Below are 143,134 nucleotides of genomic sequence, written 5' to 3'. Positions count from 1 at the left end.
TCCTAAAATATTGACTTCTTCCACATGGGTGTGTGACCGTCGGCGTCGTTCGAAACATGTTCGCTGCCATGTGCCTTTCCAAATACTACTTTCACATCCTTGACCATATTGAGTACATCCTCACTAGTTCGGTTGCCTGGCTTGGTCTGGTGGTCTGCCTTACCTTTAAAATGCTTGCCTTTCTTTCTTAGGGGGTGATTCGCAGGAAGAAATCGACGATGGACAAGGTACACGACCTTTCGACATTTTTTCAAGAATATACCTTTAATGTCATCGAAACAGTGCGTGCACGCATTATATCCCTTGTTTGATTGTCCTGAAAGATTACTTAGAGCAGGCCAATCATTGATTGTTACAAACAACAATGCTCGTAGGTCAAAGTGCTCCTGTTTGTGCTCATCCCACACACGTACACCTGGTCTGTTCCACAAAAGTAGAAGTTCTTCAACTAGTGGCCTTAGGTACACATCGATGTCGTTGCTAGGTTGCCTTGGGCCTTGGATGAGCACTGGCATCATAATAAACTTACGCTTCATGCATAACCAGGGAGGAAGGTTGTAGATACATAGAGTAACAGGCCAAGTGCTATAACTACTGCTCTGCTCCCCAAAAGGATTCATACCATCCGTACTTAAAGCAAACCTTAAGTTTCTTGCGTCATTTGCAAACTCTGAGAATTCTCTATCGATTGCTCTCCACTGGGACCCATCAGCAGGGTGTCTCAACATATTGTCTACCTTATGGTCTTCTTTGTGCCATCGCAACAACTTTGCATGGTCTTTGTTTCTGAACATATGTTTCAAGCGTGGTATTATAGGAGCATACCACATAATCTTGGCAGGGATTTTCTTCGTGGGACGTTCGCCCTCAACATCACCAGGGTCATCTCACCTGATCTTATACCACGATGCATGACATACCAGGCATGCATCTAACTTCTCGTACTCCTCGCCACGATAGAGGATGTAGTCATTAGGACATGCATGTATCTTCTGGATTTCTAATCCCAAAGGGCAGACTATCTGTTTTGCTTTGTACGTAGTGGCGGGCAATTCGTTATCCTTCGGAAGCATCTTCTTTTGGATTTTCAGTAACTCCCCAAATCCCTTATCAGATACACCATTCTTTGCCTTCCATTGCAGCAATTCCAGTGTGGTACCCAACTTTTTTTGCCCCGCATCACAAGTTGGGTATAGCAATTTCTTGTGATCCTCTAGCATGCGCTCGAACTTGATCTTCTCCTTTTCACTTTTGCATTCTCTTTGTGCATCATGAATGGCCTGACCAAGATCATCAGCGGGCTCATCTTCTGCCCCTACCTCTTCTTCAGCTTCCTCCATTGCAGTATCATTGAAGGCCCCATATTCAGCAATAATGTCATCATCGTCCTATTGTTCTTCTTCACCTTCTTCCATTACAACTCCGGTTTCTCCGTGCTTCCTCCAATAAATATAGTTTGGCATGAAACCCGACTTCAACAAGTGTGAATGAAGACTCCTTGAGCTAGCATATTCCTTCAAATTCTTACATATGGCACATGGGCAGCACATGAAACCATCGCATTTGTTTGCCTCGACCACACGTAAGAAAGAATGCACGCCCTCAATGAACTCTTGGGAGCAGCGATCAGCATTGCACATCCAATACCGTCTCATCTGTATTATATGACATACATACCATATTAAAACCTAGAACATAATTAGTTAATTATACGACATGCATGCCACCACACAAGCTATTAATTTATGAAAGTCTTGCTACAATATAGACAATCCCAACTATCATTAAAAAAAACTAAAGCTAAAATGCACTTCAGCAACATAAGGATTTCACGACCAATCCTAACTAAAACAGACAGATCATGCGTTTGTTCAACATCTATGGGCTTCTTCCGTAGGATCACTGCCTCATCAGCCGCCGTAACCGCCTGTGCAAGAGAGTTTTGCACGTGTTCAACATACTCTTCCTCCCAGTACCAGCCTGAACATCCAGTGCCATCCCACTAAAATTAAAACAAAAAATTAGAACTTTAATCACAATCATCATGAAAATAAGTATAAATTAACCATAATCATCAAATGCGACAAAATAACTCACATTGCGATCCAGACACTTATAGAAGATACGACCTTTGTTGGGACACTCCTTCCTCACCCGGTACTCCATCACAATCTTCTCCTCACACTTGCCGCATACAATGAGAGGGAGGTCCGGCCTCAGTCGCTTTGTAACCCGATGAGAGGCTGAGGACCCGGAAGCAGTTACCATCTACTCTCTATACTCATTTTTAATATAATATAAATTTCTCATTTTATAAACAAATAACATTAAAAAACTCTAAAATTCTCTATATCTCTAAAGCATGAAGTGGGCTATGCATGCTAGAAATGAAAGCTCAACACTAGTTTTGAATAACTACTTTAACCTTCCTTCATACAAATATGCAAACTTTAAAATGATTTTGAGCTTAAATGGCTTACAAATAAAAAAAATCAACCATAAAAAACCACATATATCTAGTCCACAAAATGAAATAAGCTACTGATGAAATATGAGAGTATAAAGTTGGTAACCTTTAGAACCGAAGAATCGATGGAGGAATGGAAGAAATCTTGTGATCACCGGTGATGAGGAAGAAGAGAGGCCGGCGATGAAAAAAGAACACTGAGCTCGAAGTGGCTCAGGCTTGGGGAGGAACAAGGGGTATATAGGAGGGGACCTTTAGTCCTAGTTGTAGACAGAAACCGAGACTAAATGTCCCTTTCTAGTCCCGGACGGAGCCTCCAGCCGGGAGTAGACTTTTACTCCCGGTTGGAGGTACAAACCGGGAGTAAAAGTGAACCTTTAGTCCCGGTTGGTAGCTCCAACCAGGACTAAAGGTCCCCTCCAGCAAAAGCCTGGCGTAGTAGCCGTTGGACAGGGACGTTTAGTCCTGGTTGGAGCTACCAACCAGGACTAAAGGTTTCTCTAGTCCCGGGCGCGAAAAATACCGGGACTACAGCCAAATTTTGAAGTGGATCAAATGTCATTTCTCTACTAGTGGTGCCTCCAGGTCATCGCTCATGGGATCCTGTGGTGCTCCGCCGCAACCGGAGCCGACCCCTCTCTCCCCTGATGCCACCCCTTCTTTCCCCTCCACCGGTAGGTCCAAATCCATGCGATGGGGTGAGATCTCCCTCACTGACGATGAGGACGAGCGCTCCCCCTCCCCCTACCTCGAGGCTGCTCATGGGGTGTTGGCGCAGCCTACCTTGGTGGGTGCACCTCCCACTGTCAACGCCGCGCTAGGCCCCAGCGAGGTCGTCATGGCCAACCCAGGCATGGCGGCTGACGTGATAGCCCGATGTTGTTGTACCTAGAGTGGGCATCGTCCACCAAGGCGCGCGAGGCCGGTGGCCGGTCGTGGGACTCATCGCTCCATTCTGGCGACAGAGACCCAGGCTGTGGGGTGGATTTTGGTGCACCAGCGGCTGGGTTCTTGCCACAGGTCCATCGCACCTGACGCCGATGTGCCACCATGTCATGCCCAGCGCCCGGCCCACCCCGCAGTCTCCTCGTCGCACCCACCGCGCATGGCATCTCTGACAGATGCGGATGGGTTCCTACACAGGCGGCTTGGCCCACCGAAGGGCGTCCTCGCCGGATCGTGATGGGTGGCAAGAGGTGCTGCCCTGTCATGATGTCGCAGCCTCACAGCACCATCGTCAGGTTCAGCAGGTCGTTGGTTGATGCTTCCCTGATGAGCTCCGGGGCTAGTGTCATCGACGTAGCCGCCTCCTAGATGTGCTACGCGATAGGTGCCTCAACTGCCTGTCATACACCCATAGGGTTGCCACCTACTATCTGCCGCTGAGATGCCTGTGCTGCCATGAGTTCTAGCACCTAGCCAGGGAATGCAAGTGGGCTCGTTCAATGGTGAACGATGATAACAAGTGGCCATAGCGTGCCAGCTCAGGGAGCTCGAGTGATGTTGGCGCTGTGGGTCATCGGCTGCGCCTGCTTTGTGCCAGCAACTACGATGTTCGACCAGCGGCGGAGGCCTCCTAAAGCTACTGGTATAGGCGGCTGGCCATGCCCGCTTGCTCGGGACCTTACCCCGGCCACCCGGCCACCCGCCCATGGTGGTCCGGTGGAGGCGGGTACAGCCGCGCCTGCATCGTCTGCTCCAGCGTCTGTCGACCAAAGGCGGTGTCGGCGGCGACGAACGAGGTGGCGGCAGACAAGACGCCGGAGATAGCCGGTGCTACATAGCACTGACTTCCTCGGCCATGCTGCAGCCATCCATGATGAGGCAACCAACACCGATGCGGCACCAAAAACCACTGCCGCAGCCGACTGTGCTACCTCCAGCATCTACAATGCTCGGCCGGCGGACCACGGTGCTTCACGTGGCACTGGTGAGATCATGCCAGACAGCGTCGTTCCTGCCAGCGGTGGCCAGTGACACCAACGACGAAGGCATCTCGGGAGGTCGGCATGGGCCACTCCGACGACGCCAGCCAAAGCCTCTGCCGCTGCTACTGTCGATTTTCCTAAGCCAGACCTACTAGTCTTAGAGCCCTACATGGGTGCGGGGTCTCCCACGTGGGTTGACCCGATGCTTCAGGAGCTCACCGCCTCGCTCATCGCGACCCACCCAGCGGGACCAACAATGCCTTGGTGCCCTACTTCTCCGGCGGGCGCCTCCCTAACGACAGATTTGCCCACATTGTCGTCTGAGCTGGAGATGCCGCAAGTCATGCCACCATGGGTGGGACAACACGGTGTTGCAGATTAGGCGGCTGCTGCTACACCAATGCTGGTTGGCCATCCAAGCGCTGACAACACGGTGCCGCCCGTATCGATGGCCGAGCAATCCCTATTGGCACAATTGGAGGCGCGGGGGTATGCATCCTGCTCGAGACCCCATTGCTTAGCAAGCCAAGGCTGAGAAGGTCCGGGACACCTTCAATGGTGATGTCAGCGCGTCGGAGTGGGAGGCTAGCAGCTAAGACCAAGGCCTCCAACCCAACTGTCCAAGCACAAAATGTGCTCAAGCAAAAGCTAGGGATCATAGATATGTCGCACGATCTGGACCCTATGGCTTTGGACAGTATCAAGGCCCTCTTCATTGCGCTGTTGTCGCCCTCCAAACTAGAGGCCCTTTAGGCGCTCTTCGCTCTAGACTTCGATCCGATTGCCATGGAGCTGAACCTTACTGGCTTCGAGCACTAGCCGCTGAGCTCAGGGTCTCCTGGGTTTTGTCCCTATGCTTGATCCTTCTCTTGGTCGCTAAGTATTTCCTTTTGTAAATCACAACTGTGTGATCTCTGTCAGTGTTTGGCTCGGTAATAAAAAATTACCGTCCCAATTTAATTTATAAAATTCTTCTTCTGCTTAATGAATACCGTGCCAATGGCATGTTTGAGAGCACTGCCTTGATACGCTGATCCATCATCGGTGCATCATAGGACCTGATGTACGCCTCCATAGCCTACTCCCCAACTGGCTTCGCTGGGCCAACCACCTTGAAGGCCTTGATGAGGCGGTGGGTGGCCCTCTTGGAGACTAGCACCGAGTTGGTCAGCACCTGCTGCCTGGTGCTCCTCCTGGTCAGCTCCTTCCTTGCAGTCTTGCTCGGCCCAGCCTTTCCCTTGGCCTTGCTGGTCTCAGGCGCCTCTAGCAGCGGCTGCTCACATAGCACAAAGATGCTCTCTATAATGTTGTTCCTACGCTCCTCAAGTATCATGTCTGCCACCTGCTCAGTGATTGTTGTCTCCCTTAGCTGACCCCCAACCTCCTGAGATAACTGCACTCCAGGACCGAAGTGCACTACATTGTTATAGCCAAGCACTGTCGCCTCCTCATTCAGATCAGCCACCTTGCTCCAGAGGGCAGAAAATGGGGTGTAGTCAGGCGAGCCGGGGGCCTCCTCTGGTGGGAATGGTGATGGGGAGAAGGACAGGCGCCTACATGTGGTAGAACCATCGAATTTAATGTTCTCCTAAGAGTACTTGTCTTCCATTAGACACAAAGTATCTAAGAGAGTGCACTAAATCATGTTGTTCCATCGAGCACACCCCAAAGGATAACTCGAAAATCCATAATTCTCCGTCAGGATCATAAATGAGAGAATAAAGCTTACAATATTCTTAACTATTTCTTACATCACTTTATTACAACATTAGGGTACTTAAATAAGTTGATTGCAACAGCGAGATTAAAACAGTTTACATGTAAACAAGTTTATACATTTCAAGTTCATAAGTTTTATCTTGCAGCAAAAAATAAACATATGATCAGAGTTATAGCAGAAATAAAGATTAATTTAATGACATGGTGAAGTATTAATATAGTGGACATTTATATACAAGAGATGCTAGCAGATTTTACATATTTTCTTATAAAAACCTTTAGTGAGGGTTATAAATTAACACTATGATCGCAGCATGAAGGGAATCCTTTCTGAGCCCACCAGAAGGTTTTCACATACAAGAGTCAGCTCTAGCATCCACCTGTCACCTGCAACAGGGGGAATGAAACCCTGAGTACTCAATTGTAGTCAAGACTTACCCGATAGGAGGAAAATAAAAGACTCCAAGGATATACAAGGCTTATTTGGCTTGCTGGTTTATTGCATTTGCAGGAAGCATTACTAATAGTGCATCCTTATATTCAAGTTTTAGCAGTTATTTTTAGTTGATTAGCTACCCACTCTAGGTAAGCATTTATGCTACTTCTAATCATGTGATAAGCAATCAGAACCATTTTACCATCTTTCATATTCTAGTTCTTACTATGGTGCTAGACCATAGCCAAGTCGGTACCGTCTCAAAAGAAATGACGATTCATGAATCAATGTATCCCAGCTAGGTACCCCAAAACACATGCCCCGCTTGTACCCCAGGCACAAACAAGACCAACTCATTCCACTCCTATCAAGCGGTCTAGGTCCCCGTCCAAACTTGGACTCCAAGCCCCCACACTTGAGACCCGGTCTCACCATGGTGCTTAGACCTCCACCTTTCCCTGCCTCCAATCAGTCGGTCCAGAAAGAGCCAGAATCCATGACAAGAGAGTAACAAGTCTATCCGCTCTCATAAGCAAGTATGTGCTCAGAATAATAAGTCTGTGACCTGACTACCATCCACAGTAACGGACGGTCCTCAATCGACATAGACGGGACAAATGCAACATGAGCCTCGCTCGGTTGCCTAACCAAGTCCAAATCTAAATCCAAAGCACAGTCTAGCACGGTCTCCAATTATCATCCATATATATTCCATGTGATAGTTATATGATAATAGGAACAATAATATCTTTTCTATCTCTCGCGAGTAACAGATAATCACTCGATTTCTACCGGAATCCTTTAGCATAGCAATCTACATGATCTTAACATACAAGTAGTACACATAGGATAAGGATATTTATATATATGCAAGTGGTTTTCATTCAACTCTTTAAAACTTAATGCACAAGCATAAAATAAAGTATAGAATAATAGGGGTTATGCACCAGGGCTTGTCTGGGCAAGTTATAACCAATTATTATCATTCCATCGGGGCGACGCAATCACCAAGGCTCCATCTTTTCTACTTTTCTGGTTGACTCTATGATCCATCGTTGTCCCTATTATGATATACGTAGATGCAACGCAGAGAACGTAATTAACCAACGGCAACCGCAACTCTAATAATATGATTACGCCTCGCAGGCTAACGAGCTAGCTCTAATGACTAACGTACTAGTCTACATATCCACGTCATCAAGTAAGGCTTCGTTTTCGGAAAATATTTTAGTTCTACAATCCCAAGGTGTTTCGACATTTTATTGATTAAATATATATTTTAGAACTAGGGCTCATTTAGCTATTCTAGCAAACTAATTGTTATGGAGCTACAAAATTACAGTGAGCACCTAATAATGTTAGGAATTTACTATGAAATTTTTAAAGCCAACACTATCACCAATTTATTACAAAAATTCCTGCAAGTTTATATCTTAACAATATTAAGCATCTCAATTTAATTAGATAACTCCTAAAAATATTATGAAACTATGTGAACAAGATATACTAGCAAATAGATCATGATTTTAGAAACCTAACAAAATTAGTTTCATAATTTTTTGTCAACTACACAAATTTATATTGAATTTACAAGTTTGCCTTAAAAACTAAATTAGAAAAATGCTTTAGGAAAAGGAAAAGGCCGGCGGCAACTAATTCGGCCCAAAAGCCCAGCGCGGGTTGCGACTGCGCCTGCGTTGCTATGGCCCAGCATGGCCCAAGACAGGGAGACCGCGCGGGCGTGCTCATTTTGCAAAAGAGGACTCGTATTTTTAGACAATCAAGCGGCGCAGCGAAACACTATTACAACATATTCAAGTTTTGCACTTAGGACCCTAGAATGTGTCGTCTTCACAACGGAGCGGTCCCCGGCATCCCCACGTGCGATGGCATGGCTCTGGCAGGCATAGCATGGCCACACCGGCCTACCGAGGTCCAAATCGACACGTCCATTGGGCCTACTTAGACCCATAGGCCAACACGCGATGGTGAGAGGCAGCAAAAAGTCCAATGGTGTGCTACTCAACCCTAGCCTCGATGACGGTGGATCTGTATGGCGGCGCAAGCGTTTTGGTGAGCCTACGCCCTCACGGAAAGGTAGAGATGGCGGAGAAGCATTAGTAGCTCACCGTGGTGTACGCTATAGTGACGGTTGAAGCAAGGAAAAGATGAGGTGGTCGAGCCGGACACCGACGCATCACCACGTCGCCGATGAGTTCCCTAGCCAAAATAGTGTGAGCACCGGATAGAGGGAGTCAAGGCGAGTTTCGAGGATATGAGCAATTAAACCGCTAGCAACCCTTCGTGCCTTACCCCCAAATATACCGGCTCAGTGACGCGCCAGGCCGGCGGTGAGCAAAACACCGATTTGTCAGTTGGCAGTGCTCGGCCAGGCTTGAGGAGGATGGGGTGCCTAATTAACTTCCTATACTACTCACGGCATGAGGAATTGTACTGGGAAGCCCGAGCTGGCGATTTTGAAAGGATGGAATGGTGTGATGCCGCTACTATGTTGTGGATAGCGGCCTCAACTTTAGGTGGCACGGCCAAGACTTGACGAGGGCACAACCACGTGGGGACATGACCATGGAGGAGGTAATAGAGGCGCGTCGATTAGCAAGGGGATAAGGACGGGAACGAGACAGACAAGAGCACCAGACATAGTTCGCATCTTGGCAACAACGACGCGTGGGCGGTAGGGTAGTGGTGGTCAGATAGCAATGCTATGAGATAGCCGAGGCAGGCAGTGACTCGGCGGGTAGGTGGATTGAGCAGCGAGATGAGCGCCATGATGGCTAGACGGCGACTGTCGTGGCGTTGGCTTGGCCCCCATGCATGGCTTGGCTGGCAGCGTGCACGCGGCAGCACTACAGCTCAGCCTGGCTCGACGGAAGGTGACTGTGGCCGGCATAACCTGGCATGTGGCCGACAGTCGACGAGGCCGGCCAACGAGGCAATGGCCATGGCCAGGAATGACCAGGCAGCAGCAGCGTACTCGCGTGGTGACTACGAACCCAGGCCAAACAACTACAAATGGTGGCGTGCACGTGTTTTAAAAGCGAAGCAAAGGATGTTGATCATCTCAACTTAAGTTCAACCAATCCGACTAACCTAAAGTCAACACTACCGGCTAGCTAGCGGAGCAATCATCATGACCCAAGAGCAACCAGAGAGGGAGATAAAAGGATGCCAACTTGGGTTCGTCGCTGGAGTGCTGGTTCATGAACAGAGCGCCAACAACATGGTTCGCAGCACGTTCCAACGGAGTTTGGGAAAATTTAGGGAGGTCAACATGACACCCAACACAACTAAATGCTCTAGTTTGGTTTTGGTGAATTGATGAAACCCTAAGTGCTAACCTAGTTATCAAAGTGATTATGTGAAAGTGCATCTAGCCCTTTAGTGGGTTTTGGATGATTGAATGACAACGTGATTAAAGGTCTAACATGTTTGCTAAGTGTGGATAGGTAATAGGTTATCTCACATGTACTTAATGAAAGCCAAAAAATGATGTGTTGTTGTATAAATAATCTAGTTCAAGCATAAGACAACAATGCAAATGGAATTTATGTAAAGGCTTATTTATTGTGGGATTTCCATGTACTATGTGAAAGCAAGCCCAGTAAAAATTAGTTGATGAGACATGAGGGATTGCATATGAAATGGTCTCATAATTGAAGCTTGCTAAATTGAAATAAAAAAGATAACAATATAAATGAATGGATGATTCAACACAAGATGTGACTTGATGGCTTGAGATGGTGAAGATAGCAAGGAAAGGCTTTGAGGTACTAAGCAAGGGTGAAGGGCAAGCGACGGCTTGGCGGTCGAAGAACCTAGCTAGGGTGAAAAAGAAAGTACTTGCATTTAGTTGAGGTACTAATCAAGCTATGATGGTCATATTGATGTGGAGGATCAAATCTATATTGGACAAAGTGTTGGAAGTGGCTTGATGCATTTGGAGTTATTTATATTTGATGAATGGAATCAAGTCACGTGCTCAAGATGGCTATGCTCAAGTGAAAAAGATCAAAGTTGACATGTTGGCACCCTCACTTGATGAAGATTGGAATACACGGCTTCGGTTGAAAGAGATCAACTCAAAAGGTTTAAATTCATTATACTTTTAAATTTGAGTTAATAGGAATGTCGTACTATTAAGAGGGATGCATCATGTTGATAGATAATGTTTCATAAGTGCTCAAGCCAACCCATGTAAGTTTTGAGTGTTTGAGAGACAAAAGAGCTAACCTATTTTTTGCTGGTCTAGCAATACCGATACCGGACGTGTTCGATATTTGCCCAGCAATGGTAAAGTTGTTGTTCTTGGGTTGGTTCATCGGGAGTTCCGACGATCGGGAGTTCCAACAATGGTCAGGAGTTTCGACATCTCGCGCTTAACTGACTTGGAGAGTTCACTATGGTGGTCATACCGGACGTGTCCGGTATGGACGGCCAGAGGCCATCGGCTAGTTTTTAAATGCCTTGAGGGTCGGGAGTTCTGATGTAAGTCAGGAGTTCCGAAGGTCGGGAGTTCCGACACCTCACATACTTTAACTTAGTTACTGTAGATTTCAAATGTACTGAGGGTCGGAAGTTCCGACGTGAGTCGGGAGTTCCGACGGTCGGGAGTTTCGGCATTCATTGGGAGTTCCAACGCCTCACAAACACACTGTAACTCAGTTACCATTGCCGTCGTGTAAGTCATACCGGACGTGTCCGGTATGTATGGCAACGACTATAAAATGGCTAGTTTTTCCAAGGAGGCTATAAATACCCCCAAGCCTCCACCTTTGGAGGCTCCTGAGCTGCTGACACACATACACATTTTTGAGCCTTGCCAACTCTCTCAAACCCTCTCTTAGTGAGTGTGTGATCCAAATTGCCAAATCAATTAGTGGGTTGAGAGAAATTCAAAAGGAGAGTAATCAAAACACTTGAGCACTTGTGCATATTGTCATTCTCGTGATTTGCATTTATTACTCTTGGACTCTTCAGTCCTAGATGGTTAGGCATCGCCGGAGAGCATCCGAGAGATTGTGGTGTGCCTCAGAAAGTTTGTAACGGTCGATTCCACCACCTCGGAATCAACTAATGGAAGGAGGAAAAGGGGTTGGAAAAGACTCCAGCTAGAGTGATCTTCTTGGTACCCTTTAGGGCTGACCTTCACTGGGTCGCCCATAGCCCCCTCAATGGAAAGTAGGACTCGAACGAGTCCAAACTTCAGTAAAACAAATATCGGGTCTCAATTCGCATTTCATTCGATATTTGTGTTGCTCTAGCTCTTGTGCAGGTTCTCTATGTATATTGTCATCTCTAGTAGATATATGCAGTTTGGTTTGAAGATAGAAATCAAAAGGAGCAAGTTTGGGGCTGCTCAGCAGAAACCGTGCATACCGGACACGTCCGGTATACATACCGGACACGTCTGGTATTTCCTACCTATGCTGAATATATTTGTTCTCCGTTCTAACTTTGTGTTGCAGGGTTGTAGCTTCTATATATATTCTTTATACCTTGTATACTCTATGTCTAACTTGTGAGGGGTGGTATTACTCTTTATTTGGAGTTTCCATTTTGGAAACTCCTTCTAATCATTTCCACATTTAAAGATGTTAATTTTCAGAAACACCTATTCATCCCCCCTCTAGGTGGCATCCTAGGTCCTTTCATTATGAGATATGTAGCACTACTCCAAGTGGTGAAGCAAATGAAGATCATGACATGACGATGGTGTTGTCATGGTGATGATCAAGTGCTTGGACTTGGAAAAGAAGAATGAAAAACAAAATGCTCAAGGCAAAGGTATAAATGGTAGGAGCCATTTTGTTTCAGTGATCAAGACACTTAGTGAGTGTGATCACATTTAGGTTCGATAGTCGTACTATTAAGAGGGGTAAAACTCGTATTGAAATGTGGTTATCAAAGTGCCACTAGATGTTCTAACTCATTGCCTATGCATTTAGGATCTAGTGGAGTGCTAACACCCTTGAAAATGTTTGTGAAAATATGCTAACACATGTGCACAAGGTGATACACTTGGTGGTTGGCACATTTGAGCAAGGGTGAAGAAGATAGAGTTGAAGAGGAGTTATTCGCGCTAGTCACAGAGTGACCGGACATGTCCGGTATAGCGACCGGACGCATCCGGTATGTGGCTCGGTACTGAATTGCAGAGAAGCGACCGGACACGTCCGGTGTGAATCAGCGAAGTCGATGTTTAGTGTAACAGTTGATCGGACGCGTCTGGTCGGACCTAGGAGCTTACTGGACTCGATCGGACGCTGAGACTTAGCGTCCAGTCATTTTCTAACAGCGCGTCCGGTCGGCCCTAGGAACTATCTGGATTCGACCATACGTTGTGGCTCAGCGTTCAGTCATTTCTAACTCAGCGTCCAGTCATTTATAACAGAGTGTCCTGTCACATGGGACTCATGGCAGCAACGACTACATCAGTTTGAATTGGACACATGGCGGTCGGGTAGTGACCGGATGCGTCCGGTCACCATATTAGACATGTCTAGTATACACAATTAGCGTGTCCGGTGCACACGACCTGCGTGTCCGGTCGATGCGCAGTCAGCCCAATAATTGAGCCAACAACTCTATTGATTGAGGGTGTCTATAAATACCGTTTGGTCGACTCAAGCTTACTCTCTTGGCCATTTGCATTGACATAGTAACCTTATGAGCTTAGCCAAAGCCCTCCCACTCATCTCCATCATTGATTCATCATCTTTGTGAGATTGGAAGAGAATCCAAGTGCATTGCTTGAGTGATTGCATCTAGATGCACTTGGTATTTGTGTTTCGCTGTGGAATTCACTTGTTTCTCTTGATGGTTGTCACCACCTAGATGGCTTGGAGCAGCGAGGATCATCGAGCGGAGGTTGGTGATTGTCTCTGGCTCTGATCACGGTGATTGTAAGGGGTCTTGTGCCTTCCCCAGCGGAGCACCGAAAGGTAACTCTAGTGGATTGCTCGTGTCATTGAGTTACCTCACTTGTGGGTAGGTTCTTGCGGTGTCCAATTGTGTGGACGAGGTTCGTGCAATACCTCTTAGCCATCGAACCACCAAGTGTTGGTTGACACAACGGGGACTAGCGTGCCGGCAAGCACGTGAACCTCGGGAAAAAATTGGTTGTCTCTTGCCCTTTGGTATTCTCCCGGTGATTGATTTAGTATTCATCTTGTGATTGGTTCACTCCTCTACACGGCGGTATAATCACCCTACTCACTCATTTATATTCTTGCAAACTAGTTGTAGCAAGATCTTTAGTGTAGCTAGAATTGAGAGCTTGCTTTGTAGTTTAAGTTCATCTAGTGGAGTTGTTTAGTGTAGCAAGTGTGAGAGCTCTTAGTGAGTAGTGACATAGCAAATTGTGTGTTTAGTGATAATAGAAATTAGAATTGTTGGATAGGTGACTTGCAACCCTTATAGAGCTAGAGCAAGTTTGCATTTTGCTATTCGTTATACTAATCAAATTGCTTTAGTTGATTTGTAGATTTTTAAATAGGCTATTCACCCTCCTCTAGCCATATTAGGACATTTCAACAACTACGACCTACACCCTGCTCAAGTGCTTATTTAGAGGCAACCAACAGTACAAGAACATGAAGCTAGTGTTCAAATAATTTAGCTAGAATCTAAACGCCAAAATGGCATTGCCATCACCTTTTTCAAAATCTAGAGTTGAGGTTGTTTTGAATTTTAGATTCAATTTTTGATCTGGCAAAAACACTAGTTAACAACATTTGTTATCCCCAACCGAAGTTGCATTCCCATCTACACAACTTGCTCATTAGACTTTACTTAAGCACTATACACAAATTATATTTTATTTTTGTTTATAGAAATTGCTTTCCATTTCATGTAAAAGTTAAGTTTAAAACCCGAGAAACTCTTTTACGAACGTTTTGTAGGTCCTAATCCAGGTACTGAGTTCGTAACACCAGAGGTGCTGGTGTTACACTACACACCATCATGCGGCTTGCCGAGGCCTCACCGAGCATGGGATCCTAGCCCATGGTTGTCCCCTCTGCCATGACTCCACCAATGTCATTGCTGCATAGTCCCTTGTAAAACTCCCATCATTGGGTCCGGGTGATGGCGCACGAGCCGTGACATGCAGCGCGCCCGAGAGCAGAGCCGAGCCCAGGTCACCAATCACCGGGGCTGCCTCCCTCTCTCCGTCATTGCCAGTGCACCTCTCCTTTTTGGCTGCTCTGAGAGGTGACCATGAGCGATGTCGCTCCTAGTCCAAGTCCTCCCTACGTGGGGGGTCTCCGAGCTCTAGGCAAGCCCCGAACACCCCGCTCAGTGCTCCTACCACGATCCTCATCCATAGGCACCTCCTGATCACCAGCGTCCCTATGCCCATACGCGATGGGGAGCGAGTACGCTCCCTGTTGACACTAGCATCGGCGTTTCCTCTAGCCCAACGCAGAATATCGAAGGCCTACCGCTCGCGCTCTAGTATCCCCTAGGACGCCCCTGGAGCCGCAATCATCGTCATCATCCTAGTCAGGGCGGCACCGCTGGTGCTGCAGCGGTGGAGCATGGCATGGCTGTGCGCGGGCTCTCAGACAATGGTCGTCGACGACCCCTGACACCCTGTCCTCAAAATCAAAGATCTTGGGGTACTCCTCCAACTTAGACGACTAGGAGGACGGGTGCCCACTCTGGGCTGAGCTCAGCATGTGATCACGCAGGGGACTCCAGTCTTCAATCCGGTCCAGATGGATGATGAGGTTATGGGATTGCCCCATAGGAGGAGGGGCCACCTCCCTGTTCTGCTACAGTAGGGCACCTAGATTGGGGGACTACCCCGCCCTCGATGGAAAAATGGTCATCTGCTTGGTGCGGTGGAGGAAGTCTGGGTTCCACATCTAGGCCTAGCAGAAGAAGATGTTGGTGGCGTCCTGCATGAATGTGGCATACTTGATCTTGTCGAAGAGGCAGTCGTCTCCCAGCACGCACCGAGCGACCTCTCGATGGCGACCCACACACAGTACCACTAGGTGACGTCCCTCCCATGCTGTGGTCCATGACAGAATAATAGTCTGACAGTGCCACCAGTGCCCTATATAAAAAAGACAGAGTTTTACATAGTGCACCGGACACTGGTCATGCAGTGACCCGATACTGGGGTCTGCGTCCGGTTAGTGGCGTGCAGTGAAGGCTGCCCTTGGTCTCTTGACCAGAAGCAGGCGACCAGACTTTGGTTGAACACTGTTTAGCATCTGGTCGTGCTGATGTGGTAGCGCATAGAGGAGACAGTGAGTGATTGGACACTAGTACCTTACTAGAAGTGATCGGACGCTGGGCACTGTGCGTTTGGTCCTACACTATAGAGCGTCTGGTCACAACTTAAGTGCACTAATGACCGTTGAGATAAGTTGATTAGCATTTGAAGCAGGGGCCATGTGGCGTGCATCGCGCGATCGGACGCTTGTGGTATAATCTTGTGATTGGTTCACTCCTCTATGCGGTGGTATAATCACCTTACTTACTTATTTACATTTCCGCAAACTAGTTGTAACAAGCTCTTTAGTGTAGTTAGAATTAAGAGCTTGCTTTGTAACTTAAATTTATCTAGTGGAGCTCTTTAGAGTAGCAAGTGTGAGAGCTCTTAGTAAGTAGTGACTTAGTAAATTGTGTGTTTAGTGATCATAGTAACTAGAATTATTGGATAGGTGGCTTACGACCATTTAGAGCTAGAGCAAGTTTGTTTTTCGCTATTTGTCACACTAATTAAATTGCTCTAATCGGTTTGTAGATTTTTAAATAGGCTATTCACCCCCTCTAGCCATATTAGGACCTTTTAGCCATGCAGTCAGCCAACGTGGCAGCGCCTTTCCTTCCGCTGACATGTGGGCCCCACGTCATGCCTACCCACACCGGCTCCGCTAGCCGCGACGCCGCGCCCACGCCGGGCCACGTCGGCCGCGCCACCACGCCCGTGTTGGCCCTGCTCGCCTGTACTCAGACGCTCCATTGCGCTCACCCGCCCGCATCGACACCGCTCTCCCGAGCCATCCTCGCTCGCCCACGACGGAAGCGACGTCGCACCCACACTCGGCCATGTCGGCCTCGCTTGGCCATGCTGTCATGCCCACCTTCCCTAGCCCACCCACGTCGGCCACGCCACCATGCCCGCAACGGCCCTGCTCGCTCGCACTCGGACGCGCCATCGCATCCGCCCGCTTGCACCGACACTGGTCGTTCGAGCCAGCCCCGCTTGCCCACGGCAGCCGCACTGCCGCGCCCCGGCCCAACCCACATCGGCCACGCCCGCCACGCTTTGGTTCGGTTGGTAGAGAACATAGGAGAGAGCATCGGAGGGATAAGAGAGAGAGACAGTGAAAAAAGATTCACATTTATTGCATGAAGACCTCTGCACTATGGGGATAGTTTCTCCGGTGGCCAGAGGTTGAAGATGAACCTGACTGGTGGGGCCCATATGTCAGCGAGTGGAGGGAGAGAGAAGCAGCAGCGGAAGGAGAGGCGCTGCCACACTGACTGACTACGTGGCATGCCACATCAGCAAAAATAGCAAAAATTTAGGAAGGTTACTGTTTGCGATAGCAAATATGTAGGTGCCCTGTAAAAATGACAAACAAAGGAATACCATCCGTAGCAATGGCAAAAAGTTAAATGTCCCCGGGCAAGATGTCCGGAACACCGCAAGCTAAGCAACGGAGCGGGTCATGGCAGTTCGCTAACTTGTGGTCGCTACCAAGACACCTGAAGCATCTTCCAGCGAACGTGTTCTTATAGCCCACCGACGGCCCCGGCCTACCCTGGATAAGCATCATGCCATTGAAGGGCGAGGTCGAATATGGGAAGGAAGTCCCTGCTTGCCATTTTAGTTGCGCATAGGGTCGAGCAGACGCTGGGCGAGGAGGAGCACGGGCGGCATCGCAATAAGTCATCATGACCGCCGAGGCCTGAATGGGAGCGTTCGGCGCCTCGGGGCGATACAACTCAGAGGCCGACGAGCGAGAGTGAGACTGTCTCCAACAAGGAACCCATATAGGCACCCAAACCTAAAATGAGTAGCAAGAGACCCAAAATTAGTTTCCAACAGAGTACATATACGAGAGACCTATTTTGGGTTGCCTGAGAGGCACAACCCAAATATGGGCATCCTTTTTTCTGGAAATCCATTTACAGAATTAATTCTTTTTTGGGTCTTGTTGATGGAGAAGATGTCAAAAATATATTAAATCTTTTGTCTATAACACTATCTAGGACGAATGAGTCTATATTTTGGGGTTGTTGTTGCCCAGCGGAAATGGTTGCGCCCGCAGGACAGTCGCATCCCCTGGAAGCCTAGTGGCGCGCCCTCAGTGGCTGTCGTAGTAAATGTCGCTACGCTCGATCCGTCCCCATCAGCAGACGTGCCTGCTGGTGCGCCGGTAGCAGCAACCGTAGTAAAGGCCGCGGCGGCCGATGTGTCTCCATCATCGGCCGTGGACGAGACACCACCCTCCGGCCGCACCTCTAGACACATCGGATCTCCGTCATTGCTCTTTCCCACTTTAGCGCCTTTAGCGGTAGCGCCAGGGCATGCACCACCCACCTCAGCTGAAGCAGATCGCTTCATTTCGCTTGAATCCAGCGGAGTAAAGACGCTCCCCAAGCCTGGCGAGGAACCCGATGCCCCGCCATCGATGGCCTTCCCCTTCTGGTTGGCCTGCGGCCCTAGGAACACCGGCTCCGTGACTTCAATCGTAGTAGCAGCGGAATTGATTTGACCAAAGGCCCCATCCTCGTCGTCTATGGATCCCCAGTCGAGCTGCTCCGATGCAGCCTCCTTGCCCACGAGCTCATCCTCCGAGGCGGCGATCGCGGCCGCGGACCCAACCTCAGCATGCCTAGATCCAGCCAGCTCAAACCGGCAACCCTGGGCGGGCAAGGTGGCTCCCAACTGGGACACCGTTGGAGAGGTAGCAGGCGGGGTCGGGGGGGTTGGTTTTGGGCTTGGGCTGGTGGCTGGCAGCGCCGATGCGGGCGCCAGCGGTGAGGGGTGGGGGGGCTCTCGCTCACAAGGTCGCTCCATCTCTCCTTCGGGGACACCGCTGGAGAGGTAGCAGGCGGGGTCAGGCGGGGTCACAAGAAAAGGCCGTCCTCCTAGGCCGAGCCCTGGTGTGGAAGCCGGTCCCCGAGGGACCCCGGGTTTATGAACCCGACAAATACTTTTCCATAACCTACCTGACCAACTGTTTGTTATGCGTAAGGATGGCAACGGGGATGTACCCGTCAGGTATCGCCGGAACATTCTCTTCCCCTCTACGGAGAATTCATCCCGTCTCCGTCTCTGTTAACTGTCTCGGATATAGATTCTTGCTCATCCCTGTACCCGTCGGGCATCGGTCGGGTAACAGATACCCGACGGGTACTGCATACCCGATAAACAAGGACACTTGGGGTTGCAGCTTTGCAATCGGAGACGTTTTTTCTTCGCCCGGGTATAAGTGTCGGAGTCTCAGAGATGTCGAGGAGAAGGAGCGAGGTTGCGAGGAGGACGAGCAAAGGTGGCAGAGAGACTGAACTGAGGAAGCGAGGGGCACGAGCGCTCGTGAGGCAGGCGTGTTTGTGCTGCTGGCGGAGATGGTGAGGAAAAATTGAACTAGGGTTCCTAGAACACACAAACTATATATATGATTGTTCAGATTTGGGTCAAAATACCTATGTTGAGCGTCTTTGGGCCTAATACTCGCATGATAGCTCAAATAGTCAGGTTCCCCAACGGGTAACAGGGACGGGTAAACAGGGAACGTTTCCGTACCCGCTATACCCGTCGGTGATGGATTCTTGCCCATTTAGATGCCCCGCGGGTAAAGATATGATCCCATCCCCGTCCCCTAATGGATCAAATACCCGCCGGGTATCGGGTATCGGGGCCCGTTGCCGTCTTTAGTTATGCGTTGTGATTGATGATTCAAGCAGAAAGTTGATATGTGTCAAATGTGTATAACTCATTAGTATACTGCTATCCAGTGTGATAAATCAGGGTAATAGATACAGTCGTATGAAGAACACTGAACTTGCATTGAGAAAGTATGCTGATTTATGGCACAAGTTATGATCATATTGCATATTTCAGTATTTGTATATTTGTATAGTAGGCTGATTTTGTAGAAAAAACATTTACTTGTATGCATTCTATTCTATCATAACATGTTCCCCGTTCGGCTTGCTGAAACTTGGCTGAAACTGGCTGAAAAACATTGTTCTGGCTGAATTGTTGTGAGAGAAAAACACTGTTTCAGTTGAAAAAAGAAGCGAACAAGTTGGTTTTAAGGTAAGCCGAACGGGCCTAACTTGTCTGCTCTATTTTCTTCACTAAAAATCTGCATCATTTCATTGGTTTTATTTTATATGCTTTGATTGTGGATCCCAGTTTGTAGAAGCTAGTTATTTGGTTTATGCTTGTTGCCTTTTTTATCTTTTTTTTTATTGCTGCTTGTTGCCTTTTCGAGGCAATGATGTTGGTAGATACCCTTATACTCTCATACTATTTCAGGTCTCCAAGTACAAGAAGGGTTTGAGGAATGGACCCAAAGCTTTGAAGCCTGTGCCGGTGATTGTTCGTTGCAGGTACATCTAAAAACTATGTTTGCTAATACCTCTATTTAAGTTTGGTCTTGGGAATCTTGGTATGCCACATATTATCATTTTTTTTTCTATGCAAGAGTAGTTCTGATTTTTGGGCTGCTGAGATGAGAAAAAACTGTGCTACTATACTTTTTAGCAAGATCCTCACCCCTTAAATGGCCTGTAAGTATGTGACCAAGTGCTGCAGGGTGTCCTGTGACTAATAGCTGCAGATAAGGTTTAGTCAGACAGTAGTAGGTGATTAATGGAGACATTTGTCATGCCATATAACAACAGTTTGATTGTCCATTACTGAATATATGATATATCGCCGTATGTGATATGGAATGTGATTATCACATTTCAGTTTCCTGCCTTGACTATCTTCATATTTTGTTGATGTTTCATGTGGTTTTCTTTATGTCATTATAGAATAATTAGAGCAAAAACTCCTGAAGTTTGTGTTTGTCACAGAAAAATACTTCCATCTTCTGAATGTTCCTAACAAGTACAAATTCATGCTGTACGTGTTACGAATATTTAGAAAAATACTTTTGCAATGGTGTGAGTGCGGGTGATGTTTGTAAGGGTTGTAAACCTCTTTTTTCTTAATCAGTCTGTTCGCTAGTAGTTTTTGAGCTGATAAGCTCAGCTGGTGCTAGTTTATTGTGAGAGAAAAATACTGTACCCTAACTGATAAGCTATGGCTGAAACCAACAAGCGAACAGACTGAATATATAAAGATACACAGCTCTCCTGGTCGTTAAAAGAATGGTGCTCTTCAGCCTGTTCGGTTGGCTGGTTCGTATCAGATTCTTTTAAGACGAATGAATGCCGAAGAAAGGAAAGCCGTCGTGAGAGCTTACTCCGCTGTTCGTGGTTGAGTAAGGGCTTAGGAGTAGGGGTCAAGACAAGCTTCTCTTTCTATTCTATTAAAATCAAATAAGCCCACCTTTACCTACACTGGAGCTGTCTTAAGGCCAGCTTTCCTTGCTTTTTCGTGTTCAATCTCGCCTGAGAGCAGTGCATCGATATCATTCGTCTTGAAGAGCCTATATAAGACCTGACCGAAGAGAATCCTTTGATATCCCTCTTGCCTTCTCAGTCTTCCTTAGAATCTCATCCCATAGGTCTCAGGATTCGTGAAGAAGTACTGCTGGTTGGTTTATGTGAGAAAAAAATACTGTTCCAGCTGGAAATTTACGATCGTTTACGACAAGCCACAACCAAAAGAACAGGCTGCCCTGTTGCCCATCCCTATTATGACATATCCCTGTACACTCTTTTGGTGGCTTGCAGGTGCTGCGGCCGAGTGAAGCTACCTCACTTCTACTGCTGCAGCGGAGAAAGAGGAAACCCAAGCGAGTCAAGCTCATAAATGTTTTGTTTTCCTACTTTGCGCACTATGCTGCGTCTGAGGCCCCGTTCAGTTGCCAAAAATTTTTGCATAGTACCTGTCACATCAAATCTTACGGCATATGCATAGAGTACTAAATGTAGACGAAAAAAAAATTAATTACACAGTTGGTCGAGAAATCGCGAGACGAAACTTTTGAACCTAATTAGTCCATAATTAGACATTAATTACCAAATACAAACGAAATGCTACAGTGGGCCAAAATCCAAAATTTTTTGGATCTAAACGGGGCCTGAACTCTGGACATCGTAATACTACTGAAATAAATTCTCAGATCGCATTTGGTATTTGGTATTCACCTATTGTTCTCCTTACAAGCATTTAATCAGTGTACACTTAGGGTGTGTTTAGTTCGCGAAATGAATTTTTTTATATCACATCAAATTTTTTAGGATGTCGGAAGAGGTTTTCAGATACTAATAAAAAAACTAATTACATAGTTCGTCTGGAAACTGCGAGACAAATTTATTAAGCCTAATTAATCAATCATTAGCGCATGTTAGTTACTGTAGCACTTATGGCTAATCATGGACTGATTAGTCTTGAAACATTCGTCTCGCGATTTCCAACTAAACTGTGCAATTAGTTTTTTTTCGTCTATATTTAATACTCCATGCATGTGCCGCAAGATTCGATGTGATAGTTTGGGGTGAAAATTTTTGGGAACTAAACCAGGCCTTACTCTAGTTTGAATTCGAAGGGCGGGTCTGGTGCCAGCGGTAGTCTTATCGCCTGTGAGTCTGTGACCGGAAGGTCCCGGGTTCGAGTCACGGTCTCCTCGCATTGTACATGCGAGGGTAAGGCTTGCTTTTAACACCCTTTCCAGACCTCACACCCTAATTTTTTACAATTTGACCCTTTTTTAAAGAAAATTTACGTTTGGCCTCTTGGGAGACTTAAACTCACCCTCGGGGTTGGCGTCAGGACTCATAGCGCTGAGGTAACACGTCTCGGCGCCACAGATCTTGGCGCCGAGATATCTGGTCAAGATTCTAAGTGGCATTGACGCGGCCGGTACCTCGGCGCCAGAATACATGGCGCCGAGATCTGCATTAAGATCTGTGGCGTCAACCTTGACGCCGCGAACTCTGGCGCCGAATATGAACGTCTAGGGCGCACAGGCTGCTTGCCAGCCAGTGCCCTGCGCCGCCTCTCTTGGGCTTTGTCTCGGGAATCGCAGAAGAGAGAGAGAAGCAAGAGGACAAGAAGAGGCAGGCACCGTCGTTCCGTCCACTAGTGTTGCGGCTGCAACGTGTACTGCTAGGCGTGCGAAGGAGTGAGACATATGCCAGTCTGCAAACCTAGCATAGAGGTAAGGTCCGCGCAGCCAAGGCGCTTGTACCTCAGAACTAAAAAATAAAAGAGTACGGTGGCGCAGCTGGGTGTTTGTATTGTGTCAAGAGATTTGATATGACCCCGTTCGGTTTATCTCATATTTGGCTTGTTTGATTTGTTTTATCAGCCGAAATAGTGTTTTTCTCTCACAACAATTCAACCAGAACAGTGTTTTTCAGCCAGTTTCAGCCAAGATTCAGCAAGCCGAACGGAGCCAATAAGAGATACTCCCTCTACGAGATTATCTAGCGCTTTTAGTTTTCGTATCACAAATTTAATTTGATTTATAGAAAATACGTGTAACATTTATATTTCTAAATAAATTTATTAAAAAATAGATTTAAAGATCTTTCCAATAATATTAATTATGTGTCATAAATATTTAATATTTTAATATATATTTTGTCAAAGTTATTTCTTAAAAAAACAAAAACAATAGATATCTAAGGAGGAAGGAAGTATTGCTTTCCAAGGACAAGAGAAAAATTAAAAAAAAAAGCAATACGGTGTTGTCACATCTACTGAAGCAACAACAAGACGATGGAGTGAGACTGCTGAACCGTGTTGTCACATCTACTGAACCGTTGTATTGCTTTTTTTATTTTTCTCTTGTCCTGGGAAAGCAATACTCCCTTCCTCTCTAATATCTGTCGCTTTCATTTTAAGAAATAACTTTAACAAAATATATATTAAAAATATTAAATATTTATAATACATAATTGATATTATTAAAAAGATTTTTGAATCTAATTTTTTAATAAATTTATTTAAAAATACAAATATTGCACGTATTTTCTATAAATCGAGTTAATTTGTGATATAGAAACTAAAAGCGCTAGATAATCTCGCAAAGAGGGAGTATCTCTTATTATCGTATCAAATCTCTTGACTGCACCACCGTACTCTTTTATTTTTAGTTCTTAGGTACAAGCGCCTTGGCTGCGCGAACCTTACCTCTATGGCCATGTTCGCTGGTCTGGTTCCAGCGAACCAGCCGGCTGGTTCTCTGGAGATTCAAGCAGTTTCAGCCGCTACAGTGTTTTTCTCTCATAATAAACCAGTCGGAACAGTGTTTTCCAGCCAAGTTTTAGACCAGCGAATGGGCCGTATGCTATATAGGTTTGCAGACTGGCCCATGCCTCACTCCTTCACACGCCTAGCAGTACACGCTGTAGCCATAGCACTAGTGGACGGAACGAGGGTTAGTGCCTTTTCTGTGTCCTCTTCCTTGTCTCTCTCTCTTCCGCGATTCCTGAGACAAAGCCCTAGAGGGGCAGGGCGAGCACTGGCTGGCACGCAGCCTCTGCGCCGCAGACGTCCGCTTGGCACCATAGTTCGTGGCGTGGAGGTTGACGGCATAGATCTTGACGTCGACCTCGGTGCCGAGATACCGGCAACGTCAATGCCATTTAGGATCTTGACCAGGCGTCAAGAGTCCTGGCGCCGACCCCCATGGTTCAAAGATGAGTTTAAATCTCCTAGGGGGTTAAATGTAAATTTTCTTCAAAAAAAGAGCTAAATTGTAAAAAAAATAGACCTCACATAGAGCGGGAGCTCTCTGCACTGTGCACGCCCTTTACACTTACTCTAGTTTGAATTCAAAGTGTAAGCTTCAAAGTTCTCTCTGCTCGTGTCAAAGTGTAAGGAACAATTGACGTAGTACTAGTTTGAATTCGAAGTATCAGCTTCAAAGTTCTCTGTGCTTGTTGCAGGAGCGGACACGTTCTGATATAAGGAACTATTGACGTAGTAGTATTGATGTAGTAGCTGAAAGCATCTAGGCTCCTAGTTGGATTTCGGTGATTAATGACAATACGTGATTACTGTGACTAACGTGTGTTTTGCAGAAATAATTAAGTTAGGTCACGGTAATAGAGATCGATTGGGCAATCATGGTTGTCATGCCCCTACGATAGAAATCATTTTGGTTTTCAAAGGATGGACGACAAGGTTAAGGATAGACTAGTTCTAAGTGTTGATTGAAGTTGGACAGACAGAGTAGTTTAGGACTTTGTTTTTCCTTTGGCCGTACCATTAAGGGGGGTATGAATGGGTAGCTTGACCTAGGTGAGTCTAGTGAGTTAGGTATGGTGCACACTTATTAAAACTAGCACTAGGTAGCTCTACAACAGCCCTTTGATCCAATGGAGCAAACTTCATTCACATATGTTCGAGAGTTAGAAGTGAATGGAGGGTAAAATACTGACCGGACGCTGGCTCCGGTGTGACCGGGCGCTGGCTCAAGGTCCGGTCAGTTCATTTGACCAAGATAAAAGCGTCTGGAAGTGACCGGACGCTGCGAGGTCAAGTCACCGGACGCTGAGGACCAGCGTCCGGTCGACTCCAGTAAGGTCCCAGAGAGGGAGAATCCTGATCAGACGCATCCGGTCAATGCTGACCGGACACTGATCAGGTTCTGGCTACTGACCGGACGTTGCTCAGCAAGTGACCAGACGCTGGGGGTCTAGAGTCCAGTCGACATTAGTAAGGTTCCAGTGAAGGAAAAACATGACCGGACGCGTCCGGTCAGTGCTGACCGGACGCTGGCCAGCGTCTAGTCAACACTTAACCACTGGAGTTCAGGGTTACTGACCGGTGCGTCCGGTCAACATGACCGGAGCGTTCGGTCACCCCGCAGAGGCACATAACGGTTCATTTTTCAGTCGGTGTTATAAATACAACCACCACTCGTGTGTGGGGATACTTTTACTCATTCCAGCAGCTGAGAAACACCTTAGAGAGTGCCAAGAAAAGCAAGATCTTAGTGAGGTGATTGAGATTTGAGAATTCCAAAGAGAGCCCTCATTAGTGAAGATCAAGAGTAGCAAAGTGTGCATCCTGTTAACACTGGATTTTGGTCGATTCTGGAAGATGACAGGTAGACCCACATGCGGGAAGAAGGGTATTCGGCAAACAAAGCAAGCGGTCGGCTAAATGCACTGCGGTCGGTTACTCCAGAAGGCGGTGATTCCATTCGGGAAAAACAGAAGATGGCAGGCAAGGCCGATCAAAAAAGTGAAAGTTGTAATAGTAAAGGACTCTAAAAGTTTAGGGTAAGGAATCGTGAGTTTCCAAGTTTATTTAAAGGTTCCTTTGTAAATCGTAGTCCTCTAGGACTCGTGTTTTGTCTAGGGTATAAATATTGACCCTCGACCATTGTAATAAGGGTTCACAACCAAATCAATACAACCGGCCCCGTGCCAACTTTCGAGTCCTTTTGTCGTGTCGTCGAGTTCTTCGAGAGGAGTCATCGATCCGTCGACCTCCGTAAGTTCCGACAACCTTGTTATCATGTTTAGTATCATGCGGTGGATTTAGACATGATGCAAGTAGTCTTATTTGTTTTCAATGGTCGTGCGGCGGATCTTTGTTTGACAATCAAGAAGTCTTTGTTTATTCTTTGTTTATGAGTAGATACCGTGCGGCAGGCGTTTGCTCAATATGCTTAGTGAAAGCAAGATAGTTATCGGCTCTTTTAGATTTGGCAAATCTAAATAGATTCATTAAGTTATCCAGTGTTGCATGTTACGGAACATTTTATATATATTTGTAACATATTTCTGCCCAATCTAGATTGATATTGTTCGGCCTTTTTCTCTCTTGTGGTTTTATTCGTGCTTCAACGATCATTGCTTTCCATAATACCTTTGCAACTAGATAGTGTGCATATAATGGCTGAATTATTTTAATCTAGATTATCACATGTCGCGGGTTCATGCATGTTAATCATGTTTAAGCTTTAACAAAACCAGGTGTCGTGCGGCAGATGCAGGTTTTAGATTAGTTTAATCGTTTTTTATTTGCACGTTCCTTCTTCATGGATCCCAATTCGGCTGAACTGCCGAGCTTGGTTATGCATTAACTCATAATTAATTTCACTTGTTCAAACATGTCTTCCCATGCACGTGTATTCGGCAATTAGGTCTCCACGTGCATTCATCTTACTATTAGCTGAACGGTTTATGAAATAATTGGCAGACAGCTCTCTATAGCTGTATGTCGTTGTAAGTGGCTTCAGGGCCGTATATGTGGAACTGTCTGGTATCACCCGACATGTTCCGGTTTGACATTTAATTGTTTTATCCCTTGTTAGTTTTCAGGTCAAACTGACTGGCACGCTTCCGGATAATGAAGCACCCGGGAACCCGATTGAAGCTACGCTTTTCGGCTTGCTGTGTGTGAGGCACAGTGCGTCACATTTTGTGTCAACACACTTTTTGGCACGCCCGGTGGGACAATCTGCTAGTTCAAGATGGCATCTGAGATCAACAATGATCATGTTCTGGATGTAAGCATGGCAGAATTGCCAGATAATTACAAGGATTTAGTGCTACAAGCATGTGAGCAATACCAACGGAAATGCTTGATGTCTTTTTCCAAAAACAAGAGCAATAAAGTATTTCAAAAGCAATCAATGCCAAAGGTTCTTCTTCCGCATCAAACTGATTACACTGAAGAGGAGGATGCTCAGAAGATGGCAGCCCTGGTTTATAAAGCTATGGGAGAAACCATGACAAATCATCACACAGCTTTTCTGAATACCTTTCGGGCAATCATGATCAGTACTTTTGGTCTAATGGTTGATAAATATTTCGAAGAAAATGTTGGACCACTCAGTGGGCCGACGCTTTTCAATGTTCCAAAGCATCAAGAGAAGCCTGTTGGAAAAGAGGTAGCGTCGCCTTCAAATATAGGTGGATTGACTCACACTGAAAAGCAATCACATCCCACCTATGGCCAAGTAACATTTGGTACCACAGGAGAAGTGCCACCTTCAGCTTATAGAGTTTCTCCAGCATCAAACAGATTGCAGAAGAATATGTATGGAGATGGGTATCAAGAATTTACTGATTACAGTGCTATCAATGCTGTGCCAAATCCAGGGTATAGAAGTGTTTCAGGATTGCCTTCTGGAGTGCAAGTACAAGGAAATCAGGATCCAGGCATTGATGTTTTGATGCGCAGGATGGCTGATATGATGCAAAATCAGTTCGGCTTGAAGCCAAAGAATCAATCCTATTCATACAAGTCTCCTTATCCAGAATGGTACAACAGAGTGGCGTTGCCTCCAAGGGTGAAGCCTCCAACAGATTTGACCAAGTTTTCTGGTCAAGATGATACTAGTACCATAGAGCACGTCAATCGGTACTTAATGCAGCTTGGAGAAGCTGCTTCAGATGAAGCTTGGAGGATTCGATATTTTCCTTTGTCTCTTACAGGACCAGCTTTCACATGGTTCACGTCTCTACCAGCTCATTCCATTGGTACGTGGGCAGAACTAGAGCAGAAGTTTCATTCATATTTCTATATGGGTACTAATGAGAAGAAGTTGGTTGATCTCATGAGTCTGAGGATGAGAACAAATGAGACACCATTGGAGTATCTTCGCAGATTTAGGGAAACCAAGAATATGTGTTATTCTCTAAATTTACCAGATGATCAACTACCTGGAATAGCTATAGCAGGAATGTTGCCGAATATCAGGGAGAAGTTGTTCGGTTTAGAGTTTGATGATCTTGGCCAACTTGCACAGCGTTTAGCAGCTATGAGTAATCAAGCCCAAGGATTCAGGAGAGATAATCGCTTTCAGAAGAACAATGCCACTAATGAGGTGTATCAAGGCTTTCTGGATGAAGCGACTGAGTATATTGATGAAGATGAGATAGCTGCAGCTGAGTTAAATTGGGCAAAGGAACCCACCCAAGTTAGTCAACGCTGGTTGAAACAACAAAAGGGAACCTATAATTTTGATGTTACTAAAGCAGACAGACTTTTTGCATTGTTGATAAAGGAAGGACGCATCAAATTGCCAGAAGGACATCCTATGTTACGTCCTGAAGGAGTGAAAGACAAAAAGTATTGTGGCTTCCATAACACTAATTCTCATTCTATCAATGATTGCCGAGTGTTCAGAATACGAATCCAGAAAGCTATCCAAGAGGGACATTTGAGGTTTGATGGCAAGATGAAAATTGATGATCAGCCTTTTCCACAAAATATGATTTCTTTCTCTGTGAATATGGTATCTGCCAATGATCTCAAAGGTAAAGGCAAGGTGAAAGTGTTGACTTCTGATAGAGCAAAGGAGAGTGGTGCTGTTGACCCGGATCGGCAAATCACCAGTAGAGAGCTGCAGCAACGAGTTCGGTTTCAGAATAGCCGAACCGAGAAAGGTCAAACTTCCAAACCCAGAGTTACATCACGTATTTTGCTAAACAAGTGGCAGAGGGAACAAGAGAAGGAATACTGTAAGAAGCAATGGTTTATAGAAGAATGCCGGAGGTATGAGGAAGAAGTATACCGAAGGGAGCAAGAAGAATACATGACAGAACAGGAGCAGTCTCATTGGGGTTGTTCGTTCTTTAGGCATTGTTGGAATGAAGGCTTGAGGTTGCCTGCAAGAAATAATTGTCCGGAGTGTAGTGCTCAGTACTCCGAGTATAGGCAATCTCGAATCAACCGCCGTCCCGTCTATGAAAGACTTGGAACGAAGGTTCCTGAAGATGATCGGCGCTTAAAAATAGGTGATTTTGAGAATCAGCAAAGGAAAAGAGTTGCAGGTCAAGGTTGGATTCATGATAGAGTGCATGATGAAGAAGATGACTTCTATAGATACGTATGGCAAAAAGGACAGTGGTGTCCTCCAGGCCTGAGGAAAAGTCAGAAAAGAAGAGTGCAACGGTTGAGGAATAGGGAGTTGGAACAAGAAGTTACCGAAACAAAGCAAATATGGCGTCCTAAAAAGAAGCCTGATGGATGTGGTCCTTCGGCTAATGCTTGCATGGCTTTCTTCCTCCCATCAAAGTTTATAGCTCCCGAAAGCCAAGATGTCTAAGAAGAGGTGTACTCTGATTTTGATGAAAGTGAATGTCAGGATTTGATGGCTCAGCTTGTATTAACGCAGTAGGCTGTTTTTGATAAACCAATCAAGAATCGTCACCTAAGACCACTCTATTTAAAGGGATATGTCAATGGCAAGCCTTTAACTAAGATGTTTGTCGATGGAGGGGCTGCTATCAATATCATGCCTTATACTACCTTCAGGAAACTTGGGATGACTAATGAAGAATTGTTGAAAACTGACATGGTGCTTAGGGACTTTGCTGGCAATCCTTCCGATACCCGAGGTGCTATCCATGTCGAGCTGACTATTGGGTCAAAAACTCTGATTACTACCTTTTTTGTCATTGATGGCAAGGGGGCATATAGTCTACTCTTGGGCAGAGATTGGATCCATGCTAATTGTTGCATTCCTTCAACTATGCATCAAATTCTCATTCAATGGATTGGAGATGATGTTGAAGTTGTACATGCTGATAATTCGGTAAGTGTTGCTGCCACAGAATCTACCTATTGGGAATATGAGGGCGTCGATTGTTTCTCTGGAAAAGTGTGGAAAGAAGGTCCTGTAAATGTTTTCAGCGAAGGCCAACAGCCGATCCAAGCAGTCGGCTCTCATAGCAATTTTTAATGGGAAATCCCGTCGATGGCAACAAAGGAAAGTTGGGACGTGGTTTTATGTCGGCTGATAAGTTGGAAGAAATTAATGTTGATGATGGATCTAAGCCAAGGCCGATGTATATTAGTGCAAAGTTAGACCTAGAATATAAATCAAAGTTGATAGATTTGTTGAAAGAGTTTAAAGATTGTTTTGCTTGGGATTACACAGAAATGCCTGGATTGGATCGTTCCATTGTTGAGCATCGATTACCCATTAAACCTGGATTTCGTCCTTATAAACAACCTCCAAGGAAGATATACAAAGAGGAAGTATTGGCCGATGTAAAGAAGGAGGTTGAAAGATTAATAGAAGCAAACTTCATTCGGCCATGCAAGTATGCAGAGTGGATTTCAAATATAGTACCGGTATACAAGAAAAATGGAAAAATGAGAGTTTGCATAGATTTCAGAAATCTTAATAAGGCTACTCCCATGGATGGTTACCCAATGCCAGTTGCCGATTTGCTGGTAGATGCAGCAGCTGAAGTAGCAGGAGTTCTCATGAGTGCCTTTAGAGGTGCTGAATCCAAAGTTGCAGAAGTTTTCATGAATTCCTTTAAGTTTGGAGCATCAAACCCCAGAGCAGGCTTGGGACCAGCCGAATAGTACTGGATTGCTTTGGCTGGAGGAGTAAACTCAAGATCCTGTGCATGACCAGATATTAAAGTAAGAAGTGGATTCAAGAACAAGAAATGATGGGCATAATGAAATTACCTCACTGTCAGAAGCAAAATCGGGTTGCAAGTTTTTGCATAGAGAATGAACTGATATATTGAAGATATGAGCATGCCATTCTTGCCACCAAGAAACAAAGAAGGGATGAGCAACATCTATTAGCCCAAATGGAGATGGTTCGTATATTGGCAATTCCCATCCTAATTCAAAGACCATCTTGGCTTCCATTCCTTCTGTTATTACTTCCCTTGACTTTATGATTGTTGAGAAGAGGAATTTTGGAGGCAGTTGGCTGCATCCTAATTGTCTGGCCACCATGTTTGGATAGTAGAATTCATAGGTAGATTGTACTGGTCTCCCATGATGAAATTCGGCTGGCAGAGTGCAAGGTTTGATAAAGGAGTTGAAAATCTCCGTGGATTCTTGGCCTGAACAACCAATTTCATAGCTAAACTTGCAGGGCAAAGTCAGATTTTCATTTTCTCTGTAAGGAAACCAGAGCACATTGCCGAATCCTTTGAAAAATAGCTTGAAGAAATGACCGATGTCTATGTCAATGCTTATGGATGATGCTGCTTCCCCATAAGTCTGACAAGCCTTGACCTTTGCTGTGTTGCCTTCAGCATAGTTGACTGAAGGAAAACTTAGATTGAAGAGGCTCACAGAGGTTATCTGATGCATATATGGCTGAAGCCACATTTGAATTAGCCACCAGGGACCATTTACACAAGAGATTTCTCCACCTTGGCGCATCTGAAGAGTAATCTGATGCATCATATGATAAACAGACCCTAAGAGATATTTGCCTAGTGGGATCTAAGTGCCTGCAGCTAAGTCTTCAGCCATTACCATGTGATTCAGGGTTGGTTCATTGGATTTTCCACAGAAGATGAATCTGCATAGCCACATATTCATGAAGGCTTTCAACTCTTTGTCAGAGACGGTGCCAGCTGCATTCATGTAGTTCTGAATATGTTTGACCCATCCACATCCAGAGCTGACGGCTCTTTGATTACTTTTGCTCTTGTATTTATAGGGATATACTGGCAATGACACATTCAAGCCAGTCATCATGAATACGTCGGCTAGAGTGATGGTCATAATACCATGACCAAAGATAAAGGCATTGATAGTGTTAGACCAAAAATGAGAAGCTGCTATCAAAAGGGAATCATTCCTGGGTGTCTCTGCTAAAGATAATTCCAGACAATGACTGATGTCCTGACTTTCCCAGTGGCTGCTGCTTTTCTCCAGCATTCTCCTGTACCAGTTATGCCATCCGGTGATTGGGGGAAATGGCCAATTCTTGAACGTGTTTGGCCATCGGTTTGGCGAGGTAATCCCAGACTTGAAAGGAATTCTTTGGGTTTCCTTCTCAATAATTTCAGAAGGGTCAGGATTTCCCATTGGGCCGAGGAAATAGGAGTCGGGATTGGCAGCATAGGGGATCAAAATCTGGCTCTTGTATTCCTTTAGAAGATGATTGAAATCAAAGGGGAGTAAATCAAAAGAGGAGCGGGAGGATAAAATGAAAGTTGCCGAATATAAGTAAAGTTTACCTCTGGGATTTCATCCTGGGTCGCCATTGAAGATTTGAAAGAGGTCCGAGGTTTCGCTGAAAGCTTGAATTTTTGGGCAGCGGCTGCGGTTTTGAACGGTGATGACCTAGGAGAATGAAAGAGCTTGTGGTCAATTTCAGAATAAAACAACTTTTATCCCGAAATTGAGGGGGGCATGTGTTAACACTGGATTTTGGTCGATTCTGGAAGATGACAGGTAGACCCACATGCGGGAAGAAGGGTATTCGGCAAACAAAGCAAGCGGTCGGCTAAATGCATTGCGGTCGGTTACTCCAGAAGGCGGTGATTCCATTCGGGAAAAACAAAAGATGGCAGGCAAGGCCGATCGAAAAAGTGAAAGTTGTAATAGTAAAGGACTCTAAAAGTTTAGGGTAAGGAATCGTGAGTTTCCAAGTTTATTTAAAGGTTCCTTTGTAAATCGTAGTCCTCTAGGACTCGTGTTTTGTCTAGGGTATAAATATTGACCCTCGACCATTGTAATAAGGGTTCACAACCAAATCAATACAACCGGCCCCGTGCCAACTTTCGAGTCCTTTTGTCTTGTCGTCGAGTTCTTCGAGAGGAGTCATCGATCCGTCGACCTCCGTAAGTTCTGACAACCTTGTTATCATGTTTAGTATCATGCGGTGGATTTAGACGTGATGCAAGTAGTCTTGTTTGTTTTCAATGGTCGTGCGGCGGATCTTTGTTTGACAATCAAGAAGTCTTTGTTTATGCTTTGTTTATGAGTAGATACCGTGCGGCAGGCGTTTGCTCAATATGCTTAGTGAAAGCAAGATAGTTATCGGCTCTTTTAGATTTGGCAAATCTAAATAGATTCATTAAGTTATCTAGTGTTGCATGTTATGGAACATTTTATATATATTTGTAACATATTTCTGCCCAATCTAGATTGATATTGTTCGGCCTTTTTCTCTCTTGTGGTTTTATTCGTGCTTCAACGATCATTGCTTTCCATAATACCTTTGCAACTAGATAGTGTGCATATAATGGCTGAATTATTTTAATCTAGATTGTCACATGTCGCGGGTTCATGCATGTTAATCATGTTTAAGCTTTAACAAAACCAGGTGTCGTGCGGCAGATGCAGGTTTTAGATTAGTTTAATCGTTTTTTATTTGCACGTTCCTTCTTCATGGATCCCAATTCGGCTGAACTGCCGAGCTTGGTTATGCATTAACTCATAATTAATTTCACTTGTTCAAACATGTCTTCCCATGCACGTGTATTCGGCAATCAGGTCTCCACGTGCATTCATCTTACTATTAGCTGAACGGTTTATGAAATAATTGGCAGACAGCTCTCTATAGCTGTATGTCGTTGTAAGTGGCTTCAGGGCCGTATATGTGGAACTGTCTGGTATCACCCGACATGTTCCGGTTTGACATTTAATTGTTTTATCCCTTGTTAGTTTTCAGGTCAAACTGACTGGCACGCTTCCGGATAACGAAGCACCCGGGAACCCGATTGAAGCTACGCTTTTCGGCTTGCTGTGTGTGAGGCACAGTGCATCACATTTTGTGTCAACACATCCACCTTCTCATTAGGCTTGTCGTGGTCAAGTGAGAGTTCATGCTTGTTACTCTTAGTGATCACCATCACCTAGATGGATTGGTGGTGATTGGGAGCTTGGTGATCATCCGGAGAGCTTATGGATGACCCAACTCAAGTTGTGAGCGGTTGTGGGTGATTCACCACGACGGAGTGTCGAAGAATCAACCCGTAGAGAGCACTTGATCCTTGTGTGGATCAAGGGGGAGCTACACCCTTGCGTGGGTGCTCCAACAAGGACTAGTGGGGAGTGATGACTCTCTGATACCTCGGCAAAATATCACCGCGTTCCTCCTTCTCTATTTACTTTGAGCATTTACTTTGAGCAATTCGATTCTTGTCTTTACATTCATAGAATTGCCATGCTAGAGTTGGATTGAAACTTAGGTTGTAAGTCTTTTGTGCGGTAGAACAATTAGATACACTTTCTAGGGACAAGGGGTTAATTGGGCTAACCTTAGGATTTAATTATTGCAAAGAAATTTAGAATTAGCCCAATTCACCCCCCCCCCTCTTAGGCATCTTAATCCTTTCAATTGGTATCAGAGCCTCGTGCTCACATATTTAGGCTTAACCGCCTAGAGCAAGATGTCTCATGGGGATAGACCTGCTCCTATCTTTGAGGGAGATTATTTTCCTTATTGGAAAATTCGCATAGAGGCGTATCTAGAAGCTCTAGATGTTGGTATACTTAGAGCCGCCTCACAATGCTTCCCAAAACCTCGGGATGCTACTAACCTATAAGGCAATGAGGTGAATTATGAGAAGTGGAATGCAAAGGCTCGAAACACCTTCTTTAGAGGCCTTTGCAAAGATGTGTTCAATCAGGTGAGGAACCACAAAGACGCCCATGCACTATGGTTGGACGTTTGTGCGCTCCATGAGGGAACTAAGAGTGAGCGTGAGGAACGCTATCATCTTGTCATGAAAAAGCTCAACTCTTTTGAAATGCTTCCTAAAGAATGTGCTAATGAAATGTATTCACGTTTGAATATTCTTGTAGAGGAAGTCAATGGGCTTGGACTCACTCAAATGCAACCATCCGATGTTGTAAGAAAGATCTTGAGTATCCTCCCCATTGACAAATATGTGCATATTGTGATCGTGCTATATCAAGGTGATCTTTCCACCGCTACACCAACACAAATCTTAGGAAAAATCAATGCTCATGAGATGTATATGCACATCACGCCACAAGATGGCTCATCCTCTACCAAGAAGAAAGATAAGGACTTAGCATTCAAAGCTAGCCAAGAGAAGGGCAAAGCAAGACTTGAGTATGAGAGCTCAAGTGATGATGAAGTTGATGATGAAAGTCTTGCTCTCATGGTGAAGAAGACCACCAAGATGCTAAAGAAGCTCAACAAGAATGACATCAAGTTTGATGGCAAGAAGAAGAAGTTCTTCACTAGCTCTAGAAGAAAGCCAATCTCCAAGATGGATTGCTTCAATTGTGGAGAACTTGGTCATCTAGCACACTAATGCACTAAGCCCAAGAAAGACAAGTTCAAGAACAAATACAAGGGCAAGAAAGATGACTCAAGTAATGAAGAAGAAGAAGAGAAGAAGAAGAACAAGCCATACAAGAAGAGAGATGGCAAGAAGAGGGACTTCCACAAGAAGAAGAAGAGTGGAAAGGCATACATTGTCGGTGATTGGCTCACGGACATTGATTCATCTAGTGCCTCATCCGATGATGATAGTGACAACGAGAAGGTGGCCGCAATTGTTATCAACTCTTCATCATCTTCATCGCCACCACCGCCATCATCCTCTACACACCTATGCCTTATGGCCAAGGGTGACCGCAAGGTATCGAACAATGATGATAGTAGTGATGATGAGCATGCTAGTGATGATGATAGCGATAGTGATGATGATGAATATGAATCATCTACTTATGATGATCTTGCTAGATTACTTAAACAATACACTAAGATCATTATAAAAACTAGAGCTAAGAATGAAAAGCTAGAAGCTAAAAATGATGATCTTTTAGCAAAATGTGATATAGCCGAAAAGGCTAGTGTTGAGCTTAGAGAAGCAAATGATGCTATAACATCCAAACTCAAGGAGCTCAAATCTTCTAAGAAATAGCTTAAAGATAAATATGATAAACTTGAGAGGACACATAATGAGCTCATCACTAGCCACAACAAGCTAAGAGAATAATATACTACTCTTAAGGTTAATCATGATACTCTTGTTATTGCTCAAAAATTCTTATCCAATGAGCCACATAATGCTACTAACAATGTTGTTAAGATTGATATAGCTACATCATGTGATGACTTGATTATTGAGAGCATTGAGCAAAATTCTAGTGGCAAGGGCAAGCAAGTGGTTAAAGCCGATGATTATGATGAGTTTGTCAAGCTCAAGAATGATAATGAAAAGCTCAAGAAAGATCTTGAAGAACTCAAAACCACCAAGTCTATTATGTTAGAAACTATTGTTCATGATGATTGTTTGATCCTTGAGAATGAGAAGCTCAAAGATGAGAACAAGAAGCTCAAGAAAGAGAAGAACAATGATGCTCTCAAGGAAGAAAACAAGAAGCTCAAGTTGGAGAAAGAGCATCTTAAGATTGGATTGAGCAAGTTTACTAGAGGCAAGCATCTTCAAAGTGAGCTACTTATGAACACCGTCATGAAGATGGATAGAAGTGGTATTGGGTACTTGGCAAATCAAGAGAAGAAGGCTCAAGCTCAACAACAACATAAGACCAAGCTAAAGCCAAAGAGATGTTTTGAGTGTGGACAAGAAGGCCACTTTGCTCATGAGTGCCAAACTCCACCACCACAACCCTTGCCCAAGCATGCTAGACCTTTTGCCTTCAATGCTCACTACATGCTTAAAATGGATTCTAGTGGAAAGATAAAAGTGATGTTCTTAGGTCCTCCCAATAAGAATAGGCCTAAGAAAATTTGGGTTGCAAAGTCACTTGTTGAGAAGGTGAAGGGCCCTCAATAATTTTGGGTTCCTAAAGCTTGATCTCTTGTGTGTAGGTGAACTACAAGACCGGTGAAAGTCATTGGGTTATTGATAGTGGTTGCACACAACATATGATCGATGATCCTCGTATGTTCACCTCACTAGATGAAGAAGTAGATGGACAAGAAAGAATCACATTTGGAGATAACTCAAAGGGCAAGGTCAAAGGATTAGGTAAAGTGGCAATATCAAATGATCATTCCATCTCCAATGTGCTATATGTTGCTTCATTGAGTTTCAATTTGCTATCTGTTGGACAATTGTGTGATCTTGGCTTCCAATGCTTGTTTACCGAGAAGGAGGTTGTTGTATCCAAGAAGGATGATGATCATGTGATATTCAAAGGATTTAGATACAATAACCTATATCTAGTGGACTTCACCTCCGAAGATGCAAACTTGAAGACATGCCTATTCACCAAAACAACACTTAGGTGGCTATGGCATAGAAGACTTACTCATGTTGGGATGAGCTCACTCAAGAAGCTAATGAAGAATGATTTGGTGAGAGGGTTGAAGGATGTGAAGTTTGAGAAGGACAAGCTTTGTAGTGCATGTCAAGCCGGCAAGCAAGTTGCAAATACCCATCCAACAAAAGCTTTCATGTCAACCACAAGAGTGCTAGACCTCCTTCACATGGATTTATTTGGACCAACAACATACAAGAGTTTGGGAAGAAATCTTTATTGTCTTGTGATTGTTGATGATTATTCAAGGTATACATGGGTATTCTTCCTCCATGACAAATCCGAAGTTGCATCTTGCTTCAAGAAGTTTGCCAAGAGAGCACAAAATGAATTTGAAGTAAAGCTCAAGAAGATAAGAAGTGACAATGGGAAGGAGTTTGACAACACAAACATAGAAGCTTATTGTGATGAAGTTGGAATCAAACATGAAGTCTCCGCAACATATACTCCTCAACAAAATGGTGTAGTTGAGAGGAAGAACCGGACATTGATCACTCTTGTAAGAACAATGCTTGATGAGTACAACACCCCCGAAGCTCTATGGGCGAAAGCAATCAACACCGCATACTATGCATCCAACCGCCTATTCCTTCAAAAGTTCATTAGCAAGACACCTTATGAGTTGCTCAATGGGAAGAAGCCAGACGTCTCCTTCTTTATGGTGTTTGGTTGCAAATGCTATATCTACAAGAAGCGACAACACCTAGGGAAGTTTCAAAGACGTTGTGATATTGGTTTTTTTATTTGTTACTCATCAAAGTCCAAAGCATATAGAGTATTTAATTATGCCACCGGCTTGGTTGAAGAAACATATGATGTGGAATTTGATGAATTTAACGGCTCCCAAGGAGCACATGAGAATCTTGATGATGTAGGTGATGAACCATTGAGGGAGGCTATAAAGAACATTCCGGTTGGAGACATCAAGCCTAAAGATGATAAAGATGATGTACAAGTGATTGATCCACCTTCTTCATCAAGTATGCCACAAGATGGTGAAAAAGATGGGAGAGTAGAAAATAAAGATACTTATGTCTCCCATGAACAAATGGTGGTACAAGCACAAGATGTTGATGCTCCACAACCTCCCCCTCAAGTGGTCAATAGAAGAAATACACCTCTACTTCAAGATCATCCACAAGATCTCATCATAGGGAGTCCATCAAAGGGTGTAATGACTCGATCTCAAAAACTTACTTCATTTATTGCTCATCACTCTTTTGTCTCTTGCTTTGAGCCTACTAAGGTAGAAGAAGCTCTTCAACATTCGGATTGGATAAATGCCATGCATGAAGAGTTGAACAACTTTACCTGCAATGAAGTTTGGACTCTTGAAGAGCGACCAAAAGGTGTAAGAGTCATTGGAACAAAGTGGGTGTTCCGAAACAAGCAAGATGATCAAGGTGTTGTTGTGAGGAACAAGGCAAGACTAGTTGCAAAGGGGTTCTCTCAAGTTGAAGGTTTGGATTTTCGAGAGACCTTTGCTCCAGTTGTAAGATTAGAAGCCATCCATATCCTCCTTGCATATGCATCACATCATGAAATAAAACTTTATCAAATGGATGTGAAAAGTGCATTTTTAAATGGCTTTATTAATGAACTAGTCTATATTGATCAACCTCCCAGGTTTGAAGACCCTAGATATCCTAATCATGTTTATAGGTTGTCCAAGGCATTATATGGGCTTAAGCAAGCCCGAAGAGCTTGGTATGAGCGCCTTCGGGACTTCCTCATTGAGAAGAGCTTCATCATTGGGAAGGTCGACACCACACTATTCACCAAGAAGCTTGATGGGCATATCTTCATTTGTCAAGTGTATGTTGATGATATCATCTTTGGATCATCAAATGAAGATTCATGCAAAGAGTTTGGTGAACTGATGTCGAAGGAGTTCGAGATGTCAATGATTGGAGAGCTTACATTCTTTCTTGGTTTTCAAGTCAAGCAAATGAAAGAAGGAATTTTCATCTCTCAAGAGAAATATACTAATGATCTTCTCAAGAGATTCAAGATGGATGAATGTAAGCCAATCAAGACACCAATGCCAACTAATGGACATCTCGACCTAGATAAGGGAGGTAACCCGGTTGATCAAACTCTCTACCGCTCTATGATTGGTAGCTTGTTATATTTGACCGCATCTAGGCCCGACATCATGTTTAGTGTGTGTATGTGTGCTAGGTTTCAAGCTAATCCTAAGGAAACTCATTTAATTGCCGTAAAAAGAATCCTTAAGCACACACCAAGCATTGGCCTTTGGTATCCCAAAGGAGCTATATTTGAATTAGTTGGCTATTCCGATTCGGATTATGCCGGATGCAAAGTTGATAGAAAGAGCACATCCAGAGGGTGCCATTTGCTTGGTAGATCACTTGTGTCTTGGTCCTCTAAGAAACAAAATAGTGTGGCTTTCTCCATCGCTGAAGCAGAATACATTGCCGTGGGTGCTTGTTGTGCACAAATACTTTACATAAAAACAAACTTTGCTAGACTATGGAGTAGTTCTAGATAAAGTACCTCTTTTGTACGACAATAAAAGTACGGTAAAACTTGCAAATAATCCAGTTCAACACTCTTGCACCAAGCACATAGATATTCGCCATCACTTTCTTAGAGATCATGTTGCTAAAAAATAATATATCACTAGAAGGTGTAAGGACCGAGGATCAATTGGCGGATATCTTCACTAAACCGCTAGATGAGGCAACATTTTGTAGATTGCGGAATGAGCTCAATGTGCTTGATTTTAGTAACTTCACTAAAAATTGAGCCTGTGTTGTCCCTTGCATTGCATTGTAAAATACAACATGTTTAATCTTTGGTAATGCATATAGGGCTTGTCTAACATGGTTAAGATAACCGGCGAAAAGCGTGTGAAAAAGCTTAACCTTGGATCAAACTTGACAAGCAACTAGATTTACTTACAAGTATTGCATTGCATATGCATGAATGTTTTTGTCGTTTGTCTTCAAATTGCCCTCTTATTGCCTATTTTCTTAAAAAGAATTATAGCCTAAGGCAAAATATTTTGAAAAACTTGAGGTTTGAGAGAGGTCACTCATATTAGTCCCAATTGATGTTTATTTGGATCTTATTTGTGTTGGGACTTGATTGGGAACAGGCAACATGAAGGACTTTGAAGATTTGCTGAAGAAAGAGTGACCGGACGCTGCACCAGACTCTAGAGTCTAGCGTCCGGTCAGTTCATAGGAGGTGAACTTGCTACGAAGGAGTGACCGGACTCTGGCTTTCAGCGTTCGGTCAGAAGGCTTTCAGCGTCCGGACGTGTGGAAGAAGACGAAGGTTGTATTGACCGGACTCTGGCTATGTCCGGTCGTGAATCCAGAGGAATTGGACCTCTCTAGAATCGATCGGACGCTGGGTCGCAGCGTCCGGTCGCTGCCACCGGAGCATTCGGTCAATAGGATTCATGCAGTTTACAAACTCTTTCTCTGTTTCCTATTCTATCACGCGGGGACCCCTTTATAATCAACTCGCCGTCGTGTCTGGCACCGCATCCGTAGCCTAACCCAAGCCGCCTAAGCCCTAGCGCTGCCGCTCACCCCGAGCTCCCCACCGCCGCACGCTCCTGCCTCCACGCCGCCCGAGCTCCACGCTACCGCACGCTAGGCCCATACCGCCGTTGCGCCTCTCCGTGCGCCACCTCATCTCTGCTCGTAGCAGCTCCAACTCGCCGCGCCACCTGTGTCGCACCGGAGCAGCCCGAGCCACCATAGATCCCCATGCCACCGCTGTGCCTCTGCCTGCGCCGTCCACACCACGCCACCGCACCAGAGGAGCTCGAGCCCTCGTGCCTTCTCACCAGCAGAGTCATCCACGTCCAGCGCCGATAATGCCCTGCCCTAATCCGGTCTTGCCCTAGCACCCATTGCAACCTCGTCCGTGATCTGGCTCGGCATCATAGCACTGTCTTCAATTGCATCCAGGGCCATCGATTCACTGCTCACCATGAACCCTAACCCTGCCTCACGATTCAGTGGTCCCCCACGCGTCGTTCCTCTTCTCGCCATTTCATCGGATTCGCCAGGTAGCAGGCCCACATTTCAACTTCATACCTAATTGCTTGCTCTATTAGGGTTTCATATCTCTAGATGCATAATCTAAATTATTTGTATATCCTATCTACTCCATCGTGTAGCAAACCGATTCTATTAAGGTGTCAGTGGCAGTTGTCAGTTAACTCAGGGCCAAGCTCGCGAGTACGGAACGAGGCCAAGCCTCAAAAGTGACAGTTGATCTTTGTCAGCGGCAGTTGATTCATCTCAGATCCTTCAGATGGTAGTTATGAAGAATGTCGGAGGTGGTCCCGGTGACGAGGATCCGAGGCCTCCTCCTCGCCAGCCTACAGAACCAAAAGGCAAGGCGACCAAGAAGTTAGTAGTAAGGAAGCGCAAGTATCTAGATGCAGATACAGTGAGAGCTGCCATAGTTGCAGAGGCCGCAGAGCGTGTCGAGAGAGGAGGTGCTCATAGTGGAGTCTGAATTGCTGATCAGCTTTCACCAAAGGCGAGAGCTTCACTTGAGCGAGTTGAGCGCCTTCATGGTGGTCCAGCTAGGACTCTCATGATTGGCGGACGGCGTGTTGCCATTGATGAGGTTTAGCCTTAGGGGGAGCCATAGCAGCAGCCTCAGCCCACACAACAGACTCAGGAGCCTCAGCCAGCTCAGTAGACTTAGGAGCCACAGCTAGCACAGCAGTCTCAGGAGGGTGAGTAGGTCCAGCAGGCCGAGGAGACAGAGTCAGCACCACAGCCACAGTTACGCCACTCTGGTCGTACTTGTGTCCCAGTTACATCGAGGCCAGACACTCAGCGGAGGGCTTCTCGTCCACCGCCTCGACCACAGGGTCCGCCTCTAGTGGCCAAGCAGGTGCAGCAGCTAAGGTTCATGGACTTTGAGGTGTGGTTTCCACCCAGGAGGGATGAGAGAGCATCAGAGGGATTCTATACACCCCTGCAGGAGGACTTCTATAATGCCTATCTGAACAGCGGAGTAGTTTTCATATCACAGAGGATGTGCAACATCGAGTCTATTGTTGCAGCAGCTGGAGAGCACATTCGCCCCTACCTTGCATATCTATCGGGCTGATAGATTTGATTGGACGGACTGGATTATATGTTCCATCTTAGGTTTGATAGTTCTATGCCTCTCTCTAGATTGACCCACATCACAGGTTTATACACTTTGCATTCGGAGGCAGAGACTACCGGTTGACGAGCACTAGGGTCAGGGAGATACTGAGGCTTCAGGAGCAGCTAGTCAGGCTCCATGAGGTGTGCTATGGCCAGACTGCACCCCCAAACGCCCTCATGGTGGCATGGTACCCCCTATGGACTTGGTTCGTCACTGTTTCATAGAGCCCTTTGGCGAGGGATCGAGGAGGAACCACAGTGATCTCACGCCCACCGCTTGCGTGATTGAGGCTATCATGAGGAGGACTTTACTTCCGAGGATGGGATACAGAGAGAGATTGACTCGGATACAACTATGGCTTCTCAACTCTCTAATGTAGCAGACTGTCTTTGATATCTGGGATCTTCTTCTGTCAGAGATGGAGGACACTATAGCTGAGGGCTTCAGAGGTCACCGACAGCTACCCTATGCTCACTGGATCACATTCCTTATCCACAGAGCTGTTATAGTTAGGTCGCCTGAGATGATTGCTGAGTATAGTGGTGCCACTACAAAGTTTCCTGCTTATAACCTAACTCAGATGCTCCACCATAGTACACCATAGGCACCTAGTCAGCCACGTTGTCGTCCAGAGGTGCCAGAGACTATAGCCCAGCAGGATGATATTATCAGGGGTATTGCAGCCACAGAGGAGGAGCTTGCTTAGTAGGAGGGGTTGGTCACTAGCGAGCCCAGTGACAGTTCTGATGATGACTACCAGCCCATTCCTTAGATGCCTCCATGATGACATGATGCTAAGGCCGATAGCTCTAGCTCAGCGCCACCTGCCCCGTAGATAGACCCTGCTCTTCTTGCTATACTTGAGCAGATGAGGCAGGACCAGGCATGACAGGCTTAGGAGACAACTGCTACATTTGCTCAGTTTTAGACTCAGCAGGACGAGTTCCAGCGTCAGCAGTTTGTTATTCAGCAATAGACACAGGCACTACAGCAGCAGCAGCAGGCTATGCATCAGTAGCAGATCCTCATACAGCAGCAGCTTCTCGGATTCATGCAGCATGTAGTGACAGCGATTGGAGCCCCACCGCCATAAGCTTCGCCCCAGCTTAGTTAGCCTGCCACCACTTTGATGACTCCAACGTTACAGCCTAATGGGCTTCAGAGTCAGGGACAACCACCAGCACAGTATACTTCACCGACAGAGTAGGTGTCCTAGTGGTTCACTTCGCTAGTGGTAGCCCCACAGTTCACACCACTCCAGACTGACTTCACATCGGCACAGACGTCGTCGCTGCTTGAGCCAGACACTTCAGTCTCCAGGATTCTTGGAGCCTCCTTCAGTGAGTTGACCGAGCAGCCCACTCCTCCATACCTGCATGTTCTAGGTCCTTCTATGGCTGCACCTATCACAGCGACGATAGAGACACTCCCCTCCTCAGTGGCATCATCAAAGCCAGCTGCTTCAGTTATACCAGCTTAGCCTTCAGCAGCACCAGTTCCTGATCCGACCCAGACTGCTTTAGCATCACTACCAGCTACCGAGGGTCAGACAGCTCAGAGCTCAGGATCAGATGATGATGGCACCCAGTTCCACCTCGCTCCTCGTACCTCAGTGCCTGGCTCATCTGCTGCAGCCCCACCGACCGACCCTTAGGTTTTAGTGTTTGACGCCAAAGGGGGAGAGGGTTCGAGTATGTTAGGCTTAGGGGGTGCTACTTATCTAGGGGGAGCTTAGTTATTATATTAGCTTATCTATTACATTTAGAGTTTTTTTATGTGAGATACACTATTATGCATTTGTGTGTGTGTGATACATTATGCATTCATGTTTACTACTATATTTATGTGATAGTGATATCTACGTGATCGTGATATATGACATGTGTGCTCTATACTTTGAATTCTTTATATGTCATATCACTTGTGCTTTGCTCATTTGCCTTTGCTTCCACGTTTTACTCCGATGCAAATGAGCTTTATTGCTTATACTCATGCTTATTTTATATCTTTTGAGTACATCACGTTAGCTTGGGTCATATAAGCTTATCTAACACTTTTGTTCTTATTGCCAAAAGCTTGTATGAACCAAGCATGTTAAAAACCTCATCTCTTTCACATACTCGAGGTAGTATTGTCATCAATCACCAAAAAGAGGGAGATTGAAAGCATCTAGGCCCCTAGTTGGATTTCGGTGATTAATGACAATACGTGATTACTGTGACTAACGTGTGTTTTGCAGAAACAATTAAGTTAGGTCACGGTAATGGAGATCGATTAGGCAATCATGGTTGTCATGCCCCTACGATGGAAATCGTTTCAGTTTTCAAAGGATGGACGATAAGGTTAAGGATGGACTAGTTCTAAGTGTCGATTGGAGTTGGAGAGACACTTAGAGTAGTTTAGGACTTTGTTTTTCCTTTGGCCATACTATTAAGAGTGTATGAACAGGTAGCTTGACCTAGGTGAGTCTAGTGAGTTAAGTGTGGTGCACACTTATTAAAACTAGCACTAGGTAGCTCCACAACAGCCCTTTGATCCAATGGAGCAAACTTCATTCACATATGTTCGAGAGTTGGAAGTGAATGGAGGGTCAAATACTGACCGGACGCTGGCTCCGGTGTGACCGGACGCTAGCTCCGGTGTGACCGGACGCTGGCTCAGGGTCCGGTCAGTTCATTTGACCAAGGTGAAAGCGTCTAGAAGTGACCGAATGCTGTGAGGTCAAGTCACCGGACGCTGAGGGCCAGCATCTAGTCGACTCCAGTAAGGTCCTAGAGAGGGAGAATCCTGATCGGACGCGTCCGGTCAATGCTGACCGGACGCTGATCAGGTTCCGGCTACTGACCGGACGCTGCTCAGCAAGTGATCGGACGCTGGTGGTCTAGAGTCCGGTCGACATCAGTAAGGTTCTAGTGAAGGGAAAACGTGACCGGACGCGTCCGATCAACACTTAACCACTGGAGTTCAGGGTTACTGACCGGTGCGTCCGGTCAACATGACCGGAGCGTCCGGTCACCCCACAGAGGCACATAACGGTTCGTTTTTCAACCGGTGTTATAAATACAACCTCCACTCGTGTATGGGGGTACTTTTGCTTATTCCAATAGCTGAGAAACACCTTAGAAAGTGCCAAGAAGAGCAAGGTCCTAGTGAGGTGATTGAGATTTGAGAATCCCAAAGAGAGCCCTCATTAGTGAAGATCAAGAGTAGCAAAGTGTGCATCCACCTTCTCATTAGGCTTGTCGTGGTCAAGTGAGAGTTCATGCTTGTTACTCTTGGTGATCGCCATCACCTAGACGGCTTGGTGGTGATTGGGAGCTTGATAATCATCCGGAGAGCTTGTGGATGACCCAACTCAAGTTGTGAGCGGTTGTGGGTGATTCACCGCGACGGAGTGTCAAAGAATCAACCCGTAGAGAGCACTTGATCCTTGCGTGGATCAAGGGGGAGCTACACCCTTGCGTGGGTGCTCCAACGAGGACTAGTGAGGAGTGACGACTCTCCGATACCTCGACAAAACATCGCCGCGTTCCTCCTTCTCTATTTACTTTGAGCATTTACTTTGAGCAATTCGATTCTTGTCTTTACATTCATAGAATTGCCATGCTAGAGTAGGATTGGAACTTAGGTTGCAAGTCTTTTATGCGGTAGAACAATTAGATACACTTTCTAGGCACAAGGGGTTAATTGGGCTAACCATAAGATTTAATTATTGTAAAGAAATTTAGAATTAGCCCAATTCACCCTACTCTTGGGCATCTTGATCCTTTCAGTAGCAACCATTCTTATGTGTTACGATCGTCAGAAATTAAGCCCCCTTTGGATTGTAGAGGAAAAAAAGGAAAATTAAACGATTTATATTCTTATGGATTGAGTTACTGCAGCACCCTTTGGTTAGTAAGAAATAGCTGCAGGAAAAATGTAGGAACCTTTTATTTGTACTTGAGTTCACATGAAAACCATGGGAAAAGAACATCCACTTAAACCTCATGTTTCTTGTTTCCCTCCGTTTTGTGTATATATTTCTATCATATATTCCTGTTTTTTTAATCCTGCATTTCAAAGGGGCTTAAAAAGAATTCACCGTGGGACCTATAACTATAGCTAAATTTCCTTGTTTGTGTTGTGAAATGACACCTACACACGAACAGATGTCTACAGACGAACATGCGTCTCTTTAGAGTGATCTCATCCATCAAATACATGATTAGTGGATATGATTTTTGTCTCTTTACGAGTGATCTCATCCATCAAGTATATGATTAGTGGATAGGATTAGACAATTAGTTTTAGTCCTTCGACCCACCCCTTGACATGTATATATATCCACGAGATCAATGAAATTGACGGTTCTTCTAAGGCCCCGTTTACTGGTCTGAAACTTAGCTGAAACTGATCGGTTTTGTGAGAAAGAAATACTGTAGCGGCTGGTTGATGAACAGTGTTCGTTGAGGAGGATCAGCCGGCTGGTCTGGTTTTACCAGACCAGCGAACGGGCCCTAAATCTGGTTCATTTACCTTCACTTCTAACAGTTTGATTGAAGCATGGGAGGACATTGTATGAAAGCACAAATGTACAATCGTTGTTGCAAGTTTGCAACATGAGTAGTTTCGTTCCCAGAAACCGCCAAAAAAGATGGGAGGACATTGTATGAAAGTACAAATGTACAATCCCTGTCTCAACATGAGTAGTTTCGTTCCCAGAAACCCCCCAAAAAAGATAGGAGGACATTGTATGAAAGTACAAATGTACAATCGCTGTTGCAGCATAATTAGTTTCGTTCCCAGAAACCCTAAAAAAGATAGGAGGACATTTTATGAAAGTACAAATGTACAATCGCTGTTGCAGCATGATTAGGTCCAGTTTAGTTTGCAAAAAATTTTACAAAATTTTTCACATTTCCCGTCACATCGAATCTTTGGACGCATGCATGAAGCATTAAATATAAATAAAAAATAAAACTAATTACACAGTTTAGACGAAATCCACGAGACGAATCTTTTAAGCCTAATTAGACTATGATTGGACACTATTTACCAAATAACAACAAAATCGCTACAGTAGTCATTTTGCAAAAAAAATTTGCATCTAAACAAGACCTTAGTCGCGTGGCGGAGATCTCACCTCTGATGTTCGTCAGCAAAAAAATATTTCTCAGGTCACATACTACAGACATATATGGCATATCCGATTCCTGTGGCAAACCACAGCGGAAGAAATCGGGAAAACAACAGCCGATGCCCCCGCGAAGATCCCGATGCTGTTCCGGTCCATATTTCGGTGCGGAATCGTGGGCGGCACAGGCCAGGCGGCCCACACCCACACGCCGCGACGGGGGAAGGGGAGAGGGGACCGACCGAGCCGCCGCCCGCGGCCGCGGCTGCGGCCGGGCCGGGTAGGTAGACGACGAACCCGCGGTCGTTGGGCTCGGGCGCCGCGCTACCAACCAAACCAAACCCCCCAAAAAAGCGACGAATCGCGCAGTGCGGAAGGGGGAAATCGCTGCGATTTCTTGTGGCCCGGCGGCTCCCAATTGCGGCGGGGGCCCGGCTGCCGAGCGCCGAGCGGATAACGAACGACTGGCGGCGGCTCGCGGCGGCCTTCCTCCTCTCCTTCTCCTTCTCCTCTCCTCGCATCGCAGTCACAGCAGGCAGGCGTAGCGTAGCCGCCTCACCCCACAAAACCAAATCGCTTACGCCCCCCGAACGAAGCGTTTCGGTTCGCATAGCAGAGCTGCTCGTGCAACAAGCCAAACAACCCAAGAGCCGGGAGCGTCGGTGGCTGCGCTACTGCTAGGCGCTGAGACAGGGGATAGATTGAGAGAGGTGGGCAGATGGCGACGCCGTCGTCGTCGCTTTGCTCCAGCTTCGCCTCCCTGCGGACCGCCTCCATCGGCCACCGTCGTGGCCTCACTTCCTCCACGCCCAGGTTGGTCCCCCCTTCCCTGCTTTCTGTTTGGTCGTGTCGACGCCCGCGTGCGAGGTTCGGAGGTAGTAGCACCGAGCGGGCGGGCGGTTTGACCGCCTCTTCGATTCAGTCGCATCTCGCTCCTCGTCGGCAGTAGTTTCTAGCGATCCCTTGTCCCGTTGCCGCCCTCGATGGCTCCGTGCGCCGCTGCTGCGAATTGCCTGCTGTCGAGTCGCCGAAGCAGAACATGGATTGCAGCTCCCGTGTCTCTCGGTGGGTGGGTGCAGTGTGTGCCCCAAGTTGGTGGTGATGAGCTCTGTACGCTCTGGATCAAATGGCCTGACTGTCTATGTTACTTTGATGTCGCTTATGTAGGAGTTTGTCAGTTTGGAAATGTAATAGATCATGCTTGCTTATGCTTAAGTCAACACTTCTCATGTCTATATGATGCTCGATACTGTAAGTGATATTTGCTCCATGTTACCTGTTTGTTAACTAGAGAGCAAGGGAAATGGCCAAACAAATCTAGTAATTGTTTCTGAATGATGAGCTTATCTCTTTATTTTTGTTTTATGTTTTTTTTAACAAATCTGTTTTATGGTTTCTAGGAAGTCATTCCAAGTGAGGGCATCAGCTCGGGTCGACAAGTTTTCAAAGAGTGACATCATTGTGTCCCCTTCGATTCTATCTGCAAACTTTGCCAAGCTTGGTGATCAGGTCTGTTGAGATACTAGCATCCAGTCATCCACCTTCCACCAAACTCCATTTCCTTAGATGATTTGTTGCCCTGACAATTACCTGCGAATATGTACTTCACGCATGTTAGGCACTTAGGCTACTATTGAAGGAATAGCTTGGTAATGCCATACTCATTGCGTCACAAAATTTGGCCTCACACAATGTATTCCTGTTCCACCAGATCATTAGCAACTTTTTCCCAACTTCTTTCACAATAAATAAGGCAATAGAGTAAGCACTGGTGTGCATTTTCTTGATGTCAATTGGCGAATTTTTTGTGTTCATCTTGCCATGCTGTTTACATATTACTAGGTAAAAGCTGTGGAGGTGGCAGGATGCGACTGGATTCATGTCGATGTCATGGACGGGCGCTTTGTGCCAAATATCACAATTGGACCTTTGGTTGTTGATGCTCTGCGTCCAGTGACTGATCTTCCGTTGGATGTACATCTGGTACTGTTCTGGAAGCCCCAGTCAGGTTTTTATGTATTGTACTTTCATCCCTGGTTGACCCCTTCTGAATGTGGAGATTTCTTATTTTTATCACAGATGATTGTGGAACCTGAGCAGCGAGTCCCTGATTTTATCAAGGCAGGTGCTGATATTGTTAGTGTCCACTGTGAACAAACATCTACCATCCATTTGCACCGAACAGTCAATCAGGTAAACATCTGTACCACCTTATCTTTACAAGTTAATGCTCAGATAATAGAATTTAGTATGGAACTTCAATGTATTTGGATATATATATACATACCAATGAATGTGCCTTTTTCCTTCTTGCATGGTGCTGTACAACACAAATAGCTTCAATGAATATTTTGCTTAAACCCTTCACTGTGTTTTGTTCATTCAGGATTTAGCTAATCATGGACTATTACGTATGTGTGTGTCTTTGTTTTCTGAGGCTGAACTATTACTAATTACTGGGCTTCGACAATAGCTATAGGAGCACATTTGCTACTTCCTACTTGCTAGTGTTAGACCTACAACCAAACACATTCCTAGATGTACTTTAGTTACGATTTAGGATTATTTGGCCCACCAAGTTCCTTTGCAGATCTTTGAATGTCCCAACCATTGGGGTGTAACAGTCTTTTATCCTTGTGCATACTGTAAGTTGGAACTGAGTTATCTTTCCATTATCTATCAGATTAAAAGTCTAGGAGCAAAGGCAGGAGTTGTTTTGAATCCAGCGACTCCACTCGCTGCAATCGATTACGTTCTTGATGGTAAGATCATGATGCTCATTTTAGCGTATATGGTATCTTGACAAAGTTGACGTGTGTAAAGTTAGGAAAATCCGTCAATGCTACTATACCAGGTTTGGAATATCTATTATTGCCAGATTAGCTTCCAAAAGCCTTGTAATATATTCATGAGTGCAATGCATACTTTTATCGCTAGTAGTTGGTAACTGATAGTAAATGATGACTGTTGAGGGTTGATATTGGAGTAAGTACATACTCCATTCGGAGTAGGTATGTGAAGCATCAAGCAGGTTGCTCCCTCCTGTTATTCAGCGTGATGTTGATTTTTTATACCAGCATAACCATTGAGGCAGATTGTGCTGCTGCTTGTGATAATTTGTGACTGTTTTGACCAATGGCACTCTTGACTTTGTTTGCTACGCAGCATGTAGTCATAAAGTCTGCAATAAAATATTTGAAGTTGCTTTGGCAGACGTTTGACTACTTTTCTCATCAATTCATCAGTAACGTGATAAGCTCACATGTCCTGACATTCTAATTACAATATTTCACTTTTTTCCATGCAGTTGTTGACCTGGTGTTGATTATGTCTGTGAATCCTGGGTTTGGTGGCCAGAGCTTTATCGAGAGTCAAGTAAAGAAAATTGCAGAATTGAGAAGGTTATGTGCAGAGAAGGTATATCCCCTTGTTTCCTTTCAAGTATTCTCACTCACTGCCCTGAATCCCTTATGTTCAAAGCATTGAAGTGTTAATCTCTTTCTTTCTTTCTTTGTAGGGAGTGAACCCCTGGATTGAGGTTGATGGTGGTGTTGGTCCGACAAATGCCTACAAGGTGACATGTTTAGATTTTTTTCCATGCTGGCATTTAACTTTAACCTATCTTATGGTACTTGTGTTTAACAATCCTGAACTAATCTTCTAGTCCAGTTAGGTGCTAATATTTTTTCCTACTTTAAATGACAGGTTATTGAAGCTGGGGCGAATGCCATCGTTGCTGGTTCTGCAGTTTTTGGGGCTCCAGACTATGCTGAAGGCATGGTTTCTTCTCAGTGTCATTCATGCTCTAAATTTGAAATTCCATATAGGTTCCGAATCAAATATATGATGCCAACCGCTACTAAAGTTTTTATTGATGATCCTCTTGCAATTCTGCAGCTATCAAAGGAATCAAGACCAGCCAAAGACCTGTAGCTGTACCCGCATAAGGAACTGGACGTGTAATCATTCGCCCGGTTCGTTTAGGCTTGTTTGGCTGATAAGCTATGGCTGAAAGTACTGTTGGCTGATTTGGTGAGGGAGAAAAATACTGTTCGTTGGCTGAAAAAGTACGGCATATAAGTCAAACAAGTCCAAACGAACAGGGCGATTTACTCTGTGCAAGTTTACCGGTGTTGCCATTTGTATAGATGTGTGTCTTGTCGAAACTCCGCCTATGGTGGGGCGCCTTTGGTGTCCCAGCATAGCAGGTCCCAAGCCCTGGTAAAGGAGGAGGGTTGTGTTAGGCGTGGCGAGCCAATGTAAAAACTTAGCCACTTAAATGGAGATGAAACCCGAAAGAAAATCGTTGGGGTGTAACCCTCTTAGCGACGCGCCATATCGGAACCCGGATATGGTGTTAAATGGGCAAGGGCCGGGTCGTCACCCCCGTGACGCACCGTGTTGTGATCTGGGCATGGTGTCAAGTAACCAAGGATCGGGTCGTCGCTTCCTTAGTGGCGAGCTACATCGACGCCCGGGTGTAGTGAAAAATAAGCCAGGGTCTTCGCATCAGAGTCGACGGGTGTGAAGGGTAAGGAAGCTAGTCGAACCAACTAGGATCCGTTTAGGTAGTTGGAATGTAGGGCCACTTACAGGTAAGTTAAGAGAATTAGTTGATACCGCGACTAGGAGGCGTGTAAATATATTATGCGTTCAAGAGACTAAATGGAAGGGTCAGAAGGCGAAGGAGGTGGACAATACAGCTTTGGTACACAGGGACAGTCGCGAATAGAAATGAAGTAGGAGTTTTGATTGATAAGAGCCTCAAGAATGGTGTGGTGGGAGTGAGAAGGCAAGGAGATAGGATTATCTTAGTCAAGCTTGTCGTTGGTGATATGGTCTTGAACGTAATTAGTGCGTATGCCCCCCAAGTAGGCCTCGACGAGAGTGCTAAGAGACAGTTCTGGGAAGACTTAGATGGCCTGGTTAGAGCTATACCTAGTAGTGAGAAGCTTTTTATAGGAGGAGATCTTAATGGGCATGTAGGTACTACAAGCGCAGGTTTTGAGGCAGTTCATGGAGGTTTTGGGTATGGTAGTAGGAATTAGGAGGGGGAGGAAGTTCTGGACTTCGCGGTAGCTTTTGACCTGATGATAGCCAACACTTTCTTTAGAAAGAGAGAATCTCATCTAGTGACCTTCAGTAGCGGACAACACTGTAGCCAGATTGACTTTGTCCTCGCAAGAAGAAAGGACAAACGAGCATGCTTGGATTGCAAGGTGATACCAGGGGAGTGTGTTGTTTCTCAACATAAGCTTTTGGTGGCAGATTTTCGTTTTCAGGTGCGTGCCCGTAGGGATAAACAAGCTAAGATTGAAAGAACAAAGTGGTGGAAACTGAAAGGGGAGACGTCAGAGGTATTTAGGGAAAGGGTTATCAAAGAGGGCTCTTGGAAGGAAGAAGACGACATAAACAATATGTGGGACAAGATGGCAACCAACATTCGGAAGGTAGCCTCAGAGGTGTGTGGAGTAACCAAAGGAAGGGGACGCGAGGCTAAAGACACTTGGTGGTGGAACGAGGAAGTCCAAAGGGCTATTAAGGAGAAGAAAGAATGCTATAGACGCCTGTACCATGACAGGAGTGTGGACAACATAGAGAAGTACAAGGTGGCAAAGAAGACTGCAAAGCGAGCTGTAAGTGTGGCAAAGGGTAGAGCGTACGAGGATCTTTACCAACATTTGAGTACGAAGAAAGAAGAGAAGGACATTTATAGGATGGCTAGGGTTCGTGAGAGAAAGACACGGGACTTCAACCAAGTTAAGTGCATTAAGGATAAAAGGGAGCATCTCTTGGTAAAAGAGGATGAGATCCGACATCGATGGCAAGAGTATTTTGACAAATTGTTCAATGGTGAGAATATGGACACAACCTTTCAGTTGGATGACTCTTTTGATGACACCAATAGGCGCTTTGTGCGGAGAATCCAAGAATCTGAGGTCAGAGAGGCGTTGAAAAGGATGAAAGGAGGTAAGGCGATGGGACCGGATGGTATCCCAATCGAGGTGTGGAGATGCCTCGGGGACATAGCTGTAGTATGGTTGACCAAGTTGTTCAACCATATTTTTCGATCAAACAAGATGCCTGATGAGTGGAGGAGAAGTATATTGGTACCGATCTACAAGAATAAAGGGGATATTTAAAGTTGTACAAATTACCGGGGAATTAAGTTGATGAGCCATACTATGAAGCTATGGGAGAGAGTTATCGAGCATCGCTTGAGAGCAATAACGCGGGTCTCTATGAACCAATTTGGTTTCATGCCCGGAAGGTCAACCATGGAAGCCATTTTCTTAATAAGACAAGTTATGGAGCGGTATAGGGAGAAGAAGGACCTACACATGGTTTTTATTGACTTAAAGAAGGCTTATGATAAAATACCAAGAAATGTTATGTGGTGGGCTTTGGACAAACATAAAGTCCCAACGAAGTACGTCGGGCTCATTAAGGACATGTACAACAATGTTGTGACTAGAGTTCGAACAAGTGATGGAGACACGGATGACTTCCCGATTAGGATAGGACTACATCAAGGGTCAGCTTTGAGCCCTTATTTGTTTGCTTTAGTGATGGATGAGGTCACAAGGGACATATAAGGGGACATCCCTTGGTGTATGCTTTTCGCGGACGATATAGTGCTAGTTGATGAAAGCCGGACAGGAGTGAATCAGAAACTGGAGTTATGGCGGGAGACTTTGGAGTCCAAAGGTTTTAGACTTAGTAGAACTAAAACTGAGTATATGAGATGTGACTTCGGCACCACTACTCGGGAGGAGGAAGATGTTAGTTTGGAAGGTCAAGTAGTGCCTAGGATGGATACCTTTCGATATTTAGGATCAATGCTACAGAGGGACGGAGATATTGATGAAGATGTTAGCCATAGAATCAAAGCAGGGTGGATGAAGTGGCGGCAAGCGTCTGGTGTCCTATGTGACAAAAGGGTACCACAGAAGCTAAAAGGCAAGTTTTATAGGACGGCGATTAGACCTGCTATGTTGTATGGTGCAGAATGTTGGCCTACGAAAAGACGACATATTCAACAGCTAAGTGTCGCGGAAATGCGTATGTTGCGTTGGATTTGCGGGCATACAAGAAGGAATCGAGTTCGGAACGATGATATACGTGAGAGATTAGGGGTAGCGCCAATTGAAGAAAAGCTTGTCCAACACCGGTTGAGATGGTTTGAACATGTGCAACGGAGACCTCCAGATGCACCGGTGCGTAGTGGAATCCTAAGTCAGGATAGTAACGTGAAGAGAGGCAGAGGAAGACCGAAGTTGACTTGGGTAGAGACAATAAAAGGAGACTTGAAAGGATGGAATATACCCAAAGACTTAGCCTTAGATAGGAATGCTTGGAAAACAGCTATTCACGTGCCTGAACCTTGATTGTTTCTGTTGGGTTTCAACTCTAGCCTATCCCAACTTGTTTGGGACTTAAAGGCTTTGTTGTTGTTGTTGTTGTTGTTGTTGTTGTTATTGTGTGTCTTGTTGAGCCATACTTTATACTGGAGATGAAAGGAGACGGAGGCAGTGGAGAAATATCCTTTTCTTTTTCTCATTTTCCACGAGGACGCCGTGCACTGCTCCCAGAATGTTGTATTTAATTAACAAACGAGCACAGGTGGCGCATGAACTAGAGTAGCTTTATTTTGAAAGAAAACTGTATTTGGGTTGATGAACCTCTGGTTTTATTCTTGAGGCTCTGGTAAACGATGTAACCATGTTCGATAATCAATAAAAGTGCGCCGTATGGCTTCCTAAAAAAATGCACAGCAGCACAGGATCCTTCACGAAATCCACCCATATGTACACCGGCAGCTGACTGATGAGTCTGAAGGCCTTGTACAGGGCATGATTGGAATTTTGCCTTAGAACTGTCTGGAATTTTGGGGATTGTACGTTGTAGCCTATGCAGCTGTTACGTGACTTCTTCTGTCCCCCATAGCAGGAAGATCCGTTTTACTGTTTGCGTAGCCATTCAACTTACAAATTAAGGGTGAAGTTATTCAGTTAACTAACAGTTTGTGGGAGAAAAAACTCGCGTTACTCAACTCGATGTATAGTACTAGTATTGATAGCGGCCAACATGTGAAAACAGCAATTTAGTAGCACTCAAATTTACACTTCCACACTATGAGCTGCCGGACTGGTTGATTACAAAAGTGGACGAAATCTGGGCTAGGCTTGAATAAAAAAAAATCCGGACTGGGTTTCTGTGGCATGGCAGTGTTAATAAGAAACTAAAAGAATACCCATGCGTTACCCGTGGGACTTTCTTGGAAATGAAGTTTTTTTTTGCGAATATCTTAGAAATGAAGTTGTGATAGACCATAAAAAATGGATAAACTAATGGAAGAATCTAAAAAAAGCTAATATAATATTAAACCGAATTAGAAGAGAATTTGACGATGGACAAATAAGTAATATGATATGGGTTTGCCTTGTGTGCGTTGATGGATTGAAAATAGTAATTATACTTAGTGAAAGATGATGTAGCACTTAGAAGGATACAATGTGACACTTAGTGCAAGATGATACGGCACTATAATGGGGGATGGCACATGGATATTGCATGAAGAGATTGAAAACTTAGTGAGGTTTATTTTTATAAGCTGTTGTGTGCCAAACTGGCAATCCACCCGCATCTTCGAGGTTCTGATCCCATCGTCTAAAGTCTAGGAGTAAACCCTATTGCCAGTTGCCACCACACCCGCCCCGCCGCCTCCGACTCGCCCATGATGGCAGGACAAGCCCACGGGTGCACCACGTAAGCCTGCCAACTAGTCACTAAGTCTAGATTGGCTTCACCAAATGATCCACTGATGTCATTGAAGGGACCGTGACGCCTAAGAGGGAGGGTTGAATTAGGCAACTTAAAATTCTAACTCTAAACTATGGCCTCTTTTTCTAACCTTAGCAAAACCTATGCAAAAGATAAACTATCTAAATGTGCAACTACGGTTTTGCTAGTGTGTTGCTATCTCTACCGCAAAAGAAGTAATTCAATCAATGTAAATGCGGAAGCTTAAAGAGCAAGGTAGAGATATGCAAACTCCCGTCGACGACTCCGGTATTTTTACCGAGGTATCGAGAAGCACGCAAGCTTCCCCCTAGTCCTTGTTGGAGCCCCTCGCAAAAAATCCCTTGCAAGGGCCAAGCTCCCGGTCGGGTAACTTTGTGGATAGCCTCGGGCCTTCCCCACGCGCAAGTGGGTCTCCGACGTGCCTCTCGGCAAGCCTCTCCCGGATGCTCCCCGCCATCTTCACTATCAAGCTTCCGGCCAAAACGCCGCAGGCCTTGTTCCCTCCGGTACACGGTGGCGGCCACACCACAAACGCGGTTGGTGTGATCTCGCAAGACTTCAAGCCCCTTCGATGTACAACAATGGTGCGCGCAAGCACTGAGTGGTAAGAGGTATGCAAACCTCACTAAACACTAGGCCTAAACCTAGAGCAAGCGCATGAGCGATGGTCTAATCAACCTAAGCATTTCGCAAAGCACCTACGCTAATCACCTAATGAATCACTAAGCTATATGCAAGTGGAGATCACTAAAATAGTGTATCAACACCCTTGGTATGTTTCCTCAGCTCCACACACTCATTTGGCCGGTTGGGGGTTGTATTTATAAGCACCACTGAGAAAGTAGTCGTTGGAGACGAAATCCCATTTTTCTGCTACTCACCGGACGCTGAACTCGTCCTGACAGGACGCGTCCGGTCGTCTCGACCATTGGAGTCGCGAACACTTGATCGGACACTGCCAGCGTCCGGTCGTAGTTTTGCCGCTCTGGAACCTCTCTATACTCGACCGGACTCTACTATCCTACGTTCGGTCGATCTGATGCCAGCGTCCGGTCCAACGTTCGGTCGCGCCTATTGCCGAGCCTCTTGATCGGAGCGTCCGGTCACTTTCTTCCAACGTCTGGTCCAGCGTCCGGTCACTTTTGTGAGCTCGTTTCTTCGCGATCTTACGTACGACTTGGTTCCTATCTTCATGCTTGGACTTTGCTTGATATCTTGGGTCTTCTCTTGTGCTCCTAGGGTTTTGCTTATGGTGTTGATCATTGGATCATCACATCGCCTTCGTCCAAGTCGCGTCTTTCATCCTATTGAACTACAAAACAATCACTTGCAAGTTCATTAGTCCAATTTGGTTGTGTTGGTCATCAGACACCAAAATGCAAAGTAAATGGGCCAAGGGTCCATTTTCCTTACAATCTCCCCCTTTTTGGTGATTGATGACAACACGACCAAAGCAAGCAAATAATAAAAAATTTTGAAATTTGAAAACTACCTACTTGCTAGGATGCAATGTGATGAGGACATCACTACTTCATCGCATACAAGCCAAGTAGAGGAGGAGGTCCAGCATGGGCGTCCAATTCATCTTTTTCGTGGTGGAAGCCGAGTCCAACTCAAGTTCGAGTCCGGTTCGAGCTCCAGGACCAGTCTGCCTTAAACTGGTCACCTAGGACGCATCCGGACTCCGTTTTCGATGATCCACATATGGATGGAAAGCTAATTGGATAAGGAAACCAACCCAATTGGTTTCACGTCAAAAGGCCTTCGGAATCAACGGTAATCATCGAAACAAGTCAGTGTCCAGAATCTGTCAGGGTGCTGCGACACCGTCTTTTGGTCCGTTGGACCGTGTATCGTGTTTGGGCCCATTAGGGGCCGCGTCCAGGGGGGTGACGCCCAAGACTCTATAAATACTAGCCGTCTCTCTCCTTAGGGTTTGGGTTTTGTTTAGTTCTTGATTTCCTCGTGAAACAGACATCGTTTTGCTGCAACTGTGCCACCAAGGCTGCTTGCTGTGAACCAGGGCCCCAGTTCTTGATCTTGTTCGCCTGTGGCGATTAGTCCTTTCGAATAAATACTTGAACTCCTTGTTATCATAAACCTCATATTTATTTGTAATTTCAGATTGCGTTCATCCCGTTCTTGCTTGTGTTCTCGATTCGCTTGCAGGAAAGCCTTCTCGGTGAGGTCAATTGCGTTCGCGTGGTTGATAACCAACGGAGCAGTGGTGTAACGGTTGTGGGGGTCTGAATCAATCTTGGTTCGAAGCCTAGATCGTGAACGTCGAGTCTCCACCAATCGACGCTATCATACCTTTCGGAAGATCGAGCCTAGTCTACATCACAATGCAAGGGGCAAGATTATGTGATGCTAAAAGATACTAAATTTGAAAACTACCTACTTGCTAGGATGCAATGCAAGGGGCAAGATTATGTGATGCTAAAAGATACTACTTGTAAAACTAAAAGATACTACATAAAAACTTATCTTGCCCTTGCAAATATCCCCATGTGGCATTATGGATTTACGCCTAGCTTCCTACATATTCTCCCTATTACATAGGCAATCCATAATCCACTATTCTCCCTTTCTCGGACCATTACCACTTGTAAATTATTAATGCTTGCTTTTGGTCCTCTAAATTCTCCCCCTTTGGAATCAAACACCAAAAAGGAAGACATTAGTAGCACAAGGGAGGGTCAAACTTTGTGAGCCTTTATGTGTAGAGTGGAATAGGTCACAAAATTTGACTCTCACATTATATAGATTAAGCTCCCCCTAAATATATGCATACATATGATAGAAAGCAGAGTATATGCCTAATTAGCAAGTTATTTGTCAAGGGAATTTAATCTATATAATGCATGGAGAAAGCATATAAATATCAAAATAAAATCAACATGATGATATTGGTTTAGAAATACCACATGTGGAAACCAAATTGATTTCTACCACTTGCAATAAGTGCTGAATATTTGAAGTGTGATGCTTAACTCCGGGGACTCTATTTTCCTTACAATGAGACTACTACACACATGATAAACTTGAAAAGGGCATTAGTCTCAAAGCATCCAACTTGTAGATTAACCTCTCCCTAAATTTGTGCACACACAAGTGTGGAATACTTGTAGGAATCATGCACATTGATTTTAGAATAAAAAATACCACTTAAAAAATGTCATCACATGAATGTGAGAGTCATTTTTCGAAGGCGATATTCGGGAGAAATTATCTATGATTTGGACTTTGACACATATTAGATGAACAATTGAAGGAAAAGCTATGTGCCATGCTCCAAAATAATTTAAAACCATGTAGGATTGCTCCAAGAAATAAGAATGAAACCGAGCAAGCCTACCATATGAAATACCTAGTGTATGCATGACAAAAGATATAAGCATGCAAATGCAAACCTAGGCATGAAAAGTAACTAGATGCTTAAAGATACCAATTTGTAAGAAATACCGCTTGAAGGAAGTATCAATTGAAAGTAATAACATCTAGTTACCTAACATGGGAAGGGGAATTTGGGTCCATAGTATTCACTAACCCACTTGGCAATGATTTTGTCTATCATGATGCACCCCATGAAATACACCCATACTTTGCCAAGTCTCCAAATTCCCCGAAGTCCTTTGGACTTCTCACTTCCCTTTCGGGATCCAAACCTTCTTGGTGCTCCTCATATTGGAAATGATCTCCTTTGGCACCCAAAAGCATTTGACCCCATTGTTGGCTTGCTTGTTCATCTTGATGGCCACCACTTTGTCATTTTTCTTCTTCTTCAAGAGATAAGGTGTGGAGGCCTTCTTGTCCACCTTGTTGGTGTAAGTGTTGGAGAGCGTGCTTGTTTGCTTCTTCTCTTTCTTCTTTGCTCCTCCCCTATTCTTCACCTTGCACTCATAGGACTTGTGACATTCCTTGTGGCACACGTAACAAACCACGGTTTGTCCTTCATCAAGCTTCTTTACTCCCTTGATGGTGTTATCTTGATGAAGTTGGGTTTGCTTCGCCTTGCCTTTTACTTGAGTCAAGTCCTTGGTGAGGCGAGCTACTTCTTGCTTGAGTTGCTCATTCTCCTTTACAACCTCTTGTGTGCATGTATCTACAATAACTTTCTCAATATAAACTTGGTTGCACAAAGGTGAGTCTAAATATAAATCATTACAAGAAGTAGAGGCATCCTTTTTAGATATGTTAAAGATAGAACTTTTCTTTTTAGATGCCTTGGTGGGGGTTGTACTAATGGCTTCAAGATTAACAACTTTATTAGTTAGCTCATCACAATGTTTGCACATGGTTTCCATTTTTGCAAGCAAACTTTTATAAGCATCTTGTGAGCTAGCTAACTTTTCTTTTAATTTTTTATTTTTCTTTATAAGTTGCTCATCATTGATTGTGTATTCATTTGTTGTTGCACTAGCCTTAAGTTGTTCAATTTTAGTAGATAGTTCAACATTAAGATTAGCAAAGTTCTCATATTGTTCAAGCAAAGTTTTGTATGCTTCTTGTGAACTATCTAGCTTTTCTTTTAAACTTTTGAGCTTCTTTTGTTGACTAGTGCAAACTTTAGCATAATTAAGATTTTGTTGCACAATTTCATCATAAGAAGGCATATCATCATCACTATCACTCTCACTAGAGGATGAGCTTTTGTTACCTCGTGCCATAAGGCACATACGAGAAGAGCTTGATGATGAGTGCTTGCGGCCTCGCCTCTTGTGATGGTGTTCTTCTTCACTTGAAGAATCATCCCATGATCTTATTGATGTGAGGGCTTGGTTCTTGCATGCCTTCTTCTTTGTCTTGGGTGTGGGCTTGTTTGGACAAACTTCCACAAAGTGCCCCAACTCGCCGTATCCATAGCATCCTCTCTTTTTTTGCTCATTTCTTTGATTGGTGAAAATGAGATCTTGAATTTGGATGGGCACACCCTTGACATTGAGCCTTTGGATCATCTTCTCCACCTTGTTGATTAATTTGATTGATTCTTCATCAAGGTCGGAGGTGGAGGAGGAAGATTGATCGTCATCACTTGAATCTTCATCATCATCGTCGTCGTCCTCATCTTTTTCTTCATCTTCACTTGAGGAGCTTGAGCTTGAGCTTGTCTCAACTTGCTTCCCCTTCATCTTTTTTTTTCTCGCTACATGCAAGAGCTTTGCCTTTGCTTGATGAAGAAGCTTCTTCTTTACCCATCTTACGTGACATTTCAAATGCCACTAACTTGCCAATAACTATGCCCGGGGTCATGGTGCTCAAGTCCTCCATGTTGTGAAGGATGATGATGATGCTTGCATATTTCTTTTGTGGTAGCACGGAGATGATCTTCCTCACGATGTCCGCATCATCTGGCTTTATTAATCCTATTGAATGAAGCTCATTGATAATTAGATTCAAACGAGAATACATATCACGAACAAGCTCATCATCATTCATTGTAAAGGAATCATAATTTTGTTTAGCTAGATAATGTTTTTGCTCACGGACATTACTTGTGTTGTCATGAAGCTCTTAGAGTTTTAACCAAATTTCATGTGCCATATTTAAAGTAAATACTTTGTTAAACACATCCATGCAAAATGATTCAAACAAGTAATTCTTAGCTCTAGCATTGAAATACATTTCTTTTTCATCACTCTTTATGAGTTTTTCAGGATTCTTGATGGCTTTCATCCCGTCACAAGTGACTCTCCATACACTCAAATCAACCGCCTCAAGGTGGCAAGCCATTCTAGCCTTATAATAAGGGAAGTTAGTGCCATCAAAGTGCGGAGGCCTAGAGGTATCTATCCCAACCACTCTAAATAGCGTCGGCTCAGCGGCGGTTAAGCCAAAGGTCCAAATTAAGCCAACCTGGCTCTGATACCAATTGAAGGGACCGTGACGCCTAAGAGGGGGGGTGAATTAGGCAACTTAAAATTCTAACTCTAAACTATGGCCTCCTTTTCTAACCTTAGCAAAACCTATGCAAAAGATAAACTATCTAAATGTGCAACTACGGTTTTGCTAGTGTGTTGCTATCTCTACCGCAAAAGAAGTAATTCAATCAATATAAATGCGGAAGCTTAAAGAGCAAGGTAGAGATATGCAAACTCCCATCGACGACTCCGGTATTTTTACCGAGGTATCGAGAAGCACGCAAGCTTCCCCCTAGTCCTTGTTGGAGCCCCTCGCAAGGAATCCCTTGCAAGGGCCAAGCTCCTAGTCGGGTAACTCCGTGGATAGCCTCGGGCCTTCCCCACGCGCAAGTGGGTCTCCGACGTGCCTCTCGGCAAGGCTCTCCCGGATGCTCCCCGCCGTCTTCACTATCAAGCTGGTGCTAGCGGCTGGGCTGATAAGCCTAGCACCCGTCAGCCCAGCCAGCCTATCGAACGGAGCGCTTGATTGTCGACCTTGGCCAGCCACGAGCATGCCACCGGAAGACGTCACGCCGTGCCTAGGTAGCAGTGCCGTCGCACTCGCGTCTAAGGCCAGTCTCAATGGGAGTTTCACAGGGATGTCATGCACATTTAATGTGGTGACACATCAGCAGTAAAGGAATTTTTGCATGAAATGGGGAGGAGAGAGAAGGAGAAAGTTTCATCTCGGTGAAACGAGGTCGCACTGTTTCCAAAGTCTTGGTATTCGCGTGAAACCAGCGTTGAGGAAGATCGTTTCATCATCCCTAATCCCGTGCGCGCACGGAGCCGGCCACCATCGTCCCCATCCTCCCGCGCTGTCGAGGATTCTTCCCTCCCTGTACCATCCAGCTCCCACGCCGTCCGCGCGTGTAAACCAACCTATCCGCCGTCCGCATCCGCCGTCCGCCATCCCTAGGGTTTAGCGCCAGCAAGCCACCATGGATCTGCCGCCGGCAAAGCGAGCCGCCACGGATTCACTGCCGGTAAAGGAATCCGGGCGACGCCTTCCTGGTAGAGGAGGGAACGCTCGCCAACATCGGCTTGGCATGAAGAAGGCCGCCGTGCCTACGCCACCACTGGTTCCACCGCCAGCGCCGCCGATTTCATCCCCAGCTGCGCCGACTGCAACGCCAGCTGTGATGACCCCCACCCCTGCTGCGTCGACTGTCGGCCCTACTGTGCCTAGCTCCTCCTCTACTACGCCGACATCCATTGTGCCGCCATGGACACCACAAGGAGCAAGATGGGGCGCCATTCCCCCAAATTTGGCATCTGCAAACCAACAATGCCCAAATTCATGGTAACCATTTGATTTCAATCTATGCAACTAGTTCATTCTTTCTGATTTCTATACCAATCTTTCTTTATTTATCTATGCAACTAGTTCATTCTTTCCATCTGCAAACCAACAATGCCCAATCTTTCTTTATTGTGACTAGGCCAAGCAAACATTTTTTCTGAATTCTGTACCTAATACATAACCAAGTAGTAGTACTTTCATTGTTGGCGACAAGAGCCATCCAAGGACAAGAGAAATATATGGAAATCTCCATGCATTTTGTAGTCAAAACTTTATCCTGACCAATAGTCCAACACATGTTCAGGATCTATCCGCCAGGTGGTTTTCTAAATATGATTAATCAACAACAAGTCCAAGGAGAAAATTTTCATTTGGTTGGTCACACTATGACCTTCAATCCAATGTCTCCACCACCACCACCAAATGCGTATGGAACAGGAACTTCCCAACCTGTGAAACAAGGCTCTTCAATAAACAATACGGTGCATATTGACATTGACAAAGAGGAAACCAATGAGGCAAAAAGGGGAGGAAAGAAAAGATTTTGGACTCATGACGAGGAAACAAGACTAGTAATCACTGATCACTTTTTTTCCTTTTTGTAGGCCAGTGATTGGTACAATACTCGATTTGTTCATCTTTTTTTATTTCGTATTTTGTAGGCCAGTGCTTGGTTGAATGTTTCAAAAGACCCAATTAGGGGTAACGACAAGAAATTTGATACATTTTGGAAAGAAATCACTGAGGAGTTTAACAGGAAAGGGAATGGGAAGCCTAGAAGAGAAATAAACCAATTGAAGATTCACTGGTCACGCCTCAAGTCCTCGATCACTGATTTCAATGACGCTTGGACTCACATAGCTCAAATGCATACAAGCGGATACTCGGACGATATGTTAGAGGAAGAGGCACAAAAGGTATATGAAACCAGGTTTGGAAAGCATTTTCAGTTGGTGCATTGGTGGAAGATATTAAAAGAGGAGCCCAAATGGTGTGCACTGTTTGAGGAAAAAGAGAAAGACAAGAATGAGATACTTGATGTTCCAGAAGAACAGTCACGGCCTATTGGTAGAGAAGCAGCAAAGGCTGAGCGCAGTGGAAAGCACAAGAAGGATAACATTATGGACGTAATTGTCATCCTTGGTGACAATATTGAAAAAATTATCAAGGTGTAGCAAGATCGAAAGGTGGAGTGCGAAAAGGTTACGGAAGCATAGCTTAAGATATCAAACGCAAATTTGAAGCCAACAACGGAGGAAAAGGAAGCAAGGATGTTTCAAGTTTACAATTCCCTGCTCAATCAAGATACAAGTCACATGTCTGAAGATCAAAAGGCTAACCGAGACAAGGCATTACGTAAGCTTGAGGAAAAGTTGTTTGCTGACTAAGGTATTTTCTCTGTCTTATTGCTGCACTATATATTGTGTGACTGCTCAGTTCATGTATCTTAATGTAGCACTTTATTTTAAGACTTAATGCTGCACTATATATAGTATCAATGTAGCACTATATATGTGTGAAAACTGTTGCACTATGTATATGAGGTGTAGTCCCGCAGCCTGGCATTATATATCTTTGGCAGTTTCACATCTAGTGCACGCATGGCAGTTTTCACATGTATATGAGGTGTGAAACTGCTGCATGTGAACTTATATATAGACTCCTGAGCCTTCTCTCTTTTGCTCACACGAAGGCCTCCTCTCTTTCTCATTCTCTTGCCATCTAGTTCTATAGATTGTAGTGCAGAACTTTGAGGTAACTTATGCATCTTTCACATCTCTGCGCCGTCTCTTTTCCTTACCTCTTGTATTCACTATTTTTTTATGTTCTCCAAAGATGTCTGAGGAAAATGACAACCCTGATGGAAGCCAACATCCTCTATCCTCGTTGGATGAATTCCTTGCTGAGGGTCAGATCATAGATGATGTTCTCGATCAAGCTACGGTGCTCATGCAGTCCACCATGGAAAGTCTTCAAAAAGATGCTACTGATCATCGATTCAATCCGAGGAAGCACGTCAAGAGGCCACGAGAGGAAGCACATAAAAAACTAGTGAATGATTATTTCTTAGAAAATCCTCTTTATCCTTCCAATATTTTTCGTCGAAGATTTCGTATGTCTAGGCCACTTTTCCTTCGCATTGTGGAGGCATTAGGCCAATGGTCTGATTATTTTACTCAAAGAGTGGATGCTGTTAATCGGCAAGGGCTCAGTCCACTACAAAAATGTACTGCAGCTATTCGACAATTAGCTACTGGTAGTGGTGCAGATGAACTAGATGAGTACTTGAAGATAGGAGAGACTACAGCAATGGAGGCGTTGAAGAATTTTATGAAAGGTGTTAGAGAAGTATTTGGTGAGAGACACCTGAGGCGCCCCACTATGGAAGATACTGAACGTCTACTCAAACTTGGTGAGAAACGAGGTTTTCCTGGTATGTTTGGCAGCATTGACTGCATGCATTGGCAATGGGAAAGATGCCCAAATGCATGGAAGGGCCAGTTCACTCGGGGTGATCAGAAAGTGCCGACGCTGATACTTGAGGCTGTGGCATCACATGATCTTTGGATTTGGCATGCGTTCTTTGGAATAGCGGGTTCTAACAATGATATTAATGTTTTGAACCAGTCCACTGTCTTTATCAATGAGCTAAAAGGACAAGCTCCTAGAGTCCAGTACATGGTAAATGGGAATCAACACAACATTGGGTATTTTCTCGTTGATGGAATATACCTTGAATGGGCAGTGTTTGTTAAGTCAATACGACTCCCTATCACTGACAAGGAGAAGTTGTATGCATAGGAACAAGAAGGGGCAAGAAAGGATATCGAGAGAGCCTTTGGTGTATTGCAGTGGTGATTTTGCATCTTAAAACGACCAGCTCGTCTATATGACCGAGCTGTACTCCGTGATGTCATGCTAGCTTGCATCATACTTCACAATATGATAGTTGAAGATGAGAAGGAACAAGACATTATTGAAGAAAATCTAGATCTAAATGTGCCTCCTAGTTCATCATCGGTTCAAGAACCGGAATTCTCTCCAGATCAGAATGTTCCGTTAGAGAGAGCTTTAGAAAAAGACACTTCTATTCGAGATAAATCGGCTCATCGCCGACTTAAGAATGATTTGGTTGAACATATTTAGAATAAGTTTGGTGGACGTGCACATATATCTGGTACTTGTGACTATCTTATGCATTAAGAATTGTAATCTATTGTAGTTAGTTATAAAGCTTAAGAATTTGACTACTTCATCTGTGATCTGATCCTGCACTGTTTTTTTGTGAAGCCTGAGAGCTCATGCTGAACATTTTTTTCTTTCTGCAGGCTGAAACCAAGGCTGAAGGCAAATCTGAAACCAAGGCTGAAGGCAATCTGATCCTACAGTACTGAACGTATGGGGTGCAGAGAAGAACTAGTGAGAGGCCGTGTGCAAGGCTAATGGCTATCTGAACTTTTTTTTATCTATATATCTTAGTTTACTATCTAAGTTCCAGTCGTATGCTCTAGTTATCTCTGAACAAGGTTGAATGCTGTTGTTCTGTTTGTCTGGCCGTGTGCAAGGCTGAAGGCTATATCTCCGTTTATCTGAGGCTGTTCCATTTATCTGAACAATGGTAATGTTATCTCTGTGTGTTTGTGTGTGTCAATGGCTACACAGTTAATCGGTGCATATGATCCTTCATTCAACAGCAATTAAATGATTTGATTAATTTTGGAATTGGTGCAATGAAATCGTTGCACTGTGAAGGCGAGTTTCATTCATTGTTTCATCCCACTAAAGGTGATGTGGCTTTTTAAAAACCGTGTAGTAAAACTAAGCATTGAGACTGGCCAGGACTTAGGTTAGTATCTGTGCAAGTGCGTAAGCGCCGGTCAGAGCCCCCTAACTCTGTGTCTATATATACAAGCGGCCCCAGATCAAAGAGTGAAGGTTGTTGTGTGCCAATCCACCCGCCCCTCCGATCCCATCTTCCAAACCGGCAAACCCTAACCCCCGCCCCCGCCGTCTCGGCCACGGCGAGGAGGCATCGCTCGAGGCCGTTCTCCACGCAGGCCACTGCTACGGCAAACTCAGCGACCCCGTTTCCAACATCGTCGCCAACGCCCGCACTTATTTATCCGACCCTGGCTTCGCCGAACTCCGACGCCTCGAGGAGTACTCCCTCGCGGGGCTCGTCTGCCTCCTCCAGAGCAGCTGCCATACCCTCACCCGCGCCGAGGCCTTCCGGTGACTTCTCTCCAGTGACCTCCGCCTCGAGGAGGCGATAGCCATAGGCTCCTCTCTCAATGGTGAACGCTCACCCGCTTCTGTCCCTGCACAGCGTGGATAGATGCATATTGGAATTTAGCATCAGCTATTGCTAGGTTACTATTACTATTCCTGGATGGTCGTGTGATAATAATGACTCCTGGATGGTCAGGTGATAATAATGATGATGATTTTGGTGATAATAAAGAATTATGGGTTGGGAAATTATATATTCTTTTCAGTTGATATGGGAACTTAGGGTTAATTTCTCTATGCATACCTTCTTTATATTTTTTATATTTCTCTATGCATACCTTCTTTATATTTTTATATTTTTTTTATGTTTCTTTGTGGTTTCATACTGTGAAATATATATAGAAACTTCTAAATTCTAATTATATTGAGGAAACATCATGTTAGTATTGATATAAGTTCCATTTTTTTTATTTTTAATATTCCATTATTGGGAACTTAGGCCCCGTTTAGATGTAAGCCAAAATCCAAAATTTTTCAAGATTCCCCGTCACATCAAATCTTGCGGCACATGCATGGAGTATTAAATGCAGGTAAAAAGAATAACTAATTGCACAGTTTGTCCGTAATTAACGAGACGAATCTTTTAAGCCTAAATAGTCCATAATTGGATAATTTTTACCAAATACAAACGAAAGTGCTACAGTAGCCAAAAACCAAAAAATTTCGCATCTAAACGGGGCCTTAACCCTGCTATAGAAGACGCTATCCACAGTCTCCTATACAAACGCTACTTCACTGCGAACCCACAATCCTCTATTTATTGGCTTGACTCCACGCTGTTCCATCCTTGCATATTTCGTTTTGAAGAGCCAAATCCAAACTCAAATAACAGTTTTTTGTGCCTTTCCTTCGCTAGCAATTGAAATTTATTTCTTTCTTTTTGTTGATTTTGAACATAACAGTGGTCCTTGACGCGCTGTGCAACAAATTGCCCGACAAAGATTGCCAATACAAGTGCATGGCTTTCAGGTATAGTGACTATAACAACAACCTCATTCATGCTGGTTGTACAGTGGAAAAGGATTTCATGTAGTTTATTTTCTACTGGCCGAGTATTAATCCAGCAACCAACAAATGACTGTTCTTGATTCCAAATAAAATAAAATACGCTTAGGTATGGTAATGGCTACATTTCCATCTTTTTTATATGTGTGTGTTATTACTTATTATGGCTAGCTAGAACATCTGGTAACCACACTTGTCTATGATCGGCTGTTAATAATTTATTAGTTTTCCATCTTCTAAAACAATATGATTTGGGAGACCTAGGATGATCTCTCCTTTATTTTAATATATTTATGTTATATAAAAGGTATCTTGTTGCTTTCAATTGTAAGCATTTTTTGCTATTTCAACCCAGATATTAATTTTCTACAATTTTCTTTTGCTTGCAAAGACTTTAGAAATTAGATATGTGTTGGAGATTTCCTATTTTCTTCCATCAGAACTTTAACGTGAGTTCCCTCCTCACTAAAACACTTGCATTAAGTTATATAATCCTTATGTAATTGTCACTTCTTCGTGTGGGCCTGTGTTATGCTTCTTCTCTGTCTTTTTTCCTTGTCTTTCCTTCTTTTGCAGGATGGGTTTTATTCAGTTGGACTTGCTACACTTTATTTAGTTTTGGTTCTATTGTTTTTTCTGTTTGTTCCTCCACTTGAGCTAACATCTCTTTTTTAGACAAGGTATGTGATTGGGATAAGCATTCATTGACATTTGATAGGTAATGTAATTTTCCGCTCGATACTGCTCCCCCATTTCTCCATCACACATTTTTATTCCTGCCATATGAGGCTAAGTATTGGGATGTGATCATGTGAATGAAGAGCTTAAATCTTCTCTTTACGTACACTTTTCAGGAACAAGAATGATTGGTTGGTCTATTTGTTAAAGAACTGTTTCTCTAGATGTTGTATAATAATGATGCATGCTATATTCAATTAGTGTTACTTTGTGTTTTGCCAAAAAAAAATAGTCACTTTGCATGCTGCAATCATAATTACAGGCCATGCATACAATATTTACCTTAACCTTGCATCTGTACATCATACTTTGCCTACTGGAATTAATTGAATTCTTACAGTTCATTTAGTACATTTTCTGCACATGTTTTAAAAAATAGTGTCACTTTTGCTTACCTTAACCTTTGCAGGCTGCATTCATAATTGCAAGCCGTGCACATAGATAGTACTTGTAGCCTTGGATTCTAAAGCAAACTTTGTTTACCTGAACTAATTGATTATTTGGAAAACCACCACAATCTGTTGTTCTCCATTCGGCTAGGTCAGCGTATATGAATTTCCGCCAAGGAATGCACTCCTTTAGGCCTTACCATAGGGCTTGGAGATCTTGGGCTCCTGGCAAGTGTAAATTCCTCATGTAGCTAGTAGCTCATTACAGGTGTTGGACGGCCGATTGGCTGGCAAGAAGAGGGCTCCCTCATCCAGAGAGGTGTCCTCATTGTGATCAAGCTGAGGAATCCATAAACCATCTTCTCCTTTTTTGTGTCTTTGCTAGAGATTTTTGGTTCAGCTTGCTTCAAAGTGTAGGCCTACAAATCCTTGCCCCTCAGATTGGAGAAGAGTTCTTTGATGATTGGTGGGAGAAGGTTATTCTTGCTGTTGGAGGACAACTGCAGAAAGGCCTCAACTCCCTTGTGATTCTTGGGGTTTGGACCATATGGAATCACCGCGGTTTTGATGTTGTACCAGCTTGTTTGACTAGAGCTTTATTGCTTGCTAGTGAGGAGTTACAGTTATGGGGTTTGGCTAGGGCTAAAGGTATTCTTTACCTTTTCACACAGTCGTCTCTGTAGGGTTTGTGTTATTTAGGTTGCGGTCGTATCAAATTTTTTTTCTTGGTGTGAAGATGATTTTTAGCTTCCTTTTGGGTGTGTGGTGGTGTTTTGTAAGGGTTCCCCTTTTTTCTTCTTAATACAATGATGCGCAGCTCTCCTGCGTGTTCTAGGAAAGGTAATGTTGACTGCTTATTGAATTGCATGGATTGACATTGCTAGAACATGATTCCTAGATGCTTTGCTAAGCTGATATATGATACATCCTGCATCCAGTTTATGTTGCATTCATAATAATTGCAGGCCATGGATATAATTATTCCCTGTAATCTTTGATTTTTCATACCATGCTTTGGTTTGCTGACCTAATTAATTATTTGGAAACCCCCATAAACTGTGGTCCTCCTCCCCCATAGATCTCCAGGGATCAATACACGTGTATGTTCATAGTCACTCCCTGTGATGCTTTAATCCATCTTGGTGTTGTTGCTCATATATACTTCATGAATTAATTTCTCTCCGCATCTTTTTACACCACACTGCGAAAAAATAGGGTGACATGTATATGTGCCATGCCTCCATATAGGAGCAAAAGTACCCAACCAATAAGCATACCTATAAGGCTATAAAAACTCTAGGGGTGAAGCCAAAAGTGATGCCAGGAGGGTGCTAACTACACTGTCAGATTTAGCATGCCTTAATTCCATTTATAAAATGTAGTAGTGTCGAGCAGTCAGGTCAGCGTAGTATAAAGGTGTCCTCAACAGCTAACAGCTAGCTATTTGGCTAGCTATTTTGACGTGGACAGGGAAAAAGTAGGTCTGACGTGGATAAGGAAAAAGTAGGAGAGAGAGAGTAGGCGATGAACAAATAACTGATCTATTTTACGTTGTCCTACAATCTGAGAAAGGAACATATAAGTCTAATAGTACGAAGAAAAATAAGAATGTATAAAATAGTCTTTGTTGAATGTATAAAATAGTCTTTATTTTTATCTCTCACCTCCACGTAAGCAGCTACGTAGGTAGCACCAGTGCTTGGATACATCTTTTCCCAACGCCGTTTAAATAAAGCACGTCCCCTTGATGAATCTGCAGTAGAAGAAAACAAATCTACTAGCCGTGATAGGTGCCTCCTCATCCTACATGAACATTACGCTTCCTTTTTTCCAGAGGAACCCCCATTTCCATTAAAGCTTAACGGAAAAGCAATCATTCAGAGTTTTACAGAAAGACAGCACTAAGAGAAGGAACCTTCCAAACCATCTAACAACTGAAAAGCTAACCATCGAAAAGGACTGATCACTACTCAACTACCGCAACCAGAAAAGACCTGGGCCATAGCTTGCTCACATCGTTTAAGCAACCTTCAGAATTTAAGAAGTTACATCAGAAAGAACCGAGGACTTCATTAGAACATCCAGAAGAGAAGCCCCCACACAGGGTTAACCATACAGACAAAAGCTCTGAACAGGAACCGAGGACTGTCCATTCAAGCGGAGCCATCTTCTTGCTCTGGATCATATTCTGGAGTAGAAAGTAGATTCGCTTGTCTTGCAGTCTGGGCCGCCAGGACCTCCTTCGCAACTTTAAGCATCAGGTTGGCGCCTTCGACGAGTTGAGTTTGATCCATCTCAGCATATAACTCAGCCCAATATTGCAATTCTCGCATAGACAGGAATTACGTTTCCTATTAGACAGGAATTGTTCTCACATAGTAATATACTATTTAAATCATCATTCCCCACGATGTTTCGTGATCTGTTTAATTAGCTGAATAATCTGGCGTAGACAAATAAGTCCTTACTCTATAACAAAGCACAGCACACAGCAGGCTCTGGAATGATCATATACATTCCAGAACGACTAGAAGTAAACGCACGAAAGCAGCAGTTGCACCCAACTTAGGCCTTGTTTGGATGTGGTCGGATTGACATCAATCCATATGTGTTGGAGTGGCTTACAGGGAAATAACTGCATCTTAATTAGCATATTAGCACTATGGAGACTCCACTCTTAACCATTGCAACATATTTCTAACCTCTGCGGTGAGTTGGAAGTACCACTAAACTACTTCAGAACGAGAACTTTGAGCACCATAGTTAACAATCAGATCATACTCTATTAGTCAATAATGGCATTCGTGTATATTTTCGTTCGCTTACCTTGCCAGGCAAACTGTATGAACCAACCTCTTGACTGTCTTGGCTATGGACAATGTAGCAATAACTACATTGATGTACTATGCATATTTACATGCACTCCTATTGGTGTTTAATTGCCCTGCAAACATTTATCTGAGTAAAATCGTGATGATCATAGGCGTGCATGGGAGCGTGCAAGTCACTAGTTGTGGATAGAACAAGCTAGCCATTGCCATTACAGAGCCTGTTCGTTTGACTGTGGCTTGTCGTAAAAGATCGTAAATTTCCAGCCGGAACAGTATTTTTCTCTCACACAAACCAGTCAGCAGTACTTCTTCACGAACCAGCAACGATATGAATCAGCCAACCGAACAGGCTGATAAGCTGCTGGCTGCTGGCTGCTGCCCTTAATATGCTAGGATGTGAATGTAGCATGATCGAGCCTCATATAATAGTATCGTCTGCCCGGCGCACCTGCACCCGATCGGGCGGAGCCGGTGCTGCGCCTGGGGCCTTCGCCATGTTGCCTTGATTGCCTCCTACCTATTGTTGCCCGCTTATTAAATTAGAGCATCTCAGAGAGTTTCCAAAACCCACTCCCAATCTTTATCTTTTGTCAGCATTGAAAAAAAACACACTCTCCAACAACTTATTATCTCAACTAGAAAAATCGACCAAATCATGCAAAAATATGTGTGCATATCAATTGGACAATCTGGAGTGGAAGGACGTGGGAAATAATATGAAATAAAGACAAGGTTTTTAATGCAAATGTACAAGAGAGAAATAGAGTAAAAAAAGTTAGGGTGATTTGAAAATGATCTGAGATTACTGATGCAAATTTGTCTTCTATCTTTGGAGCAACCCAACAAATATGATCAAAACTTTTTTAGCCACTTAAAAACTCATTGATTTACTAATTGTTTTTTGAGAATTGCTTCAATACTCCTCTTTCCAAAAAAAAATAGCACAGATCTCGAAGCAGTCCATGTAATTAATTAGCTTTTTCTTAATTGTTTTTCTCTTGGGTCCCGATGAGCCCGGTCCGTCTAACCCAGCCCGTGTCCAGCCCTGACCGCGCTGTTGCTGTGTGCTTGCCGTCGTGGCGTCGCCGCATGTTGACTGGAGGAAAACGACTCGGGTGCTCATGCGCCAAGCCAGATTTTTTCTCACTCTCTTCCAGCGCCCGCTCCATTTACTCGATCATTATAAGGAGACGACACTGACGACCATTCCCGGCGGGACCAAGAGGGCGGCAACAGCAGTGGACCTGTGCCGGACGATGGAGATGGAACTGATGACGAGAGAGGGCAAAGCCCGTGGGTGGTGCCAGCATTGCCTGACTACAGCTTTGGAACTGCACGAGCACCTGAGTTGCTTTCCCTCCGGCGATGTGCGCCGATGCCGCGATGGCGCACCCGTCCGTCGACGAGGAAACAAATTGAGTGGCCACCGAAGAAAGGGGATCTGGAAGATGCGTTTGGCTTTGGATCAGGGTGATCAGTGGTGGACATGGGTTGAGCTTGAACGGGCCAGGCCCAAGCGTGTCTTTGGAAAAAACAATTTAGAAAAACTAATCATTTATATTGGCTGCTTTGAGATCCACGCATTTTTAAAAAGAGGAGCACTAGAGCAGTTCTCTTGTTTTTTTTAGAAACTCTTGGAGATGCTCTTAGAGAAGGGTTTGCTAACAGTAAAAGCATTCATCGAAAACCCTGATGCACCAAGCAAACTGGACAGCCTTTTCCATAAAAGAAAGGCAGGCAGGTTCAGCACTCCTTTGACATAGCACAATTTTAAAAGGTGATAATTCCACTAAGCATTTGTAAAAATTAGAAAAAATGCAAAAGAAGAAAAAACTAACCCTTTGGCCTAGCAGCACGAGTTAGTCACCAATGAACAAGTTTGGTAGACAACAAACCAAAATTTACATGCTCCAAACAGGCCCCTTTTTGCATGTTGGAACGCGAACGAATCAATAGAGGAGAGTACAACTGACCTATACAACAGGACAATAAGGAATGTAAAGTCAAAAGATCGTGATGGGCTGTGTAAGCTGGCTTCGGTCCCTCACAACACGACATCAAAACGACTGTGCGCCACTGCCTGCATGGAAATAATTTCAAGCTCATCTGATCACCTTACAGAAACCAGAAACTCAGTTTAGCTGCACAAGGTTGAATTGGCTAGGCATTCGTGGGGGTTAGCATAGAAGTAATCCTCTTCTTTTGGTCTGTTTTCAAGTTTCCGCCTGCAGGATGGTTGAGCTACACGGTTCCTATGAGCTTCCTGAACAGAAGATGCAAAATTGTCCCAAGAGATTGTCTTGTTGGTGTACAGGTCTAGAAGTTCAACTAATTTCTGTCGGTCTAGCACCACACTTCTCCGGAAACCCAGGAACCTGAAGAAAATGATCCAAACAAGTATCTTGCAATCAACAGCTGTATTTATTCTAAATAAGCAATTGATTTCATAAGATGACCTCTATCTGTATATATTCATACCTTCGGTGACCTTCAACAAGCTTTGCCATATTACCATCGAAAGTGGGAATGAAAACATCACTAGCTGTGGATACAATGAAATCAAGTGCAGCCATCTGGGAAGAGTGATTTTGGAACTGACGCAGAACTTCAGAGTTTAGCAGCATCTCCTTTCGTACCTGAAAAATATTCAACACTGCTTATACAGCGAATTTGGTTGAATACTGGGGGGGCAGACATGCTGTGCAAACGAAACTGAAATGCGGTGTTGGCAGAAAATAGGGAAAATCAGAGAACTGTGAAAGATTTATTGCCATGACACAATTAAGGGAATTATAATTGAATGTTTTTTTTTTACAAAGAAAGGATACTTACTAGGTTTGGAAAAGCAGCCCGTAGTGGTTCTAGTCTCCTATCTCCCCCATAAATTTCACCAGCTGCGATGTATATAAGAGCATCCTTTTGAAATCCTAGAGCTTTCAAAACAAGTGATGCCTCCTCAGGAGTAAGTGGGCATAATCCTTGCGACCTCTTGGCTTGGGAATCAATTTCTTTATCTCTCCACCATGGATAGGCATACCTGATTGGCAAAAAAAATGTTAGTTACTTCAAAACTAGCACCTGGTGAAAGAACCTACTGTACCTCCCAGGCCAAGTCTAATAACAGTCAATAAGCACCACATGTAGAGTAGTATAAACTTGGGTTTGAGCCACACATTGTGCAGGGCCCTATTCTCATTTTACAGTTATAATGAAATTTACATTACGAATGAGTTGTTTACCTAATAAGATACAAATGCCAATTAAGAAAAAATAATTTTGCATTGTTGCTTTCACTGTTTCCAAGATATATGTGGGTATGTGGGTTTCAGGTTGTACTGTGATTTATCAAATGTTTCTCACAGTAGGATCGAGATTCTATGGTTAGCATTAAATACCTTTTTCTTTATGCAATTCTAGTCATTGGATTGAATTGAAGGAAAGGAGATAATTCAATAATGTGGTGCCTCCTGCATCATTTTGCAATCAGATCTTTAAAATAAGTATGGGCAGAATAAGCTGGCACTAAACTAATTTAACAAACCTAAGAACTAATGAGTAATTTTTTAGTAGTCAATTTTGCTAACAGCAGTGATGTCACAAACTTTGCTTACAATGAAGAACACCAAATTAAAATAATAATGCTTTGGAGAATAACATGAAATTGCCTGTTATGCACATTATCTATGCCAGTATTTGACATGGCAGCCAAATTTAAGTACATAACAATTGGTTTCCCCTTCTTGAACGGTAACTATACAAAGTATAAAAATCATTCAAGTAATATGATAACTTGCCACTTCCTATAAAGAATTACGTGGGTCATATCCAAAACATAGTTATGTTACTAAGGAAGGCAGCACAGGATTAGCCACAAACCTCATTTTTTTGAGCTCCTCAGCTTCTTCAGGTGAAAGGCCATGGTTGCAACCAGAAAACGCCAGCATATCCATCTCATAGCGTAAATGCAAGGCTACAAATGATCCCTTGGCTCGCAGTTTATGTACCAGTTTATTCCCTAGTCCCTCAATTTGAGGTGTGAATTTCAGTGCATGAAAATTAACACGGCATCTAAGCAGTTGAAGCTCTGTACTGATACCATTATTGGCTAAGCGAGCATCTGTTTTGTTAAAATGGATGACACTGTATTTGCTGAACAGTGGTAAGATCTGCACGGGTGAGAGATTGTCAAGAGGATACAGTGGATCAGTTACCATGAAAACAAGGACACATCAAGATGAGTTACAAACCTGATGCAAGTAATATTTTTCATCTGACCAGCTCACAGGTGGCATTTCAAGTATAATAATGTCTGAATCTGTTGGACCAAGCTTCTCTGGAAGCTGTTTAATGATGTGCACCTCATCTCTCAATGAGTCGATGAAATGCCTCACATCAAATATGTCTCCAAAATTACTGTCGACCACAACGAACACTACTCACTTTAGATGTTAATATGGTTAGTTCCATAGTGCATCTCTCAAATAAAATGATGGTTACCTTTGATCAGCCCAGAATGATCTCTTGTCAAGTTCTGGGACAACCATAGTGAGGTTTAGAAGACGAGCAACTGCCACCATGTCACATATCTGAATAAATGGAGGTACCAAACAGCAAAGAATGTTAGGAAAGAAAAAAGGAAACACGAAGTTGAATGGAAGAAGAAAGCAAACAACAATGACCTCTGAGCGCATCTGATTCAGACCACCATTACAAGATACCTTCAGATAACCATTGCTCTTGTATATTCCTGAAAAAAATTAACAGTGATCAAATTGCCAAATTGCAGTGGGGATTGAATGCAGCAGCTGTGTATCAACAAAGGTCTACAGAATCTACAACAATTCAACTCAAGTTCTCAACAAAACATGAAGCCTATTGGTAACTTCACATTTCAATAGTGCTAGTGCCTCAAGAAAAATACGAGGGTGTCAATCGATCAAAGCATTACTATACATTATACAGCAGTATATGGTTGGCATGACTTTCCGAGTCAACATACTTATACTTTTATCTCGATAATAGTCGCAACAATGCATTCAGCAGCAACATTTACAGGTTAATACGCGTGCCAGTGCCAAGTTGCGCACGGACAATCACAGCTGCACACTAGTACGACTCAGATACACTTCAGCATTTGTAACTCACAATATTTTTTCCATTTTCACTAGCTCAGTACTCTATGAAGTTCCATGCAATAGAGCAGTAATAAGAACAAAATCAAATCGAACTACACCAGAAATACAGAACAATAAGGAAACCAACGCACTCGGGGGCGGAAGCGCGGAAGGTGGAGGCGAGGGATGGGCGTCGCCCGCGAGGCCAAAAAGGAGGAGAAGGCGGCCCACGGCGACGAGCTGCGCGACGGAGGCCCACAGCAGGACGGCGGCGCAGCCCGCCACGAGCCAAACCCTAGGCCTCGACCTCGCCATCGCACGCGCGGCCTAGGCCCGGCGGGCGGGCGGCCGCCTCCCGATCGCCGCGGGCATTGAGCGGCTCCGGACGGCGGCGATTTCGATACCCGGCGGTTCGAGAACGTTCAAGAAGATTCGCGAGGGGCGGGAGGTGATTTTGTTGGCCTGGTGAGGAGTGGGGACGGGGACGGGGACGGGAGGGCGGTGAGGTGACGCCGAGATAATTGGAATTTTGCCATAAGCTCTTTTACCATCCCGTAAAAGGGATTTATCTGTTTGTCATTATAAAACTAACATGTTCGCTAGAATGTCTTTGCTGTATATTGTTGCCAAATTTTTTTTCGTGACCTCTTTTCTTTCCCGTTTTGCATCGGCTCACCAGCAACCGTATCTCTCGTATCCAATCCATTCGATCCTCCATGCGTTCGGTCACGGGACGGACCGACGTCGCCAGGGCTGACGCGTACTCGTCGAGAGCCCCCCGCCACCGCCCCAGCGCGTCCGCGCTAGCCCACCTCCTCGGTTGTCTCCCCATAGCCGGCCAGGGGTCTGGCACCGTCGCCCACGCCCGCGCTGCTCCAAGTGCTGGATGGACAACCACCGGTCAGATCTCATCCTAGGACACGCATTCTTGCTAGCGTGTAGATTAGCCTCTATTAGTGTAGATTAGCATAGCATATGGTTCACCATAATGCCGGCTTCTTTTGTGAGCCTAGTGCGGTTCTACGTACCTTCTTCATTGTCTCACGAATGCTCTATTATTTAGCTTCTTTTTTACCAGTGCTCCCATATGATAGTTTCTGAGTTATGAACTTGATTGCCTGGTTTTTTAGACCCATCATTAAACTAAATTAATCTTTTCTTGTTTTCAATGGTCTGGACGTTCGCGATAAACCTGATGGCTTTTGATTTATTAGGTTGACCCTCATAACCCAATGCCTTTTCATTTATTAAGTTTATGCTCATATGATGTTTTTCAATGATAAAATGGCACCTAGGCTGTGCTCATGTACATAGAACTTTGAACCATTCTAGTGGTAATTAAGAAGTAAAAAAAGAATAATTCTTAGTCCTCTAATTTATTGTGGTAATCTAACTTTGGAGATCTCCTAATTGTACCATTTTTTTCTGTACTAGGCTCGATAGAGAGCCTGAACTTAACTTAGCAGCGGTAGAACCTCCTGCACAGCAGCTGCGGACACCTCTTGTTGATTGGGATACGCTATGCATTGAAGAAAGTCGAGATGAAGAGGAAAGAATAGAGATGGTGGATGATGAGGTGATGTATGCATTGTTGGGACTTAGGCTTGAGGATGAGGAGGCTGATAAGGCAAGGGAGGCGGCTAGGAAAGTTTGCGGTGAACAGAACGACGATACTTGGGAAGTTGATACAACTGGGGCAGCCATTGATGTTGATGACTATTTACCAGGGGAGAGGACTGTGGTGCATGATCCAAATCGGCCTAGAATGGATCTTGGCATAGTGTATCCTAACATGAAGGAGTTTAGATTGGTTGTGAGACAATTTGCTATAAATGAAGAGTTTGAACTACACATTGTCAAAATAGGCCCAACTAGATACATTGCTGATTACAAAGGAGAAGATCGTCGTTGGCATCTTGTTGGGCGTAGACAACCTGATGGGTGCAACATTATGGTACTAACTTGCATTTTTTGTCCTTCTATTATTGTTTGCATTCACTAATTAATTTTTTTGCAGGTGACAAAGTTTATTGGTGACCACACATGTACATCAAGTGCTAGGAGGAAGACTACGACACCAACCAGTGCTTGGGTTGCTACAAAGGTAATACATCACCTTAGAAAGAAAACAAGTATGGGGTGTAAGGAACTGCAAAAAACTTTGCAGGATGAGAGAAGTGCCAAATTCATTATGACACTGTTTGGAAAGGTAGGCAAATTGCTTTGAGAGAATTGTATGGCAAATGGGAAGATAGCTTTCAGCTGCTTTTCAATTGGAGGGCAGATGTACTAAAGAAGTCTCCAGGCAGTGTTATTGAGATTGGCAGTAAGAAGGTAGATGGCATGTTCTATTTCCATAGATTTTTTTATGCACTACAACCATGCATTGAAGGTTTCTTAGAAGGATATAGGCCATACCTTAGCATAGACTCTACTACACTTAATGGTAGATGGAATGGTCATTTAGCTGCTGCTTGTGGTATAGATGGTTACAACTGGTTGTACCAGTTGCTTTCGGCTTCATTGATGGTGAGACAACAGATAACTGGACTTGGTTTATGACTTATTTGCATAAGGCCATAGGAGATCTTCCTGTTTTAGCTATCTCGTCAGATGCATGCAAAGGTCTAAAAAATATAGTTTAGAAAGTGTTTCCTAAGGCTGAACATAGAGAGTGCTTTAGGCATCTAATGAACAACTTTATTAAAAAGTATGGTGGTGATGTATTCTATAAGATGTATCCCACAGCTAGAGCTTATAGACAAGAAGTTTGTGTTTACTTTTTCAATTCAATTGTTGAAGCTACTCCTGATGTGTTGGTTTGGCCAGAGGCTCACCATTATAAGCTGTGGATGAGATTTGCCTTCAATCCTGACATTAAATGTGATTATATCACTAATAACCTTGCTGAAGTGTTTAACAATTGGATCAAGGACTGGAAAGACCTTTCCATTGTGGAGCTCACAGATAAAATCAGAGAGATGATAATGATATTGTGGGCGAAAAGGAGAAGAATTTTAGAAAGGCTTCATGGGAAGATCCTTCCAGCAGTCATACATCAGTTGAAGGCAAGAACAAGAGGACTTGGGCACTTGACTGTTGTAGACTCCTGTAGTTCTGCAACAGAAATTTGGGACACCACAAACACTAATAGTCAGTGTTCGCCTAAACGGCCTAAACGGTCGATTAAACGGCCAGTAAACGGTAAACGGTGGTAAACTATTTTGTTTAGGGGGTAAACGGAAATTAAACGGTTGACCGTTTAAACGATCACAAAACAAGAAAACGGTCTAATCGGCCTAAACGGAACGGAGATAAACAACATTAAACGGGCTAAACAGTTGTTTAGCGCGAACACGAGGTAAATCTAGTTTAGTTTTGTATGGATAAATTTATATACTTAAGTTTATTATATTTATAAATGTGAACACTTGATATGTTACATGCATAAATATCTATATTTGATTCTTTTCACATGCATAAATATATATACATACCAAAATAATTAATTTTTACTCAGATAAATATGTATAAATGTTAGAATACTTGATTTTTTACAGGCACATATATAATTATATGTATTTTTTTAAAAAGTACAAAACCATTTAGACCGTTTAACTTCGTTTAAACACTGTGTAAACAGCCTAAACGCTAAACGAAGGGCGACCGTGTAAAGACCGTTTACCGTTTAGAAAAACATTGCTAATAGTAGACATGTTGTGAAGTCATCTTCATGAGTGCACCTGCCTTGAGTGGCAGTATACTAGTAAGCCTTGCCATCATGCTTTGGCTTTGATAACAAGTGTACAGTCTGCTAATGTAAATATGGAGGATTTTGTGCACGAGTATTACTCTGTTGAGAGGTTCCAGGCAGCCTATGAGAGACTTATAGAGCCATTGCCTGATAGGTCACAGTGGCCAGATGTTGATTTGTCGTTTGTGCTTAAGGCACCCCTTGACAAGAAGGCAGCTGGTAGGTACAGAAACTTAGGATGAAAAGCTTCCTTGAAGATAGTGGAAGCAAAGGAAAGAAGGCAGCCAAAGAAGCAGCAAATGAGGCAGATAAACAAGCTGCAAATGAGGCACAAAACGGCAAGAAAACGATGATTAGAGGCAAAAGAAAGTGCAAGAGATGTGGAGAATTGGGCCATGGTGAAACAAGCTACAAATGCCATCTTAATGGGACTAAGAAAAGGCAAGACCTACTATATTCACTTGCTGTCCTAAATTATTGTGCTCATTAACTTGAATATTTGTCTCTAAACTTGCAGGCAAAGGAAGCCAAGGAAAATACAACAAAGTATGGTGAGAATGCAAAGATCCCAACAAAGAGAGCAAAGAAGGGAGGGGACAGTGCTGCTGAACCAACACTGCAAGAAATGGCACCACTGGCCCCAAATCCTTCCAATGACCAAGTCTTGGCACCAGCAGCCCCAAATCCTTCCAATGCCCAAGTCTTGGCACCGGCAGCCTCAAATCCTTCCAATGCCCAAGTCTTGGCACCAGCAGCCCCAAATGCACTCTCCAGCCCCACAAGGCTCACAAGAGAGCAGATCATACAAAACAGCCCCATTAGGGTGACAAGAAGGTATGCAACAAATTAATTCTCATTGTTTTATACTTATACACAAGCAAAAAATGACTCATAGTGGTACTTTTATTGCAGCTGACTCCACACACTGCTAGGTGAAGGTGTGGATCCTATCATTGCTGCCTCACCAGGCAAGACAGTCCAAAAGAGGAGCCCAGCAAAAAAAACTGAAGCCAAGAAAACTGAAAATCAATTGATGCTTTGTGTCTAGAATGTTATTGTGACCATGAAATTGTATCTGGATCTTATCCTATGTATCTGAACATGTATCTGGACCTTAGTTAATTTTATTTGGACCTATGTTATTGTAACTTAAATGGTGTGAACCTTTATGAAAACTACTATGTTATCTGGACCATGAAATTATGTGAACCTTTATGTTATTGGAATGGTGTGAACCTTTATGAAATCTACTATATTTTTGGAATGGTATTGTGATCATGAAATTGTGTCAAAATTATGTCCAAATTCAATTGAAATTCTGTCCAAATTCTGGAATGTTAGCTAGAAGGTTTTGCATTGCGTTCATATCTAAATCTGATTGCTCGTATCTCTGAGGATAGACAAGGCTATAAAATGGATGGAATATAGTGTTGAAGCTGTAGATGGAGAAGAAAGAGGGATGAGCAGGCATACTTGTCAATGCCATCCCAACAGACAAATATGCAGAAAGGCTATCCAACTCCAAAAAAGAACAGCCAGAAAGATAGTTGAGTTCAAGGCAATAAGCCAAAGAGACCTGTAAAGTCCAAATTGCAAAATAGCCATTTATCACTGTTAAAAGCTCGGATCTCCCTACCAGACAATGGACCTACAGTTTACCAAGCCCCCATCTCGCCAAAGCATCTAGGCAAGGTGGTGGAGGCGGCAACTAAAGTGGGGGGCACTGTACAATATCAGAAAAAGGCTGGCCATTGATCTACACATGTAGCTTCGTGACCAACTCCACCTCCAGCACTAAAAATTTCTGGAGCCAAGCGACCAGCTCCAAAAAATTTCATAGAAATAGAGTTGGCCATACATCCAACCCCGTTTACACATAGCAGCCTCAGATTCAAGGGCAAGGGAGGATATAAAATTACAATCAAACAATAAAGAAAATTCATCAATCACAAGCAAAATTCTATCCAAAAGTCTTGGTGTAAGCACCTGCACAAAACCATGAAAACATCTTCATTCCATGACTTTTCTACATTTCAGTTACTAAACAGACCACCACCAGTACTGATATAACACAGTTCTAGAACACAATCTTGCTTCACTTGTTAATAAGCACTACCACACCTAAAAGAACTATGACAGTCATGACTAAACAGAGCACCACCAACAGCTGGACCAGATCGATAAGCTTGTCCATCTTGAGATAGATCCTATCTTCATCAAAAATCCTACTTTTAAACTTCATTTTTTCTTGACATTTAGTTTCACCATGAACTTCTAATGGCACTGCAGCTAGCAAATCTTCTTTAAGCTTCTTTGCGACTACTTTCTTGTACTCTTCCAACCACCTAAAGAATGGACATTTCTTCACTGCCTGTGGAAATGATAATACATAACACCGTTTATTTATCCAAATCTTGACACAGTACCTAGTTCATCCAGTTGTATATGACAATAAACAATAGAGCAATATATACTCACAAATTCATTGTAGTCTACACATTTGAAGAAAATTCTGCCGTTGTTCTTTCAGGATTTGCATTCCACTACTTTATCACCACATTCTGGGCATGGAATCAGAGGGATCCCACTAGGGCCAAGTGGATACAGAGAAATGACAGCTGTTGGGATGAACGATGAACTAGACGAACCCTCACCCATAGCCTAGCGTGTGTGGCGGTGGCCTAGGGAAGAGCACCCGGACGGGTAGGACCAGCTACCGTAGATCCAACAACGGGGAGAGCAGGGACCTGCTCATGGTGGCGCCGACGGGCTAGCGTAGACGTGTTGGGGTGGCGGCGGCGCCCGCCTAGAGTTGCGGCGGCGGCGACTGTGGGTGGAAGAGAGCTGTCGAGAACCTAGAGTTGCGGCGGCGGCGGCGGCCGTGGGTGGACCTAGAGTTGAGCCAGTAGAGGTCGTCTCCCGGCCAGGGCTCTCCGTGAACTCCCGTGAAGAGATAAGGCTCAGGGGCAAAACGGGAAAGAAAAGAGGTAGCGAAAAAAAAATGGCAACAAAATATAGAAAAGGACATTCTAGCGAGTGTGTCCAGTTTCATAGTGACAAACGAGCAAATCCCTTTTATAGGATGGCAAAAGAGCGAAGTCCACATTTCGTAATGGCAAAATTCCAATTATCTCGGTGAGGCCATGCCCGTGGCCGCGAGAGTGGGGACTGGACGCGTCCCTAGCGGCTGTTTACGCTTGGCTTCTGTTCTCTCGCCTCGGTGTTTGTTTTGGCTTTCCTACGAGTAGTAGGGGGAGACCATAGGTGACCAGTGACCACCGGCAAGGAGACATTTTAAAATTCCATGGTCCCTATGCAAAGTGATCTTAAACCTGTGTCAGCACAATATGGCAGGCATAAGGAGAAGCAGACTCACAAAAGATACCTTTAGGGCATTCGCAACCGTAATAGCCAGTTACTAGCTCTAAGACAAATTTTCAATAGTGTTAAATTTTAGCAGTATCATAGTATAATTAGCGTTCTGTTCGCTTGGGCTTGTTAGGCTGATAAACCATGGTTGAAAGTACTATTGGCTGATTGTAACACCCTAAATTTTGCATATTTTTGGAAATAGGAGAAAGTGATTAATTCTACAATTTGTGGGAATTTGAATTTAGGAAATAATATTTTTATTAAGAATAAAACCAAATATAAGGTCAACAACAATGAGTGTCCATTCATGCTGTTGCACAATATTTTGTATTGCTTGATTTGAAGTCGGATTTCGAATTGAGTTGAAATTGTATTTTGAATTGCTTTGGAAAAATTGAAAAGAAATAAATTTACTTTTTCTTTTCTTTCCCTTGCTTTTGGCCCACTCGGCTTCTCCCTCCCGCTGGCCAAGTTGGCTGCTGGCCCAACTCCTCCGCGCCAGCCCAGCCGGCCTTCTTCCTTGCTCACCGCGATGGCCTGCTTCCCCAGCCCGCTCGCCTCCTCCCGCTTCCCTTCCTCGTTTTCCTTCCTGGGCCAGCCCACTCGGGCGGGCTGTCAACCGCCGCTGCCACGCCCCTTTCCCCTCCTGCTCTACCGCTGACTGCCCGGGCCCACCTGTCGGTGCCGTCCCCCACCTCCGCGCCCCGTGTTCGGTCAAGCCGATCAAGCAGCAACCGTCGCCATGCTCACTTTGGATGTGGGAGCGTCCTTTCCCCCCATGCCCAGCCTCTACAAAAGGGAGCCGAGACCCTCCGTCATCCTCCCTGCTGCCTCCCCGCTCTAGTTTCGCACTCACCGAGCGCTATGGAAGCCGAAAACCGCCGCACAGAAGAGCCAAGGTTCGCCATCCGCCCCTTCGCGTGGTCCGCCGTCCCCGAGCCGCCTCCACCTCTGTTTTCCCACGGTGAGACCCCCTTGCTCCCCTCTCTCTCCCCTGGTGCTCTCAGATGGGCAAACCATGGCTCGTAGCCCCCGTACCGATCGTGCCGGCGAGTCCTTGCCGCCGGCCATGGTGCTTCGCCGCTGGAAGCACTGTTCCCAGCCGCCGGCCTCTTTTCTCTCTCCCTCCCATCTATTCCGAGCCGTTCATTTCAAACCCAACGGCCCAGAAAACTCACAGAATAACTGGTTACTTATTGTTGTTCATTTATGATGTTATACGATGATAATATGATCTAAATGATTCAGATATCTGATTATGTGGGTTTAAATGGAAGCTTAAGCATGACTTGATAATAGTTGATGATGAAATCTTGACCTACTAAAAGTGCTAACTGCAGTAAACCAGTGTCATCCTTTTTGAGCTTTCATAACCCCATGTTAACTTGTTAAGTACGAGAAGTGCTTACGCTTGTTTACTTCCAATATTTGGATAAAAATCCCAGATGGGTAACAGATGACAACGTGTATGAGGAGTTTCTTGAGGACTATTAGGCTTGTGGTCAACTAGTTGACCGTCCCTGTGTTGGACCTACCACAAGAGAGTTATCTTTTATTTTCCATTGTATTGTATAAGACTATGTGATGATATTAATCATGATGTAAGAAACACCGTGATGATACTTTATGTAATTTATTAGCTTATGTGTGTGACTGATCTCTGGGCACACATGAGATTAGTGCATTCAATTTTATCCTTAAAATTTGGTGTGACAAATTGGTATCGGAGCCCGTGTTGACTGTAGGACGCAAGCCTAGTTAGAAATGGTCGTTTAACATCTTTGCTCCACTGGTTTCCTGCTTAATGTCTCATTCTTGTTATTTTATTAAAGTATTTATGCTATTCATATCTTAATCTATTATATAAAATTTTTATTCTAATTCTATCTTACTCTAAATCTATAGATGTCTCGTAACCCGAAGATCGCCCGCCTTAGCACTGTAGGCTACCATGCTATGTTCACCCCCCGTTCTCCACAAGCGGAGAAGTAGATTGTGATCATCTCCAATGATGAGGTGGAACCCTTGATTGAGGAAGATGAGGAGTGGATGGCTACCCCGACACCTGCACCTGCTCCTACTCTAGCTGTTGCACCTGTCTATGCTGCTGTAGCTACCCCAGTGGAGTCATTAGCTACTTCACCTACACCTGTGCCATCCCCAGCTGTCCCTATGGTGGATGAGGAGATAGGCTAGAAGTACAAATACTGCTTCAAGCTAGCCCCGGAGACGGCCTACTACCACACCCTCCTTACTCATGTGTTGGATGACTACTATCCTGATCTGCACGCCTCCATCAACTATCACTGTGCAGAGTACCAGCATCTTTTGGAGGCAACCTTTTGGAAGGTAGAGCTGGTTGTCACCGCCTGGAATGACATAAAGAATGGACATGAGGTGGAGACTGTCCATCGTGCCACTGCCAGATGGCCTCACGCATTGGATGGCATGGAAGATGCAGCGCAGGACGCCTACATCTACTACCATGGTCGTCGTTTTGAGGCCATGAAGGAGGATCATTTTAGGTTCCTTCCTTGCAATGATCATGAGGGTAATTGGCAGGTCCTGGCACCACCAGAAAGTGATCCAACTCTAGAAGCAACTGTGCAACATGTCCACGCCATGCAGGGGGTAGATGAAGAGGTCAAGGGAGAGCTACATGCATCACAGAGGGCCGAGAGGCATCTCTAGAAGCAAGTTGATGAACTGCATGCTCAACTTGGGCTGCCACCGATCTACAAGAAGAAGCACCGGTCATTCACCATGATTGACATCGCCCCATAGGTGTTAGGTTCCTTGTTTAAAGTTGCTACGTTGTTAGTTCGTGTGTCATGTCTAATCTTGTTTCGTCTTTGTGAACTTTAGTGATTGGATGTTTTTAATTGTGAACTTGGATGATTTGGAGTTTATTTGATTGCTAGAGGTTTGTGGGCATGTCCACAAATTCCATAGGATTGAACCTTAAGTTTAGATGAAGTCTTAATGCAGATGGGTTTGCTTTATCTTATCTCTGCTGTGCTGTTTTCTGGAGCAGTCTGTGTTCTTTATCTTGTATCTCGAAATCTGGGCTACCAAAAATTCTGAAATTTTTGTGGAGATATCTAGACTTCTGTATCTTTCAAATGTCTCTAGAATCACATCAGTATCTATTCAGGTTTGTGAGATCTAGCTGTCACAAGTTGATGTTCCTACGCAGACTGGAACCCAGAACATATTTGGTTTAGCACTGTTTTTGACCATGTATATACTAGAATATATAAAAGTAATCTAAACAAAAGTTGTAGATGATGTCCTAAGCTTTCTAACCATTCTTAGTACACCTCTGTTGGATCTCTGAAACTTAAGTTATGACAGATTTACCGAACTGCTGTATTTGAATCTTGTCTAGAAAATTCTCAGCATTGTTCCTTATCTTTTATAAGTTCTCTATAATTTGAAAATCTTTAAAATTTTGCGTATTTCTTGGAAAGAAGATGGCCGCAAGAGGAGGAAGAGGCAGAGGCCATGGTCGTGGACGTGATGCTCTCATAAATCCACCACCACCGCCACCAGTGACTATAGAACAATTGATGGGAATGCAAGCGCAATTGATGCAAGCCATAATGCAACGCTTGGATAATAAACCTGCAAGAGGACCACCACATGTTCAGGTTAGAGACAAGCGTGGAGAATTTATGAAGGGTCGCCCTCCGGTGTTCACTCATGCCTTAGATCCCTTGGAAGTAGATGATTGGTTGCATACTGTGGAAAAACAACTTAACATAGCACAATGCAATGATCTTGAGAAGGTGCTGTATGCTTCTGGTCAACTCCAGGGAGCAGCTCAGGATTGGTGGGATTCTTTCTAGTATGGATGCCCCAATGATGCTCCTGCTGTCACCTAGTGGGAATTCAAGGATAATTTCTGGTCATATCATATCCTCGATGGACTAGTGGAATTGAAGCAAGAGGAATTTAGGTCACTAAAGCAAGGATCCATGTCTATGGTGGAGTATCGTGATAAGTTTGCTCAACTATCATGCTATGCTCCAAATGATGTAGCTGATGATAAGGAGAAGCAACGCCATTTCCTTAAGGGACTTTATGATGGACAATAGCTCCAGCTGATGTCCAACACCTACCCTAACTTTCAGTCCTTGGTGAACCGCGCTATTGTGATTGATGATAAGCGCAAAGAGATGGAAGCCAAGAAGAGGGGGCTTCAAGGGCAAGCTTCTAGAAGCAACACCCACCCGCATGCCTATCCCCAGTAGGGTTTTCAACAGAGGAATCAAGGACCATCTAACTAGGGAAACCATGGTCAATACCCTCAGCATAATCAGTTCCAGCAACGCCCTCAGTACCAGCAACAGTTTGGTAATCAGCGCCCCCAGCAACAGACCGACAATCTAGCATCACACTAGGGAATGCCCAACAATACTCCTGTGAAGAGTGGTGCACCCAATAACCCCAACGCATGCTACCACTGTGGAGAAGTAGGTCATTATGCTCATCAGTGTCCAAAGAAGCAGAACCGGCAAGCTCCTCAGAACCAGAATGGCAATCTGAAGTTCAACGCCCGACCACCTCACACTGCTAAAGTGAACTATGTGTCATCTAATGCAGCTCAGGAGATGCCTAAGGTCATGTTGGGTACGTTCAGTGTTAACTCTATCTCTGCTATAATACTTTTTGATTCCGGTGCTTCGTATTCTTTTATTTCCCGAGCTTTTGTTAGAATGCATAGCATACCTTTATGTGCCATGAAAAACCCCATACTAGTAAATTCACCGGGAGGTAGCATGCCAGCTTCTTATTGGAGTCCCTCAACTAGTATTTCCTTAAGAGGGGTAGACTTTAAAGTGAAACCTATTGTGTTGAGAACAGCAGAAATTGATCTTATTCTAGGAATGGATTAGATGAAACAACACTGGACAGTGATTCAGTGTCAGGAGAAATCTGTTGATGTGACATCATCCAATAGAGATAGAATCTGTGTAGAAGTGGTAGTACAAGCTCAGCCAACAGTCACTGTGAACTAGCTGGATGGTGATGCTAATAAACAAGGTCGTGTTGTGGAGGAGTTCCCGGATGTCTTCCCCGATGACTTGCTAGGTATGCCACCTGACCGTGACATTGAATTCATTATTAAATTATTACCTGGAACTGCACCAATAGCTAAACGTCCATATAGAATAGGGGTTAATGAATTAGAAGAGCTTAAGAAATAACTAAAAGAGTTGCAAGAAAAAGGTTTCATACGCCCCAGTTCTTCCCCATGGGAAGCACCTGTGATCTTTGTGGATAAGAAGGATGGTAGCCAACGGATATGTGTGTGGATTATCGTTCACTTAATGAGGTTACAATCAAGAATAAATACCCTTTGCCTAGGATTGATGATTTGTTTAATCAGTTGAGAGGAGTCTATGTGTTCTCCAAGATTGATCTCCGCTCAGGTTACCATCAGCTAAAGATTCGAAACTCGGACATACCCAAGACAGCATTCACTACATGGTATGACTTATATGAATATACCGTTATGTCTTTTGGATTGACCAATGCACCTGCATACTTTATGTATCTGATAAATAAGGTGTTCATGGAGTTTCTTGATAAATTTGTGGTGGTATTCATTGATGACATACTGATATTCTCTAAGACTGAAGAAGAACATGCTGAACATATAAGGTTTGTCTTGCAAAAGCTTAGAGAACATAAGTTGTACGCTAAGCGGAGCAAGTGTGAGTTTTGGTTGAAGGAGGTCTCTTTTTTGGGTCATGTTGTCTCCAATGGTGGAATAACAGTGGATCCAGGTAAAGTGCAAGATGTATTGAATTAGAAACCACCAACCAATGTAAGTGAGATTCGTAGCTTTTTGGGATTGGTTGGATACTACAGAAGGTTCATTGAAGGTTTTTCCAAGCTTGCTAAGCCTATGACAGCTCTATTGGAAAATAATGCTAAATTTGTATGGTCTGATAAATGCCAGACAAACTTTGATGAGCTAAAGAAGAGATTGACTACAGCTCCAGTATTGATTTTGCCTGATTTAAGCAAGAACTTCTCTATATATTGTGATGCATCTCGTTTGGGCCTTGGATGTGTGCTTATGCAAGAAGGAAGAGTGGTGGCATATGCATCTAGATAATTGAGGAAGCATGAGTTGAATTACCCTACTCATGACTTAGAATTGACAGCTGTGGTTCATGCTTTGAAAATCTAAAGACATTATCTAATTGGGCATAAGAGTGATATCTATACAGATCACAAGAGTTTGAAGTATATCTTTACCTAATCAGATCTGAATCTGAGACAACATCGTTGGTTATAATTGATCAAAGACTATGATTTGGAAGTGCATTATCATCTAGAAAAAGCAAATCTCATAGCTGATGCACTTAGCAGGAAGAGTTATGCCAATGGACTTCGGTTGACATTGATGCCAGCAGAGTTGTGTGCTGAAATGGAGTATCTCAACTTGAGTTTTGTCACTAATGCAATGGAATTGGTGATAGAGGCTACATTGGAGCAAGAGATACGCAAAGGTCAAGTGGAGTATGAAAAACTTAAAGAGATAGCGGAGAATGTAGTGCTTGGAAAGGCACCAGAATTCAAGATGGATGAGAATGGTACTCTTTGGTTTGGGAAAAGGATATGTGTACCTGAAGTAAAGGCTATCCGTGATGCAATTCTGCAAGAGGCACATGAGTCTGCTTATTCTATACATCCCGGAAGTACCAAGATGTATTTGGATCTTAAAGAGAAGTATTGGTGGTATGGTTTGAAGAGAGATGTGGCAGGGTATGTGGCTTTGTGTGACACTTGTCAAAGGGTGAAAGCTGAGCATCAAAGACCTATAGGGTTGCTACAACCAATGAAGATTCCTGAATGGAAATAGGAAGAAGTTGGTATGGATTTTATCGTAGGTTTGCCCCGTACTCAAAGAGGTTATGATTCAATATGGGTAATAGTGGATCGACTCACCAAGGTTGCTCACTTTTTACCAGTCAAGACTACCTATACAGGTGCAAGGCTAGCAGAGTTGTACATGGAAAGGATAGTGTGCTTATATGGTGTTCCCAAGAAAATTGTGTTGGATAGAGGCACTCAGTTTATATCACAATTCTGGCAGAAAGTACATAGATCTTTGGGGATAAAGTTGAATTTCAGTTCTGCTTACCACCTATAAACTAATGGACAGACTGAAAGGATCAACCAGATTTTGGAAGATATGTTGAGAGCTTGTGCACTGCAGTATGGTACTAGTTGGGACAAGAGTTTACCATATGCTAAGTTCTCGTACAACAACAGTTACCAGAAGAGTCTTAAGATGGCACCTTTTGAGGCGCTGCATGGACATAAATGTAGAACGCCTTTATTCTAGAATCAGGCTGGTGAACTCAAGTGTTTGGACCCGATGTCCTTAGAGACGCAGAAGAACAAATGAGAATGATTATAGACAACTTGAGAGTGGCTCAGTCCCGACAGAAGAGTTACGCTGATACTCGTAGAAGAGAGCTGACTTTCGAAGTTGGAGATTATATATACTTAAAGGTGTCACCAATGAAAAGTGTGAAAAGATTCAATATGAAGGGAAAGTTGGCACTGAGGTACATTGGACCTTTTAAGATCGTAGAGAGACGTAGAGAAGTAGCCTATCAATTGGAACTGCCTAAGAGTTTGTCAGGTGTGCACGATGTGTTTCATGTTTCTCAATTAAAGAAGTGTTTGTGAGTACCAGAAGAGCAGATTCCTTTAGAAGAACTTGCTGTTAAGGAAGATCTCACTTATGAAGAGTATCCGATAAAGATCTTACAGATGGTAGAAAGAGTTAGAAGGAGTCGAGTTATAAAAATGTGCAAGGTACAGTGGGATCGGTATACAAAGGATGAGGATACTTGGGAAAGAGGAGGATTTGCGAAAGTCTTATCCCCAACTGTTTGAGTAAGCAATCATCCGAATCTCGAGGACGAGATTCATCTTAAGGGGGGTAGAATTGTAACACCCTAAATTTTGCATATTTTTGGAAATAGGAGAAAGTGATTAATTCTATAATTTGTGGGAATTTGAATTTAGGAAATAATAATTTTATTAAGAATAAAACCAAATATAAGGTCAACAACAATGAGTGTGCATTCATGCTGTTGCACAATATTTTGTATTGCTTGATTTGAAGTCGGATTTCGAATTGAGTTGCAATTGTATTTTGAATTGCTTTGGAAAAATTGAAAAGAAATAAATTTCCTTTTTCTTTTCTTTCCCTTGCTTTTGGCCCACTCGGCTTCTCCCTCTCGCTGGCCAAGTTGGCTGCTGGCCCAACTCCTCCGCGCCAGCCCAGCCCGCCCTTCTTCCTTGCTCACCGCGACGGCCTGCTTCCCCGGCCCGCTCGCCTCCTCCCGCTTCCCTTTCCCGTTTTCCTTCCTGGGCCGGCCCACTCGGGTGGGCTATCAACCGCCGCTGCCGCGCCCCTTTCCCCTCCTGCTCTACCGCTGACTGCCCGGGCCCGCCTATCGGCGCCGTCCCCCACCTCCGTGCCCCGCACCCGATCAAGCCAGTCAAGCAGCAACCGCCGCTGGGCTCACTTCGGACGTGGGAGCGTCCTCCCCCCCCGCGCCCGGCCTCTACAAAAGGGAGCCGAAACCCTCCGCCGTCCTCCCTACTGCCTCCCCACTCCAGTTTCACTCTCGCCGAGCGCTGCGAAAGCCGAAAACTGCCGCATAGACGAGCCAAGGTCTGCCATTCGCCCCTTCGCATGGTCCGCCGTCCCCGAGCTGCCTCCGCCTCCATTTTTCCCACGGTGAGACCCCCTTGCTCCCCTCTCTCTCTCCCCTAGTGCTCTCAGATGGGCAAACCGTGGCCCGTAGCCCCCGTACCAATCGCGCCGGTGAGTCCTTGCCGTCGGCCATGGTGCTCCGCCGCCGGAAGCACTGTTCCCGACCGCCGACCTCTTTTCTCTCTCCCTCCCATCTATTCTGAGCCGTTCATTTCAAATCCAACGGCCCAGAGTGGCCGATACCCCTTCGTGGGTCCTTTTGCTAAAGAGACCCCCAGGTTTTATGATTTAGAACCCACAGTCCTCGGTTGTTTAAATTATTCTGAAATTGATTTATTTAAATTCGAAAATAGTTCATCCTATTTACAGAAATGCCACTGGATTTGTTTTGCTCATAAAAACTTCGTTTTAGCTCCGAATCGCCCGATTCAAATTGCTTTAGTTTCATAATTGCATAATCTACGTGTTAGTACCACTGTTAATCATGTTTGCAACTTTTAAATTTCATGGTTAGGTTTACTTAATTAATTTGCTATAGGAAATCGTGTTTAAATCATAACTTTCGCGTTTTAGCTCTAATTTTCATGAACTTCGCGTTGACGTGATCGTAGCGAGACATAGATTTTTTTTCATAAACATTTTATCGTGTTTTCTATACTGCTGGTGTGTTGTTGTAATTATAGGATTGTTTGCTTTGCATAAATACCTTTGGAATGTTGTATGTTGCCGTGTTGGTTGCGTTCAGACGGTGAGGATAACGTTGGAGACCAAGAGTTCTTCGACGACCAACAGGACCAGCAGGAGTTTGCTAACCAAGGCAAGTATAGCATGGGATCTACCTTGATGCCTATTCACATTTATTAATTACTCATTTGCATGTGTCTAGTTTTGATACCTGTAAGGACATCCTAGTGATTGATTATCTTGTTCCTTGTTCTCCTATGGGTTATATGCATATGGGTAGTTTGCTAGCGCTCAAAGTAACTATACATGATCCACATAATGAAATAATGGTTCTATGGAACGAAAAGGTAAAATTGACTTTTAAACAACTGAATTATAGGGCGAAGGAGCAAATGACTTTCGATCATGATGCTCTCGGCCCTCCATAAGGACTTATCTATCGGCAAAAGCTGGGACTGATAGTGCAACCGTGAGGGTCACATGGCTCTGATTTTAGCTCAGTAATAGGACCTTTTCTAGCTTGTTAGAGGTTACCTTTATGGCGCAAAAGGGGCTTGCCACGTTGGGTATAGGACTGCCCCTGTTCTTATGTGTATAGCCGCGAAGGATTTGTGCCATAGAAAAGGGGGTTCCTACATCTGTCTACCGAGGAAACCTAGCAGCCATAACTTATTAGAGAAACCTATGAAATGGCTTCATAGTGTACCATGCCCGCTCACCTTGGCAGTGATATGGGAGTAATTAACCCAGGCATATGGAAATCACGACTCGCGGTGAATGTGCACAACCTCTGCAGAGGGTTAAAAATTGTTATAACAGCCGTGCTCACGGTCACGAGCGGCTCGGAAAACTCACAGAATAACTGGTTACTTATTGTTATTCATTTATGATGTTATACAATGATAATATGATCTAAATAATTCAGATATCTGATTATGTGGGTTTAAATGGGTGCTTAAGCATGACTTGATAATAGTTGATGATAAAATCTTGACCTACTAAAAGTGCTAACTGCAGTAAACCAATGTCATCCTTTTTGAGCTTTCATAACCCCATGTTAACTTGTTAAGTATGGGAAGTACTTACGCTTGTTACTTTCAATATTTGGATAAAAATCCCGGATGGGTAACAGATGACAACGTGTACGAGGAGTTTTCTGAGGACTATTAGGCTTGTGGTCAACCAGTTGACCGTCCCTGTGTTGGAGCTACCATGAGAGAGTTATCTTTTATTTTCCGCTGTGTTGTATAAGACTATGTGATGGTATTAATCGTGATGTAAGAAACACCGTGATGATACTTTATGTAATTTGTCAGCTTATGTGTGTGACTGATCTCTGGGCACACATGAGATTAGTGCATTCAATTTTATCCTTAAAATTGGATGTGACACTGATTTGGTGTGAGAGGAAAATACTGCTCGTTGACTAAAAAAGTACGGCTTATAAGCCCAACAAACCTAAGCGAACAGGGTGTAGGTCCACATAACTCAAATGATCTTAAAATGGGTGCATATGACTAGCCATTGATAAGAGCAAATTTTTCTCTCTTCTATTAAAATATAAAATAAAATGCTAAGAGCTACTGTAGCTCATAAGTCTTCGTGGGAGCTGCTCGCGCCAGAGAGGGAGTTACATCTAAAATTAGGGGGTGTTTTGGACTGTTTCGCTCCATGTTTTTAGCTCTATTCCACGTTTTTTAGCCAAACGGTTTGAGCTCCATGCACTCTGATCGAGGAAAATTGGTGGAGTTATGAGAGCACCTAAAGAGGTGCTCCATGAACTCCAGTTTTTTTTGTGAAGCTGCTCCATTGTAGAGTTTGTGGAGCAAGATTCGTGGAGCAGTCCCAAACACGCCCTTAGCGGCTCAAAATAATGCACAATGGAATTCAATCATAGCATTTGCATATATAGATTTATAAACTGGAAGAACTTATTACTATAATTAATTTTGACTTGTACTACCTTCATAAAAAAGAATTAAACTTTAGACTTAAACAATAAAGAACGTGGTCTCAGATTTGGATTGTGCCGGTATTTAAAAAGGTGTGTAAAACAAAAATAAAGAAAAACGAAAAACCAAAAAGACCGAAAGCAAGAAACTTATTTTCAGTATAGTAACATAAGAAGTGATGGAATCTTGTACCCATACTTACACCTACACATAGAATTTCGAGTTAAATGCACGAACTTGTTAGGGATGCTAGATTAGTTTATAAACTTTTAAATTACATTTTTGGCACACTAATATTGATATTTCGTTCATTGCAGATCTATATTGCTCTCTGAGATGATTTGGACTGATGTGGCGTGTGTAAGGCCCCGCGATCGTCACACGCCGACCACGTAAGTGGGGTTCAGCCACGTTGGACACGTCATGTCGGCCTACATCAGCTTACAGGGCAGCATGGCAGATCTAGAGTGAACAAAATATCTAGATAGTATGTTAGATATGTATTTTCAAGGTGTGATCTATTCATCATCTTTTAATAGGTTTGTGGACATACGATGCATTTAACCCTAAAATTTGTATCATATTCGTCAGTTACGCTACCTGTATTCGTAGATAGGGTTGGACCGTAACCGAAACCGAAGAACGGTTTCTTTCTTGGTTCCCTATATCAAAGAACCGAAAAACCTAATAAAGTTTGGTTCCTACTGTCAGTTGACCGAATTAATGGAAGAACCAAAATATACGAATTATACTTCACTTACTTGCATTTTGTAAGATTATGTCTGTGTGATCTCATATTTGAATTTCTATGTACTTGTGTTAGTACTATACGGATATTGCTATTATTTTGTTATTAATTATTATTATTTAAAATAGAGATAGATTCAACTAAAATAACTCATAACCGAAATGTTTTGGTTACTACTTCTTCTGTTTCAAATTATAATTTGTTTTGATTTTTTAGTAGATCTATTTTACTATGCATCTAGATAGAATGCACATGGTAAAATAGATGTACCAAGAAAAAAAAATCAAAGCGACTTTATAATTTAAAAGGAGGAAGTTGATTTTTTTATTTAAAAAACGATCGTTCCATTTTCTAGAAACCAAATTTCGCCGGGTAACATTGCCCATTTGCAGTCCTTAAAGAACGGACTCCACGGCAAAGGGATGGCGCGCAGCCAGCTTCGGCGATGCCGTCGATCTCACCGGCAGATTTACTTGCCTGCTCAGGTCGGTGCTCCACGAAGCGCGACCTCCGGCTCCTCCATGCCGCTCTCCTCCGTCGCCGCCACATACTTCCGACGGTCGATGCCGTCGCGGTGCTCGCCAAGCTCCTCCGCTTCGCCGCGGTGTCTCCCGCCGGCGACCTCCGCCACGCCTCCGTGCTCCTCTCTCTCCACCTCCCGTTCATCTCCGCCGCCGCTTCCCACCTCGCCTTTTTCTACAACACCCTCATTCGCGGCCTCGCTGTCTCCTCATTGCCCAGCGCTGGCATCGAGCTCTTCACCGCGATGCGCCGCGCGGGCGCCGCTCCCGACGCCTTCACCTTCACCTTCGTCCTCAAGTCTTGCTCCCGCTGCCATTCGCCTGGTCGGTTGCCTTCTGACCTCCACGCTCAGGCGTTCAAGCACGGTTGCCTCGGCGCGCGGAGCGAGCACGCTCATGTTCAGAATGCTTTGCTGCACGCGTACGCGTCTCGGTCCGCCGTCGACGACGCCCGCAGGGTGTTCGACGAAATGCCCGCCCGGGATGTAGTCTCCTTCTCGGGGCTACTTACGGTACACCTCAGAACCAACCATCTGGACTCCGCGCGCATGGTGTTCGACCAGATGCCACACCGTGATGTTGTTTCCTGGACTGCCATGATCTCTGCCTATGCCAGGGCTTCGCGTCCACAGGACGCCCTGGCATTGTTTGATGCAATGCCAGTGCAACCAGACGAGGTGACCATGGTAAGTGTGGTGTCGGCATGCACTGCACTTGGGGACCTTGCGACTGGGGAGCGTCTGTGTCATTATGTTGATTCCAATGGTTTTGGGTGGATGGTTTCACTCCACAATGCACTCATGGACATGTATGCTAAGTGTGGGTGCCTACCTGAAGCACGTGCTTTGTTTGATGGGATGGCAATAAGGAGCTTGGCATCTTGGAATACACTTATCTCAGCATATGCATCACATGGTGATGAGGAAAGCACAATTGCTTTGTTTCATCAAATGCTGGCTCATGACAATTCTGTGAAGCCTGATGGGGTGACGCTGCTTGCAGTGCTCACCATGTATGCACACAAGGGCTGTGTTGAGGAGGGGCGCACTGTGTTTGATGCGATGCAAAGAGGAGATTATGGCAAAGTGGAGCTGACCATGGAGCACTATGGGTGCATGGTGGACTTGCTTAGTCGGGCAGGACAACTTGAGGAAGCTTACAAGATGATAGAGCAAATGTCGATTCCAAGCAATGATGTGGTCTGGGGTGTGTTACTTGGTGCATGCCGTATGCACAGCAATATTGACATGGCAGAGAAGGCAGTCCAAAAACTAAGGATCCTAAACCCACATGAGGGTGGTTACTACATTTTGCTCATAGATATGTACACAGCCGCTGGCCGAACAGCAGAAGCCATGGAGGTTAGACGGACCATGAATAAGGCCGGAGCCAAGAAAACTACTGGCTGGAGCTGCCCGACTACCGTCTGTCTTCCTCAACAGTAATTCTCCGAGGCCTATCAGTTTTCACTTGACACCAGAGAAGGTTGGTTACATGTGTCTCTGCCTTCCTACTGATGTTGTGATGACTGGTCATTAGTTCCCCCTTTCAGTGATGGTTACACTGAATGATCTGGCGACAGGTAAAAATGCAAAAATGCACCATAGTCAAATCCTGTCATTATGAATGCTTCTTAGTTCTTACAGACAGTCCAAGTCTATAGCTATCACTAGTATTGTTTATGTGGTATCCTGCTGCACATCAACAAGGAAAATACAAAGCGGTCATGTATGGAGCCTTTGGTGGCACTGAACCTTGAAGGGATCAGACTTCATAGAGTATTTGAAGGATTAGGCAAGATGGTCAGAGCCTATAGCTATCACTTGTATTATTTATGTGGTATCCTGCACATCAACAAGGAAAATACAAAGCAGTCATGTGTGGAGCCTTGTCAGCACCGAACCTTGAAGGATCAGACTTCATAGAGTATTTGAAGGATTAGGCTTCGTAAAAAACAAATCCTTCCAACATTTGTACTGGACAAAATATTCGAACAATAAAAAACTTGGAAGAAAATAAGGAGCAATGGGGGATAGGGGGGTTCTACTTGTTGTGTCTCCTGAGGTAGCAATCTTTGGTTACGATGGAGTTGTCTCATTTGCAAGTGTTCAGGATGCCGTGGATGCTGTTCCACTGAACAACCAAGTGTGCACCATCATCAGGATTGGTCCTGGTGTGCATCGGCAGCTAGTGCACATTCCCAAGACCAAGAACTTCGTCACCTTGTGTGGATCCCCAATAAAGGACACAGTGATCTGTTGGGACAACACGACTACTCGCATCAAGCATACTCAGGTAGTGTCACTTCCGGCTGGCCTCCTGCTTGAATAGATAGTCTGTCATGTATGTGCTATCCCTAGTGAAATTACAAGTGCCTGGTAAAGATTCACTTAACAGGGATCGCTATTAGTTAGATATGTAACAATGATGTCATTTTGATGTGAAAATATTGTTTGTCAAGGTGAGTGCATTTTGCATTGATCAGGTACAATATAAGTTGAGGTTATTCTACCCCTTGTGAAAGCAGTTTCATTGTTTGTTATGGGAATCAATACATTGGTGGCTTTTGAGTATTATAACTTTTTCCCACCCCGGTAACGAATTAGTGAATTATTTTTCCTAGATGTCCTTAAATTTGAAGTCTTGTTCATTAAGAGGAAGCCACTAGCAATGACATTTATCTTCTTAAAAGAGCAACAATGTGTATTTCAGTTCTGTTAATCTGAACCAATGTGTATCCGAAATGATAAGCCTGATTGGAATTACTCTGGCTGTTCCTCCACCATAATCGGATGCAATCATGTAAAGTTCTTGTATTATTATTTTCTCCTTTTGCATTTTCTGAATACTCCTCACATATTCCATATCTGTTCTCTTACCAGTCATCACAAGAGATTGGCACAGGAACACTAAACAGTGCAACAATTATTGTGGAGGGGGATGATTTCATTGCAGAGAATGTTATTTTTAAGAACTCAGCTCCCCAGGTATTATCCTAGCAGACTTGTTTATGTGGCACCTCTGGTGGATCTGGTTAGTCAGTGATATGTACTGCTGTGTTATAGATGTCTGGGCAAGCAGCAGCAGTCCGTGTGATGGCCAACAGGTGTGCCTTCTATGGTTGCAGATTTCTCGGGTGGCAGGTACTTGGCTCTATCAGCTCATTATTTGTGGTTTCCTTTTTTTTTGGGTTAGCTCTTTTGCACTCTAGCTCTAGGTGCCTCATCACATTGTGCTGTTTATTCAATGTTTGCTTCTTCAGAAAAATGGTCTTACGTGAATTTCCTGTTACTGGAAATTGGATCTTTTGGATCTACTTTTGATTTGCCTCATAATGTAATCGTCTAATACATCATTTAATGGCAGAAAGGTACATATATGTAATTGTGTAACCATTTAGCTTTAGCTTGGGGCTTTGGTTAACCGGGTTTGTTAGGTTGACTTGTCAGTCTGTCACCTCTGGTGGTAGCTTAGTGGAATACACATTATAATACTGTAGTGTGCTTATTGTGCAGAAGAATATCATGTTTCATGGGGGTTGATGTCTTTTGGTGCCAAGTTGTATGGAGATATAAACATAGCTGTCATTATTTAGTTTTATATTGTTTTTTTACTCTCAGGTATTCTAATTTGCCTTGCAAAATCATTCAGGAAACTTTACATTTGCATGGTGGAAAGCAGCTCTTGAAAAACTGTTACATTGAAGGTAATTACGATTTTATCTTTGGAGATTCTACTGCCCTTCTGGAGCATTGCCATATCCACTGCAAAGCAGCAGGATATATTACTGCTCATGGCCGCAAATCCTCTTCAGAAGCAACTGGATTTGTATTCTTCAAGTGAGTTCACTACTCTCCAGTGTTCTCACTTCTAAAGTAAACCTGCTACTTGGTTATTAGAGACAAGAGTTAGCCTATCAGTCAATCTTCCAAACTGTGTTTACCATTTCCTTTTACTTCTTACTACGAGCTTACGTGCCAAATGACATGGCACCATCCAGGTGTGTTATTACTGGTAATGGAGAAGCTGCATACATGTACCTAGGTCGGCCCTGGGAGGCCTTCGGGAGGGTTGTTTTTGCAGAAACTTTTATGGATCACTGCATAGAGCCTGTTGGGTGGCATAATTGGGACAAACCTGAGAATGAGCAAACTGCCTGCTTCTACGAGTACAGGTCTCAGCCTTGTCCTTCTGTTTCTCATTGTTCCTGAACACGAGTGTTACTTGAACTTCAAAATGACGATATCCTTTTATGTTTACTGGTTGATCATTCCTTTTCTCTTCTACAAGCTCTTCTTGGCTACTCATGACGAGGTGACTTGGTGCTGAATAGGCATGTTTAGTAATTGGTATTGACACCTGTCATTGGCATTCTTCACAGGTGCTCCGGTCCAGGATCCAGCATATCGGAATGGGTACCTTGGTGCAAAGAATTGTTCGGTGATGAAGCTATACCGTTCCTTATACAAACTTTCATCGATCCAGATATCGAGAATCCATGGTTGGTCCACAGTTTGGGAACTCAAGTCCCAGTTTCAGCGTCTTCACCGTAGCATATAATAGCTTATAAATGGGATGTAACGAGAGCTGAGCAGTATGCAGTATGCTGTATGCACTGGAATCATGTCTATAGAGTAGGAGTACGAAGAAACTGTCTTTGTTAGACTGTTGTGAAATCTGAACTACATGTTGATCAAGGACTGATGGATCATACATAATACAGAATCCTCATGGAATGGGACCAACTTCCTTGTCTCCTGAATAAGCTGCTATGGTGAACTGTCAGTGCAAGCCTGGTGCCTCCATTCTGGAGCGACACTACAGTCTGCAGACTGCAGGGACTCCAGCCTATCTTGGCAGGAATCCGTGCTGTGAGACCGGAACCTCGAACGCCATCATCTTGTCGCCTCGAGCAAAGCCGTTGCGGTCGTAGGAGACCTCGGAGATGCCCAGCTCGTTGCACGCCCTGACGAGCTCCTCCCCGACCCTCCGGGCTGCCTCCTGTCCAGGGGGAGCCCGCGAGGCAAGCTGAACTTAAAATTTCGACCGGAACACAATGCAAATTTCAGACGGAGAAGACGATGACTGCTTACCACGGTGCCGCAGGGCGGGTCGCCGCAGATGGACTTCTGCAGCGTGCTGCCGTAGAAGAGGATCTTCTTGTTGTGGTCGTCGGCGAGCACGGCGTAGAGCTGCCGGTTGGAGCAGAACACCGAGAGCCTGGGCTTCGTCGCCGTGCCGTTGAACTGCAGCCAGCGAGCGTCGGAGGAACGGCGGTTTGGTTATATCCTGCTGGCCTTATCCTGAAATTCGAAAACCCAGGTGGAGCATCGGAACGTACCTTCTTCTGCAGCCGACGGTTCCTGAGCTTGGCGCTCTCTGTGCGCGCGCCGCGCCTCGCCGTCGCCTCGATCCTGGGGTACGCGCGCCGGGGCGCGCCGACGCCTGCACGCGTCAGACAGAGATAAGAGCGCGCGCGGGCGTCGCCGAGCTAGCGAGCGGAGAACAGCGTGTCTGTGGTGGCTCTGCTCACCTGGATGTGGCGGCAGCGAGAAGTCAAGGCTAAGCTCGGATCCTGTCAGCGAGGTCGGAGGGTGGCGGACCGGGAGCGCGGGGCGCGGCGAGAACGGCTGGGCTAGCGCGGCGCGTAGCAGTGCCATGGCCAGTGGGGCAATTCGTCGAACAGGTGCCGCGCGGGCAGTTTTGTCCTTGCTAGCTGCTGTTCGCTTGTGTTACGAGGCATTATTTTTTGGTATTTTCCTCCCGCGACAAAGCCCTGTTTGGTACAGATCCGGACGGCTCCGGCTCCCACGTGTAAGACACTGTAGAAACAATGTAGCCCGGAGCCGGTTCTCTCTCCAGCTGCCTTCTCTCACTGTAGCTCGGGTACTGTTCGCAGAGCCAGCGGAGCCAAAATTTCGAGTTTCGCCGGTGAAGCCGCTGGCTGTGACCGTCTGTGAGAGAGAGAGGGAAGGAGAGAGAAAACGGCCTTTGCTACAGTGAATGAACAGTGAAATTACAGGCCGGAGCCGGAGCTGTCTGGAGCCGTGCCAAACGGGCTCTTAGTTCCTAAAAATTTTCACCCTAAAATGTCACATCAAATCTTACGGCACATGTATGGAGTACTAAATATAGACGAAAAAAAACTAATTGCACAGTGAGGTGAGAAAATCACGAGACGAAACTTTTAAACCTAATTAGTCTATAATTAAACACTAATTATAAAATACAAATAAAAGTGTTACAGTAACCAAAATCAAAAAAATTCACCATCTAAACGTGCCCTTAGCCAGTTTTTTTTAGCTTGGCTTGCCGTTGGCGTCAGTTTACCCCTCCACGCCACCAGCCAACCGTTGGGCTTGCCCTTTGGGAAAAACTAGGTAGCATATCAACACGTTGTTACGAGATAACTAATAATTTATTTTTTTAGTTGTACATGTTTTATTTTGTATCCTAAATCAAAATTTTATAGTTTAATTAGAATATAGGGAAATGATTCAAAATGAACAGACCCAAGATCAATTTCAGCAAGAAACAACAAGCGCGGGTGATGGAACACGTGAGCATAAAATCAAATGAAAGGAAAAAAATTATCCTTTTTGCAAATGTAAAGAGAAGAAGTAATTAAATATAGACATATTTGATAAGGTTCTTAGAAATGTAAAGATGTTCCTTTTATCTTAATTATCTTTCCTTCTGTGTTAATTCTTTTTTCTTTTGCTCGTTGTTATGTATGCTGGTGCATGTAAACATGCAATGTGTATATGGATAACACAATAATTTTCTATTTATTATTTTATCGTAATTCCTCTATCACATAATAAACAATATTCAATCCAGAAGAATCACACCAAAGAATGCGATCACAGACGTGGAGGGACGGACGATCCAAAAACAAATATATAAAAAAAATCTCTTCTTTTTCGTCGTAGGAGAAGAAGTAAAGAGTACTCCGAGATCTGGCTTCTCAGTCTCCACAGCCCTCTCGTTTTCTCCTCTGACTCAGAGATCTTGCCGATCTGCACTGACGCCGCGGCCCGCGGCCATGGCGGTGCCCTTTCCTTCTCCCACCCCGCGGTCCCCGCGCCGACCGGATGCCATTGTGGCCCCGGACCCCTCGTCCGCTGACGTGCCACCGTCCCTCGACTTCGGCGACACGGCCTCCCTCGCCGCGCTCCGCGTCCTCACCGACGCGGGTGCCTCCACCCGCCTCCTCCACGAGTGCGTGGCCTACCAGCGCGCGCTCGACGCCCGTCTCGACGCTCTCCTCACCCGCCGCGCCGACCTCGACCGCGCCGCTGCTTCGCTCCTCCGCTCCGCCCCGCCGCTGCTCTCGCTCGCGGCCTCCGACGCGGCCGCGCTTAAGGAGTCCTCCTCCTCCACCGCGGCGCTGGCCGACGCGCTCTCATCCCGCGTCCGCCACCTCGACGCGGCGCACTCCAGGGCGGACACCGCGCTGGCGCGCGCCGAGGCCGCGCTCGACCGTTCCCGCGCGCTCGAAGCCGCGCGGCGGGCCTTGGCCGACGACGACCTCGCCGCCGCCGCCACCGCCGCGCATGAATTCCTCGCTATCGACGCTCGGTTCCCCACCGACGACGATCTCCGCCGCGATCTGCTTGACATCAAACGTCGCCTCGAGGGGCTCGCGCGTCGGAGGCTAGCGGCGGTCGTCGACGCACAGGACCACCCTGCGGTGCTCCGCCTCGTCCGCCTATTCCCACTGCTCGGACTTGCCGATGAAGGACTCCAGGTCTATGTCGCCTACCTGAAGAAGGTTGTCGCTCTGCGTGCCCGTGCAGACTTTGAGCACCTCGCTGAGCTGACCTCCGTGACCCAACCGACCTCTGAGCGGCCGGATTTTGTTGGCTGCCTCACTCGTCTCTTTAAGGACATTGTGCTCGCTGTTGAGGAGAATGATGCTGTGCTTCGTGAGCTCAGAGGCGATGATGGTGTTGCTTATGCCATCATTGAGCTGCAGGAGGAGTGTGATTCGCGGGGCACCCAGATCCTACGCCGTTATGCTGATTACAGGAAGCTTGCACGCCTTGCATCGGATATAAACTCCTATACAAAGAACCTCCTTTCGGTCATGGGTTCCATGGCCAGTGCTGCTGGAGGTAATGAAGGGCCTGATCCCAGGGAAATTGAGCTTTATCTTGAGGAGATTCTTGCTTTGACACAGCTTGGGGAGGACTACACTGAATTTATGGTGAATAAGATCGGCGGATTGAGAGATGTCAAGCCTGAACTTGGGCCGCGGGCGATGAAGGCCTTCCGTAATGGTAACTTTAATAAAATGGAGCAGGATCTGACTGGGTTCTATGTGATCTTTGAGGAGTTTTTCATGGTGGAGAATGTGAGGAAAGCCATACGGATTGATGAGCCCATACCAGATGGTCTCACAACATCAATGGTGGACGATGTATTCTTTGTACTGCAGAGTTGCTGCCGCCGGGCTGCTTCCACTGCAAGCATAAACTCTGTTCTTGCTGTGCTTGGTGGGGCAACGGGCCTTCTGAGCAATGAGTATCAGGAGGCACTACAATGGAGGATGCGTGAGCCAAATTTGGGTGCAAAGCTCTTCCTTGGTGGTGTTGGGGTGCAGAAGACTGGTGAGGATATTGCGACTGCACTAAACAACATTGACATTAGCTCTGAGTATGTTCTGAAGCTCCGTCATGAGATTGAGGAGCTCTGTGTGGAGGTGAGTCTAGTATTTTTTGACTCTATACATTTGTTTAAGCCTAAAGTGAGACATGTTTAACAATTAGGCCATCTATGCATTCCATCAAGTTCAATTTATTGCTTCTGTGCATTTCTTCAGTTATATATTGTGTTCTTAATTGCAGATTGTTTGATTTAAAATGAAGGAGCTCACAACAGTTTAGCATTCTCTGAAAATTAGTTGATAGTAATAGAGTAAATTTCAGAAACCTAAAACTTTTTTATGGCAATGATAAATCATTTGGTGTATCATATTGGTCTAGTTGTGTACACCTACATTTTTCAACAATGATCCCTGTGAGTTGGTAATGGTATCTCCCTGTGTGCTGCCGCTGCTGCCATCATTTGATCTCTATGTATCTTATGTAATAGAGAATCTCATAACTCAAAGAATGCATTTTATTGCCTTAGTAAAATTAGTTTGGCATTGCTTAATTCTATCATGCTAATGCACATAGAAATGATTGTTTAGTCTTATGTATTTGTCAGCTGGGAAATGACAAATCGTGAGATGTAAATGCCTGAACTAGCAACTTTCTAAGTAGAACAGAATTATGATACTCACATTGATAACATTTTGTATACTGCTTTCTGGTCACTGTTGTAGGAACTGTCTTTTCAGCTTGCCATAGCAAAACCATTAAATTTAGTTCCAGATAAACAATTCTGCAAACTAAATTACTAAACTTACTATGTAGAATAAACAGTATTGATAAATGATGTGTGAAGTATTGAATGTATGATTGATGCAGCAATCTTGTCTGCGGGAACCTGTGATCTAACGAATAGAACAGCTTGCTTATTAGTCATCTTGCAAGCATAATAATGTACCAAATGTCAGTGACAAGCACGTTATGCTCCAGGACCACCTTGAACTTTTATTGAGCAGTATCTAAAACAGTGCAGCAAAAATGAAACTTGTTTACGTTTATCCGAAATACTTTTTGAAAATAGATCTTGAAATGAGACAATGAATCATAGGCTTGTACCAGCATTTACTGTATGGTACACAGATATTAAATTACTATATACAATATACATGGTCTAGTCAGCAAAACATGCATGCCTGTAGGGGACTAAAACTATAAAACCATCTACAGGACTACAACAGTAACGCTTGAGCATCTTCATTTGCATCTATGATCTATTGAATAGATTCTTGAACCCTGTACCGAATTTCTATAATTATGCAATAGATTGCAGTGCCCAGGGCCTGTTTTGGAATGCAGGAATTTCACAGGAAAAAGGCAGGAATACCTGAATTTGGCTATATTGTTTAACGCAGCTTTGGTTTGATGAAGTTTAGAGCAAAAGTTCACTTCTGATTTTGATTCCTCTATGTTCCTTTACATTCTCCTTTAATTTATAATGGACTAAGGGCAAGTGTCTTGGTGTGTCTTATAGGCGGTCTCTCATGTAGTGCATGTGATCTTGAGTTGACTTATCAGACAACCTGTACAATAACTTGTCTTTTGAGTTCTCGTAGTAACTCTCATTTCCTTAATTTGTGTATATAAAACAAAAGGAATGTTTTGAGTTGCATGGCAACAAGAAGTCATACAATGGTGCAGAAGCAGTCTCATAGTCCTAAATTTTAGCTTATGTGGTGGTTGTTTCACGAAACAACCTCTTTCTCTCACCTCCCTCTTCTCATCCACATCATAAAAAATCCTAGTATTGGATAACCTATAAGACCATTTACGTGTATCAATGTACTTGCTCTAATGGTTCTAAGAAATCTTCTGTTGACAAAGAATCTATAGTTAGCATAACTGGAAGTCCTGAGGATCATAGGGTTTATTAGTTACAATTGGGTACGATATTTACTTGAGTGTGAGTGTGTGACTCATATGACGTAACAGTGTCATTAGTAACTAGTGAGCAGTGATTTCTGATTTGATTGCCATATCATCATGGTTGATATAAACTCCACTGATTTGTGGCTGTCCAACAGGTTTTTCATACTCCAGCTGATCGAGAGAAGATCAAATCCTGTTTATCAGAGCTAGGAGAGATCAGTGCTTCCTTTAAGAAGATCCTTCATTCTGCACTGGAGCATTTGGTGGCATCTGTGGCACCACGCATTCGTCCAGTCCTTGACACTGTTGCTACGGTCAGTTATGAGCTGGATGATGCTGAATATGGGGAAAATGAGGTGAATGACCCATGGGTGCAGAAGCTTATACTTGCAGTTAACACTAATGTTGCTTGGCTCAAGCCAGTGATGACATTGAACAACTATGATTCCTTTGTGCACTTGATCATTGACTTCATTGTCAAGAGGCTCGAGGTGATTATGATGCAGAAGAGGTTCAGCCAGCTCGGTGGGCTCCAGCTTGACAAGGAGGTCCGCTCTCTGATCAACCATTTCTCAGAAATGTCCCAGAGACCAGTCAGAGACAAGTTCTCTAGGCTTTCGCAGATGTCGACCATTCTGAACTTCGAGCGGGTATCAGAGATATTGGATTTCTGGGGTGACAATGCTGGCCATCTGACATGGCTGTTGACACCTGCAGAGGTGCGGAGAGTGTTAGGACTTAGGATTGACTTCAGGCCTGAAGCTATTGCTGCTTTGAGGCTCTGAATCGTGCATTTATATGTACTTGTTAATTCTTTATATGTGATATACCAACAAGATGCCTTACAAATTTTTGTTGTAATGACAAACACCAGCATTGTAAAAGAAATCTGCGAACATACCTTTTGTCTGTTATGAGCTTATGATTAGGGATGAAAACGGATCGGATACGGACGGATATCACCGATATTACATTTGTTTTCATATTTCTGTCCGGATTCGGATTCGAATACGGATAGTGTCAACTATGTCGGATAGGATACGATTGGATATCGACATCATAAATATGCGATTTGAGTATACGGATATGGTATCGGATGTTGTATATCCGGACTCGGATACGGACAGATCTCAACCCCTCTAAACGGATTCGGTTTTCAAATACGGTCGAAAAATATCCGTACTGTTTTCATCCCTACTTATGATACGGCGAATTGGCCATGTTTGGGCCCATCCATGTCGCAAGCTGTAATATTTTCTTTTAAGCTTTTATACATTTGCCTCTCTTGGTGACTGGTTGACCATCTCTTCAGTAAAACTTGCAACCAATTGGAAAAAACATGCGACGACTTGAAAACAGAAAAACTAAAAGGTAGAGTAGACCAAACTACTGAAATAAAATGTTACACTTTTGTTACGACCCAAGATGTCAATTGTGATTTATTAATTTTTCAAAAAGGATAAGAATAGTGTTAAAAACAGAAGAATTCACTCCTAAATTCCGAAAGTCAACATGAATTGTCTTATAAAAGGGTCAAAATAATCATCATGCCATACAATTTTTTTGCGCAATGCCATACGAGTGCATCCTGAACTTACTTTCAATCGTAATAAGCTCGTTAAAAAGAAAAGGAGGATTACCAAAGTGAGACATTGCATTCCTGAGAGCACTGTGCAGCATCCGAGATTTGTGCCATGTTCGGCTGCTCATATAAGCCGGCTTTATCAGCCATGGTATAGTATATTTATCTTCCAACAAATCAGTTGTACAAATCAACACAAACGGCTTATAGACCAGCCGAGCAATGCCTTGACTTCTCGGTATGACATCAACTTCCTATGCTGTGAAGAATGTTTTTTGTGCAACTTGGTTCTTATTTGTAGACATGGACACTAAATACTGTTGCTGCCTTGTGAATAATAATTTGTGTAATTCAGTTCCTATCTATAAACATTGTTCCCTTGCGATTTATAAACCAACTCTGTTTCCCCATCCTCCTTTCGCCATTGAATAGACATTAACGGTTTGAGTGTATGGTACTACCCGTTATGTATGAAAGGTAAAAATGAGCAAACGGATCGAGTTAACGGCTGTGCCCCTGGTGGTGGGCCGGCGGACGCCCACCATGGCTCACCGCCGCAGCCGTGGGGGCGGTGAGCGCGTACGGCTGTGCCCCTGGTGGTGGGCCGGCGGACGCCGCCGCCGAGCACGCGGCGGCCATCCCGGCGGGCCGGCGGCGTCGACGGAGAGGGCGTCGTGGAGGGCGCGCCTGGCGAGGTTGATGTCGGCCTGCAGCTTGAGCTCCCACTGCCCCTTGGGCGGCAACGAGGCAGCGATGGCGGTGGCGCGCTGCTGCTGGACGAGGAGCTTCTTCTTGAGGTGCGTGTTCCAGTAGTTCTTGACGTCGTTGTCGGTGCGGTCGGGGTGGTATGAGGCGATGGTGGCCCAGCGGTTGCCGAGGAGCGCCTGGAGGTGGACGATGAGCCGGTCCTCCTGGTCGGAGAAGCCGCCCCGGCGGATGCCCGTGCGGAGGTAGTTGGTCCACCGGAGGCGGCAGCTCTTGCTGCACCGCAACCGAATTATTTATTTTTAAGCCTTTTTTTTAAAAAAAATTCATAAATATGCCCCTGAAGGTAATATTTCAAAAATCTAGACCCTTAGCTCTGGCGTCGAGCTTACACGTCTCGGCGCCATCGTTGCTGGCGCCGAGCTCTTGGGCTCGACGCAGACGTGGCGGTGACATGGCAGGCAGCTCGACGCCATAGATCTTGACGCCGAGCTCGGCGCCGTAGATCTTGCCGCCGAGCTCGGCGCCAGGGTCTCTAGCGCCAAGCCCGCCTTACGTATGGGCCCTCCTTTCCTTTCTCTCTTGTCCTCCCTCTCTCTCGCACCAACAACGCCGCCGCCCATGCTCGAACCAGCGCGCCGCCGCCGCCACTCGCGCCCTCTCCCTTTCCCGCCCCTAACCGGCCATGCCCGCGTGCCCTCGCCCTCGCCCGGCCGCCCTTCCCCGCTTTCTCGGTCATGGTCGCGGCGGCCACTGCGCTAGCACCGCGCCCCGTGCCCACGCCGTGCCGCCCGCGCCACCCGCCGTGCCATGCCACCTGCGCCTGTCCTCGCTCGTACCGCGTCGTGCCGCCCGCGCCCGCCATGTCGTGCCGTGCCATGCCGTGCCGCCCGTGCCTGTCTTGTCGCCCGCGCCCTCCGTGCTGGCCTTGCCGCGCGGAGCGCCGGCCATCCCGCGTCCGCTGCGCGCCACCACCGGCCCCAACCCCTGCAGCGTCCGGTCGTGCCACCGCCAGCCCGGCTCGTCGGTCTCACCCACGTCCGGCGTCCGCTGTGACTCCGTCGACGTCCGCGACTCAGTCGTTGGAAAGGTAAAAATTGTGAACATGCAATGTACGTACTTAGTTAGCTTTAATTGTAGTGTAGTAGTTTTGGCATTTGTTATTTACTAGTTAATGTGATGACTCAGGTAGTTGATTTAGTTAGTGATCTAGTGAGATAGATATGTTGATAGATAGAAACATAGATACATAGGTACATACATATAGTTAGATAGCTACTTAGATAGGTAGTTATATATTTAGTTAACTAAATAGGATCTAGCTATTTAGTGAGTACACTGTATCTATGTAGGTAGTTATTATCTTATTTACTTAGTTTGTAGTTAGAAAGTACTTGTTAGGTACTATCTATCGTCTAATTTCGACTAAAGGACATGTGTTTCGTTATGTGTTTGAACTAAATGGACAACCTAGTGACCATATATCATGGAGGCACAGTTGAATACGATCGCTATGGATATGTTGAGTTTGTTGACATGCAAAGCGTGCCTGTGCTATTCAATGATAGGCCTTGATTTAGTGAGAAGGTTGCAAGGGCTCGAGAGGAGCTGCATTGCCTTGGAGATGATGGCATTGCAGTTGAGGGTATACTGCACCTAGGTTCTCCTCCCAACATCCTCAGGCGAATGATCCCAATTGGGTGTGCGGATCAGTGGGAGAACTATGTGAGATTGGCTATGAAGAGCCAGCTGCAATGTTTGGATGTGGTTGTGCGTCGAGTGTTAGTTGATCCCATCCCTCATGGGTTTTCCCCACCAATGGATCAGCATACACACATCGACCCTCCTGTCCTAGAACTTGATATGGATGTGGAGGTTGCACCTATGATTCCCGATGCTCAACCCCAATGCGGTAGTTGGAGATGCTTGTTAGACTCATGTTGTTGTGGCAGATCCTCCTCATGAGATCCCTTTGACACAGAATCATCCGAGTAAGTGTCTTAACCGCATGGTTATTGGAAGCTTACCCCCTTCCTTACATCCATTTCTTTTATTATTTTCTCATTTCTCTACTTATGTTGCAGGAGATATTCCTAAGAATATGGATGTGCCCCCTGTTGCTGCGCAAGTGCACTGTGGAGATGGATTACGTGGCTCCAATAGTATTGAAATTATGAATGATTCAGAGCCATATGAGATGGCAAGGGCTCTTGATTCTGATGATGATCGCCCTGTTGGAGAGCTGACAGAGAGTGATGTTGAGATGCTGAGGCATATCTTTCCTGGCCACCGTGATCCAAGAGTTCACGAGTTCAGCAATCTTGCTCATTCTGATCAGGTGTGTGAAGGACGTGATGATGAGCTCCTAGAAGCTCCTGAGGCCGGCCCTAACATGGTAATTGAGAATGGGAGGGTATTCAAGAACCTCCCTGCATTGAAGAGCTGGTTGTAGGCGTTTGCAGTGATACGAAAGAGACCTTACAAGGTCTTGCATTCATATGCGGAGCGTCGTTACACAGTTGTGTGTGACAAGGAACGCTGCCCATGGAGGGTTTGTGTAGGGAAGCAAAAGGTCACCGAAAAGTGGAAGATCACAAAAGTTATCGGGCCACACAATTGTGCTGACCATGAGCTGACACTGAAGCATCGGCAGTTGACATCTACCCTCATTGCCAAGCTGTTGATGGGAATATTGCAGGGAGAACCTAACATGAAGGTTAGGACAATTATCAGGACCATTGAAGCATTATATGGAGGTTATGTGATAACTTATGGTAAAACTTGGAGGGCTAAGCAACGAGCATGGAAGATGATATAAGGGGACTAGGAGGATGGGTACGAGCAGCTGCCAGTACTCTTCAATGCAATCAAAGCGGTGAATCCAGACATGCATGGAAGGATGGGAGACAAATATTCTTTCATGCTTTTTGGTGCTTCCCTCAGTATGTCGAGGCCTTTAGGCACTGTCATCCCATCTTCTCCATTGATGGTACGTTCTTGATTGGCAAATACCAAGGCACACTTTATATAGCCATATCCTATGACGCGAACAACAAGTTGGTTTCTTTGGCATTTGCTTTGGTTGAGAAGGAGAACAATGACAGTTAGGGATGGTTCTTGAGGCTAGTCCGGATACATGTGGTTGGGCATGGTAGGGAGGTTGGCATCATATCTGATAGGCACCAGGACATACTTTATGCCGTGCGAGAGCAGATAGAGGGGTATGCACCTTTGCACCATCGTTGGTGTACTCGGCACCTTGCCGAGAATCTACTCGGGAAGGATAGTGTGAAGGATAACTTTTGTAACACCCTAGGTGTTTGGCTTCTACAAAAGTGCATTTCATTTCATAAACATATGCATCATCCATGTCACCATGCCATTGTCACTGAAACATACATATGCAACATTCGTAAATTCTGTTTGTTTCATACTTGGTTGCTTATGAATGGTAGTAGTGCAACATGTGAATGCAACATGAGTTTCTCATGCCTTGAAACATGGCAACATGGTAGTAATATGACAAGTATAAAATAACAACAAAGTCATGAAACATGTGAAACATTGAATTGCAACATTTGGGTGAATTGCTTGTTTTGTTGCTTCATCACATGTGATCATTTGAAATGGGTATAGCATTTGTGTAAAGTGGTTGATTATGGTCTAATACACCTTAACTACACTTAGGGTAATTGTTGGAACATTGTTCATATAGATCAAAATGACAAAATACCCTCAAGTGGAGGTTTGACTTGAATTGACCCTTAGAGTGCCATTGTTTGACTGATTCAAAAGACCAACTTAGAGACTTTGCATAGCTATGCACTCTTTACCAAAGTTGTAGCTAATTTATCAAGGAACAAAAGTTGTTTTATGATCAACTCATGAAAATGTGTGGAACAGCCTCAAACATGGCCCACAAGTCATTCTTGATGGTGGATTCAACACTGAAAAATATTCTAAGTCATAACTGCATTTTCAGTTGGATCAAACCCACTTTGGCTTGATGTAACTTTGGATCCATGGCAAATTAGATGATGGTCCTTGAAAAGAAATTGTAGATGGATGGTAGACCTACAATTTTCATGTACACTATTTTTGAATGGATCAACGGTTTAGCCGTACTCAGACGTTGAAGTCGCGCTATCAGTCATCATCGTGAACACTGAATCGCAATTTTCAGAAAACGGTCAGAGCTCGCCGTGGCCGACCGGCGTAGGAGCTGCTCGCCGCGTGGCGCGCATGCTCGGCCGAAGTCTCCACGTCGCGCGCCCGAGCTCCAGAAGAAGGCCAGCGCCTGCCCAACGCACTCGCCTGCTCCATTTGCCTCTCTCTCGCCTCCACCGCGCGCAGCGCCGAGCCGCAGCAGCTTCCCCATTTCCGACCGAGTGTCGCCGTCGTCGTGCACGCTCGCCACTGCAAAAATGCGTTGCCCAGTTCGTCAACAGCTTCGCCATGATCCTCTCTACCACCTTCACCTTTCAATCGGTCCGTTTGAGCCTTGGTAAGGGCGAAATCGCCATTTCTTCCACTGCCGCCATGGCGGGACCTCGCCGGAGTTGGCGCTCCCCGTGGCCAATGGTCACCGCAACCTTCCCATCCCTTCTCTCCCTTGCGCTAGGTCCTGTGAATGCCACTACGCCATCGTCTCGCCAGAGCCGGCCGAGCCGTGGCCGTGCGCCGCCATGGCCGTCGCCATTGCCAATAGCCGTAGCAATAGCTTCGATTGAGGGCACCACTAGATGTGCACGGGCGAGGAGAACATCGTAGTACCGCTGGACTCACCGGAGAGGCCATTGGCGACGAGCTACGCCACCGTCCGTTCCTCCTCCCCTGCCTGTCTCTCTATCGCGTGGGACCCGCGCGTCAGCCGTCGTTCTCAGGCGGGAGCTAGCGTGGGCCGCATCGCGTTGGGCCACGCCAGCGCGTGTTGTGTGGGCCGCCGAGTCTGACCGGGCCGGCCCAGCAGTAGAGTAGGGTTTCAAATTTGTTTTTGTTTTATTCTTTTCACAGATTTGTGTATATATTCAAAAATATGTATCTCCTAGTTGGTAGATTCAAATGATGTGGTTCCAATTTTTTTTGAGTTCATGATAATGCCTAGTTTTTATTAAAAATATAACTTATGCTATGTTCTGTTATAAAAAATGGAGTTACTAATTATCTCTTTTAATCACGAAGGAAATAGGGGTAATTATATCTTTTTGTATGTAGCTCCAAATGGCATGAAATTGTTATGGTGTACTGCTCATGTCATGAATAGCTTGTAGTTAAATTTTCATATATTTTGGACACTGTATGTAGGAGATAGAAAATTCTCTTATTTGCATGGATGGATCTTGTGTGAATTTTCATAATTTTTCTATAGATCCAGTAAGGGTAAAATTTGGTGAGTGCTGTTCTTATGCTAGAATGATGCTAGGAAAAATGAGAAATCTGTTGCTTGACACTTTTCAATAGGGTTTCCTAATTATGCTCAAAATAGACATGCCATCTGTTATTTTGGATACAGCAAGTTATGCTTGCCCAATGGCTTTGAAATTTTTATGGTAGTCTATATGAAGCATGAGATAGCTACTGTAATTTTTATAGATTTTTCTGAATAGTTTTACTATATATTGCTTTAATCACCTAATTAACTAAATAAATTAGAAAAGGATATTAAATAATTTATTTAGAAGTTGGCACTATACTTTCTAATGTTCCTCTGGTAGGCACAACAAGTTGGTAAATTTGGTTTGGTCCAATTATGCTTTTGCATCATCACTAAATATTTAATTTAGTAACCCTGTCATTTCTGGACAGATTCTAGGTTTACTGGAATTCGATTCGGTTAACGTAAGAATCATGCTTTGATGTTTACAAAGGATTTGTAGGGAATTTCATAAGCTTTCCAGAATATCCTCATGCAAGTCATTTGGAATTGTAGAACTCTTGTTATGATTGAATTAAGGAACTACTTGTGTGCATATGAAACTTTAAATGTTAATTTAAGTATGCATTTACTATTTCTAAGTTTGTGGTAATGTTCCTAGGTGTTAGGCCTTTAACCGAAGATGAGCATCTTTATCTTAGATTATGCAAGTTAGGTAAGTTGATCTCATTCTTCAAGTTAAGTTAGATACACGTTTTAAAGTGATTTGAATAGAGCTATTCTTAATCGGTAAACGAGTGTCCAGTGATATTTTTGTTAAACACTTACTGTGATTCATTCATCATGATCATCATGTCATTCCTTATGCATCCATGATATTTATCTTGTGCATCGGCATGCAATAGGTGTACCAGAAGGTGTGACACTACTGGAATTCGAGGAACCGAGCGAGCAGCAGCAGCCGACACCGGAGGTTCAGGAGGTGCAGCCCACAGGAGAGGTGTCAGACGAGGTCGCCGTTGAGTGCCCGGATCATCGCCCGTGCAACTTTGTGAAAGGCAAGCCCCAGAGCATATTAAGCCTCCTAATTTCTGAAATGCAGTTAAAGTATTATTGTTACATATATATATTGTTGCATTAAGTTTAGGTGTTGGATGCAAACACTTGCTGCATTGGTTATCCAATCCTTATCCAGATATTGTTACCCTGAATCCTATGTAGTTCAGGCTCATGTAGTGCTTAGCCCTGCTTGAACACGGTAGAAGTCAGGTGATTTCCTATCACCTGCGAGATATAGGAAGATACATATGGCACGGTTGGCTATATTTGCTATCGTGGAAAAGAACCAATCTTAATTTGAAATGGAGACCGGACGGAGGCTTGCCGGTTTGCAGTGACTCCGTCTGTATCGATTAAGGACTGAATCTTGGAGCCTTTCCTGTTCATGTTGAACGCATGCCTCTCTCTTAGTTGCCCGTGTCCGAAGATCGACCGCGAAGCCGAGTAGCTCAACTCAGGCCGGGAGTCGATAAGTATAAAGTACGCCTCGGAAGGGAGCCATAGGTGTGAGTCCAAGGGTAGGTGATTTAAAAGTCCTGATCATCCTAGCAGAAGGGTAATCCCTGAGAGCGCTGGCGCTAATCGAACCCGTGAATTTGGTTCCTGAGTTGTCCTAAAGGTGACCCACGGCTACCCTTGCAAAGTATGTCAGGGTGAGAGTTAGGAATACCCCCTCAGCTGAGTTGTAATTCGATTCGAGTCGCCGTCTCTCCCGGTTAGTGAGAACTTGTCGGGCTTATCTCCAAAGTAGATACACTAAATAACATAATGGTTCGGAAATGATGATATGATGATGACAGCCTTATTATACCTGCTATGGTTAATATTGTTTGCTCCTAATAAGTGAGTGCTCTAGTACAGGTGCAAATCTAGTGGACAGGTAATGATGATAAACTTGATGTGAAGTTTAAATTGGTTACTATATTCATAAGCTCTTTTATGCAACTGTGTCCAGCTAGCCCACCTCATAAGCCTTGCATGATCCTTGGTGTCTTTTATTTCTAGTTTTGATGGGTAAGTCTAGCTGAGTACCTTCTCGTACTCAAGGTTTATCTCCCACCTATTGCAGATGACCAGTTCTACTTTGGTTGCTGCAAGTACTGCCTTCTCCTAGCTAGGGATGAAGACTAGACTGTTGGGCGCGGTCTCTCGTAGTTCTCGTACCTGATGATGCTTTTGTGGGACATGACTCAGACCTGGCAATGTATTTGAAACTATGAAGTTATGTACTAAACTATGTTGCTTCCGCGAACTTGAACTTGGTTTGTAATATTTTATTTGAACTCTGATGGATGTAATCCAAATGCTACTTGTCAAATATTGTAACGAATGATGTGTTGTGTTGAATCACTACGGTCTTGGTTTGTATGTCGAGAGTTGGTTGAAATCCTTCGCGATTTCCGGACTACCAGGATTATGGGAGCTTAAGTACAGGAATTTGATCACTCCGGTGATTGTTTTTGTACTTGCATTCTTATGATTTGGTCGGTTCTATTACAACTTTGATCTATTCCAGGAGGCTACTCGATAGCTTGAGGACAGGTACTTTCAGAAAAAGTTGAAGCAAGTTAGAACCGCATCAAATGCAGAAGGTAGACAATGGCTCACAAGTTTGATGAGGGATTTGGAGAAATGGACAAGAGCTCACGACACCGGTGGATGGAGGTACGAGTTTCATTGCAGCAACATGGCAGAGTCATTCAATAAGTTGCTATTAGGGATACGTGGTATGCCCGTGAATGCAATCGTTCAATTCACCTTCTACAAGCTTATTGCCTGGTTCAACGATAGACATGCCCATGCATTGAAGTTGCGGAGTGATGGAGAGATATGGGCTCCGAAACCAAAGGCACACCTAGAGAAGGCAAATGAAAGGGCTGCCACACATGAGGTTACATGCTTTGACCACACCATAGGGACTTATCAGGTCGACCATAGGGACGGTACAACGTCCGACGGCGAGGTCCGAGAGTCGAGGATGAATGTGGTTATCCTCCAAGATTTCAAGTGCACTTGTGGTAAACCAAGGCAGTACCACTTTCTATGCTCCCATTTGGTGGTAGTAGCTAGGCATCACAACTATAATATCGAGAGCAGGATACCCCATGAGTTTAGTGTCGACACGCTTGCGCACACATGGAGTCCCCGCTTCGTGCCTTTCTGGGACCTTGGAGAGTGGCCTCCATATGATGGGCCAAAGTACATTGCAGATCCAGCTTACCATTGGAACAAACATGGATCAAGGAAGAGGACGAGACATAGGATGGTTATGGATTAGATACCTGGAAGAATGAGGCGTGGGAGAGGAACCCCATTTCTTACTGACCTCGAGCAATATGAGTGCGGCAAGTGTGGTAGACTTGGCCACAATTCACGCAGTTGCCATTGGCAGATTAGTGAGGTGCGATTATTGGTTGTTTTCATTATTTCATATTTGTCGTATTTATTTAATTAATTATGCATGTCTTAATTTATGCATGTAATTGTGTCAATTATTTATACATTTCTAAGTTCATGTTTCATTGTATATTGAATTTCTAATTCATCGACTTTTTTTGTAGGATGGCGAAATTCCACCTGCTCGACCTGACGTACGAGGCGACCCATCGAGGACGTCTCATAGCGGTGGGGCAGGTATTAATCTATATGTTTTGTTCAAATTTTTGTGAGCGTACATGTGTTTGTGAAGTAATAGGAGACTATGTTTTATTCCATGCAGGACCTTCCACTCCTTTGTCCTAGAGCCCACAATGGGTTCTTGGACATGCAGTACAATGACAGGTACACACCTTTCCTACAAAGAGCTAGCCTGGATGTCATCTCTTTTTAGGTTCATTGTGGGTTGCTCAAGTTCAACTCAATGGCCATAACTACGTTGGTTGACAGGTATTATCTTCAATCATTGCCTCCATTCATGTCAATTTGTTCATGCGCTTGCCTTTTTGACATGTAATCTTGCTTTGTCTAAAATATAGGTGGTAGCCAGAGACTCACAGCTTCCACCTACCTTTCGGGGAGATGACAATCACTGTCGGGTTCATAAACCCGGGGTCTCTCATGGACCGGCTTCCCAACAAAGGCTTGGCCCAATAGACAACGTTGCGAGCAATGCGCAACTCATGGGCCGGCCTAAATACCTAGATGATAGGCCAGAAGGATGATCCAATCTCCGACCGAAAGGCCTGGCCGAGAAGGAATGGCACCCGCTTCCGACTCTGGCCCACCTCTCTGACTGGAGCGCTCGCTTCAGTCTCCAGCCCGCCTCTAGACGGCCTCTCTGACCATAAGGCCTAGCCAAACACCAGTTCCAACTCTGACTTGCTTCTCCGACCGGGAATGCACCAAACCCCTGCTTATAGCTCCTCTCTGACTAGCGTAATCAGAGCCAACTGGGACCAACCGACCAGGGACACCCGCTCGGTAAGGACCAGGAGACAGATGGATAAAGTAAGGCATCGCACTCAAATCAACCGCAATACTGTGGACCATACCCTATATGCCTGCAGGATAGTACCCTACGACCTCCCTGACATGACAGAACCCAAACAGTGTTGTAGGCGTCGACATTTTCCCCTATAGTGTTGTGGGCGCCATCAACTCTCATACTAGACAAATACGGTAAGGCTCCCTCTTGTGCCTATGAGGCATCAACAGTGTTGTGGGTGCCGGCATTTACCATACCAGGCGAACATGGTAAAACCCCTTACATGCCTCTGGGTATCAACAGTGTGGCAGACACCAACATCTGCCATACCTGAAGAAGACGATGCAACCTCCCATGTGCATCTGACATTAAATAGTATTATGGACACCTACCATCATCTTATACCTGCCGGCGTGGGTAGCAAGACTTAGCAGCATACATACTCTCTCCCTCTCACTTGTAAGGCCATCCCCTTCATCTATAAAAGGGGATGTGCTCTCTTCCAAAAAGACAGTTCATTTAGATTGATCAAGTTCACTAGTACACAACAACAGAACCACCAGGTTCAAACCTCGAGCACACACTCGAACACACAGCACATAGCAGAGCTCCTGTCACTCTTGGCCTCTCTGACCAGAGTCCGACCGAACCTCTTGTACCCCCCATCTTTCTCCTTCTCTGCAAACTTTGAGCACCTGGGCTCAGGAATAAAGTCATCGACTGACTCATACTGGAGTAGGGCACGTTGCCTGAACCAGTATAAACCCTGTGTCATTAAGTGCTAGGCCATCTCCGATCACAACATACGACAAAACTACAAATATTTACGTGTTGGTCACTTTCTACACCGACAGTTGGCGCCGTCCATGGGGAAGACGTTGTACGTTCAACACTTTTTGGTCATTAGATGGCCCACTTTTCCGCCACCTTCGCCATGGCGGGCTCAAGTGATATGTCTCGCTTCGACTCACTAGAGTTTCCCACACTCCCACCTGTTGGGATGTGGGTCCCACCCATCTTCGAGCTGTCCCAGGCCTTCCTCTTTGGAAGCCTGGACTTCGTCACCGACCGGCCCGGCGTACTATGCCTCCACGAGGAGGCAACCATCCCGGCACCCATCGGAGGGGTGCCCCCGCCGGCTCTAGGACACCCAACGACTTCAACGATGAGGCGCCTGCCCTTCATTCCGAGCAGAGAGCGCCATGCAACCAGTTCCCCTAAGGCCTCATGTCCCCCATGGATGCGTACGCCTAGGGGCTCCAAAGGATGTCGAGGCCGCCCCCTCTCACGTTCGAATTCACGGGGATGGCGAGCTATGCTCCCACCTGTTTCCTCGACCTCATGGATGATGATGTTGAGAGTGACGGCTCCAGCATCGATGACATGGCACCTGGCCACCGTCCGTCCTAGGAGTGTGCTATGGCAGACGCTCCAGGACAACCACCGGTGGTAGCGGAGTCCTTGCAGACTCACACCCCTCTAGACCCTTGTGTGGGGACCCTCACGCTCACACAAGAGCACGGCGAGGAGTGACGACAATGGCGGTAGAACCAGTCGCCACATGCGCTGGCATGCTCGGTGCACCACGCTGCACCCCATGCGCATAAACCAGTGAGCGACGCTCAGGGTCATGCCCACCGACTCTAGCGCAACATCATGGATGGGGGGAACGATCCCCATAGTTCACTCAGGCAGACTAGAACATTGCTGTTGCGACAATGCTTCTGCGTGGCCTTCCTGAGCCAAACGACCCCTAGGAATAGGCGATCCATCAGAACCTTTGGGCACTGGTGGAAACCGCAACCGTTCAACAGGCGGAGAGCTTCGTATCACGACACCGACTCGAGGCCTCTCTTCCCACCAGGGGACTGGGGATGCACCAAACAAATCACTCCACCCGCTCACTGCTACAGCCATCGAGTGTGGCACAGGAGGCCACATCTGCACCTCGGCTTGACTTGGCGCCTGCTCCGTGCTGACCGCCTGTACGCGAGCGGCTCGGGCCGAACCAAGACGCTCGTAGCGTCATCAGCGACCGGCGTCAATCCTAATAGGATGTTGGCGTCCATCAAGCAGCAGTGATGGCAGGCAACATAGACCCCAGTTGGACCATCGCGAGGAGTGGTGAAACACACCCTAGGCGTGGTCGCTGGCTGGACGACCGGAGTCCTAGCCCGGATGGCCCGGGACCACGGGCCTTTGCCTGATGCATCTAGAGAGCGCTGCTCCCACAATGCTTCAATGGAGGCCAAGGCAAAGGCAAGGCCAAGTGCGAGGATCAGGACAAGGGCCCCTCCATGTGGAGGGGCAAAAAGAACAAAAAAGATCGCCACCGACCGGCCAACTCCGCGTTGGTCACCACGGCTGATCACACAGACAAGCAGCCCCAGTAGGGCCTTCTGGACTACTTCAATGAGCTCATGGAGAGCCCATGCACCAACCACGCCTACCCCATCAGACACCTCTACAAGGACTATGAGCTCCTCAAATGCCTTCTACGACAGGTCGGCGGGCCAAAGGAAGAAAAAGGCAAAGAAGCAGCGACCAAGAAATGGGGCGTAGCGGGTAAGGATCCGGATGACTAAAGGTCGAGGTGATTTGACTGGACGCCTACTAACTGAAGGACAACAACAACAATGTTCTCACCAATGCTTGGAACAGCTATGTCATTTCTTCCCCTAAAATTCAGTCTTACCATTGTTTACTTAACGTTTGCTCCTATAAAAGCGCCCCGACCCGAACACTTTTGGCTCGGGTCGCTCAGGGGCTCCACGGGGGTGCACTACCACCTCTCTTTTCGTTTACTATCATATGGTAAAACTCCTTCCTACCCGAACAAAAGGGTAGTTCGTTCCTTTAAATTACCTTACGTAGCTTTGCTTTGAAATATTCCGACCGATTGCACTCCGCCTCAACCTACGGTTACGAGTAGCTGAGCCTCGCGGGCCACGCCTAGGCTTCTAAGGTTGTAGCCTATGGGACGAACGTGCAAGTGTGAAAAAGAAAGAATAAAAAACAAAATTATGCTAAGGTAAAACTAATGAACGAATGGGACAAGCTTCCCCGTACGGAGTGATTCCATCACAAAAAACAAAACTGATTGTATTCATTAAGTACACAAGAATGTTTACACGAGGGATCCCCCATGAACTTAACTTTTTACATATGCTAAACTACTTATACTTTACAAGCTATTGGGGCTGCCTAGTGAAAGGTCCTAATATGGCTAGAGGGGGGTGAATAGCCTATTTAAAAATCTACAAATCAACTAGAGCAATTTGATTAGTATGACAAATAGCATAATGCAAACTTGCTCTAGCTCTACAAGGGTTGCAAGCCACCTATCCAACAATTCTAGTTGCAATGATTACTTAGGCACACAAACTTGCTATGTAATTACTCACTAAGAGCTCTCAAACTTGTTACTCTAAAGAGCTCAACTAGATGAATGTAAATAATAAAGCAAGCTCTCAATTCTAATTACACTAAAGAGCTTGTATCAACTAGTTTGCAAGAATGTAAATAAGTGAGTAGGGTGATTATACCAACGTGTAGGGGATGAACCAATCACAAGATGAATATATAGCCAATCACCGGGAGAATGCCAAAGACAAGAGACAATCGATTTTCTCCCGAGGTTCACGTGCTTGCCAACACGCTACGTCCCCATTGTGTCGACCAACACTTGGTGGTTCGGCGGCTAAGAGGTGTTTCACAAACCTTGTCCACACAATTGGACACCGTAAGAACTGACCCACAAGTGAGGTAACTCAATGACACGAGCAATTTACTAGAGTTACCTTTCGGCGCTCCGCCGGGGAAGGTACAACTCCCCTCACAATCACCGGAGATGGCCACAAACAATCACCAACTCGTGCCAATCCTTCACCGCTGCACCAAGCCGTCTAGGTGGTGGCAACCACCAAGAGTAACAAGCAAATCCGCAGCGCAACACGAATACCAAGTGCCTCTAGATGCAATCACTCAAGCAATGCACTTGGATTCTCTCCCAATCTCACAAAGATGATGAATCAATGATGGAGATGAGTGGAAGGACTTTGGCTAAGCTCACAAGGTTGCTATGTCAATGAAAATGTGCAAGAGAGTGAGCTTGAACTGGCCATGGGGCTTAAATAGAAGCCCTCACAAAATAGAGCCGTTGTACCCCTTCACTGAGCAAAACGCGCTCTGACCGGACGCTCCGGTCATACTGACCGGACCCTGGACACAGCGTCCGATCCACATATGTAAGCCACGTGTCATTCTAAGTTAAACTTGAGCCACCAGATCACAACGGCTATTAACTGACTAGACGCTCCGGCAAAACTGACCGGACGCTGAACCACCAGCGTCCGGTCGTTTACAGTAAGGGTCCAAATCCAGTTTTCTTTGATCGGACGCGTTCGGTCCACCTTGACTAGACATAGACCAGCGTCCAGTGCTAAACCCTAGTCACTGTGTTGCCATGTCAGTTTGACCAGACGTAGAAACCAGCGTCTGGTGCATCTCAGGTCCAGCGTCCGGTGCAACACCGAAACTGGTGACCTCTCTGCCACACCTGACCGGACGCACCGGTCCACCCAAGATCAGCATCCGATCACTCACAGTGACCACCAATTTTTCTATCTAGGGTGCCGGTGGCACCGTCGGACTGTCCCTTGCACCTAAACTTCACTACCCTTGATCAAATGTGCCAACCATCAAGTGTATCACCTTGTGCACATGTGTTAGCATATTTTCACAAACATTTTCAAGGGTGTTAGCACTCCACTAGATCCTAAATGCATATGTAATGAGTTAGAGCATCTAGTGGCACTTTGATAACCGCATTCTGATACGAGTTTCACTCCTCTTAATAGTATGGCTATTGATCCTAAATGTGATCACACTCACTAAGTGTCTTGATCACAAAAACAAAATGGCTCCTATATTTTATACCTTTGCCTTGAGCCTTTTGTTTTTCTCTTTCTTCTTTTCCAAGTTTAAGCATTTGATCATCACCATGCCATCACCATCGTCATGATCTTTGCCATTGCTTCATCACTTGGAGTAGTGCTACCTATCTCATAATCACTTGATAAACTAGGTTAGCACTTAGGGTTTCATCAATTAACCAAAACCAAACTAGAGCTTTCACCTGGCGGCATCTACTATCGATGTGACTGGCGAAGGCACGGGCTTCTCACTCCTTGGCTAGATGACATTCGGCTCGGTTGGAGGTGGGGCGATGTCCACTTCCAACCCAGGCTCCATGCCATCCGCAGGCTAGGCAATGTCCCCCCGACGCATGCTTTCGGCCATGTCCTCACGGTGAGCATCCATCACCCACTGCGTGGAGACTTTCTTGGCCAACTACTTTGTGTGTGGCAGCAAGCTCTCCCCGATGAAAGGTCCTTGTATGGTTTTGGTAATTGAGTGACATCCCTAGATGGACTAATTGTGTTTATGTGAGATACATAGGTGATTAGTCCACAAGTACATGTGTGTGAGCAACATATGCCATGAAGGTGAAAATGGCTTAGAGATGTTGCAAAGCTCACACATGTGATGATGAAGGAGCTCATTGCACAAGAGACATGACATTGAGTCATGTGATCAAGGTGGAGAAGATCAAGACAAGACTTGGCTTGATGGACTAGTTGCAAGCGTGAAGGGTAAGTCGGAGGCTTTGGAGCGATGGACCACGTGGCGGTGAAGCTTGAGCAAGACTTAGCGCCGATGGACGAAGGCAACAGTGAAAAGCAAGTGAAGTCAAGATCAATGAACCAATATGATCACATGATGATATGAAGTGGATCACATCATTGTTGATCATGTTGGTGCATGTATTGCATCGACATTGGAGGAGATAGAATGGAAAGTGCAATGCAAAGGTATAACCTAGGGCATTTCATTTCACCGGTCATAGGTGTGTAGAGAAGTTGATAACCGGGTTTAGGATAGATGGCCGTACTATCAAGAGGGGTGAAAGCTCTAGTTTGGTTTTGGTGAATTGATGAAACCCTAAGTGCTAACCTAGTTTATCAAGTGATCATGAGATAGGTAGCACATTCCAAGTGGTGAAGCAAATGAAGATCATAGCATGATGATGATGATACCATGGTGATGATCAAGTGCTTGGACTTGGAAAGAAGAAAGAGAAAAACAAAAAGCTCAAGGCAAAGGTATAAACCATAGGAGCTATTTTGTTTTGGTGATCAAGACACTTAGAGAGTGTGATCACATTTAGGTTTGATAGCCATACTATTAAGAGGGGTGAAACTCATATCGGAATGCGATTATCAAAGTGCCACTAGATGCTCTAACTCATTGCATATGCATTTAGGATCTAGTGGAGTGCTAACACCCTTGAAAATGTTTGTGAAAATATGCTAACACATGTGCACAAGGTGATACACTTGGTGATTGGCACATTTGAGCAAGGGTGAAGAAGTTAGAGGTGAAATGGAGTTGGTCGCAATGATGCTGGCGTCGGTCAACTGACCAGACGCTGGGTCACTCAGCGACCGGACGCTGAAGGGATGCGTTCGATCGTGTTGTCGGTTAGCACAGTAAGAAGTCACAGTGTGACCGGACGCTTACAGGGTCCGGTTGAGCTTGACCGGACGCATCCGGTCGGCAAAAATCGGTTTTGGAACGTTACTGTAAATGATCGAACACTGGGTGTTCAGCGTCCGATCAACTCAGGCGCAGTGTCTGGTCAAGACTGATGACCATTGAAGTCAGGACAAGTGGCTAGCTATGAGCGACCAGATGCTGGGGGCTCAGCATCCGATCAACTGACCGGAGCGTCCGGTCAGCCCGCGTTATGCCCAGTGAAGGGGTATAACGGCTCTATTTCATGGGGGCTTCTATTTAAGCCCCATGGCTAGCTGTAGCTCATAACTTTGGTCATTTTCATTGATATAGCAACCTTGTGAGCTTAGCCAAAGCCCTCCCACTCATCTCCATCATTGATTCATCATCTTTGTGAGATTCGGAGAGAATCCAAGTGCATTGCTTGAGTGTTTGCATCTAGAGGCATTTGGTGTTCGTGTTTCATTGTGGATTTCACTTGTTACTCTTGGTGGTTGCCGGCATCTAGATGGCTTGGAGCAGCGAGGATCGTTGAGCGGAGGGTGGTGATTGTCTCTGGCTCCGATCGTGGTGATTGTGAGGGGTTCTTGACCTTTCCCCGGCAGAGAGCCAAAAGGTACTCTAGTAGATTGCTCATGGCTTGTGTGATCCTCATCTTGTGTTGGTTGTGTGGCACCCTATTGAGGGTTTGGTATGTGAAGCCAATTAACGCGTGAACCTCCAAGTGAGTGAATCGCCACAACGAGGACTAGCTTGCCGGCAAGCAAGTGAACCTCAGTAAAAAATCATTGTGTTCATCATTGATTCCAAGGTGATTGGTCTTCATTTGTATTCATTCTTGTGATTGATTGGTTCCTTCATCTACATGATGGTATAACCTTCTTGATCACTCTCTTTACATTACCGCAAACTAGTTGTCAAGCTCTTTAGTGTAGCTAGTTGTGAGAGCTTGCTTGCTTGGTTGGTGTGGCTCTTTAGTTAGCCTTTGAGAGCACACTAATATAGGGTAGTGTCATAGCTATTGTGTGAATAGATACTATCTAAACTAGAATTGTGGTAGGTGGCTTACATTTTGAGTAGGCTAGCACAACACTTGCTTCGCCTCATAATTGTCTAACCATTTTGTTAAGTGTTGTTGTAGAATTTTTATTAGGCTATTCACCCCCCTCTAGCCATTAGGACCTTTCAAGTGGTATCAGAGCTGAGGTCACCGTGATTTGAGGCTTAACAACCTTCGGTGTAAAAATGGCTCAAATCAACAACACAAAGAAGCCACCCCAATTTGATGGTTCCAACTATCCCTATTGGAAGGCCAAGATGACAACTTATATCAAGTCAATCAATAGGAAGGTTTGGAAGGTGGTAGGAACCAAAATTGAGATTGAAGATCCGGAGAATCCCACCGTGGCCGAAGAAGTACTCCTCCAAAACAATGACATTGCTCTAAGTGCTATTTATGATGCAATTGATGAAAGAACATTTGAGCAAGTCAAAAATATTGAGATGGCTCATGAGGTATGGAAGAAGTTGGAAGAATCATTTGAGGGCACTCAAGCTGTGAAGGGTGCAAAGGCATACATCCTCAAAGAAAAGTTTGCAAGCTTCAAGATGAAGGAGGGTGAAAGTGTGTCGGAGATGTTTCATAGGCTTCAAGTGCTTGTCAATGATCTTAAAGCACTTGGAGAAGAGGTGAAGGACAAGGACTTCTCACATAAGTTCTTGAGATGTTTGCCCTCAAGATTTGGTACATTGGTCACTATTCTAGTAAGGAGCGGTTTGGACACCATGACACCAAACCAAGTATTGGGAGATATAATGACCGATGATACTTATAGAGATGATGATGAGAAGGAAGAGAAGAAGGAGAAGAAAGATGACAGGAAGGATGACAAGAAGAAGAGCATGGCATTCAAAGCCACATCATCAAAGGGCAAAGCTAAGCAAGAGACATCAAGTGAAGAAGATGAATCTTGGGATGATGATGATGATGATGAGAAGATGGCTCTCTTTGTCAAGAGATTTGGCAAGTTCATGGTGAAGAAGGGCTACTGTGCTAGAAGGAAGAAGTCTTCATCCAAGAACAAAGAAGAGTCAAGAAGGTGCTTCAAGTGTGGAAGCAAAGATCATCTTGTTGCTCAATGCCCATACAATAGAGACAATGATGATGACAACAAGAAGAACAAGAAGGACAAGAAGGAAAAGAAAGAGAAGAAGGACAAGATGGCATTCAAGAAGAAGAAGGGTGGTTCATATGTAGTCACTTGGGATAGTGATGCTTCCTCAAGTGATGATGATGACGATAGTGATGATAACAAGACCACCAAGAAGAAGGTTCTTGCAAGCATTGCTATCAATGAGAAGCCTTCTCTCTTTGAATCTTCATTATGCTTCATGGCTAAGGCCACTAAGGTACAATCTTGTGATGATGAAAGTGATGAAGAACATGTTGATGACAATGAACATGAAAATGATAGTGATAGTGATGATGATGAACCTACTAAGGATGAATTAATTGATATGCTAGAAGATGCTAAAGAACACTTTGACATCAAGAGAAGGGAATGCAAAGCTTGCGTAAGGAACTAATAGCCCTTAAGCAAGCCTTTGATGAGCTCAATGCATCTCATGAGAGGCTAGAGGAAGCCAATGAGAAGCTTGGAAAAGCTCACAAAAAGCTTGAAAAGGCTCATTCATCTTTGCTTGATGAGCAAAATAAAAGGAAGCATATTGAAACTTGCAATGTAGGTTTAACTTATGATATAATTGATGAATCACTATCTATGCCTATCATTATTGCTCCTACTAACCCTTCTTATAGTACTTCCACTTCCTCCTCACCTAGTAGTGATGGTCTCACTTGTGACACCTCACTAGTAGTTGAGAATGAGAACCTCAAGAAGGAGATCAATAAGCTCACTCACACCTTAGCTAAAGCTTATGGTGGTGAGGACCGCTTGCTTATGTGCTTGGGTAGCCAAAGAGCTTCTCTCTACAAAGAGGGATTGGGCTATACCCCTAAGAAAGGCAAGGCGGCTTTTGCTCCTCACAAGACTAGTTTTGTGAAGAACAATGGTCGGTTTTGCACTAGTTGCAAGCAAGTTGGTCATAAAAGAGCATGAATGCAAAAACAAGAGCAAAAATGCTAATGTATCCTCCATTAAGCTTGATTCATGCTATATGCTTATTAAGGGCACAAATGGTGTGAAGGCTAAGTTCATTGGTAAACCATGGATGGGCTTAAAGAAGAAAGTCATTTGGGTACCAAAGAGCTTAGTGACTAACCTTCAAGGACCCAAGCAAGTTTGGGTACCTAAAAAGAATTGATCTTCTTTTGTAGGTTAATTACAAAGCCGGAGGAAGGCATTGGGTTTTTGATAGTGGGTGCACTCAACACATGACCGGTGATGCAAGAATGTTCAACTCAATCAACATCAATGGCAATGATGATTATGATAGTATCACATTTGGTGACAATGGCAAAGGCAAAGTCAAAGGGCTTGGTAAGATTGCAATATCCAATGACATAAGCATATCCAATATGTTGCTAGTAGAGAGCTTGAACTTCAATTTGCTATCCATGGCACAATTGTGTGATCTTGGATTCAACTACATATTTAGAGTAGATGATGTAGAAATCATAAGTGTAGACGGCTCTAATTTGATCTTCAAAGGTTTTAGATATGAGAATCTATACTTGGTTGATTTCAATGCTAGTGAAGCTAAATTATCTGCATGCTTGTTCACTAAGTCTAGCATGGGTTGGTTATGGCATCGAAGGCTTGGTCATGTTGGGATGAAACAATTGAATAGATTGGTTAAGCATGACTTGGTTAGAGGCTTGAAAGATGTTGTGTTTGAAAAGGATAAGCTTTGTAGCTCTTGTCAAGCCAGCAAACAAGTTGGAAACACCCATCCTAAGAAAAGCATGATGAGCACTAGTAAAGCATTTGAGTTATTGTACATGGATTTGTTTGGGCCAACACAATACACTAGTATTGGTGGTAACAAATATGGTTTTGTGATAGTGGATGACTACACTAGATACATGTGGGTATTCTTTCTAGTGGACAAAAGTGATGTGTTTGCAACATTCAAATCATTTATCAAAGGCATTCATAATGAGTTTGAAACAACCATCAAGAGAGTGAGAAGTGACAATGGTAGTGAGTTCAAGAACACTAGAATTGATGAGTTATGTGATGAATTTGGAATTAGACATCAATTCTCGGCCAAGTACACACTTCAATCAAATGGCCTTGTTGAGAGGAAGAATAGAACACTAATTGATATGGCAAGGTCTATGCTCGGTGAGTACAATGTGAGTCAATCTTTTTGGGCCAAAGCTATCAACACGGCTTGCTATTGTAGCAACCGCCTCTATTATCACCCATTGAAAGAGAAGACACCATATGAACTCTTGAATGGTAGAAAGCCCAACATTGCATATTTTAGGGTCTTTGGTTGCAAATGCTATATCTTGAAGAAAGGCACAAGATTGGGCAAGTTTGACAAGAAATGTGATGAATGATTCCTACTTGGTTATTCCACTACAAGCAAAGCATATAGAGTTTGGAATTTGGATAGTGGTACTCTTGAGGAAGTTCATGATGTTGAATTTGATGAAACCAAGGGTTCACAAGTAGAGAATGAAAACTTGGAAGATGTTAGAGGCATTCGACTTTCAAATGCCATGAAGAACATGGATATTGGTGATTTGAGGCCCAGGCAAGTTAATGATGATGAAGATGATCAAGTGCAAGTGCTCTCTAACTCAAATGTGCAAGATGATACAAATCAAGTTAGTGCAAGTGGCTCTCATGAAAATGAACAAGATCAAGTGGCTAGTACATCATCTCAACCCAATGATCAAGCAAGTGCAAGCAATCAAGTTCCAATACTTCAACCTACCAATGTCGCAAGGGATCATCCATTGGACACTATCATTGGTGATATTTTTAGAGGTGTACAAACAAGATCAAGATTAGCATTATTTTGTGAACACTTCTCATTTGTGTCATCCATTGAACCAAAGAAGATAGATGAAGCATTGAAGGATGTTGATTGAGTAAATGCTATGCATGAAGAATTGAATAACTTCACAAGAAATCAAGTATGGGAGTTGGTAGAAAGACCAAAGGGACACAATGTGATTGAAACCAAATGGGTCTTTAGAAACAAGCAAGATCAAGATGTGATAGTAGTAAGGAACAAAGCAAGATTGGTAGCACAAGGCTATACACAAGTTGAAGGTCTTGACTTTGGAGAAACATATGCCCCGGTTGCTAGATTAGAAGCAATTAGAATCTTGCTAGCCTATGCTTGTGCCCACAACATCAAGCTCTATCAAATGGATGTTAAGTGTGCATTTCTCAATGGCTACATCAATGAAGAAGTATATGTTGAGCAACCTCCCAGTTTTGAAGATGACAAGAAGCCCAACCATGTGTACAAGTTAAAGAAAGCATTGTATGACTTGAAGCAAGCACCTAGAGCATGGTATGAGAGATCGAGAGACTTCCTACTCTCTAAAGGGTTCACAATGGGCAAGGTGGACACCACTCTTTTCATCAAGAAGATTGGAAAAGATCTATTTGTTTTGCAAATATATGTTGATGACATCATATTTGGATCAACCAATCAAGACTTTTGTGATGAATTTGGAAAAATGATGGCTAATGAGTTTGAGATGTCCATGATTAGAGAGTTGAGTTACTTTCTTGGTCTTCAAATCAAGCAATTAAAGAATGGTACATTTGTAAGTCAAGGCAAGTATATCAAGGACATGATCAAGATGTTTGGCATGCGTGATAGCAAAGTCATTAGCACACCAATGGCAACTTGGATAGTGATGCAAGTGGAAACATGGTGGATCAAAAGTTGTATCGGTCTATGATTGGAAGCCTACTCTATGTGACCGCATCAAGGCCGGATGTCATGTTTAGTGTATGCATGTGTGCAAGATTTCAAGCCTCACCAAGAGAAAGTCATTTGAAGGCTACAAAGAGAATTTTGAGGTACTTGAAGCATACACCAAATGTTGGTTTGTGGTATCCCAAAGGAGCAAAGTTTGAGCTAGTTGGTTACTCCAACTCGGACTATGCGGGATGCAAGGTTGAAAGGAAGAGCACCTCGGGCACATGTCAATTATTAGGAAGATCACTTGTTTCATGGTCATCAAAGAAGCAAAATAGTGTTGCATTATCAATCACCGAAGCCGAATACATATCCGCCGGTAGTTGTTGTGCACAAATACTTTGGATGAAGGCCACTTTGAGTGACTTTGGAATCAAGTTCAAGAAAGTGCCATTGCTATGTGACAATGTGAGTGCAATCAAGTTGACCAACAATCTGGTTTAACATGCAAGAACAAAGCACATAGATGTCCGCCACCATTTCATATGAGATCATCAACAAAAGGGGACATTTATATTGAGAGTGTAGGCATCGAAGATCAACTTGCCGACATATTCACCAAGCCATTGGATGAGAAAAGGTTTTGCAAGCTAAGAAATGAGTTGAACATATTGGATTTCTCAAATATGTGTTGATGCACCCCCCCACTTATATGACATGCCTCTCCTTCGAGCTATTCAAGGTAAAAGTTGATTGGCATAACATACATCCTTGCTAAGGACATGTTTAGTACATCTACCTTTCAAGTGGTTCTATTTTATTAGGCTCATTCATGAAAATCAAATGAATTTGATGTTTATATGGTATCACTATTGCTTCTATGCTTGACTTGATCTAGTGGTAGCATATGACATGTTTATGGGCTTGTAAACCTAGTGTTTAATCTAGAAAATGAACTCTAAGTGTTTAACTCAACATGGTACAAGATAACCCTTATTTTGAGGTGTGAAGAAGCTTGTCCTTGGATCAAACCGAGTTAAATATCCTTGGTAAATGATCTAGATTAGACCAAATTTGGGTACATGATTCTCAACCCATTGATTGACATTGATTATCTCGACCCTACAAATCATACTATCTATATTTTGAACCTTTGTGGTCATTTATGACAAAGGGGGAGAGAAACAAAGATATAGTGAAATAGGGGGAGAAATATCATAAAGGGAGAGAAACATAAAGGGAGAGAAACATAAAGATGTACTTGATATATGACATAGGGGGAGAGAAGTGAAAAGGAAAGGGATCAATTAAAAATTTGAGCACACAAGTAGGGGGAGCAAGCTCATGAACTTGGATGATGCATTTGAATTTGCATTTCATATGTTTGCTTGCATAGCACACGTATTAAATTTAAACATCCTTGCTTGTGTGATGTATGCTAGTTGTAAGTTTGAATGATAATATAAAAAACTAGCATGAATAGATTATCTAGTGATTTCATTCTCTAGTATTGTCAAGTGGTATATTTTCAAAATGATATCAAGCAAAAAATGGTGCTAAGGATGGTATAATGGTGCACTCCGATTGGTATCACGCTTCAAAGGTCCATCGTTTATACCTTAGTATCATTTGGTAGACATTGACTCTCATATTTCCTATCTAATCATATGTGCAAGCTATAATCCAAACTCTTAGCACATATGTAGGGGGAGCAATTGCTACCATTTGGGGTTCATGAAACTTGTCCATATCCTTTTACACATGGTAAATATGCTTAGGCAAGCAACATGGATTCAATTGAATTTCAATTCATATCTTTATGAAAGGGTTGTCATCAATTACCAAAAAGGGGGAGATTGAAAGCTCTAGTTTGGTTTTGGTGAATTGATGAAACCCTAAGTGCCAACCTAGTTTATCAAGTGATCATGAGATAGGTAGCACATTCCAAGTGGTGAAGCAAATGAAGATCATAGCATGATGATGATGATACCATGGTGATGATCAAGTGCTTGGACTTGGAAAGAAGAAAGAGAAAAACAAAAAGCTCAAGGCAAAGGTATAAACCATAGGAGCTATTTTGTTTTGGTGATCAAGACACTTAGAGAGTGTGATCACATTTAGGTTTGATAGCCGTACTATTAAGAGGGGTGAAACTCATATCGGAATGCGGTTATCAAAGTGCCACTAGATGCTCAGCGATCGGATGCTGAAGGGATGCGTTCGGTCGTTTTGTCGGTCAGCACAGTAAGAAGTCACAGTGTGACCGGATGCTTATAGGGTCCGGTCGAGCTTGACCGGACGCATCCGGTCGGCAAAAATCGGTTTTGGAACCTTACTGTAAACGACCGGACGCTGGGTGTTCAGCATTCGGTCAACTCAGGCGTAGTGTCTGGTCAAGACTAATGACCATTGAAGTTAGGACATGTGGCTGGTTGTGAGCGACCGGATGCTGGGGGCTCAGCGTTCGATCAACTGACCGGAGCGTCCGGTCAGCCCGCGTTATGCCCAGTGAAGGGGTATAACGGCTCTATTTCATGGGGGCTTCTATTTAAGCCCCATGGCCGGCTATAGCTCATAACTTTGGTCATGGGGGCTTCTATTTAAGCCCCATGGCCGGCTATAGCTCATAACTTTGGTCATTTTCATTGATATAGCAACCTTGTGAGCTTAGCCAAAGCCCTCCCACTCATCTCCGTCATTGATTCATCATCTTTGTGAGATTGGGAGAGAATCCAAGTGCATTGCTTGAGTGTTTGCATCTAGAGGCACTTGGTGTTCATGTTTCACTATGGATTTCACTTGTTACTCTTGGTGGTTGCTGCCACCTAGATGGCTTGGAGCAGCGAGGATCATTGAGCGGAGGGTGGTGATTGTCTCTGGCTCCGATCGTGGTGATTGTGAGGGGTTCTTGACCTTTCTCCGATGGAGAGCCAAAAGGTACTCTAGTGGATTGCTCGTGGCTTGTGTGATCCTCATCTTGTGTTGGTTGTGTGGAACCCTATTGAGGGTTTGGCGTGTGAAGCCAATTAGCGCGTGAACCTCCAAGTGAGTGAATCACCACAACGAGGACTAGCTTGTCGGCAAGCAAGTGAACCTCGGTAAAAAATCATTGTGTTCATCATTGATTCCGAGGTGATTGGTCTTCATTGATATTCATTCTTGTGATTGAATGGTTCCTTTATCTACACGGCGGTATAACCTTCTTAATCACTCTCTTTATATTACCGCAAACTAGTTGTCAAGCTCTTTAGTGTAGCTAGTTGTGAGAGCTTGGTTGGTTGGTTGGTGTGGCTCTTTAGTTAGCCTTTGAGAGCACACTAACATAGGGTAGTGTCATAGCTATTGTGTGAATAGGTACTATCTAAACTAGAATTGTGGTAGGTGGCTTGCATTTTGAGTAGGTTAGCGCAACACTTGCTTCACCTCATAATTGTCTAACCATTTTGTTAAGTGTTGTTGTAGAAATTTTTATTAGGCTATTCACCCCCCTCTAGCCATTAGGACCTTTCAAGGGGCAAACTTGTTTGCATATCGGTTATCTAAGTGCCACTCGAGTGATCTAACTTTGCATCGTTGCTAGGATTGAGTGGCGTGGCAAGTTGAGTGGCTAATCCTTTGGAAAAGGTTTGTGAAAATGCTAACATACATACACATGTTGGTGTACACTTGGTGATGTTGGCACATTTACAAAGGAGATGAAGTTGGAGTTGATGTGGATCAACTTGGCGAAGGAACGGAGGCAAGGGTTAGAACTCCACCGGTGGAGTGTTCGACGTTGCCACCAGCGCCCTATACAGAAAAGACAGGGTCTCACAGAGTGGACCGGACGCTGGTCACATGGTGACCAGACGCTGGGGTCCTGCGCCCGGTCAGTGGCTGCAGAGAGCGTGCAGGCATCGATCTTCGATCAGACGCTAGCACGAAGAGTGACCGGACGCTCAGCGGCTATGTCCGGTAAGGCTGACGTACGATGACATAGGCGATGTAGAGAAGTTGGAGAAGGACCGGACGCTGATGCTGTGTCCAATCATGATCGACCGGACGTGTCCGGTCAGACTGGGCATTCGGTTTAAACCAAAAATTTGGTTTGGTTTGTTCGGTTTTAGTAAACTTCGATTTCCAGCAATGAACACCCGATCGGTTATTCCAAAAATGCAAAACCGTCGAGTTCGGTTTTAGTTTCCTAATTCAGCTTTTTGGTTTAAACCGAGATGACTGAAGTCTTCCTGCTGACCTGCTCTGCTCCTCTCCCTGCTCGCTGCGCCGCTCGCCAGCTCCAGTGCTCGTAGCCACCGCTCGCTCGCTCTGGCACAGGGCGCTTGTAGCCGCTACATGCCCACTTCGGCCCTGGGCGCTCGTAGCCACTGCAGCACCCACACAGCTCATTAGCGAGTCACACCCAGCCACCCATGTCGCTCCCCGCTCGTGTGGCCATCGCGTCGTCATCGCTCTCTCCCGATAGGGTTTGGGGCAAGTTCGCTCCTGGCCGCTCGCCCGCTCGGGTGTCTGTCTTGTCACATCATCTCGGGTGGGGGCGGGGCCAAAGCGGTGGTCTAGTGGAGTGGCCGAGTGGGCCTGCTAATTGGGAAGAGGTGGGCTACTAAGAGGACAAGGAGAGGAACACGGGCTACTAAGAGGCAAGAGTTGACAAATGTTTGGTGTTCTCGGTTTACTGTTCGGTTATACATAGGAACCAAACACCGAGCCGATGACCGATGTTTCTAAAACCAAAAACGAAAGCCGAAACGAAAAACTGAACTACCGACTATTCGGTTCGGTTCAGTTCGGTGTTTGGTTTTCGGTGAAAAAGCGCCCAGGGTGAGCGTCCGATCGCGACTGGATGCTTACTGGAAACAATCGGACGCTAGTGTTGGTGCGTCCGATCACTTGAGCAGTTGCGTTCGATCATCACTTGATTGTTGAGATCAGGTGAACAGCGTTTGAAGTTGATAACACATGGAAAGCATCGGGCGATCGGACGCTAAGGTCCTGCGTCCGGTCGATCTGACCGGAGCGTCCAGTCATCCCAAAATTCGTCCAGTGAAGGGGTAACGGCTAGTTTAGCCTATGGGGCTATAAATAGAAGGGGGTCTCAGCCATGGCTGGTGCTGACCACCTTAGGGGACTTTGTGTCCATGCTTGAGAGTGCTTGGGAGCCCTTCATCTCACATATGCTTGATAGTGATCATCCGATTATATGAGAGAGCGATTCTAGTGCAATTGCATCATGAGGTTGCATCGAGTGGCACTAGGTGATCGAGTTGTAAGCCGGTGGTGCTTGTTACTCTTGGAGGTTGCCACCTCCTAGATGGCTTGGTGGTGGTCTCCATTGAAGCCCACAAGAAGCTTGTGTGGTGCTCCAGAGAAGAGCTTTGTGAGGGGCATTGTGCTCGCCCCGCAGGAGCCACGAAGAGCAACTCTAGTTGAGCGTGTCATTGAGCTACCCTCACTTTTAGGGTAGGTTTTTGCGGTGCCCGACATGCGGGCTTGGTGGGTGATGCCAATTAGCCGCCGAACCACCAAGTGAGTGGTCGACACAACGGGGACTAGCATGTTGGCAAACACGTGAACCTCGGGAGAAAAATAACCGTGTCAACTTTGTTCTTCCCGTTGGTTTGCATCCTCGTTACACAAGCTTGTAATTACTTTTATATACATTGTGCTTGTGTAGTTGTTATTGTAATTAGTTAGCTTGTGTAGCTTACTAGTTACCTTCTTGCTTGTGTAGCATAGAAGTAGCTCCCTTGCGTGACTAATTTGGTTTGTGTGACCTTGTTAGTTACATTGCTTAGTTTGTGTAGCTAAGTAATTGCGCTCCCTAATTTGGCATGAGTTGCCTTGTTATTGAGCATTGCTAGTAAGCTTAGGTGGCTTTGTGCTTTTGCTTACTAGCTTGTGTAGGAGCTCCCTTGTTGCTTGAAGTACTAGTAGCATAGGTTTGTGTGACCTTGCCTCTAGAATTGGTTAGGTGAGCTCTAGCTAGCCTGGCACCTTTGTTGCTCAATTAGTATCTTTGGAAGGTGCTAGAGAACATAAATAAATGGGTGTAGTCTTGGCTAGACCAATAGTTTTAATTTCGCACTTGTTTCGGTTAGCCGACGCGATTAATTTTAGAAAGGACTATTCACCCCCTCTAGTCCGCCATCTCATCCTCACACCCGAGCGACATGTCCTTCATGCCATAGCCATCAGCATACCCACTGTAGATGGTGGTGAAGTCCAAGTTCGGGTGGTACATCACCACTGAAGTCAATACCCCCGACGCTCCGTAGAATAGCCCTTGGGTGATGAGGGCCCAGACCTCATCTGAAAGCTCCGCCAGTCGGATGGCAGGCACACTAGTACTTGGCACTGACCCAAAGACCTCCGAGACGACAAGCTAGGCAACATTATGGATCTGGTCAAGTTCCCCCTCGAGAGCACGTCGCTTTTCAAGGGACTTGGCCAGCGCCCCCGCATTCCGGCCAAATGTTGCCTTGGCCGTCTCTAGGTCCTGCTCCAATGACTCCACCTTTCCGCATAGCTCTGAAAGAAGGGTGACAAGCTCATAAGCAAGCTAAAGGAAGAAACCAACATGATAGAAAATAGAAGAGGTACATACCAAGGTGGGAGTTCTCGAGGATGGAGAGTCCCTCCACCTACCGGGTCACCTGCTTGCGCAGCCGGGCATTCGCCTCCTCCATCCCCATCACCCTGTCCCGAAGCGCCAGCACTTCCTGGTCGGCCTCCAACCAGGCCTTCCGCTCTGACGCTAGGGCACTCCGCTCCATCTCTAAGGTCTCCAAATTACCTCAGAACGCTGCCTCGGTGTCCATCAGGGACTTCCACAGCATCGCCTCGGTCTCCGCCTGGCGGGCCTTCGCTACCTCAAGCCCCCACTCAGTGGTAGTCACCCGCTCTGCCACGAGCTGCTCCGCTGCCCAGGCCTCGGTTGCCCCCACCACCCAGTCCTAGGACTTATGGCGAGCAGACTCTAGCTGGCACTCAAACTTGGCCATCCAGGCATGCTCCATCCAGAGGAAACGAGACTTGCGACATGACATCTCCTGCTGACCCTACAAAATGAGAAGCAAGCATGCTGAGGCAACCAACGAGAGACCATGGGGTCAAGGACAAGCATGGGAAACTCACCTCCATGGCATGGTGCAAGTCGACCTTGACCAACCGCTAGACAGACTTAACCCGCTCCTGGGCATCCTCAAGCTTCACCGACAGCTTGGCAAGATCGGACTCCATGGCAGGTCGTCTCCCCCAAGGATGTCCCAGAGCTGACACTCATGCGAATCCTAAAGGATGAACTGAACCTTGGCTAGGTCCTTGGGGCAGGGCCACACCAGGTCAGTCTCCTCCAGCCCGCTGGAGGGCCTAGCCTCCAACCGGACCACCGCCAGCTCCCGCGACAGCACCGGCGGCTCCACCTCGTCATCTGCTTTGTCATCGGAGGTGATCTCTACCACCTTGGTTTCATGGGCCACCGACAAGTGCTCCAGCTCCATCTTAGCTGCATCTCCCCTCAACACCTCTAGCGCTAACCAGGAAGGTGAGCCATGCAGCCCTCCACCTGGCAAGGTAGGGAGCCCGGTCTCCCTCTCCTCTTCCACTGCAGCCGGTGGAGGAGGGGCCACAATGGACACCTCTGACACGGCCTCCACTGTCACCATCGGGATCACCACCAACACCGTTGCTGCCTCAGCTACCGTACTAGCGACCAGCCTGGGGGGCGTCGCCCCTGGAAGGGAAGGATCTACCACCACCACCCTGCTCTCCCCGCTGCTCACCATGGCATGGTGCAAGGTGGGCCTCCAAACCTCCTGCATAGGAGTTAGGGCGATGCTCAGCCCCGTCAACATCCGGCCGCTGTCGAAAAAGTATAGGTCAGTCACACTCCAAAAAACTAACAGCAAGATCAAAAAGAAATAAAAAGGGGCATACTGGGATGAAAGTGGTACGACTCTGAAGCCCTGACCCGATGATGATGGACCCACAGGGCAAGGACCGCTCCTGGGCCGTGACCCGTGCCCTCTCGCTTCAACCGGGGGAGTCGACTAAACCGCCAGCTGCTCGGCCTGTGAATCACCATGACCATCGGCTTGGGTCACGCCGACTAGAGCAGCTGGTAGGGCATCCTCCCACTATGAGTCACGTGCCAGCGCTGGCCCCGATGACGCGCGGGTGCAAGCCCGCTCCTCTGACCACCTGGCTTGCTCCGCCGTGCCCGCGATAGGCGGGGACGAGACCGGCGACGTGGTCCAAGGGCACGGTGACCGCGTCCGCTTTGCCTCCCGTTCATCGACGGCATCCATGCTCATGGCATGCTTCCTCAGCATGGGAACATCACCGCGCCTCTCTACCTCCTACTCACCGCTAGCGGACGTAGCTGTAGGATCACGACACTCCGTCGAGGTCACAACAACCTCCCGTCTTTCCTTCTCCTTGAAGAAGATCATGTCATCCCCCACCTCTGTGGGGTCCTCTGACTCGAGCTCTGACTCAATGTCGCTCTTATTTTCCCTAGCCCGCATGCGCCGGGTGATCTCCTTCTCCTTCTCATGCTTCCGCTGAGCCTCCTCGGCTTTCTTCTTCTTCCTAGCATCCGCCGCCTCCTTCTGGGCGGCCTACCGAGCCGCTCCCTTCGGCCCCTTCAAAAGGTGCGTCCAGGACTTGTAAATCCAAGTCCCTACGAAACAGGCAACTCAATCAAAAATAGGAGAACAAAGGGGGAAAAGAACATGGAGTAAAGAAAGGGGAGCATACCAGTTTGGACACCACTGAGGAGTTGAGAGGTCCGGGCTTTCCATCGACATTCTCCTTGGGCTTTAGCTATAGCACCCGATAAAGGTGACTCCAGACCTCGTCGCTCGGCAGCTCCTCCGACAATGAGCGGCCGGGGTTCGTCCGGTCGCTATACTTCCACATCGATCGCGTCCTCTCTGCAAATGGAGCAACCCGATGGGGAAGAGGGTGTGGAACACCCGCACCCCATCAAGGCCATGCCACGCGAGCTTCTTAAACTCTGCCTCAATAATCTCCACCTTATGCTTCTGTCGACTAGCAGGGCCCGACGACCAACTGTCCAGCCTCTCTGGCCTCCTATCGGTGAAAGGAGGGAACAATGCCTCTGTTGGGTTCCAAATGTAGAACCATTCCCTGTGCCACCCCTGATTGGAATCGTAGGGGATATACATGGGGTATGAGCCCCCTGCGCTTGGTTTCTTTTGTAGGGCGAAGCCCGCTACTGGCGCGGCCTTGGGTGGATTCCCCATTGACAAAGTTTGCCTAGAGAACATCCACCGAAAGAAATCTACATGCGGCTCCATCCCAAGGAAGGCCTCGCACATGGTGACGAAGCCGGTGATATGCAGCACCCTAGTCGGATTGAGGTGTTGTAGCTCCAAACCCCACTCATTAAGGAGCCCGCGCAACAACTAGTGCATGGGGTTCCTAGCCCATGCTCGTGGAAGGCAAGAAAGGAAACCACCTCGTCGGACCGAGGTTGTGGGAAATTCTCCCTCCTGGGAGCCCTCCAGTGACCACCTCCTTCGGTGGTAGAAAGCCCTTCTCGACAAAGGCCTCCAACACTAGCTCCCTCACAACGGATGACCTCCTGCCCAACATTTCGCTCTGGGTTTGCGAATGGATTTGTGAGTTTTCTCCTCTTCCTCGCTCTCTCCCTTTTCTCTCCTAGGAACCGCCGTGACACTCAGACGCTCTTGGCAAGAAGGAAGAAAGAGAAGAGATGGTAGATGAGGAATAGGCGAAGGAACGAGGTGAAAGCCCTCTCCCTTCTCCTACTTAAAGAAAAGGACACAACAGTTGGGCAAGGCGCGGTGATCGGGGAAAGGCAAAACGACGAGGGCAAAAAACCCTCTCCCTTCCCCATTTAATGTAGATGGGATATGATGGGACACGTCGTGACCAATGAGACACATGCTGCCCGACA

The 143,134-nt window shown here is 45.0% G+C and overlaps 7 protein-coding genes and 3 pseudogenes across 8 annotated transcripts; 7 read left to right on the top strand and 3 right to left on the bottom strand.

Moving 5' to 3' along the window:
* Positions 1-48,290: 48,290 nt before the first annotated feature.
* LOC136551948 (ribulose-phosphate 3-epimerase, chloroplastic) lies at positions 48,291-55,708 on the top strand. The gene is made up of 9 exons (XM_066543475.1): positions 48,291-48,753; positions 49,341-49,449; positions 49,783-49,923; positions 50,020-50,133; positions 50,624-50,702; positions 51,248-51,357; positions 51,458-51,514; positions 51,646-51,715; positions 51,838-55,708. Exons 1-9 carry the CDS (start codon positions 48,659-48,661, stop codon positions 51,885-51,887), a joined length of 825 nt encoding a protein of 274 aa, XP_066399572.1. The 5' UTR covers positions 48,291-48,658; the 3' UTR covers positions 51,888-55,708.
* A 7,878-nt stretch (positions 55,709-63,586) lies between these two features.
* Positions 63,587-65,336, top strand: LOC136468719 (glutathione S-transferase T3-like; annotated as a pseudogene).
* Positions 65,337-65,784: 448 nt separating this feature from the next.
* Positions 65,785-67,152, top strand: LOC136468708 (protein ANTAGONIST OF LIKE HETEROCHROMATIN PROTEIN 1-like; annotated as a pseudogene).
* A 7,817-nt stretch (positions 67,153-74,969) lies between these two features.
* LOC136551938 (rhamnogalacturonan I rhamnosyltransferase 1-like) lies at positions 74,970-78,807 on the bottom strand. 2 transcript variants are annotated; one of them, XM_066543466.1, is made up of 8 exons: positions 78,468-78,804; positions 77,881-77,948; positions 77,699-77,787; positions 77,449-77,614; positions 77,078-77,367; positions 76,034-76,238; positions 75,680-75,837; positions 74,970-75,576 (listed from the first exon to the last, which is right to left on the bottom strand). In XM_066543466.1, the coding sequence occupies exons 1-8, from the start codon at positions 78,628-78,630 to the stop codon at positions 75,339-75,341; spliced, it is 1,377 nt and encodes a 458-aa protein (XP_066399563.1). In that variant the 5' UTR covers positions 78,631-78,804; the 3' UTR covers positions 74,970-75,338. The 2 variants fall into 2 exon arrangements, with proteins under 2 accessions (XP_066399563.1, XP_066399566.1); XM_066543469.1 differs by having other exon boundaries at positions 75,412-75,602; positions 78,468-78,807.
* A 1,642-nt stretch (positions 78,808-80,449) lies between these two features.
* Positions 80,450-83,103, top strand: LOC136506648 (uncharacterized; annotated as a pseudogene).
* A 14,876-nt stretch (positions 83,104-97,979) lies between these two features.
* Positions 97,980-99,545, top strand: LOC136506615 (pentatricopeptide repeat-containing protein At5g15300-like). The gene has a single exon (XM_066501520.1). The coding sequence runs from the start codon at positions 98,023-98,025 to the stop codon at positions 99,541-99,543; it is 1,521 nt and encodes a 506-aa protein (XP_066357617.1). The 5' UTR covers positions 97,980-98,022; the 3' UTR covers positions 99,544-99,545.
* Positions 99,546-100,109: 564 nt separating this feature from the next.
* LOC136506626 (pectinesterase 31-like) lies at positions 100,110-102,665 on the top strand. Its single transcript, XM_066501531.1, has 6 exons — positions 100,110-100,393; positions 100,981-101,085; positions 101,164-101,241; positions 101,750-101,937; positions 102,099-102,272; positions 102,480-102,665. Exons 1-6 carry the CDS (start codon positions 100,124-100,126, stop codon positions 102,649-102,651), a joined length of 987 nt encoding a protein of 328 aa, XP_066357628.1. The 5' UTR covers positions 100,110-100,123; the 3' UTR covers positions 102,652-102,665.
* Positions 102,666-102,946: 281 nt separating this feature from the next.
* Positions 102,947-103,819, bottom strand: LOC136506638 (uncharacterized). The gene is made up of 4 exons (XM_066501540.1): positions 103,632-103,819; positions 103,440-103,543; positions 103,192-103,344; positions 102,947-103,099 (listed from the first exon to the last, which is right to left on the bottom strand). The coding sequence occupies exons 1-4, from the start codon at positions 103,756-103,758 to the stop codon at positions 102,947-102,949; spliced, it is 537 nt and encodes a 178-aa protein (XP_066357637.1). The 5' UTR covers positions 103,759-103,819.
* Positions 103,820-105,046: 1,227 nt separating this feature from the next.
* LOC136506605 (conserved oligomeric Golgi complex subunit 4-like) lies at positions 105,047-109,589 on the top strand. The gene is made up of 2 exons (XM_066501514.1): positions 105,047-106,802; positions 108,777-109,589. The coding sequence occupies exons 1-2, from the start codon at positions 105,144-105,146 to the stop codon at positions 109,404-109,406; spliced, it is 2,289 nt and encodes a 762-aa protein (XP_066357611.1). The 5' UTR covers positions 105,047-105,143; the 3' UTR covers positions 109,407-109,589.
* Positions 109,590-110,574: 985 nt separating this feature from the next.
* Positions 110,575-111,773, bottom strand: LOC136468698 (uncharacterized). The gene is made up of 2 exons (XM_066467177.1): positions 111,513-111,773; positions 110,575-111,189 (listed from the first exon to the last, which is right to left on the bottom strand). The coding sequence occupies exons 1-2, from the start codon at positions 111,771-111,773 to the stop codon at positions 110,752-110,754; spliced, it is 699 nt and encodes a 232-aa protein (XP_066323274.1). The 3' UTR covers positions 110,575-110,751.
* Positions 111,774-143,134: the final 31,361 nt, after the last annotated feature.

This window comes from Miscanthus floridulus, chromosome 1 (genome assembly GCF_019320115.1).
Source record: "Miscanthus floridulus cultivar M001 chromosome 1, ASM1932011v1, whole genome shotgun sequence".
NCBI classification, from domain to species: Eukaryota; Viridiplantae; Streptophyta; class Magnoliopsida; order Poales; family Poaceae; genus Miscanthus; species Miscanthus floridulus.
This window is presented reverse-complemented; position numbering and strand designations above follow the sequence as displayed.

Excerpts from the sequence above, each read along its gene's own strand:
- LOC136551948 (XM_066543475.1), top strand. The coding sequence starts at position 48,659 with ATGGCGACGCCGTCGTCGTCGCTTTGCTCCAGCTTCGCCTCCCTGCGG. Across the intron at positions 50,703-51,247 it reads AATCGATTACGTTCTTGATG|TTGTTGACCTGGTGTTGATT; the intron begins GTAAGATCATGA and ends TTTTCCATGCAG. Across the intron at positions 51,716-51,837 it reads GGCTCCAGACTATGCTGAAG|CTATCAAAGGAATCAAGACC; the intron begins GCATGGTTTCTT and ends GCAATTCTGCAG.
- LOC136551938 (XM_066543466.1), bottom strand. The coding sequence starts at position 78,630 with ATGGCGAGGTCGAGGCCTAGGGTTTGGCTCGTGGCGGGCTGCGCCGCC. Across the intron at positions 77,615-77,698 it reads TCATTCTGGGCTGATCAAAG|TAATTTTGGAGACATATTTG; the intron begins GTAACCATCATT and ends TGTGGTCGACAG. Across the intron at positions 76,239-77,077 it reads GAGGAGCTCAAAAAAATGAG|GTATGCCTATCCATGGTGGA; the intron begins GTTTGTGGCTAA and ends TTTGCCAATCAG.
- LOC136506615 (XM_066501520.1), top strand. The coding sequence starts at position 98,023 with ATGCCGTCGATCTCACCGGCAGATTTACTTGCCTGCTCAGGTCGGTGC.
- LOC136506626 (XM_066501531.1), top strand. The coding sequence starts at position 100,124 with ATGGGGGATAGGGGGGTTCTACTTGTTGTGTCTCCTGAGGTAGCAATC. Across the intron at positions 101,086-101,163 it reads TTAAGAACTCAGCTCCCCAG|ATGTCTGGGCAAGCAGCAGC; the intron begins GTATTATCCTAG and ends GCTGTGTTATAG. Across the intron at positions 101,242-101,749 it reads GCAGATTTCTCGGGTGGCAG|GAAACTTTACATTTGCATGG; the intron begins GTACTTGGCTCT and ends AAAATCATTCAG.
- LOC136506638 (XM_066501540.1), bottom strand. The coding sequence starts at position 103,758 with ATGGCACTGCTACGCGCCGCGCTAGCCCAGCCGTTCTCGCCGCGCCCC. Across the intron at positions 103,544-103,631 it reads CTCGCTGCCGCCACATCCAG|GCGTCGGCGCGCCCCGGCGC; the intron begins GTGAGCAGAGCC and ends TGACGCGTGCAG. Across the intron at positions 103,100-103,191 it reads ACCCGCCCTGCGGCACCGTG|GAGGCAGCCCGGAGGGTCGG; the intron begins GTAAGCAGTCAT and ends CCCCCTGGACAG.
- LOC136506605 (XM_066501514.1), top strand. The coding sequence starts at position 105,144 with ATGGCGGTGCCCTTTCCTTCTCCCACCCCGCGGTCCCCGCGCCGACCG. Across the intron at positions 106,803-108,776 it reads TTGAGGAGCTCTGTGTGGAG|GTTTTTCATACTCCAGCTGA; the intron begins GTGAGTCTAGTA and ends GCTGTCCAACAG.
- LOC136468698 (XM_066467177.1), bottom strand. The coding sequence starts at position 111,773 with ATGGCGGGCGCGGGCGGCACGACGCGGTACGAGCGAGGACAGGCGCAG. Across the intron at positions 111,190-111,512 it reads CATGGGCGGCGGCGTTGTTG|TGCAGCAAGAGCTGCCGCCT; the intron begins GTGCGAGAGAGA and ends ATTCGGTTGCGG.